Here is a 144,179-nt window from a genome sequence, read left to right on the forward strand (position 1 = left end):
ATTACATTCAGCAAGTGTACAATCTGGGTACACCATAGCTGAGCTGTACACTCGTACAATAATTCATGTGTAATGTCCAAAGAGTGTGCACCTGTGTACACAATACTTGAGATGAACAAATCAACAAGTGTACACCTGTCCACGCAAACAGTTGTAAATGCGTAGAGACAGCTTGTACCTGTGTTTAGCGTAACGTGTGAACAAGCCTACTGAGTCAAACCATTGGCCCAGCTAGCCCAGTACTAGCTACACAAAGGGCTGCTAACCCGAGTTCAGGGGTCTTATCCATTCTCCCCCTCACAAGCAAATTTTCCTAGTGCTCCAAGACCCCACCGATTCTGGCAGCAGAGGCAAAAAGGTGGTGGAAAACATAGACACTAGGGCCACACCCACAGCCATCCATATTATACCATTTAAACAGTCATGACTTCCCCTAAAGAATTCTGGGAAGTGTAGTTTGTTTAAAGTGCTGAGAGATGTTTGGAGACCCCTGTTCTCACAGAACTGCAATTCCCAGAGTGGTTTAACAACCAGCCCTTCTTTCCAGGGAAATCTGGGAATTGTAGCTCTGTGAGGGATAGGTCTGAATCCAAAGAACTGCAACCCGAATTCCATGAGCCCAAGGGAGCTTGTGTTCCATGAATAGCAGGCACCCCTTCCCCATGCCACAGGGGAGACACGCAAAGCCAGATTTTTAAAAACATTATTAACATTATTGTTATTAGCAGTGTGAGGCAGTGTGGTGTAGCGGTTAGAGTGTTGGACTAGGACTGGGAAGGCTAGTATTCAAATCCCCACATGGTCAGGAAACTCAGTGGATGACTCCAGGCAAGTCACTGCCTCTCAGCTTGACCTACCTCACAGGGTTGTTGTGAGGATAAAATTGAGAGGGGGAGAGGCATGTATGCCACTTTGAACTCCTTGAAGGAAATGTGGGATACAAATGAGATAGATAAATAGTATTGTGCAGGTTTTAATATTAAGCAATATAATTTTAAAAACCGTTGTTACAGTGAAAGTTCTTACACTTATATAAAGTTTTTGCAATCATTTACCTTCCTCCTTTTCCTAAGCATATTGTGATTGAACTTGACAAGGGAAACAGGTAATTTTTTTAAAAAAAGTCAAAAAATTGCACTGGGCATGCCCAGCCCTTTGGATAGTGATGTAGTTGTCCAGGGTCTCAGGGGGTCTTAGACCCCTTACTTTTTTGGGAGCAGTGTCCCAGCAGTATCCCTATGTCTCCAGCATCCTATGAGCCAATCAGCATGAAAGGAGAGTGTTAGCCACTGAGAAGAGTCCTCTAACATTCTTCCTTGCCCTTTCCTGCTGACTGGAGCCAATCAGAGTAAAAGGAGGTGAGTCAGCCACTGAGAAGACTCTTTTCAGTAGCTAACACTCTCCTCTTCTGTAGTTATTGGCTCCTAAGGACTTCTGCTGTTATGGGAGAAAGCATTAACAAGAATCTCATTCTCAACCCAGCAGCAAAAAAAACACAAAAAAACGAGGGAGGGCTGTGGCTATCATGAAGGACCCTGCACTTCTGAATTTGCCACTGCACTACTGCCTTTGGATGCCTCCACCTACTGTAATGGCCCTTTGGATCCTGGCTGTGGAATGTTAAAGCGGTCTCGGGGCCACAGCTGAACACCACTCACCTCTAGTCCTGATGGACTATCTTCAGATAGGCCTGCAAAACCCTCCAAACTAAACACATGCCTCAGGTCACCAACCCTTTTAGGTTTGTGGGTACATTTGGATTTTTGACAGAGCTCGGAAATGTTACTTTTTTGAACTACAACTCCCATCAGCCCCAGCCAGCATGGCCACTGGATTGGGCTGATGGGAGTTGTAGTTCAAAAAAGTAACTTTTCCAAGCTCTGATTTTGAGTGAGTGTTGTAGATGTTACCCTCTCCGGTTATTTCTCTCTCCCCTTCCTTGGCTCAGCATCCCTCCCCAAGCCACAGGAAGTATGCACGCACACACACTATGCTTTTCCAAGTGATCTGGACAAAAGTTGAATCTAGTAGAATTCATCTGAACCTTGAAAAGCACACAGAGCTGAAAGAGGAAGTGGGAAAGAGCGTCATTCTTCCAACTTCCTCCTTCAGCAGTATTTTTCAAGGAAGAAAAAGGTAACCACCCTCATCACTTCACGACAAAGGGCAGCAAGGTGTGTGTGTGTGCTCAGAGGCTTCAGAGGTACCAAGAGAAGACAGCAAGGACATCCCTGCACCCATGGGTGCTGCATTGACAATCCCAACATAGCGCCATCCGCCAACTCTATGCAGTTTTAAAAATGCATGGGGGGAGGCAGGGGAAAGTTGCCATTTTTGACTTTTTGCTTTCAGAAGCCAACATGTCTCAAGGCCAGCACTGAATCAAAGTGCTGTAGAACATTGTATTATGACACTTATAAGCATGTCCTGCTTTCATTTCCCTTGAAACACATTTGCACACATTTCTGTGGGAAACATTTTATTTACCTGTACAAACATCACTAAACAGTTTTCAAAAATCCATATTAACAAGCCTAACTAAACACTGCAATCCGATTGCAAGGAATATGCACGCACGCATGCATGCACGCACACACACACACACACACAAGCTTTTCTGCGGACCAAACCCAAAACAACAGATTCTGAAGACCCATTGAACAAGCACTGTGAGAAATCCTATGTACACATCAGCAAAATGCCTATCATTATGATGGGTAGGGCAGATGGTGGACCTGTACGTTGCGATGACTGGAGGGGGAAAGGTTGTGCTATATAAATTTGTGCGCCATGGGCGGCGGTCCTTCTCAGTGGAGGCTGGGCTGGCCAAGGTTGAGCAGAGTAGAATAACAAGTTAAGTCATTATTATTCCCTCATACTGTGGCTGGTGGATGGGTTGATCATTCATGGTCAAGGCAAGATTGGAAGCAGGGATGATGCTCATAGACTTAGGTGTGCCACTACACCAGCTCTTGCCCAGGCATGTTCATGTGAAGAAGGGTGCTGAATGTGACCCTTTGATGCAAGTAGGCCATAGCTCAGTGGTAGAGCACCTGCTTGGCATGCAAGATGTCCCATGTTCAATCCCTGACTTCTCCAGGTAGGTTTTGGGAGAGACCCTAGTATGAAACGTTGGAGAGCTGTTGCCAGTCAGTGTAGACAATCCTGAGCTGGATGGACCAATGGCTTGAGTAAGCATAAGGCAGCACTCTGTGACAACACAGCAAGTGAGAGGAGGAGAAGAAGCAACACAGCCTGGAGGGTCTCTTTCAAGGGTGTGGGGCCTTAGCAGATGCCCAAAGATGCCTTCCTCTGGGGCTAGCCCTGGATCTACTGATGCAGGAGAGTGTCCACTGATGTTGTATGGGGCCCATCAGAGGACAGTTTGTCAAGGGCTTCCTGAAACCTGGAGCTGGCCTTGAGTTTAGCTGTCATGGCTTCTCAAAGGCAGAGAGTTGGACCACTCATCTCCACAATTCACAACATAACATGGGCATTAGCCAGTGAGTGACTGCGATGCTCACGCAACTGCATCCCACGTAGCACCAGCAATCACGTGGAAATTACTGTGGGTTGAGTGGCTGGAAAAGGGGGCATCCTTGCAACAGAGCTGGATCAGGACATCAGAAGCTACCTTACTCCAGTTTAGATTAATGGCCTGTCTAGCCCAGAGCGGTCTATCCTGACTGGTAGCAACTTTCCAAGGTTGCCAGCAGGGAAGTTTTCCTATCACCTCCACCCTTTAACTGGAGATGCCAGCTGGGATCCTCCGCAACGCAAAGCATGTGCTCTGTCAGTGAATTATGTTCTTTGGGAAGTGCCCACAACAAATAAGAAACACATAGTCTATGGGTCCTCTTTCCCTGCCCTCCAGTTGCAGCCTGTCACAGGACGATGGAAAAGACTTACTGTCAGGTTCTCAGGGATCTCTTGAAGCCAAAGGAGGCTGAGTAATATCACCGGAGGAGCTCTCAGAGGTGAGAAAACCACAGGGGACCCATACAGTGCTGTGGGATGGAACTTAAGAGGTCGATATCTTGCTTTTTAGAACCGAAATCTCACATGATTGTGTGTGAAGAGCAAGACTGTGGGAGAATGAGGGAGGTAGATTGGAACGAATGGTAACACAGAGCATTTTATACAATGTGTCTCATGCTGAAATCCACTTTGCAAGCGGTTTGTATTCAGACAGAGGGCTCTCAGGCCTGGTTAGCGGATGGGCAGTGAAAGCTATTCCCCTTGAAGTCTGCGAGCAAGGAGTCTGAATTCAAACCACTTCAAAGTGATGGCTCTCAGCTAGGGATGGAAAGATCTGTCAGTTTTGTTTCTCTCAGTTCCCTACTTTTCTAAGGTTGAATTCAGTTCTCTACATTTCTGCAATTTTTTTTAAAAAAAGTCCTCATGAAAATTCTCCACCATTTTAGTGCTAATTTCTCAAAACAAACACATTTTTGTAGGCAGTTTTGACAAAGGCACACATTTTTGCAAGCCATTTCTCATCAATTCATGTCTTTTCCCAGGTTATTTTCACTCATGTATTCATTCTTTGCACACTTTCCCCTAATGCATGCAGTTTTGTAAATGTTTAGTTGGCGAACTGCATCCCAAAATTCCAATAAATGCGAATTTCAAAGGATGGCTGCGTTTCGGTTCTCACATTGTTTCGGAAATTGCAAATTCTGCTTGAAATGTGAACTGAATCAAAATTCTCACCCATCCCTACTCGCAGCACACATCAGCTATCAAAGCGGACAGCCCCGTTGGCTCAACAAGGGAGTCCTTGTTCTTTCTCTCAGGTTCAGCCAATCCCAGTCAGTGCAGATCAGCTGACTGGAGCTGAGAGGCGGCCCTGCTTGCCATGGGACAATGAAGAGCACACTTGAAGCTCCCCGTTGTTCATTTGCAGGCATGTCTGTACCTGCTCCCATCTATGATGTCACGTCTGAGGCAGGTGAGTGTGATTTGGGGAAAACAGCCTTGGAGGTCAATTAGGATCCCCACTGGACCTAATTAGGGCCAGAGGTTCCCCTGGTGTACAACATGAATGATCAAGGGGATGGAGTGACTCCCCTGTGAGGAAAGATTGCAGCGTTTGGGGCTTTTTAGTTTAGAGTAAAGGCAAGTAAGGGGTGACATGGTAGAGGTGTATCAAATTATGCATGGTGTGGAGAAAGTGGACAGAGAAAAATTCCCCCCTCTTCTCTCAGAACACTAAAACTCGTGGACAACCAATGAAGCCAAATGCTGGAAGATTCAGGACAGACAAAAGAGAGCACTTCTTCACACAGCTCATAGTTAAATGACGGAATTCACTCCCACAAGAGGCAGTGATGGCCACTAACTTGGATGCCTTTAAAAGAGGATTAGATGAATTCATGGAGGATAATGTGTTCAATGGCGAATAGCCATGATGTCTATGCTCTGCCTCCATAGTTGAAGGCTGTATGCTTCCGAATGCCAGTTGCTGGAAACCACAGGAGGGAAGAGTGCTCTGGCACCCAGGTCCTGCTTACAGGCTTTCCAGGAGCATGACCACTGTGAGAACAGAATGCTGGACTAGGGCTGCTTTCACTCTGCACTTTATTCTGTATTTCTGATGATTTCTTACCCGGTAATTTGCGCATTATATTTGACCTTTCACGGGATGTAAAAGCTAGTTCCAGAAATCTAGTGGAATATAGTGGAAGTTTAGCACTAATTTTCATGATGAAAACACCAGAAATAATCCATTTGCAAGTCTGGGAACGTGGAAGATTGTGGGAGCTTTGTGCCAGCTGCAGCCGTTCACGTGGCAGGCATCCCAGCATGCAATGCATTCCCACTCTTTAGGCACACAACAATTTTTTTTGCGTGATGAAAATTGTACCGGTATTCCAGTGTATTCCCTTCCTCCTTTTCCCACATACACACACCTGTGTCCACACACAGGGACGTCACTACCGGGGTGCAGGGTGTGTGGATCGCACCCGGGTGACACCATGAGGGGGTGACACCCAGAGCCGCCCCCCCGGACTCCCGCTAGTGATGCCGCTGCCCCCCGGCACCCGGTCTGGTGCGCGCCGAAAGCAGGTGCCCGTTCGCTGGCGGTGAAGCCTGGACGGGCCTTCCACCACCAGCCTGGAGCGTGTGCGCGCAGAGCGTGCACGCACGAGACCAGCCACCCCTGTCCATGCCCCTGGGAGGGCATGCGCCGGAGGTCCGCACCCCCCTGCACTCCCGCTAGTGACGCCGCTGTCCACACACTAACTCAAGCAGTGAATTATGGGGGAACTACAGTACGCATGTGCATAACAGGTGAGGGATGACAACAAGGCACTGTTCGTTGCAGCAGTGTGAAAGACAGTTGTGTGAAATGCTGATATATCGACCGAAAAAGCCACAGTTCCTTAGCGCAACAGGTACTGGAGTGTGAAAGGGAATTTTAGAAATTGAGACAAAAGCAATGCCGTTGTAATCCATTAAACTAACGCAATAAGCCCCATGTTTGGGCTTATGGGCCACTGGCCTGATCCAGCAAGCTGTTCTTATGTTGGAACCAGGCAAAAGCCCCCACCCGCAGCTGCAACAGACATTCCCATCTAAGTGTTTCTTTCCTGACAGCCTGAAACAAACCACAATGGCTTGGATCCAGAGAACAACGAGCAAAAGGAGATGATGCATTAGTGCTATTCTGTCAGCCCAGACTGCAGAGCATCAGGGGTTGCGCTGCGGTATGTGAAACAATAGGTGACACCTGATGAAGAAGGGAGATCCAGGCTGTTGTGTGTAAAAACTCCAGTCTCCTTGAAAAAGAGCTTGTGAAGTTCCAGTTCTAGGTTTTGAAAGGTCCTTACGAAAGATGCTGCCAGTGGGCCATCCTCTCTGTGTGGTTCCTCCTCATCCTTGCCACTGCTGTTGCCGCTCCCCAAGAAAGATCTGTCAATTTCGGTTCTCTCAGTTTCTCACTTTTCTAAGGTTAAATTCAGTTCTCTACATTTCTGCAGCAATCTGTGAATTTTTTTTGAAAAAATGAAAATTCTCCACCATTTTAGTGCAAATTTCTCCAAACAAACACATTTTGGTAGGCAGTTTTAACAAAGGCACACATTTTTGCAAGCCATTTCTCATCATGCCTTTTTGCATGTTCTTTTCACTCAAGTATTCATTTTTTGCACACTTTCCCCTAATATATGCATTTTTTGTAAATGTTGTTTAGGTGGCAAACTGTATCCCAAAATTCTAATAAATGTGAATTTTGAAGAATTCCTGGGTTTCGGTTCTCATGTTGTTTCGGAAATTGCAAAAATTCTGATAATTGATAAACTGATAGATTCTGCTTGAAATGCGAACTGAATCGAAATTCTCACCCATCCCTGCTGCCCATTCACATTTTAACATAAGAAGAGCCTGGCTGCTGGATCAGGCCAGTGGCCCATCTAGGCCAGTACCTCATTCTCACAGTGGCCAACCAGGTGCCCCATTGGGAAGCGTACAAGCAGGACCTGAGTGCAAGAGCACCTCTCCCCTCCTGCAGTTTCCAGCAACTGGCATTCAGATACTGACAGTAGAGGATGACCACAGCCATCAGGGTTAGTCACCATTGATAGTGAATTTGTCTAATCCTCTTTTAAAGCCATCCAGCTTGGTGGCCTTCACTACCTCTTATGGGAAGAAATCACCACCTCCCAGCAGGACTTGTGCTATCATTGGGCAGAGTGAGGCAGCTGCCTCAGTCAACAGATGCCATGTGGGGAGACTGTCTTGGTGGAAGACGTTGAAGGATAAGCCGTGTGGGCCATGCTGCCTGCCCTACACCTGCTAAGCTAGTCTAATGCCTTCAGGTGCAACAGAGGATGCTGGCCTATCACTAGCATTGAAGTAAAGTTCAACAGCCAGTCTGGTTGGCTTCTGTCGATGGATTCCACATGGGGAGTGGAGGAGCCATCTTGGCCTCAGGCAGCAAAATTCCTTGGGATGGTCCTAACTCTGAAAGGCAGTGATTAGGGCTACACGTGCGAGGATCTTGCTCTTTTTTTTTTTTTGCTGTCTCATTGCTTGCTCACTCAGAGAGGGCAGGTGAATAGAAGGAGCAGCAGGGCAGGGCTGGGAGGCTCTTGCTGTGGGCCCCCTATTGTGGTGTGGGCCTTAGCAAGTGCCCAATCATGCCAACCTCCAGTCCTGACTCTGAACTTGTACAAAGTCTTGTCCAAGAGCTTGTGCAAACTGAAGAACTTCCCTGGTCATTGGGGTCCCCTTCCACATGCAACACTCTTCGACTAGGTTGGGAGCAGCCCTTCTGTGAACAGAAGGGGTTTTCCACTAGGAAAAGGGCATCTTTGTATCCACGCCACCGCCTCCGTAAGCAGAAGAGAAGTGTGACTTCACCTGGCTGTGGAGAGTGGAGGGCCATTTTTTTTTGAAGCCATCTCAGCCATCTTCACATTCTCAGGGCATTTTCTCTCAGGAGAGCAACTTCTCCATGATGGGGTTGGTGAAGGAAAAACTGCGGAACATGTTTTGGTCCATGCTGTTTATGAGGGCTCGGTCTCCATAGGAGAGCCGGGGTTTCTCGTTCAGAAATTCCTTGTCAAAGTTGCTGCAATCGCCTGGGGATTTCTTGTAGAGGGAGAGAGAAATCGGAGTTAGAAGTAGCTGCTACAGAAACGGCACAGCTGCTAACAAGGTTGCATTTATACAGGAGGTAGCCAGTGGAGGATCCCTTCTAGTTGCTGTTGAATTATAGGGCTCATCATCTCTGACCGTTGGCCAGGCTGGTTGGGACTGATGGGAGCTGGAATCCAACAACATCTGGAGGGCATCAAGGTGACCATGCTTGCATTAAGAAGGCACTCTTGAACTTTTAAAAATAGGGGTGGGGAACCTGTGGCTCAACAAAAGTTCAGCTTTCATCAGGCCCAACCAACAGGGGCAATGGCCAAGGATGATGGGAGTTGTAGTCCATCATCTGGAAAGCCAAAGTTCCCCATCCTTGCTTTAAAAAACCCCACATGATTAAGGGCTTGTTCAGTCACTCTAGCCCACATGCTCACTGGAGTCTCCTGGTCACTTGGCTCCGTTGCCTTCCACATGTTGCAGAAAATCTGCAGTTGGAAGCCTGCTATACGCACAAAGGCTCCCAATACATATTAGAACCCTTTATTGATCAGGGTTTGAAATTACACAGAGAATATGTGTGTATACAGCAACTTCCCAGTGCAGACCTTCAGCCTCAGTGCATGGAGGGCAGAGGATCGAGACGACACAGATGTGTCAGTGGGGGTTCATCTGAATTTCCCCCTATTATTCCTGGATAATTGTGGGACTGTGTTCCCCCATACCACACCACCTGGTCACTAAAATAATCACCAGAGGCTCATCTCTGGCTGCTCTCACTTTTGAAGTACAGTGGGTAGCTATGGAGAAAGAGCCTTCTCAGTGGTGACTCCTCACCTCCCTAGGGAAGTTTGCCTGGCACCTTCTCTGAAGTCATTCAGGAGCCTGATATTTAAGTGCTTTTATCGTCTTTGGGCTTTTACTACTCAAGCAGTGAAACGGAGTCTGTGCTGCTGAGATATCCTATTGTGCTTTTAATTGTACACTTTGAGGTTTTATTGTTGTGTTACTTTGCATTGCTTACTGCCCTGGAAAACCTCAGTGGTTGAAAGGTACAACATATACATATATCCATTAATAAAGCAAACAGGAAAATAAATATGCTTCCTTGTGAAGGTACTCCCATAGGGAGAGAATTATATTTAAGTATGGTTTGAAGCAACTTGCAGAATGATATTCCTGTGGAGATGGGGTACCTGTTGGGTACTTCTGCCAACACTTAAAAAACTCAAGCTTTTCCTGACTGCAATGGCGGCTGGTGCCCACTGGAACTGGTAGGGCGGAAGGCAGGGAGCCCAACAGTAGGTGGCGCCACAGCCAATGACAGTTAGGGCCAAGAGACTCTAGTTTTGTCCCCATCCTCCTCCCTGCTGAGTTCTACAAGGGGCAACATTGAGAGGCCGCTGACAAGCAGCAGCACCCTCTGGCCTGGTTGCAAGTAAGATGGCAAGCAAATGGGAGCTGGTTGAGGGCAAGACTGAAGTTGGTGGGTCAATGCTCCATTGTCCCAAATGGGCCAGCCTCCATACTGTTGTTTATTTTTACTGTCCAGTAAACCATGCTGGCATTTCGTTTAAAATGAAAGGTGGTACATAAATGTAATAGAGTTGTATTCAGCCAAGTGCTATTCCAAGGAGACCCACTGAAATTAATACATCTAACTTAGACATGTCTACATGTAGGTCTACTCTGAGTAGGAGTGGCATCGAATACCACCCATAATGTTGTTCTAAATGTGGTAAAATGATCAGTCTGCCCAGATGGGGCAAGTGCACAAGGAAACTCGACCACGTCCACCTGATCTGCAGCAGTTTACTCCTTTTAATTGTGAAGAGAAACAAGAAACATCAAAGGAAGAGCAGGCAAACTCAAGGTTGTTTTTTTCTGTCTCACCACGTTGGGCTTAAAAGGTGGTTCCATGGCTTTTGTTTCCAGTGCTTCCCAGTTGATTTCTTGGAAAAACACATGTTGGCGGATGTTCCCTTTAGCGCCCATCCTCCGCTCCGGTTCTCTTACAAAAAGCTGGAAATCAACAGAACATGAAATCAGTAGTGTAGTAGCAAATTGAGAAGTGCAGGGTCCCTTCATGATAGTCACAGCCCTGCCCCCCTTTTTTTGCTGCAGGATAATGAGATCCTTGTTAATGCCTTCTTCAACAACAACAGACATCCACAGAAGCCAATAAGCACAAAAGGAGAACATGTTAGCTACTGAAAAGAGTCTTCTCAGTGGCTAACTCATCACCTTTCACTCCGATTGGCTCCAATCAGCAGGAAAGGACAAGGAAGCATGTTAGAAGACTCTTCTTAGGGGCTAACACTTCCCTTTCATGCTGATTGGCTCGTAGGGTGCTGGAGACATAGGGACCCTGCTAAGACCCTGCTCCCAAAAAAGTAAGGTGTCTAAGACCCCCTGAGACCCCGGACAATTACATCCCTGCGTGAAATAAAAAACAGTATTTACTAAAAGGAATGGGCAAATCTATCAATGTCAGTTTCTTTGTTTCTCATTTTTCTAATCTTAAAGTTCATTTCTCAGCATTTTCACATCAGTTTACTTTTTCTTAAAAAAAATGTCCTCATGAAAACTTGCCAGCATTTTAATACAAGTTTCTACTAATACACACACCTTTGTGTGCAATTTTGTCTAACGTACACATATTTGCAAAGCAATTTCCCCTAATACAATGCATTTTTGGATGTTATTTTCATTATAGGCACTTTTATACACATTTTACCCTGGTACATACATTTTTGCACACCTAAGGTGGCCAGAGACCTGCTCTGCAAAATTCACAGAAGTGTGAATCTCCAAGGATGGCTGCTTTTCGGTCCTTGTATTGTTTTGGAAAGTGAAAATTAGGTAGTTTCACCTTTGAATGCCACTGGAACTGAATTCCCATCCCTACACTCAACCTTGCAGAAACGAAGCAGGTTTGGAGTCTCATCATTGCTTGAACAGGACACTGTTTGATAGCTGCTTATACACCCATCATCCCTGACCATTGGCCATGCTGGCCGGAGCTACAGCGGATGGGAACTGTAGTCCCAGGCACCAGGTTGAGGAAGACTGAACTAGATTGTTGGTTGCACTCCAATCCTTATGTATATTACTTCTGTGATCGTGCCCACTTCTGCTAGGTTCAGATATTTTATCAATCATTAATGAACAGAAGGAAGGAAGGTTGGGACATTTCCAATTTTTGCTGTTATCTACAAATTGACGGTCAATAATTCCCTTAGGGCACATCAGCTTGGGTGTCTTAGGGCAGAGAATGTTTTGATAAATCACAGACATAAACATAATGGAAATACTGTACATATAACTTAAATTAGGAACATAGGATGCTGCATTATACTGAGTTAGACCATTGGTCTATCTAGCTCAGCCTTTCCCAACCAGTGTGCCTCCAGATGTTGTTGGACCACAATTCCCATCTTTCCTGACCATTGGCAATGCTGGCTGAGGCTGATGGGAGTTGTAGTCCAACAACACCTGGAGGCACACTGGTTGGGAAAGGCTGATCTAGCTCAATGTTGTCTACTTATTTATTTTTATTTATTTATTTTATTCAGCTTATATCCCGCCCGACTAGCAAACAGCTCTCTGGGCGGCAAACATAAACATATACAATAATAAAATTACCAGATCAATATAACAAATATAAAAGTACATCATCTAAAATACCAATTACAACATTTACATAAATAACTTAGATTAAAATGCCTCAGAGAAGAGAAAGGTTTTAACCTGGCGCCGAAAAGATAATAGTGTCAGCGCCAGGCATACCTCCTCGGGGAGACTATTCCACAATTCGGGGGCCACCACTGAGAAGGCCCTAGATCTTGTTACTACCCTCCGGGCCTTCCTATGGGTCGGGACCCGGAGGAGGGCCTTCGTAGTAGACCGTAGTGTACGAGCCGGTTCATAACGGGAGAGGCGTTCCTGCAGGTATCGTGGTCTCGCGCCGTATAAGGCTTTATAGGTTAATACCAACACTTTGAATCTGGCCCGGTAGCATATTGGAAGCCAGTGCAGGCGAGCCAGAACAGGTGTTATATGCTCAGACCGCTTACTTCTTGTTAGCAGTCTGGCCGCTGTATTTTGCACTAGCTGTAGCTTCCGAACCGTCTTCAGAGGTAGCCCTACATAGAGCGCGTTGCAGTAGTCCAAATGTGAGGTTACCAGAGCATGAACCACTGATGTAAGGTCCTCCTTACTCAGATAGGGGCTACCAACCGAAGTTGGTAAAACGCATTCCGTGCCACCGAGGCTACATGGGACTCGAGTGATAGGGAAGAGTCTAAAACGACTCCCAAACTACGAACCTGATCCTTTAGGGGGAGTGTAACCCCGTCCAGGACAGGGTATGTATCCACCATCTGACCAGAGAAACCATCCACCAGCAGCATCTCAGTCTTATCCGGATTGAGTCTCAGTTTGTTAGTTCTCATCCAGTCCATTGTCGCGTCCAGACAACGGTTCAGCACATCGACCGCCTCACCTGAAGAAGATGAAAAGGAGAAGTAGAGCTGCGTGTCATCAGCGTACTGATGACAATGCACTCCAAAACTCCGGATGACTGCACCCAACGGCTTCATATAGATATTAAAGAGCATGGGAGACAAGACCGAACCCTGCAGGACCCCATATTGGAGAACCCACGGGGTCGAGCAATGTTCCCCAAGTATTATCTTCTGGAGACGGCCCGCCAAGTAGGAGCGGAACCACTGCCAAGCAGTGCCTCCAACACCCAACTCCGCAAGTCTCTCCAGAAGGATACCATGGTTGATGGTATCAAAAGCCGCTGAGAGATCAAGGAGAATCAACAGAGTTATACTCCCTCTGTGTCTCTCCCGATATAGGTCATCACACAGGGCGGCCAAGGCCGTCTCAGTGCCAAAACCAGGTCTGAAACCCAACTGAAATGGATCTAGATAATCGGTTTCATCCAATAGCGCCTGGAGCTGGTCAGCAACCACTCGTTCCAAGACCTTGCCCAAGAATGGAACATTTGCCACTGGTCTATAGTTGTTAAAGTCCTCTGGGTCCAAGGAAGGTTTTTTCAGGAGTGGTCTCACCGCCGCTTCTTTCAGACAGCCAGGGACCACTCCCTCTCGTAAAGACGCATTTATCACTTCCTTGGCCCAGCCAGCTGTTCCATCCTTGCTAGTTTTTATAAGCCAAGAGGGGCAAGGATCAAGTACCGAAGTGGTCGCACGAACCTGTCCAAGCACCTTGTCCACGTCCTCGAACTGAACCGACTGAAACTCATCCAACAAAACATGACTAGACTGTGTTCCAGACACCTCATTAGGACTAACTGTCATAAAATGGGAATCTAGGTCCCGACGAATGCATAAGATCTTATGCTGGAAGTGCTTAGCAAACTCATTACAGCGGGCTACCGATGTATCTACCATGTCCTGTGGGCCAGGGTGGAGTAGCCCTCGGACAACTCTAAAAAGCTCCGCTGGGCGGGAGAGAGATGACTTAATAGTGGCGGCGAAATGTTGTTTCTTCGCCGCCCTCACCGCACCTACATACCGCTTGGTAGAAGCACAAACCAGCGCATAATTGCATTCATCAGGAGTTCGTCTCCAACTCCGCTCAAGCCGTCTCCTATCTTGCTTCATCGCTCTTAGCTCCGGAGTATACCAAGGAGCTGTATGAGCTCTACAAAGGAGAGGGCGCGCAGGAGCGATTGTGTCCACTGCCCGGGTCATCTCTGCATTCCACAGATTAGCCAGGGCTTCGAAAGGAGTGCCAGTCCTATCAGCCGGAAAATCCCCCAGAGCCCTTTGAAAAGCATCAGGATTCATTAGTCTCCGGGGGCGGACCATTTTAATAGGTCCCCCACCCTTGCAGAGGGAAAAGGCCACTGAAAGTCTAAACTTCAGCAAGCAGTGATCTGACCATGACAAAGGGAGAGATGTAAGACTCCCCACATCCAGATTACTATCCCCATGTCCAGTAGTAAAAACAAGGTCGAGAGTATGCCCCGATGTATGTGTTGGGCCACTAACACGTTGAGACAGCCCCATGGTTGTCATGGCGTCCATGAAGTCCTGAGCCGCCCCAGACAAAGAAGCCTCGGCATGGATGTTGACATCCCCCAGTACTAATAGTCTGGGGGATCTCAACAATACCTCCGAGACCACTTCCGTCAGCTCAGTTAGGGAAGCCATTGGGCAGCAAGGTGGGCGGTACACCAAAAGAATTCCCAGTCTGTCCCTCTGGCCCAGCACAAGGTGCAAACACTCCAGACCCGTAACTGCATGGACATGGTGCTTGGTGAGTGAGATGGAACTCTTATAGACCACAGCAACCCCACCTCCCCGACCCTCAGATCTCCCATGATGCTGAACCAAATACCCCGGTGGGCAGAGCTGGGAGAGACTAACTCCACCCTGCTTGCTTACCCAGGTCTCGGTTATGCATGCCAGATCGGCTGCCTCATCCATAATCAAATCATGGCTGAGGGAGGTTTTATTTTGTACCGATCTGGCATTAAGAAGCAGCAACTGGAGATCTGAGGGTTGGCTGAGAGGACAACCAACAACCCTGCGGGTATGAGAGGGACCGGAACAAGGCACAGCCACTACATGTCTGGGCCGCGTTCCCCTTACCTGGCATGTCCCTCTCATAACACCATACCTCCCTCTGCCCGTCACTACGGCAATTGGGGCCCCCTCTAGTCTCCCCACTTGATAGAAAGATCTCTTCCCCAGGCACATTGTAAACTATAATACAAAAATACAAACAACCATATATACAAACATACACACTCACACACAACACACACTCACTATACAACCACACCATTCAAATTCAGCCAACATGCCAAAACCTAGGCCCGCATACTGTGCACGCAGATGCCAGCTGCAAGATCTCTCTTCTTCCCACCTAAACAGTCAGATGATGGTAAAGGTCCACAAAAACGTCAGCTGCGGCGAGAAACAAAGCCGCGGCGGCCACAAGGCGACAGCAGGCCAGGCACAGAGCAGCCGCAGTCTCTATGGGCAAAGCCGCAACGGCGGCAGTGACGGAGAAGCACACCGTAGCAGCAGCCGCAGAGAGGAAAGCAAACAAAAAACAAACAGACACAGCACACACAAAAAAACCCAGGCCACCTCAGCCAGCCGGCTTATGTATCCCTCCAAAGAGGGACAGGTGATGGGAATCAGTCACAGCTGGCTGGGTACCTGGGGCCTGGTCCTGCAGATGTACGTCTGGCAGGCAGAAGTCCACAGGGAAGGATGGTGATCCAGCAGCAGCAGGCTCTCCTTCCCTGGGCAGCAGTGTTCTTCTCTTCCTGCAGGCACTGGGTCTGGCAGCCACTCTCCAGGGTTTCAGGCAGGAATCCGTCCCAGGCCCTACCTGCAGCTGCTGGGAACTGAACTTGGGACCTTCTGCATGCAAGCCAGATGCGCTACCACTGAGCTAAAGCCCTTCTGCAAATTCAAGCTGGTGTTCCTCACTTAGGTCACTTGCAGATGACTTGCTTATTGAGCATTCATCCTGATTTGTTGGCACAAAGTTTGCAGGGAGGTTAGACAAGTCGTCTGTTTATCAAGCATTCATTCTGATTTGTATGCAGGGAGGTTATACAATGCTGCACCAAGAGTTTTCCCACACTCTCTGGTGGATTTTCCCATCACTTTCCTTACTGCAAAAAGTCAGATGGGGGGGGGAGGAGGTTTGTCACGCAAGAGCCCCAAATGAACTGTAATTGCACAAGCCGCTATGTGATTGTGGGTCACCCAAAAACAGTGATAGTCCGCAGGCGCCCTTAAAGATAAATTCTATCTGAAAAGCCCCCCATATCTAGCACAGAGGAAAGAGGAAAAAGTGCTAGGGAGACATATTCAGCTAGAGAAGGGTATTGCTCCGCCCATTCCTTCATTTCTCTCGGCCCCCTCTTCACCCACCTGACCTCACCTTCACTAAGAGGTCTCTCGCATCCCTGTCAAGCCAGCGAGGATAGAAAGGACTGTCCATGCGGATGGACTGGAAGAGCTCCTCTTCGTCCTGGCCGTGGAAGGGAGACTGGCCAATCAACATCTCGTACAGAAGGACGCCAAAGGACCACCAGTCAACTGAAGTGTTGTATTTCTGCCCCAGCAGGATCTGCCATTGGAAGGGAATGGAGACTTGAAGAAAGGGGAAGGTTCAGCATAAGAGCCTGCCGTATTATACTGAGTCAACCATTGGTCTATTCCAGGTGTGTGTATGTGGGGGGTGGATCTGTGGTCCTCCAGAGTCCAGTTGCTATTGGACTACAACTAGGGGTGTGGTCATTCAGGGTCTTGGGGGGGTCTTAGACCCCTTACTTCTCTGGGAGCAGGGTCCTAATGTCTTCAGCATCCTACAAGCCAATCAAGCATAAAGGAGGAGTGTGGTAGCCACTGAGAAGAGTCTTCTAACATGCTTCCTTGTCCTTTCCTGCTGATTGGAGCCAATCAGAGTGAATCAGCTATGGAGAAGACTCTTCTTAGTAGCTAACACACTCCCCTTGCATGCTTATTGGTTCCTAGGGATGTGTGTTGTTGTGGAAGAAGGCATTAACAAGGAGCCCATTCTCAAACCAGCAACAAGGTGTGACTATCAACAAGGGAGCCTGCACTTCACTACTGACTACATCTCTCATCATCCTAGGAAAATAGGAAGCTGCCTTATATCAAGCCAGGCCATTGGTCCATCTAGCTCAGCGGTGTCTACACTGACTGGCAGCAGCTCTCCAGGGTTTCAGACGGGGTCTTTTCCAGGCCTACCTGGAGTTGCCAGGGATTGAACTGGGGACCTTCTGCATGCAAAACAGATGCTCTACCACGGAGCTACAGCCCTGCTGCATCTCTGCCTGTTGGCCATGCTGGCTAGGTCTGATGGAAAGTGAACAACATCTGGAGGGCCACAGGTTCTCCATCCCTGGTCTGTTCTTATTGTCAAGAACTTTCCAGGTATTGGCGGGGTCTTTTTCAGGGTGTTTCCAGAGGTGGATGGTTTAGTAGCACCCAATCATTGATGTTCTGCTTTAAGCTGCAAGTGGAGGAGCAACTCTGCTTCCATACATCTGTAGCCAAGTGGGCACTCCCTCTTTCCGCACTCTCAAATTTAGGGAGGAGGAGGAAAAAAAACCCCAGACATAATGACAATGTTGTTTGGAAAGGGAAGGGTTAAAGACATAGAGATAATTCCTAGCCTTCTCTAAGCTGACGGCCTCCAGATGTTTTGACTACAGCTCCCATCAGCTCCAGGCAGCACAGTCATTGGTTGGAGTTGTACTCCAAAAATCTGGAGGGGACCAGGCTGGGAAAGGCAGAGCTTGGAAAAGTTACTTTTTTTGAACTACAACTCCCATCAGCCTCAGCCAACATGGCTGGGGCTGATGGGAGTTGTAGTTCAAAAAAGTAACTTTGTCAAGCTCTGGGCTCAGCTATAGCAATGTTAGAATGGCTACAACAATCTATAAAGGTCAGAATAGCAGTGCAATGGGCCTGAGAAAATTGCACAGCTGAGTTTTTAAAAAAAAGTTGGTGCTTTTGAGCTCTGGGAGAGGAAAAAGGCAGAAATTGAATATGACGGGGGTATTTTGTCCACGATGCCAAGGTCTTGGACGGAAAGACAGCATATAAAATGGGGTACACGAATTGGCAATGGCTCCCCAGCTTTTGAGAAAGGGGCCTTTTCCCAGCTCTACCTTGAGATGCCAGGGATCAAACCAAGAATCTTCTGCATGCAACGCAACTGCTTCACTACTGCGCCACAGCCTTTGAGCATTGCGTTTGCTGCACCAGCCATCCAGATGTCTCCAGGGAGCTTATAAGCAGGCAAGATAGTGTCAACCCTTCTCCATTGTTTGCATCCAGCACCTGGCACTCAAAGGTATAATGCCTCTAGCCTTAGAAGCTCCATTGGCTATGATGGCTAATAGGCATTAGACGTTGTGAGCAATAATGCCCCACTTACCTCCGGTGCAATATAGTCAGGGGTTCCACAGAAAGTGGTTGTCTTGGCATCCCCGAACATGTTCTCTTTGCACATCCCAAAATCGGCAATCTTGATGTGCCCTTCCTTGTCTAGGAGAACATTATCAAGCTTTAGGTCTCTGCAAGGTAAGAGCAGGTTAGATTTCTTCTCTGAAAAGGTTCTTCTCTTGAAACACCAGGTATGTTATCTAATCTGTGTATTCCATATGTTTGCAGAATAATTCTTTTGTAACATTGAGTGTACATCTCAATATTGTGGGGCTTGTGGGGGTCAGACCTCCCTTTCTGCAGGGGTAAGTCTGCTTTTTCCTGTGGCCTCCAAAATACTCTCCAAGGGAGAAAGGATTGCTCCCTAAGAGAACCTGTGTTTGCCTGCATGGTGCTGTGAAGGGAGACGTGTGGGCCCAGGGCGTGGGATGAAGGCACATGGAGGAACCTTAGGGTGACTGTGGAATTAAAATAACCAGGATGTAGAGGATTCTGGGTATCTGAAAATATGCTTTCTGCCTGTGTCTGAGTGTAAAAACTGTAGTGTGAGAAAACAACTAAGCAAACATGTCTTTGTAGTTTCTTGCATGCCCTTGATAGCCAGCTTCAAAGTGTTACATCCCTAGTTAGCAAATAATCCCTTAACTAATGTCCTAGCTATACCCTAACAACTGCCTTAGCAATTTATAATCAGGATGCTTTGAACTAAAGGAATTTCTTGTATATTACGCATGCTCGAAATGCGAGTATTCTCTCCTGAAGTCTGTGTTTCTTGAAAGACTATAAAGGCCTGCTCCATCTTTTAGAGTCAGCTGCAGTTTTCTGCTTGGCTCTCCATCTTTGAATAAACTTGCAATCTGCTTCAGTTCAAATCGCCTCCGAGTGAATTCCTCTACATGGCCACGAGTCCTGCTTTAAGACAGCCCTCCAATTTTAAGGGCTGTGGAAGGGCAGTCCTCTCTTTGAAGGTGTCCTCAGTCTAAGTCTGGTTTAAAGATGAGGAACCATAAAAAGTGAAAACAGGAGGGCCTTTGAAGTTGCCAGTCAGCAGCACCTGCGCAGGCACACAAGTCACTTGGTCTCTCCCCACTATGGTTAGATGTATTTCTATTTTAACAATAATAATTATCTCTAAATTTACATGTATAAATATAAATTGCCATTAATTTATTACATTTCTATCCCACCTGTCCTCCAAGGAGCTCAAGGCGGCGTACGAACATGGCTCTCCCCCTCCCGATTTTATCCTCTCAACAACCCTGCAAGGTAGGTTAGGCTGAGAGGCAGTGACTGGCCCAAGGTCACCCAGTGAGCTTCATGGTCGAGCGGGGATTTGAACCCTGCTCTTCCAAGGTCCCAGTCTGACACTAACCACTATACCACACTGTCTCTCAGTAGCAGTTAGTGGGGTGTCAGAGCGTACCGGACCTTCTGTCACTGGTGTTGCTGCAGATTACCAGGAGAGAGAGGGTTGATGCAATGGCGAGATCAGCATTGCCGCCTCACTGCCTGCTACTGTAAATTACCATATGCAAATTGGTAATTTTTGGGTGATGCAAATCCTCTTTTTTGTGGGGGGGAAGACATACATGGTCACCCTGGGTAGCCTCTCTGAAGCTAAGCACTCCATGGGAACTCCACTTACATACTGCTAATCGTATATACATTTAATAAGTATATCTGAGCCAGATAGGGTTGCCAGGTTCATGGCCTGAGACTGATCCTGTATCTTTAGAAGAGAAAGTCAGCCAAGTGCAGGTGTTCTTGCAACTCTGTAAATGGGAAAAACCACAAGGTGGAATTCTCCTTTTCCCCTGCACAACTTTTAAAGATACAGAAGACCTCTTGGAGGCCAGGCCTGGCAACCAAGAGGTCTTCTGTATCTTCAAAACTTGTGCAGGGGGAAGGGAGAATTCCACCTTGTGGTTTTTCCCATTACACTGTTGCAAGAACACCTGCACTTGGGTGACTTTCTCTTCTAAAGATACAGGATCAGTCTCAGGCCATGAACCTGGCAACCCTAGAGCCAGACTTTATGGGCTCTGCATGTGGATTGATGGGCAGCAGAGCAGGAAAGAAATTCTTTTTCAGCTGTGGAGCTTTCCTGCAACTTTTGTACAGTCTGCTTCTATGAATATTGGTCTATATGTCCTATTTTGAATATATTGGATGCATCTATGCATGAGGTTACATCCATTCCACACCATACATTTAAAGCACATGAAGAATCCTGGGAACTGTAGTTTACTCTTTTCAGAGCTACAATTCTCAACACCCTTAAACTACAGTTCCCAGAATTCTTTGAGAGAAGCCATGTGTTTTAAACTTGGCATCCATCCATCCACTCTCTTTCTCTTTCTCTGAAATTCTGGCTACAAAGAAAAATCCTACCTGTATACGATTCCTTGGGAATGAAGGAACTGCAAGCCACAAATGATTTCAGCAGCATAGAACCTGAGAAATTCAGAGACAGACCAGACTTAATTTTATCAGTTAATTTTTCACATTAAGAACATAAGAAGAGCCCTGCTGGATCATATCAAATACTTTGCCCCCAGTCCCAGGATGCAAATCCTACACTCTGGGGCAATGGTTCCCAGGCAGGCACTCTCCATGCCTTTCCTTACAATGGCTGAGTTACACCCAACACCAATCCTGTAGGGTAGGTACACTGCCACCACCCCTTAGCCTGGCTTTCCACTCTGAGCAAGGGAAACTCAGAGCACCCATGTACTGGTTAGAGCTAAAGTTACACTCATAACTCTGGAGCCTCCAAACAACCCCCAAACCAGCAGTTAGCAGTTTTGTGGTCAAGGTACTGGTTTCAGAGCCACAGTTCCAAATAACACACACCAAGTAATATGAGATAGTTTATGAAATATATTAAAAGTACTATGAAACAGCAGCATACGATTTCCTTTAAGTCCAAACACCCTTAAACAGAGCTAGACATAGTCAACCTTTACATAAAACACAGTGAGAGATTTACACAGACAAAACATAATAAAACTTACTAGCCTAAACTGATACGCCTGGCCCCCTACTGGCTCATTATACCACAAGACATCACATAGGCATGTCAAGATGGAATAGAGAATGAAGAGAACAATTCACTGAACAATTACCCCTCTTTTTATGGGGTTTTGCCTCGTAAGAGCCAAAGGGCCAGTTAACCAATCCTGGCACCTCTGGATGATGGAATAGCCTAGAAAATTCACAGCAAGGGCAGGGCTATAATTTACAACTCAGAACTCCTGACCTTGGTACCAGGCAGAGCAGATAAAGTTTGGCTGCCTCCCTGCTAGAATAACAAGCTGTAGCTGGAGGTATGAGATGCCCTAATTTTTCCCAGCACAGAGCATCCCAGGAACCTATGCAAAATATTCCCCACAATTCTCTCTGGCTGAACCATTTTACTTTGGTCAACGTTAGCTATTCTTGACAGATCAGACAAAAGGTAAATCTAATGCAGTATCCTGTTTCTCAAAGGGCTGGGTACCCCAGCAACTATAATTCAGAGGTATACTGCCTCTAACAATGGAGGTTCCATATAGCCCTTGTGACAGACTGATCCTCCATCCCCTTTTAAAATCATCTAAGCCAGTGGCCATTAGCAAATCATGTTGGAGTGAGTCCCACAGCTTAAACTAGGCATTGCGTTAAGGAGTAGTTTCTTTCTCCTGTCCTGAATCTACAGCCTAACACTTTTGTTGGGTGACATATACAAATAAGCTTTCTGCAAGCACCCATGTGTATGGGCAAATGAATCTGCAAGACGTCTAGATGTACACTGAGGAGGTTTAGAGTGGCATGCCCCATTCCCTGTGTCCCATATTCTTGTCTCGCACCCCTGTTTCTCCTGATCTTTAGGGTTGTTTATTGCTTCCTCAGGCTGCTTGCATGGTACAGTAGTCTGAGAAGTTCTGTTTAGGACAGTAAGCTCAATTTGCAGGCTTTCTCACTCTGCATATGTTGACAAAAAGCTGGGAAAAGGCTGTTTAATTAGCTAAAACAGATAGTGGATGTCACATACACTGACAGGGGCTGGGAATGAACTTCACAGCTATATTCTCAGCCCTGGCTAGCACAAATCCAAGGCCACTGAGGGATAAACAAAGGGCAGAGGCGTGAGATTCAAGTATCCGGTTTTAGGCCTGTATGATGACCTTTGTCGGGAGAGGGACAGGGGGAGTGTGACTCTGTTGATTCTCCTTGATCTCTCAGCTGCTTTTGATACCATCGACCATGGTATCCTTCTGGAGACTCACGGAGTTGGGAGTTGGAGGTACTGCTTGGCAGTGGCTCCGCTCCTACTTGGCGGGCCGTCTCCAGAAGGTAGGGCTTGGGGAGCATTGTTCGATACCCTGGACTCTCCATTGTGGAGTCCCGCAGGGATCGGTACTGTCCCCCATGCTTTTCAACATCTACATGCAGCCGCTGGGGGCGGTCATCAGGAGTTTTGGAGTGCGTTGCCACCAGTACGCTGATGACACGCAGCTCTATTTCTCCTTTTCATCCTCTTCAGGTGAGGCTGTTAACGTACTAAACCGTTGCCTGGCCGCGATAATGGACTGGATGGGAGCTAACAGACTGAAGCTCAATCCAGACAAGACCGAGACACTGCTGGTGAGTGCCTTCTCTGCCCAGATGGAGGATGTTCATCCTGTTCTTGATGGGGTTACACTCCCCTTGAAGGAACAGGTTCGTAGCTTGGGAGTTCTTTTCGATCCTTCCTTGTCTCTCGAGACCCAGGTGGCCTCGGTGGCACGGAATGCTTTCTACCATCTTCGATTGGTAGCCCAGCTACGTCCCTATCTGGACAGTGACGACATCGCCTCAGTTGTTCACGCTCTGGTAACTTCTAGGCTGGACTACTGCAATGCGCTCTACGTTGGGCTGCCCTTGAAGATAGTTCAGAAACTACAGCTAGTCCAGAATGCAGCGGCCAGATTACTGACGCGGACCAGAAGGTCCGCTCATATAACACCTGTTCTGGCTCGTCTGCACTGGTTTCCTATTTGTTTCCGGGCTAAATTCAAAGTGCTGGTTTTGACCTATAAAGCCCTACACGGCATGGGACCGCAATACCTGGTGGAACGCCTCTCCCAATATGAACCTACCCGTACACTGTGCTCAACATCTAAGGCCCTCCTCCGGGTGCCATCCCATCGAGAAGCCCGGAGGGTTGTGACTAGAACTAGGGCCTTTTCGGTAGTGGCCCCCGAACTGTGGAATAGTCTCCCCAATGAGGTACGCCTGGCGCCGACGCTGCTATCCTTTCGGCGCCAGGTGAAAACCTTTTTATACTCCCAGGCATTTTAAAGTGTATTTTAAATTGTATTTTATAGTGTATTTTATCAGTATTTTCATTATTGTTGTATTTTGACGTTGTTGGTTTTGATCTTTGATTTTGTTATACTTATTGTATTTATATATTGTGCTTGTTTTATCTTTTATGTACACCGCCCAGAGAGCCTTTTTGGCTTAGGGCGGTATATAAATAAAATAAAATAAAATAAATAAAATAAATAAATACACTGGCCACTGGGAAAGATAAAAATCTCACAGGTATAGGTGCCACCTGTGCCCCCTCCCAGAGGGTCTTTTTGGTATAAATAAAGGGCCCTAGATCTGGGAAGATAAGCCTCAACACCGGCCTGAAGCATGGCGCAGTGTAAATCCAAACGGGGTCATAAAGGAGATCTCTTCACCGTTGCTGACTGAGGCTTCCAACAGGAAAAAGGAGAACATAAAATAAGATCTGTGCTCATCATTAGCTGCTTTAAGTGTTTTAGTGCCTGCCTGCCAAAAAACAACAGCTTTGCTTCAATAAAGCACTAAATTTTCTTTCTTCACAAGTGTGTTTCATAGTCTTTGAGATCCTGAACTTTCAGCAATAAGTTACAAGATATGCACTGACTGGAAATGGAGCTGTATGATTGCCTCAAAACTTTTGCAGGGACATACAAAGTACTGAAAGAGGGATGACGTGTGATTGCTGACACTGGAGGCCTTCAAGAGGCAGCTGGGCAACCACCTGTCAGGTATGCTTTAATTTCGGTTTCTGCATTGAGCAGGGGGTTGAACTCAATGGCCTTATAGGCCCCTTCCAACTCTACGATTCTATGCTCCATTAGTGTTACGAGCACAAATCATTGTGAATGCCAGTAGTATAGTGGCAAATTCAGAAGTACAGGGTCCCTTCATGATAGTCACAACCATGCTTTTTTTTTCCTGCTGGGTTGAGAATGAAATTCTTGTTAATGCCTTCTCCCACAATAACAGACATCCCTAGGAGCCAAGCAGCATGAAAGGGAAGAATGTTAGCTACTAGGAAGAGTCTTCTCAGTGGCTGACTCATCTCCTTTCACATTGTGGGCTCCAATCAGCAGGGAAGGACAAAGAAGCATGTTAGAAGGCTCTTCTCAGTGGTTAGCAGACTCCCCTTTCATGCTCATTGCCTTGTAGGATACTGGAGACAAAGGGACCCTGCTCCCAAAAAAGTAAGGGGTCTAAGACCCTCTGAGACCCTGGATGACTTCATCCCTGGGAATGTGCAATAAAAAGGACATCTGGAGGGTCCTTCAACAACATTCCTCCTTCCTCTCCAACTCAGCCAAAGAACAATTGGGGTGCAAAGGAAGAACGCTTCTGAGAACCTGCAGAGCTCCCTCGCCAGTGTGCAACTATTGCCCACTCCCTACATCTGGTATTAAGAGGCTGGGTTTTCTGCAGTTCAGAAGGGCCCACACTGCAGGACAGTTTCATCCCGACCAGGCCACATTTTTGGAAATGCAGCTCAGGAATCGTAAAGCAAGGCCATGTGGATTTCTGCATCCAAAAGTCACCTTTGCTCAGGCTATAATGAATAAGTTATTTGAAGCAGCTCTTAAATCCAAACAAGTTTCTAAAGTGGTTTCAACATTGATTTTTTAAAATCTCCCTGGTGGCACAAAGGGTATATCTTATTTGCTTGATTCTTCTATTTGTCTTAATCATGGCTGTATTAGTATTAAAACTGTATTAGTTTTAAAATCCCCAGTTGGTGTTTGCTTTTTACTAGCTAGTTTTTTAAAAACTTTTTAACATTCATGGGATTTGGGCTAGTATTTTCTTTCATTTTTTTGGCAATCCTAACAGTGACTCGGTGCTTTTGAACAGCTGAACCAAAGCAGTTCAACTGATGCAGTGTTTGCTGTTGTACCTGTTGAATTCCTGCCTCTGCGCTTGGATTGAGGATCTTCTCGGTAATGGTGCTCTGCTTTTGGAGTGCCTTTTCCTGTGAGAGTCTCCTGGCACCAACTGTGATGTCGCTCCAGAGTAACGCATAGACAGTTTTATTTGCCAACCGTTCCAGTAGGGGGGATGATCTGGCTTTAATGAGATTTTTACCACTTTGTTGAACTGTTATACTGAGTTTTATCATGCTGTTGTTTTATTTCTGTTTGAAACTGCGATGTTGTTATTTATTTATTACTTTTGTGTACTGCCCTGCTAGGCCGGGGGTGCTTTACACACCCTCCCCAGATTTCTTTTTAGGAAATTGTCGTCTTATTAATTTGTGACATGACAGACAAGAAAACAATGATAGCTTGTTTTAAGAACAGGAGCAATTTAAGAGTAACACCCTCTGAGAAAATCAGTGAATAAGGCAGGGCAAGTGCTCAACAAAAGCCTCATCTGGAAGAGCCCCTAAAAGTCTGCGCACTCAAGATTTTCCCTCACTGAGGGTGGATTTTTCATGATCACAATCACTATATAATTGCTGAAGTGATCCTGACAAAACAACTTATTAGTAGCATGATTCTTGGAGAGTGAAATATTAGAATGTTGTATTATTGGGTAAAGTTAGACTCTACCCCATGGTGTTTCCTTTCCTCTACATTTCAGTTTCAGTTGTGTTCCTTACCCAGCTAGCTATAAAGAAGCATGTTTGTTTGCCAGCAGAAGCATGTAAGAGTTTGTTTATTCTGCAATTAATAAGTACAGCAGGATTGGGTGCTTATTGCTAAAGGGTGAAATAAAGAGATAACTTAAAAGTGATCTGAAAAAAATGCCTACCCTGTTATCCTTTACTGTTTTAAAGCTCTCACTATACTCACAATCATAGTGGCTATTTTTTCTTCTTTTTCTTGAGTACTTGATGGCAAGGAATGAAAACAACCCTAGAGGAATAAAAATATTGCTGTGTACACTACAATTTGCTAGCTGGCTGGTTACCTAGACTGTAACTCAGGCCTAATCTCTGATTTTCCCAATATGTGGCTGGTGCCATGTGCCTCTCCCTCCCAAATGCTCCTCCTAGAAATGTGGCTACCTCACCTAACAAGGAAGGCTGAGTAGCATACAGACTAAAAATAAATAAAACAAAAAACCCTTGAAATAAGCAAATCAATAAAAATGTATGTTTGAAACACGATGGTTCTAACATGGGATAGCCCTCTCATGGGACTCTACCTCCTCAGGTTCCACATGGGGGTTTGCTTGAAAACACCCCAAGAGAAAAATCAACCCGCAAGTAGAAAGTTAAAACACAAGACAGAACTCGCCAACTCTGCACATGTGAGCCACATAATGCATTCCAAGGTGACATTGTCCTGCGAGGACTATATCGTACAATTGATGGTTCAATCGCTCTGTGTCCACAGCAATGTGCAACACAAACAGACTCCACCTTACCTTGCTCTGCCGATGTCAAACTTGTGGCACATCTGGATATGGAACATCAGGTCTCCCCCATTGAGATATTCCATGATAAAAAAGAGGTTTTCCTAGTAAATGACCAAAGAATAGCGCTTTTTAAAAAATTTATGAAATGGTCCCTTGAGCAATAGATGCCATAAGATTAGAAATGGAATGTTGTCTCAGCCAGAGGTTCCCAGACTGTGGTCTGTGGCTCACCAGTGATCCACAAGCTTCATTCAGGTAGTCCCGAATAATGTGAAGGTGTCCATGTTAAATATTCACATTGATTTTTACATTGTATTTGTATTGCTTCCTTTACTTCTCATACTGTATTTTATTGAATTACAGTTTGAATTCTACGGAATGCAAATCGCGATAAAATAAAATGCAATAAGAAATAAAAACAGCATTAAAAATATGATTAAAAACCACACACTGTCTAGCGTTGCACATTACAATTGCTACAACAGGCAGAAAAATCATTAAGTAGCCCTCCCAGACCAACGGCAATTTTCAAGTGGTCCGTGGGGACAAAAAGTTTAGAAGCCGCAGACTTAGAAACTATAACCAGCGGGGTGGGGAGAGGGGCAGGCTGGCTATGATTTTGGATTTACATTGAGAAAAGGTTCATGGGGGACCTTCTGGTACAGGGGCTCATCTCAGCAAAGGACCAGCATGTTGCTTTGTCCCCATGGGACCACCTTCCGCACCCTCGTACTCTCCAGGGGTTTGGGACTACAACTCCCATCAGCCTCAGTCAGTTGAAGGTGGGCCTCTATCATCACCCCCTCCGTAACACACCCTGCCTTCTGCCATTTTGTGACTGGGTGGGCTGTCTCAAGTGGGCCCTGGGGGTATGAGAACCCAGGTTCTAGGTGAACAGGACAGCAAGTTTTTACCTTAGTCTGGAACGTACAAAAGACGTGAGTGAGGAACGGGTGGCTCCAAGCTAGCGAAAGGACCCGCTTTTCCACCATGGTACACTCAACGTCGTCGTCCATCAGCACCACCTCTTTCTTCAAAGCTTTCATGGCGAAAAACTGGTTGGTGGCCTTCAGCTCGACAAGGAAGACCTGGAACAAACATCTTCACTGATAAGCAGGGTCCTGCAACATTTTGTGGTTCATGGCAAGCTTAGCAAGTCCTAGAGTTTGGAACTAGGTGCAGAGTTCAGCACCTTAGGAGGAGTTTTAGACTGAATATATATCAGGTTTCTAGCCTTTATGTGTGCAAAGATAGATTTTTAAAGTGAGTGGCCCATGTGTAGTGCAGGGATGGGGAGCATTTTTCCAGGTTAAGGGCCGAATTCCCTCAAGGGCAACCTTCCAGGGGTCCCGTGCCATTAGTGGGTGGAGCCAGAGGCAAAAAGTGGGTGGAGTAACAAGGTTGATCTTGGTATTCCAGCTATGCAAAAGTCAGAGGTTTCTACACATGTGCATGCACGCATGCACTACCCCCTCCATCCAGGCAAGTAAGAAAGAGGCATTATTACAGTTGAAAGGCAAATTCCAGACAGACAAAAGCACTCAAGGAGGGTGCACAACATTGCCAGTGAGGGGTGTTGCTGGGGAGAGTTCCAAGGGCCGAATAGGGGAGTGTGGAATGCTGCATTTGGCCCCCAACCTGAGGTTCTATGGTTAATACAATTCTAGTTTTCTGTTCTACTTGAAATGATGATATCCAGGCTGTGTGGAATTGTGTTAGTTTAAGGTAAGTAGGTATTTTTTTGAAACAACACCAGCGCCAACATGATGTGCATTCTGCTCTCCCTCAACTCCTTACCTTGCCAAAGCTTCCTTTCCCCAACATTTTGTGCAAGAGAAAATCATATATGGTAAATTTCGGCAGCTCTGGTTGGAGGTCTTTCCTTGGCTCCAGTTCCACGGCAGAATCAGGACATGTTACGTTTTCCGCAGGGGATTCCCAGGAAACGCCCTGAGGCTCTGTAATGGATTCCAGCACATATGGGTGAGAAACAAATAAAAACTGAAAGAGCTCCCCATTACATTGACAAGACTTAACTGTATGGGGCAGGGCATCTCATTGCCTCTATTCTGCTTCCTGTGAAGAGCTGCAGGAAAGCTAATTTAGCTCCTTAAGGAAGGCAGCAAGGCCGGCGCCAGACATGCCAGGGCCCTTGGGCCCCAGCGCATGCGCATGCTTGCTCACACACACGTGCATGCACCTGCCTGTCTCTCGCAGGGAGGGAGCTTCTTCTGCCCACCTGTTTGCTGGCTCCTGTCTTTTGTGGCTGCGTGGGCTGCTACGCACGTGCATCTGCATCACTACCATCATCCAAGATGGCGCCAGAGGCTTCAGCCCATTAGGGAAGCCTCAGCTGCCATCTTATTTAATGGCAGTCCTGTGCATGCAGCCGCCCAGCCTCAAAAGATAGGGCAAAAGGGACAAACGAGCTAAGCAGAAGGCACGTCAAGCAAATCCTCATCGTGACCATCTTCCATCTGGAAACCTACGTCCTCACTGTGGAAGGCTGTGTGGATCCAGAATTGGCCTTCCCAGTCACTTATGGACCCACCGTTAAAGACCTTATCTTGGAAGACAATCTTACTCGGCCACGAGTGAACACCAATGAAAAAAAATATGAATGAGCCAGTAAACAGGCGGGCAGAAGAAGCTCCCTCCCTGTGTTCCACGACAGCTACTTTGCCGTGGATTGCTGAAAAGGAGTGCTACTCCTCCCACACCCTATTGAGAGGCCCCTCAGGGGCCTCTGTGACTGCAGGGGCCCTCGGCCAGGGCCCAACCTGGCCGCCCTTTGGGATCGGCCCTGGAAGGCAGTCTACTCACTAGCTCTGGTTAACCATATAAGCCTCATATAATGGTTTCTAATAAGCATGGGTTCAAGCCCTAAATACAATAAACTAGGCATGCTATAGGAAACATTGCCTACATCACTTATAGGCAATACAACCAGTCAGAGAATATTAGCCATTAACCAATTATATGCCTTCTGACCCAGAAAGGATCTCTAGGCATGAAAGGAAGCAAGTGTGGTGCACCAACCTCAACTTCCTCGAAGTACAATGATCTTCTGGCCTCCAAACATAGGCTGCACCCCTAAAATGAGATCTCTTAAATCATGGTTTCTCTTCCTATAAGAGTGTGATTATAGACTGCACTCAGGTTTTATACAAGCCAGAGAAAGTATGCCCTATATTCAGACCAATATGGTAAAACCCAAAAGTATGATTCATTACTTTCAGTAGAGTTTTCTTGCAATTTAGTAAGTACAGGATTGCAGGCCAAGTCTAGTATCAGTGCATCCTTCACCTCCCGATGGAACGTTTGGCAGGTAAATGCTTAAAACCAGTGACAAATGTTTATTCCAGAGGGGGTTTTTTGCATTTGGAGTAGACGGTTAAATGAAATGGCTACTAAAATGATAGAATACAGTACCTTTTTTCCCTGCTGGGGGCTCCGGTACGGAAGGGGTGGGCACCGAGTCTTTGTCAGGGAAGACTATTTCAACCGGCCCTTCCCTCAAGATCTTCTCTGACTCACGTAGACTTCGAGCCTGGCTCATGGAGGAAAAAATAAACAAGTAAAGATATAAAAACAAACCTGTCCACGTAACATGCGTGTTGGGCTCTGGGCCCTGTTGCCACCCTGGGCTCCTGCCAGGAGGAAGGGCGGAATATAAATCAAATGAATGAATGTGCAGTTTGGTATCGGGCACAGAATTGGAAAACAAAACACAACCACAACAGGGTGCAGATTGCACCCATCTTGCCAGGGTAGAGCTTGAAGAAACAGTTTGGAGGTAGCAACAATTTGGGAAAGAGCTGAGAGCTCGGGGAAAAAGAAGAGTTCTGCAGTTTTTGCCTGACTATGGAATGATAACCTAAGCTGAGTGCCTTTGGAGAGCTGTGGCCTTTGAGAGACTGATGCTACCTTATGTTCAGCTTTGAAGAGCTTCAAGGAACTGCTGTTGCTTTTTGGGGGACTGATGGCTAGTAGGGAGGAAATTCTATTCTGTTTGCATTTAGAGGCAAACCTTTCTAATGTGCACTTTGCAAAACAATATGGGAACCAAAACACAGTCATGCACACTTCTCTGAATTTTGTAATGTGGTTCTCCAGCCAAACAGTGTGTACAAAAATGCATATACTAGGGTGAAGTCTGCATACAAAATGCATATATTAGTGAAAGCAGCATACAAAAATGTCTTATATATGGGGAAATTGCTTTGAAAAAGTGTGTACGTTAGGCAAAAGTACATACAAAGATGTGCATATTAGGAGAGATTTGCACTCAAATGCTGAGGAGTTTATGTAAGGATTTTTTTTTAAATCACAAATTGATTTGGAAATGTGGAGAACTGAAGGGTGGAAAAATGAGAAACTGGGAGAAACCAAAATGGAGAGATTCACCCATCCCTACGGACATATTTCTTTTGACTTGTTTTGAGGAACTACCCAACCCCCCCATAAATAAATCCATAAGGAGACTATGCCTGGAACATTGCCTCTCTTGTGGAGGTGGTGAGGACCATAGAATATACACCCAGCCCCCTCAGCTCTTTATGCTGCAGGACAGACAAAGATCAATATTACTTTCCCACCTGTTGCCTGCTCTCGATCAGTGCCAGTGCTTCAGCCATGAGCTTCTGGTTTATGCCACAGAGGTTTGCCACTTTGGTTTGGCACTTGTGGTGGACGTTCATGGCACAGGCTGCAAGGAAGACATGGAGTCAGGAGGTGAGGGAATCCAGTCAACGTTACAGGAATCCAGTTGGCATGTTGTGTGGTCCAGCTCACCAGAGTCTGGAGCAGCCCTTCCGATGTTGCTGAATTAAAACACCCATCAGCCGCAGCAAGCATGGCCAAGGATGATGGGAGTTGTAGTTCATTAACATCTGGAGGGCCAAATGTTCCCCACATCTGCTCTAGAGACAAGGCCCTGAGGCAGTAGAAGAGAGAGATTTCTTGTGGCTTTTTCTCATGCCTACTGTCTGTCATAGTTTGTTCTAAGAAACGTGGTCATCATCCTTTGACCTAGAAGCCTCCTAATACACATTTCTGCAGTGCCCTCCTAAGAGTTGCTCTGATGGCAGCTCTCATTTTAAATATTGTGTTGTTTCATTGCTTCAGAGTTGTGATGCTTTCTTGTTCAATTGTCAGCCACCTTGAAACAATTTGCGTGATGAGCACCCAAATGATTAAAATAAACTGTTGGCGTCTCTCATGTCAACAAGTACCAAATGAAGAGCACAGGAAGCGAATGGAGCTAACGGATTTGCTGGTTCAGCTCCAGATTAGGCATAGGCCAACAGCTGTCTCCCTGCTGGGCCAAATCTGGCCTCCTCAGGGGATGCCAGGCTCTTGTTAGATGGCAATTCAAGTTTCACCACTTCTTCCTTCACTTGATGGAAATAGATTCAGACAGCAGGGGGTGAAAGAGAGAGAGAGAGAGAGAGAGAGAGAGAGAGGGCATGAGGAAGGAAAGGGATTGAGTGTGCAGTTTTGAGGGTACCAGTCACCAATCTCCTATGGCAGGGGTGAGACCCTCCAGCCCGCAGGTCAAACTTGGTCTTCCAGGCCTCTCCATTTAACCCATGAGGCCATTTTCCTGAAACCATGCCTACCTCCCCCACACTAATGTCGTAACATGTAGGTCAGGTATAGACGCAGTGTTGCATTCAACTGAGTCCCACTCAGAGTAGACCCATTGAAGTGAGTGGACATGACTCCCTTAGGTTCATTGACTCCAATAGGTCTACTCTGAGTAGGACTCACTTGACTACAACCCATGGCTGCAGAAAGCAGGATTGAACTCCCCATGTATCAGGTGATATAGGGGGGAGTTCAATCCTGGTTGGGCAGTATCTCCTCCCTTCCTGACGACCACTGTTGACAGGTGGGTGGGACAACCCACCTGTCAAAGTTGGCCCGCTGGGGTGGGAGAGATAAAGACTTGGCCCACCAGGACACAAAGGTTCTCCATCTCTGGGGTAGACTAGAATTGAGTAGATCCAGGTTCAAATTCCCACTAAATTATGAAGCTCAGAGGGTTAGGGATTTGACGGCTATATGTCCTACTTTACAGAGACAGTCCTCTATTTGAAGGTGTCTTCTATTTGTAGGGCTGTCCAGTCCAAGTCCAGTTTAAAGATGAGGAACCCTAAGGAGGGGGCAGTGTTAATTCTAAGCTTCCCACCCTAGTGCACAAGCAGCCAGCACACTGCCCATCCCTGAACTAGTCAAGTAATTAGTCCCATAATATTGTTATGAGATTTGGGGGTTGAGATGGATGATTTCTATGAATCCCCTTTCTAGCCAATGATTTGGGATCTGCAATGGAAGAAACCTGCTCTGTTGGTCAATGGATTCAGCCAAGTCTGCACAGTGCCTTCATCAACAAGTGTAAGGATTGCCCAGGAGACAAATGTGGGCCATAAGAACTTTTTCAGGAGAGAGGCCCTTCCTGCCCCCCAACAAGGAAGTAGTTTGTGTGACTGCATTAGAGTCAGTCTGAGGGGAGGCTGGGAGCTCGGAAGAGACAGAGAGGTTTGCTTGCTCTCTGTGTCTGAAGGAATCTCAAAAGCTATGGGCAACGGGAAGCAAGATCTGATCAACTGTTAATGCTGTGAACCCCTCCATCTTATGCTCAGGTTGTGAATATGTGTAAATGAAAACCAGGGGCGTCACTACCGGGGTGCGGGGGGTGCGGATCGCACCCGGGTGACACCGTGAGGGGGTGACACCCAGAGCTGCACTCCCGCTAGTGACGCCACTGATAAAAACCATATACCCTATAAGACACCACCGTCTCTGCTTACCTTCATTCCAATGAAATCAAACACTGGGTAAGAGCAGGAACCCCTGGAAATCTCGCACAGCTCAGAGATTGGGGTAGCATACAACAGTGGGTTTTCATGGCTGAACTAGTAGGTTCTGAGTTTTGGGGACAGGAGGGGGGTAGCAGAAAACCTATATTTGAGTTGTATTGTGTGTTGCAATTGTTATCGTATGGTTCTATTTATTGTATTGAGTTTTGCTTGGTATGCTTTTGTACTGTTATCTTTATTCTGTATATGTTTTTGAGATTTTTTTTGTAAGTCACTTTTAGTTTCATTTTGGGAAAAAAGCGACTAATAAATATCATTAATAATAAATAAATAAATAATATACTATTAACATAAAATTATGAAGGTTTGAAAGGAACGAGTATTTATCTTCATCTATTTATCTTTTGTCATCTATTTCTGTTTCAGAAACTACTTAGATCCTTATTCATGTGCTCATCTGCACAAAAACCTATTTCACACTGCACAATTTTGTTTTTGTACACTGCACAAAATGTGCCTAGATGCACATTGGAATCAACCCTGGGAGAGGGAATCTTGAAGTTGCCCATCAGCATTTAACATCCAGACAGCAGAATGGGCAGGAACACAGGTCATCTGGTCCCCATCTTCCTTGCTGTGGTGGGAATTTATTTCTATATAAAGAATAGTAACAACTTCCAAATTTCTCTCTCTCTCTCTCTCTCTCTCTCTCTCTCTCTCTCTCAAAATCAGCATTTGCAAATATTATGCAAATCCCTGTCCTCTCTGGTCCTTTTCTCTTTTTTGGTGATGCATTTCTCCTTTTTGGAGATGCAAAAGTGGCCACTTTACCCAAAAATGATGTAGGAATAAGGGTCGTCACATACTGATACCAAGGCCCAAACTCAATGTGGCATAAGAACATAGTTGCATTGAATGTGCACAAGGAATGTGCATTGAATGTGATCAAGGATGGGAAACAGAAGCCTTTTCTTCCATGCCGTAGAGCTGAGGAAAATCCCTTTTCTGAAGCTGATTATTTGCTTTGGGGTGGAGGGGGAAAACCCCTATGGGTGATTTCCTCCTAATGCAAATACTTGAGACTTTCCTCAAGGCTGCCAAAGATCAAGGAAAGGGTGGATTTGCCCCTCCACAGCTGATAGGATCCCAATAATGGTCAGCCCTCCTTCCACCCCTGCAAAGCTGATGCCATCTGCAGCTGCAAAAACCTGCACATTAGATGTAAAGATGCATTTGCCGTGATTTCTAGTTTTGGCTCCACAAGCATCAAGATGTCCCTGTTGGACTCACCGTCACATTTCAAGCCCTGCCGCGTAAGACCCCAGAGGAGTGTGCCGCAGTGATCGCAGAACGTGGGGCTTTTGTAATTGTAGACCTTAAACCGATGGGGCATGTCAATCTTAAACCTCTCCTTGTTGAACTGCAAGAGAGAGAGAAAAGGGTTGGGAGAGGTGCATGGTGTGCTTTGGCTGCTGCAAAGACAACACAAATGGAAAGGATTCAGTGCCTCAAACTGCTATCTGTTATCTAGTCTCCCCTTGCACCAATCTAATTCCACTGCAAATGCATTGAAGAAGGAATTTTATGTAGTCTGATGCAACGGTGGCTGAAGCATCTTGGACAGCTCCTTGAAAGTCTGGACTAAAACCTGGAGCAGATTTCACTGCCCCAGTGACATGGAGCCACCAGCCGCCGTTGGAGTGTGATGCAGTGGTGGCTGGTCTCTCTGGAGACGGGGGGGGGGGGGGCGGCGGCGAAAGGCCAACAGCAGGTGGAGGCAGAGACAATGACAGAAGGAGCCAACTAATTCTACTTTTGCTCCTATCTCTCCCCCCCATGCTGATTTAGACAAGGGCAACGCTGAGAGTGAGGAGGAAGCAGATAGCAAGGACCACCCTCTGGACTGGTTCTAAGTAAGAAGGCAGGGAGGCTTGAAGGAACCAAGACTGAGGTTGGTGGGGCAGTGGCCCATTTGCCATAATGGACCGGCTTCCACTGGCGTGATGGCTTTTGCAATGCATGTAATCAAAGATGGCTTCTCACTTTTACTATATACCAGAGATGGGGAACCTTTGGCCCTCTAGATGTTGTCGGACTGCAACTCCCATCAGCCCCAGTCAGCATGGTCAAAGGTCAGGGGTTATGGGAGCTGCAGTCCAGCCACATCTGTAGGGCCACAAGTTCACCCTCCTTGCTGGATGCCACACATTGTACAATGTTTTATTGGGCTTGCCTTTACAACAAGCTTGTGAAGTAGGCCATTTTTATAGAAGAGGAAGGATGAAATCTTGTCCATGGCCATTCATGGAGGCAACGGCAGTGTGAGATTCAATATGATTTGGCCCAGGATAGCTGGGTTCAAGTCCCCCTTGGCCGTGGCATCAGTGCCAGCCCTACCGATAGGCAGAGTGAGGCAACAGCAACTGTGTTGGAATTGCTTTTTAATATATTTTTTAAACTTTTAAAAATGTTTTTAAAGCTTTAAAAATGTTTTAAAGATGTTTTGTTTTAATGTGTTTTTAATGGTTGTTGTGTTTTAATATACTTTGAAGTCTGTTTTTATGATGTTTAAAGAGTTTTTAGTGTTTTTTTATGCCACCCTGGACTCCTACTGGGAGAAAGGGCGGGATATAAATCAAATAAATAAATAAATAACAGCCTCAGGTGGTTGATTTTAGGTGTCATGAAAGGGCAGCAAACTGTTAAATTTATTAGTATTGTACTTTTACTGCCAATCAAAAGATGTTTTGAAGCTCTACCTGAACAGCATGTTTTTGTTGGGAATAAAGCACCAATGCATGTTACAAGTTATCTGAACCAGGGATGGTGGTGGTGGTGGGGAGACAGACAGAAAGGCAATCTGTTCTTCCCTCTGCTGATTCCTCCTCTAAAGTGTTGCTTGTTTTTGCAGGCTTTGCTCCTCCACTTCCTCCCTTCTCTTCCTGTCTTTGTTCTCAGTTAGCTAATGGCTCCCTAAGTGGAAGCCACATGGCTGCTTCAGCACGTATGACTTCACCTCTTTGTAGTATTAAACCTTAAGATTGTTTATTCATTCAACTACTAGTCTTAACAGACCAGTTATTCCTGCACATCTTTGCAATATGTATATACAAAAACTCTTCACAGTTTTAACCATCCTCAACAGATTAAAAAAAAACTCATTCAGATACATACCATGGTTTCTCTACTATTGATGGCTGATCCTGTACATTTTGCAATTACTTTGTCGATGCACTTCTTGTGAATTGCGGCATTGCATTCTGGGAGGGAAAAGACACTATTTAAAGCATTGCAAGGCAGTGCTGAAGGACCACAAGAAATCAGAGAAATGTCATAACACTTCCTGGACACTGGAAATACTGTACATTCATAAACAAAGGACATGAATCTTCACTGTGTGGACATAACACTGTACATAGGAACGAGTCATCCAGAGATGTAGTCATCCAGGGTCTTGGGGGGGTCTAAGACCCCTTACTTTTTTGGGAGCAGGGTCCTACTGTCTCCAGGATCTTATGAGCCAATCAGCATGAAAGGGGAGTGTGTTGGCTGCTGAGAAAAGTCTTCTAATATGCTTCCTTGTCCTTTCCTGCTGATTGGAGCCAATCGGAGCGAAAGGAGGTGAGTCAGCTACTGAGAAGACCCTTCTCAATAGCTAACACTCTCCTCTTTCATGCTTATTGGCTCCTATGGATGTCTGTTGTTGTGGGAGAAGGTACTAACAAGGATCTCATTCTCAATGCAGCAGCAAAAAAAGGAGCGTGGCTGTGACTATCATGGAGGGACCCTGCACTTCTGAATTTGCCACTACGCTACTGGAGTCAGCACAGGACTCCCTCCCGGGGGGCTCTCCATGCATGTACCACACAGCACAGATCATTACATGTAATGGGAATCCGCAGTTCAATGCTTCCTCCACTCAGAGTCAAGCTCACAAAGTATTCTTCCTTGGAGTGAAGGTTGCCGGAAGGTAGAGCCTGGGAGACAAAGAGCAGTCTCTGATAGGTCAGAAGGTAGAACCTTGGAAGCTAAGGGCGGAGTCTAGTGGAGCAGAGAAGGGGTAGCCAATGTGGCATCCTCCAGATGTCGGACTACAACTCCCATCGCCCCTGGCCATTGGCAATGCTGGCTGGGGCTGATGGAGTTCAGCAATATCTAGAGGGCACCATGCTGGCTGTCCCTAGAGTAGAGAATGGCATGTCGTGGGTTGTGGTGTGTCTGGTACCTTGGGGACGCAGCCTGATGGACAGGGTGGGCGGAGCAAAAGGCAAAAGCTCTGAAGCCAAGGAGAAAACGGCTTCCCCCACACACCTGATTTTGGCTTCTCACCTGGAGATTTCACACTTTCCCCAGAAAACCTAAGAAAAAGTTGAAACACTTAAAATGTCAGGTCAAACCCCAAGACCTGGAGACTCTAAGCACTTAGGAAGCTGCCTGACACCAAGTCAGACTGCTGGTCCATCTAGCTCAGTATTGTCTACACTGACTGGCAGTGGCTCTCCAGGATTTTGAGAAGGATTCTCTCCTAATCCTACCTGGAGATACTGGGGATTGAACCTGGGACCTTCTGCATGCAAGGCAGACGCTCTACCCCTGAGACACTGCCCTTTCTCCTCTACCTGGATCTGCTGCAGGGAAGGAATATACCTACAACTTCTAATTTTCTGCCCTTTAACATTACTTTCATTACATTATGTTTCCGAGCTCGATTCAAAGTGCTGGTTTTAACCTATAAAGCCTAACATGGCTTGCGACCACAATACCTGATGGAACACCTGTCTCTACACAAACCCACCCATACACTACGCTCAACATCCAAGGCCCTCCTCAGGGTGCCTACTCTGAGGGAAGCTGGGAGGCTGGCAACAAGGGAGAGGGCCTTCTCAGTGGTGGTCCCCAAATTATGGAATGGTCTTTTGAGACGAGGTGCGCCTGGCGCCAACACTGTTATCTTTTCGGCGCCAGGTCAAGACTTTTCTGTTCTCCTAGGCATTTTAGCATGTGTTTTTAAATTGTGTTTTAAAAATGTGTTTTTAAATTTGTATATTTGTTTTTAATGTTTTTAATTGTTGTAAACCGCCCACAGAGCTTTGGCTATGGGGCGGTATACCCACATCCCTGAGAGTAGCAATGGGGGAGAAATTTGATTCAGTTTACAGGTAAAGCTGAATTTGTCAAATTCACACTTTTCCTGAAACAATGCGAAACTGAAACGTGGTCACCCTTCAAAATTCACACATCTGACTTTTGTGATGCAACCAAACAGTGTTTACAAAAACACACACATTAAGGGAAAATGTGCATAAAAATGAATATATTAGTGAAAATAACATACCAATGCATTATATTAGGAGAAATTGCTTGCAAAATGTGTAATTAGTCAAAATGGCAAAATGTGTTTATTAGAAATCCTCACTAAAATGCTGAAGAATTTTCATGAAGATTTTTTTTAAAAATCACAACTTTCTGCAAAACCATGCAGAACTAAATTTAAGATTGCAAAAATGAGGAAGCGAGGACACCAGAACTGACAGATCCTTTCATCCCTATCTGAGATTAAGCCCCACTGATATTGATGGGCCTTACTTCAGAGTAGACCAATATAGAATGGTGCTATTAATTGCAATTAAGGTCAGTGAGAGATAATTTAGGATGCCAATACTTTTGTCAATAACATTAACATTATATTTCTATTCCTGCTTCATTTCCATTTTTTAAAAAATTTTCTTCCATACTGCAATATCTATTATGATGATTGTCATTAATGTAATGTAATAAAAGTCTCTTACCTCTGCACTGATAGCCTTGCTTGTTAAGACCCCTGGAAAAAAGAGGTGTGAAAGCATTAGTACGGATACTATGCAGTATGGATAATACCCATCATATACGTTTGAGAAGAACAATTTTAAAACAAAACAAAGCAGATGTCCTGTGCTGGGATTCAGCCCAGAGAAGTTAGGCCCCTTAGAAAAGTGGGCAGTTGTGTCAGCTGCATATGAACTGGGATAACTGGACTCGCTGTTGGTATATATGGTATCAAGTTGTCCCAACTGACTAAGGGTCAAAGTAGAGACATGTGTCTTTGTTTTTATAATGTCCAAGTTTTTAAAATGCAAACAGCATCAGTGGGGTTGGGGTGGGGGTGGGGGTGGGGGTGGGGGTGGGGGTGGGGGTGGGGGTGGGCTCAGGATTACTGGCATCACAGCAGATATGGCATGGGAATTTAACCCTTTCCTCCCCTGCTGTAGTCTTGAGGAAAACCTGAAGGTAGCCTTTGTCTGGTATGTAAGGAATCCTCCTTTGGCATCAGCGGAGGATATTTTGCCAATGCAAAGACCTTCTTCAGAGAAGGAATTTTCCTCAGGAAAACAGCAGGAGAAGAAAGGGCAATATTTTCCCTTTATTCCTGCTGCAATCCTATATGAGCCCCCACTCCAGATGATGCTCTTGCATTTTTAAAAACCTGCCGGTTAAATACACAGATGTATTTAGTGTCATTTCTGGCTTGGCTCTGGCAGTTATATGGGGCATATAAAAAAAACTATTTTGTTTTAAATTGACATATAATATTTGGGGTTGCAATCCCTGTTTGGGGCAGGGGTTCCAAAATGAGGCCTGTGGACCTCTAGTGGTCTGCAAGCTTCATTCAGGTGGCCCATGGCATGCCAGCATGTTGATTTTTAGTTCATATTAATTATAGTATTATCTCCATTTGATAGAATTCAAACTGTCATAGAATAAAATATAAGAAATGGGAGAAGCACTAAAAATAAAATGTAAACATCATGCAGCATCTAGCACAGCATATTACAATTGCTACAACAGGCAGAAATATCATTAAGTGGTCCACCAAGACCACTTAATGAACTTTTTGAGTGGTCTGAGGAGGAAAAGGTTTGGGAACCACTAGCTTGGAGAGTAAGGTCAGAGGAGGGAGCTGGGTAGGATTTTGAATTTACATTTAGAAATGGATCCTGGTGGCCCTTTTGATAAAGCAGGCCTGGGGAACCTTTGGCCCTCCAGATATTGCTGAACTACAACTCCCATCTACCCTAGCAAGCATGACCAATCGTTCATCTGGAGGGCCAAAGGTTCCCCACATCTGTGGTAAGGGGGCTCATCTCAGCAAAGAAGCCACATGTTGCCTCTTCCCCATGGAACAGCTTTCCCCACCAGCCTGTTGCCTTCAGCTGTTCTTGGACTACCACTTCCATCAGTCCCAGCTGTAGGGTTGCCAGGTTCTTGGCCTGAGACTGATCCTGTATCTTTAGGAGAAGAGAAAGTCAGCCAAGTGCAGGTGTTCTTGCAACTCTGTAATGGGGAAAACCACAAGGTGGAATTCTCCCTTCCCCCTGCACAACTTTTAAAGATACAGAAGACCTCCGGGAAGCTGGGCCTGGCAACCCTACCCAGCCAATATGACTGCGCTGTCTGGGGATGATGGCATTTTAAGTGCAAAATAGCTGGAGGACACCAGAGTAGGGACAGCTGCCATAGAAGGAGGGTGCAGGGTAAGGGTATGTGTGGGGGAAACCCATATGTCATACCAGACAAACTCGTGGCAAACCGAACAGAATGTGGGCTGGGGAAAGAAGGTGGCTGTGAACTCGTGACACTTGACATTGTGGATCTTGGCTTGCTTGATGGCCCCTCTGCGCTGATGCAGAGAGAAAAAACCTTCCTTTTCACTGTCGACAAATTCTGGATCATCTGAGCAAAGAGAAAGAGAAGTCGGGTCGTTTTGATGATGAAATCCTGCGGTCGTAGCATGTGCTAAAATAACACATTTAAATCAGCTTGAAAAGTTGTCAGCTTTTTTTCTTTGTTTTTTTTAACCCATAGAGGGGCACACTTCCCAAAATGTCTCAGAGCTGAGTTATACAATCAGGAGAATTATGTGGGCGGTGTAGTTCTGGACTGTCCCAGAATGTGCTGCAAGGTGGGGGGTCAGATGTCTGAATTTGTCCCATGTCAAAAACTCCCTGGCTGTGGAAAACTAGCAGATCAGGGAGGAGGATTCTTGCCTGTATTTGTTCTTGATGTGGCAGATTTGGATATGCAGGGAGTATTATTAACATAAGAGCACCCACCCATCCAGTCTGAAGTGGTACCTTCTAGCAAAAGCCACACGGCTGTGATTTTGGCTCTCTTTAAACTTCCAGCATCTCCTGTGAAGATCATTCCCCCAGATGAAATAACCTTCTCCTAGACAATTGCAGTTAAGAACATATGAACAGCCCTGCTGGATCAGGCCTAATACTTATCTAGCTATGCACTCTGTCCTTCCAGTGGTCAATCAGATGCTTTTGGGAAGCCCACAAGCAAGGCTCAATGGCAATTGCCCTCTCTTGTTGCTGCCAGCAGCTAGCATTCAATGGCATCCTATCTGTGGGGGCATGTCCAGATTTTTGGGTGGGATCCAATCAGATGCCAGCAAAAATTCAGGATGTACAATTAAAATGGATGTGGTGCTCTTGCACAACAAACTTGCCCCCCCCCAGCAGTTTTTATGCTAAGAAAAGTGATGGGGAACTGCACTGGAAATTGTGGGATAACAATTGCTTGACACAACATAGCTCACATCCACACAATACATTTGGAGCACTCTTATACCGCTTGGAGGTTTTCTTACAATCAAATGGTATATAAATTTTACTAAGCAAATAAAATAAAAGTCATGGCTTCCCCCAAAGAATCCTGGGAACTGTAGTTTGTTAAGGGTGCTGGTAACTGCAGCTGTCCTCACAGCTCTCAGGACCCTTAGCAAACTACGGCTCAGGATTCTTTGGGAGAAGCCATGACTGTTAAAGCAGTATAAGAGTTCTTTCAGTGTATGGCATAAGAGAGCCAGTGTGGTGTAGTGGTTAAGGTGTTGGACTACGACCTGGGAGACCAGGGTTCGAATTCCCACACAGCCATGAAGCTGACTGGGTGACCTTGGGCCAGTCACTGCCTCTCAGCCTCAGAGGAAGGCAATGGTAAACCCTTCTGAATACCACTTACCATGAAAACCTTATTCATAGGGTCGCCCATAAGTCGGAATCGACTTGAAGGCAGTCCAGTATCAGTAGTAAATGTATGGCATGGATGTGACCTCCTTGCACTCAAATCAGAATGAATGCTCAACAAGCAGCCAACATTGTCTAACCTTCCTGAAAACTTTGTGCAAACCAGTCAGGATGAATGCTCAACAAACAGGTCATCTGGAATGGACATGAATGTAAGGTTTTCATCTAGTCATCATGCCTAGGAGCCGTTGATAGCCTTATCATCTACGAATTTGTCACACCCCAGATAGATCTTGCATAGTCATTCAACAATGCTTTCAGTGGAGGAAATGTACACATCCGTGAGAGACTGAGGGTCAGAGAGGAGACGCCTATCACACAGTCGACCATTGCATGCTCAGGTTTTTAAAAGTAGATTGCAGGTGGAATTCACGTTGGAATGCCGGCAGGGGGATAATGGGCTCCCCTGCCCCATAGTAGGAACATAGGAAGCTGACTCAGCAAGTCAGACCATTGGTCCATTTAGCTCAGTATTGTCCACTCTGACTGGCAGCAGCTCTTCAGGGTTGCAGACAGGAGTCCCTCCCATCCCTACCAGGGGATGCTGGGGATCAAACTAAGGACTTTCTGCATGCAAAACAGGTGTCCTACCACTAAGCTATGGCCGTTGCACCTGCTAGCTGAATGAGGTGGGGGAGTTCCCATTGAAGCAAATGGGACCCAATGCAAATTACAGATGTCTGTGTGCATAAGGGGGGGATCCAAATTGGGACCGCAACAGGGGGATACAGGATTAAAACTGCCCTACCCCCATGCCAAGGTCCTTATCTGGATTGGATCAGCTGTGCTTGCAGTTTACTGTCAAAAATTGCAAACACGCAATTGCTAATTGCGTGATTTGGTGCCCTCCAGGGTCACTTTGAAACTACCTGTTTATTGAGCATTCATCCTGATTTTCTTGCACAAAGTTTGTGGGGAACTTCGATGATGTTGGCTGTTTACTGAGCATTCCTTCCGATTTGTTTGCGGAGAGGTTAGACAACACTGAATTAAGCAAATATTATCACACACTTTCCAATGCCTTTCCCTGTTATTTTCCACGCCAGGAAGTGGGTTTGTTGAACATAAGCACCAAGTCAGCTTTATTTGAGCAATCTGAATTTGCTGGTATGTGACTGAATCTCACCCAAAAAGAGAGACAGTCTTGAAGCACCCTAGGTTGGTCCCGAGTGATGAGAGACAGGAAATGATGCAAATGCATGTGTGAATCAGTCCTTTGAGTGTCACAATGCCCAATAAAAATGAACATTTATATAAAAATCAGTTAAAACCACATTAGCCCAGTCCTCAGGCACTTAAAGCATTTTAATATTTGAGACTGCTGTCTTTATGAAGTAAAAATATTTATTGCTGTAGGTTGATTTTATGCATTTTAAAAGTGTCATGTTCCAACTGGAGTTTTCAGGGTGGAAAAAATCACATTGAAAATAATTGAAAATAATAAAACAGCAATAGTATTATCACTTGCCAGTGGTTTCCAGGAAGTATCTTGCATTCATTAACATTCTGCCCTGGGGCTTCAGTTCTAGCTAAAAAGGAAGACAAATTAAAAATATTGTTTTTAAAAAAGGAAGACTGAGTGATAACACAACCAGGGAGTGCCTATCTCATGAAAGGACTTAAAGAAAGAAAAAGATCTCACAATAATCTTATTGATGATGCACAATACAAAAGTGTGTGTGTGTGGAGAAAGGTTAACAGTGCTCTACATTCTTAACAGAAATAAGTCCCTGGATGTCCCCTGGATGAAAAGACATGTCGAGGTGTTTGCCTGAACACACAAACAATGGATTTGTAGATGCAGGCGGGATGCCACCACCAAGTCTTCATGTACGTCACCTCATGCACAGTCCTCAGCCTTAACAGCAGGGCCAGAAGAATGGACATTATGTGTCCTAATGGTCACCAAGAGACTTATACTTCCAGCCTGGAAGGACAAATACCCACCAACTACTATGCAATGGTTTGATGGCCTAAACATGCTTGCTATATTTGAGTGTACTTTCTATAAATTCATCTGGTTACATATTTGGATGGTGTATATTGATCTACACGTGTAAACTAAAATGGATGGATAGATGTTTAGATGTGTTGTTAATATGAGCTGACAGGGCTTCTCTCCCTTTCCCCTCTTTTCTACCATTTTCTTAACAAAGTTGCACAAGTAATTAACAGAAGCCTTCCCTGTGTTCAGCATGGTAGGTCTGCAGGGAGTTTGTACTTGTGTTTGCTTGAACACAAATAGAACACTTCACATGATTAGGCTTTATCAGGGTCCGCTTTCGCGCCAAGATTTCTACTCCATTCAAACAAACATTGGAAGCTGCCTTATATCCTGGGCAAGGTTCTGGAACGAGTGGTTGCGGACCAGCTCCAGACACTCTTGGATGAGACCGATTATCTGGATCCATTTCAATCGGGTTTCAGGCCCGGGTTTGGCACAGAGACAGCCTTGGTCGCCCTGTATGATGACCTTTGCCGGGAGAAAGACAGGGGGAGTGTAACTTTGTTGATTCTCCTTGACTTATCAGCGGCCTTTGATACCATCGACCACGGTATCCTTCTGGGGAGACTCGCTGATTTGGGAGTTGGAGGTACTGCTTGGCAGTGGTTCTGCTCCTACTTGGCAGGTCGTCTCCAGAAGGTAGTGCATGGGGAGTACTGCTCGGCACCCTGGGCTCTCCAGTATGGAGTTCCGCAGGGGTCAGTTCTATCCCCCATGCTTTTTAACATCTACATGAAGCCGCTGGGTGCGGTCATCAGGAGTTTTGGAGTGCGTTGTCACCAGTATGCTGATGACACGCAACTCTACTTCTCTTTTTCATCTTTTTCAGGTGAGGCTGTCAATGTACTGAACCGGTGCCTGGTCGTGACAATGGACTGGATGAGAGCTAATAAACTGAAGCTCAATCCTGACAAGACTGAAATGTTGTTAGTGGGTGGTTCTTCTGACCAGATGGTGGATGTTTATCCTGTCCTAGATGGGGTTGCACTCCCCCTGAAGGAGCAGGTTCGTAGTTTAAGAACATAAGAAGAGCCTGCTGGATCACGCCAGTGGCCCATCTAGTCCAGCATCCTGTTCTCACAGTGGCCAACCAGGTGCCTGGGGGAAGCCCGCAAGCAGGACCCGAGTGCAAGAACACTCTCCCCTCCTGAGGCTTCCGGCAACTGGTTTTCAGAAGCATGCTGCCTCTGACTAGGGTGGCAGAGCACAGCCATCATGGCTAGTAGCCATTGATAGCCCTGTCCTCCATGAATTTCTCTAATCTTCTTTTAAAGCCGTCCAAGCTGGTGGCCATTACTGCATCTTGTGGGAGCAAATTCCATAGTTTAACTATGCGCTGAGTAAAGAAGTACTTCCTTTTGTCTGTCCTGAATCTTCCAACATTCAGCTTCTTTGAATGTCCACGAGTTCTAGTATTATGAGAGAGGGAGAAGAACTTTTCTCTATCCACTTTCTCAATGCCATGCATAATTTTATACACTTCTATCATGTCTCCTCTGACCTGCCTTTTCTCTAAACTAAAAAGCCCCAAATGCTGCAACCTTTCCTCGTAAGGGAGTCGCTCCATCCCCTTGATCATTCTGGTTGCCCTCTTCTGAACCTTTTCCAACTCTATAATATCCTTTTTGAGATGAGGCGACCAGAACTGTACACAGTATTCCAAATGCGGCCGCACCATAGATTTATACAACGGCATTATGATATCGGCTGTTTTATTTTCAATACCTTTCCTAATTATCGCTAGCATGGAATTTGCCTTTTTCACAGCTGCCGCACACTGGGTCGACATTTTCATCGTGCTGTCCACTACAACCCCGAGGTCTCTCTCCTGGTCGGTCACCGCCAGTTCAGACCCCATGAGCGTATATGTGAAATTCAGATTTTTTGCTCCAATATGCATAATTTTACACTTGTTTATATTGAATTGCATTTGCCATTTTTCCGCCCATTCACTCAGTTTGGAGAGATCTTTTTGGAGCTCTTCACAATCCCTTTTTGTTTTAACAACCCTGAACAATTTAGTGTCGTCAGCAAACTTGGCCACTTCACTGCTCACTCCTAATTCTAGGTCATTAATGAACAAGTTGAAAAGTACAGGTCCCAATACCGATCCTTGAGGGACTCCACTTTCTACAACCCTCCATTGGGAGAACTGTCCGTTGATTCCTACTCTCTGCTTTCTGCTTCTTAACCAATTCCTTATCCACAAGAGGACCTCTCCTCTTATTCCATGACTGCTAAGCTTCCTCAGAAGTCTTTGGTGAGGTACCTTGTCAAACGCTTTTTGAAAGTCTAAGTACACTATGTCCACTGGATCACCTCTATCTATATGCTTGTTGACACTCTCAAAGAATTCTAATAGGTTACTGAAACAGGACTTTCCCTTGCAGAAGCCATGCTGGCTCTGCTTCAGCAAGGCTTGTTCTTCTATGTGCTTAGTTAATCTAGCTTTAATCATACTTTCTACCAGTTTTCCAGGGACAGAAGTTAAGCTAACTGGCCTGTAATTTCCGGGATCCCCTCTGGATCCCTTTTTGAAGATTGGCGTTACATTTGCCACTTTCCAGTCCTCAGGCACGGAGGAGGACCCGAGGGACAAGTTACATATTTTAGTTAGCAGATCAGCAATTTCACATTTGAGTTCTTTGAGAACTCTCGGGTGGATACCATCCGGGCCCGGTGATTTGTCAGTTTTTATATTGTCCATTAAGCCTAGAACTTCCTCTCTCGTTACCACTATTTGTCTCAGTTCCTCAGAATCCCTTCCTGCAAATGTTAGTTCAGGTTCAGGGATCTGCCCTATATCTTCCACTGTGAAGACAGATGCAAAGAATTCATTTAGCTTCTCTGCAATCTCCTTATCGTTCTTTAGTACACCTTTGACTCCCTTATCATCCAAGGGTCCAATTGTCTCCCTAGATGGTCTCCTGCTTTGAATGTATTTATAGAATTTTTTGTTGTTGGTTTTTATGTTCTTAGCAATGTGCTCAAATTCTTTTTTAGCATCCCTTATTGTCTTCTTGCATTTCTTTTGCCAGAGTTTGTGTTCTTTTTTATTTTCTTCATTTGGACAAGACTTCCATTTTCTGAAGGAAGACTTTTTGCCTCTAAGAGCTTCCTTGACTTTGCTCATTAACCATGCTGGCATCTTCTTGGCCCTGGCAGTACCTTTTCTGATCTGCGGTATGCACTCCAGTTGAGCTTCTAATATAGTGTTTTTAAACAACTTCCAAGCATTTTCGAGTGATGTGACCCTCTGGACTTTGTTTTTCAGTTTTCTTTTTACCAATCCCCTCATTTTTGTGAAGTTTCCTCTTTTGAAGTCAAATGTGACCGTGTTGGATTTTCTTGGCAATTGGCCAGTTACATGTATGTTTAATTTAATAGCACTGTGGTCACTGCTCCCAATCAGTTCAACAACACTTACATCTCGCACCAGGTCCCGGTCCCCACTGAGGATTAAGTCCAGGGTTGCCGTCCCTCTGGTCGGTTCCATGACCAACTGGTCTAGGGAAAAGTCATTTAGAATATCTAGAAACTTTGCTTCTTTGTCATGACTGGAACACATATGCGGCCAGTCTATGTCCGGGTAGTTGAAGTCACCCATTACTACCACATTTCCTAGTTTGGATGCTTCCTCAATTTCATATCTCATCTCAAGGTCTCCCTGAGCATTTTGATCAGGGGGACGATAGATCGTTCCCAGTATTAAGTCCCTCCTGGGGCATGGTATCACCACCTACAACGATTCTGTGGAGGAGTCTGCCTCTTTTGGGGTTTCGAGCTTGCTGGATTCAATGCCTTCTTTCACGTATAGAGTGACTCCGCCATCAATACGTCCTTCCCTGTCCTTCTGATATAGTTTATATCCAGGAATAACCGTATCCCACTGTTTTTCTCCATTCCACCAGGTCTCCGTTATGCTCACTATATCAATGCTCTCCTCTAAGACCAAGCACTCCAGTTCTCCCATCTTGGTTTGGAGGCTCCTAGCATTAGCGTACAGGCACTTGTAAGCAGTGTCTCTCTTCAAGTGTCTTTGGCACTTGTGGTTTGGCCTGTGGTAATTTTGCTCTTCTGAATTTATATCCTGTGCCCCTGCTCTCACAATGCCTACTTCTAGGCCTACCCCTTTCTTTTAGATCCATCTCTGTCACTTGAGGCTCAGGTAGCCTCGGTGGCACGGAAAGCTTTCTACCAACTTCGGTTGGTGGCCTAGCTACTCCCCTATCTGGACAGAGACAACCTCGCTTCAGTTGTTCATGCTCTGGTAACCTCTAAATTAGATTACTGTAATGCGCTCTACGTGGGGCTGCCTTTGAAGACGGTTCGGAAACTACAGCTCGTGCAAAATGCAGCGGCCAGATTGTTAACAGGGACCAAGCGGTCCGAACATATAACACCGATTCTGGCCCGCTTGCACTGGCTGCCTATATGTTTCCGGGTTCGATTCAAGGTGCTGGTTTTAACCTATAAAGCCTTACACGGCTTGGAACCACAATACCTGTTGGAACGCCTCTCCCGATATGAACCTACCCGGACACTTCGTTCAACATCGAAGGCCCTCCTCCGGGTGCCTACTCAGAGGGAAGCTCGGAGGATGGCAACAAGAAAAAGGGCCTTCACAGTGGTGGCCCCCGAACTGTGGAACAATCTCCCTGTTGAGGTATGCCTGGCGCCAACATTACTATCTTTTCGGTGCCAGGTTAAAACCTTCCTCTTCTCCCAGGCATTTTAACATTTTAACATTTTAACATCTATGTTTTAACTTTTTAACATTTTAATTCAGCATTTAGTATACCAGTATTTTTGTAGTTTAGTATGTTTAAAGTTTTCTTTGTGCTTATTGTATATTGAAGTTTTACTGTTGTGAACCGCCCAGAGAGCTTCGGCTATGGGGCGGTATAGAAATTTAATAAATAAATAAATAAATAAATAAATAAATAAATAAATATCAAGTCAGACCATTGCTCCATCTACCCCAGTACTGTCTACACTGACTGGCAGCAGCTCTCCAGGGGTTCAGACAGGACATGCTCTGCCATTAAGCCATGACCTTTCCCTACACTCAGAAATGGCATCTCTCACCTGCTGTTACAACTTTACTCCACCACCTCCTTCCGCTGGATGCACAGTCCCCTGCAGGCCACCCTGTGCAATGCGCGGAAGGTCAGAGACTGAGTGTGCAGGAGGGCACACAGTAGACACTTGTGTGCATGCTCCTACCCCCCATCTACAGATGCAACATTCACGTAGTCAGTACATGCCTAAATGTGCCTAATAACAACATGTCTACGGCCCCATCCGCACCGTACATTTAAAGTACTCTTATACCACTTTCAATATTCATGGCTTCCCCCAAAGAATTTGGGACATGTACTTTGTTAAGGGTGCGGAGAGTTGTTAGGAGAGCCCCATTTTGCCGGAGTGGTTTAATAATCAATCCCTCTGGAAACTCTGAGAATTTTAGCTCTGTGAGCCAAATAGGGCTCTCCTAAGAACTCTCAGCACCAGTAACAAACTACAGCTCCCAAGATTATTTGGGGAAAGCCATGGCTGTTTAAAGTGGTATAAGAGGGCTTTAAATGTATGTTGCCAGGGGGCCTAAGCTCTATTTATTATTATTATTATTACTATTATCATTATCATCATCATCATCATCATCATCAACAACAACAATAAACAACCTGCCCTTCACCCTGAGGTCCCAGGGCAAGTTACAACAATTTAAAATCTATCCTTAAAAGCAATTTAAAACATCTTAAAACCACAAACATCATAAAAATAGGGTGAATCCTGAAAATATACATCTCAGTTGTCAAATGCTAGGGTAAAGAGGTGCATTTTCAGCATTCACTGAAAACTGTATAGTGGAGTTGGTAGACACACCTCCGTTGGGAGGAAGTTCCACAACTTAGGGGCTGCCACAGAGAATGCCCTCTCCTGCGTCACCTCCCTGGGCTTCTGACAGCATCATTCTAGGGATGCGTACTCAGAAAGAATCACCACTGAGTTCAATAGGACCTACTCCTAGGTAAGTGGGTGAAAATCGTGAGAAAGTCTCATTGAACTCAATGGAGCTTCCTTCTGAGTAGACATCCCTAGGACTGCACTGTTAAATGCAGACTTCCAAGAAGCCTTTTAAGTTGAGACCTATCCCAGTCTGCGTCTGTGTTAGAATATCTTTTAATATGTCTTTTAATATGTCTTTAACCCCTTTTTAAAAGATGTTTTAAAAGTTTTTTTTAATGTTTTTTATGTAGTTTTGTTTTAATGTATTTTGAGGTCTTTTTATGATGATTTAAAGTGTTTTTGGTGTTTCTGTTTGCCGCCCTGGGCTCCTGCTGGAATAAATAAAATAAATAAATATAGGCATTTGAGCATCCATCCACTCTATGTTTATCATTTAGTCTGGTGATTTCAAATGTAAGAGCATCAACACATTACTGATCCCCAAGAAGATTTTACCACAACCCTAACAATAACATTTGACACGAGCGCATTTCAAAAGCTTCTTGTGGAATTCCATCATGGTCTGTATGGTTCACTACATTTCTTCATGAAGCTTTTGATTACATTTGTTGGAGAAAATCCTCCGGTGCGGCATGAAAGAATTCAAGTGCAAGTCAGTTTTATTACTGCCGATTATTATCTCCTCCTAAAGGGGTTTTCTGTCTAAGCAACGGCTATCATAACGGCAGCCTTCAGACTGAACAAATCCACGGCTGGTTTATTGAAGCCATGTTTCTGTCTTGCAGGAAAAAGCATTACAAATGCCATGTATTCTCCCTTCTGATGACCGTGGACAGCTTTTTAAAGAAAAGACCTCCATTAATTTCTTGTCCAAAAAAGCCAGCTTTTTGCTGCCTTATCAATGTCATCATCTCATGCGCATTTGTTACCACTGTTGCTATTATTTCACCGTTCATTTTTACTGTTATTTTTACTATATTATTTATTTATTTAATAACTAATTGTTAAAGCCTCTAAGCAGTTTTCATAAAATAAAATATACATTAAAATTATCAATAAAAGTCAGTTCACCTAAAAAATACAAAATAATAAAATTAGCAGGTAAAAAAAAATATGTATTACAAAATAAACTTACATATCTGGGTAGGTAGGCTTGCCTAAATAAAAAAGTTTTTAGCAGGTGCTGAAAAGAGTATAGTGAAGTATCCTGCCTACTGTCAATGGGCAGAGAGTTCCAGAGTGTAGGCGCTGCCTCACTAAAAGAATGATTTCTTACAAGTAGAGAATGAACATTATGTGGTAAAAGTGCCAGTTCTGCAGACTGAAGTGGATGAATGGGCATATATAGGGTTAAGCGATTCCTCAAGTTAACCAGTCCCAAGCTGTTAAGGGCTTTATGTACTAACACTTCAAATTTGGCTTGGTGGCAATTCAGCAGCCGATACAAAACTCTGAGCAGGGGTATAATATTGTTATGGGTTTGGGGGTTGAAATAGATGATTCCTATGAGCCCCCTTCCAGCATCTGATTTGGAACCCTGCACTTGGAGGTGAGAAACCTGCTCGACTGGTCAGATGAGTCTCTTTTGTTAATCTAATAGAGTGGCCAGGTGGACTAATGGGTCTATTAAGTGCCCATTAACAGGCAAGTGGACCAGGGAGATCCTATTGTTATTGAAACTCTTCAGGAGAGCTGCCACCTCCTGGAGTCAAAAGAGAGGCTTATGTTTTTTAGTTTAGGCTGAGGAACGGCTGGGAACTGGAGACAGGCAGGGAGGCTGGCTCCCTGCACCACGGCTTTGGGATTCCTCCTGTAAGCCTGATGGAAAAACAAGATCTATTGGACTGCTGATGCCTTGAACCCCTCCAGCCAAAGCTCAGGTCGGAATGTGTGTAAACAAACAAACCATATTTCATAAAGACACCACAGCCTCCGCTGACCTTCTTTCCAAGGAAACCAAACCCTGGGTAAGCTCAGGGACCTCTGGAGATCTCTCTCCGCTCGGAAATTGGGGTGGTGCACAACAATATGCTAACGGTGACTGCCTGCACTGCACACCATACATTTAAAGCAAATTAAAAGCACATGACTTTCCTTACAGAATCCAGAGAACTATTGTTTGTTAAGGGTGCTAGGAATTGTAGCTCTATGAGGGATAAACTATAGGTCCCAGGATTCTTTGGGGGAAGTAATGTGCTTTAAATATGCTTTAAATGTATTGCGTGTACACAGCTTGGGTCTCACTCCTGACAGCAATCATGCTGCAGCATTCTGCAATAACTGCAATTTTTGGACCAAGCCAAAGGGAGGACTCACACAAAGTGCCTTCCAGTCAGGGGTGTAGTCGTTCAGGGTCTCAGAGGGTCTTCGACCCTTTACTTCTTTTGGAGCCGGGTCCCAGTGGGGTCCCTATGTCTCCTGTATCCTGCAAGCCAATTGGCATGATAGGGGAGTATGTTAGCCACTGAGAAGAATCTTCTAACATGCTTCCTTGTCCTTTCCTGTAGATTGTAGCCAATCAGAGTGAAAGGAGATGAGTCAGCCACTGAGAAGACTCTCCCCTTTCATGCTGATTGGCTCCTAGGGATGTCTGTTGTTGTGGCAGGAGGCATTAACAAGGACCTCATTCTCAACTCAGCAGCAAAAAAGGGGGAAGGGGACGCTGTGACTAACACGAAGAGACCCCGCCCTTCTGAACTTGCTACTACACTGCTGCTTGCAGTAATCCAGTCTTGTAGCCACTGATGCCTGGACTACTATAGTCAAACTCTCTTTCCTGGTTAGTTTTTCCCCCTGTTAGTCTACTCAAAACGGAAGCAGTTTTTGCATGGCGGCAGACATTCCCCCCCCCATGCAATTCTCCAAACTGTAGCAACTCCTGTCACTCCCAGGGGGATTTGATCTGTTCTGTTCAAAGTGCACAGCAGCACGAAGATCCACACTGTAGCTGCTCCAGACTGTGGGTGGCTGGATTACCTCTTCTGGAGTTTTGTAAAAAGGAAAACTTTTTTTTTTTTTTTTTTAATGACAGTTGCTGGAGCTGTTGGACTGCTTCATAATGGGATAGTCCAAAGTACAGATTCTAATGTGGACTAAGTGATCCAATCCAGGTCACGATCTGCCCAGATCGAATGAGGCAAGTCTGCAGATTCCTCCTCCACCCCTCCTCACAAGCTGTGAAGGGCTTCAAAGATCAAAGCCAGCGTCCTGGGGGGGAAAATACAACCATAGGGAGTCAACAACTCTGGCACTTACCCAAATTTCTGTTTTTCCGTTCTTCTTTTTGCACTTGTCTGCAACCAAGTTGAGTTCAACTGTTGTTTCCGAAACCATCTCCGCGCTCTTGTCCTTCACAATGATGTGCATGACGCGCCCCTTATGGATGTGGGCATCGAACGTGCTGTTCCAAGGCGGGTACATTGTGGGCTTCTTCTGGATATAGACTTGGCCATTCTCTAGGGTCAAAAGTCCTCATTTAAATATATGCAAATCATCCCCGACAATGACCAATAAAATACTAAAAGAAATTTCACTGAAGCAAGCATTGTAGAATGCGAAATTATACTCATGGGTGAATGCACTGGGTGGAAGTAGGCTTTCCTCCAAGATGGGAGGCTCCCTGTTTCATTCATGTGTGAACACCAGTCATTCGGTGCAGTAGCAACAGATAACTTTGGCAGTATGCTACCGAATGCCAGTTGCTGGCAATTGCAGGAGAGGAGAGTCCTCTTGACCTCAGGTCCTGCTTGTGGGCTTCCCATTGGGGCATCTGGTTGACCACTATGATAACAGAATATTGGACTTGATGGGCCACTGGCATGATCCAGGAGGGCTCTTCCCATGTTCTTAACAACCAGTAGTTGGTGGCATGCCCAACTGGGCTACTGTGACTGCGTCTGCCTCATCACCTCAGGTTCTCATCACGCCAAATATATTATGTCATGGTGGATTTGAACTTCTGGGGTGTCATGGTAGATCTGAACTGCCTGAGGATCACGGCCATTGCTCCATCCTGGAACGTGGCTGCCTTGTCACTGTCATGAACTTTGCCCACAAGATGTTGTCTCGAATGTGATGTCATATTGTTGTAGTCAGTTCAGATGTCATATTTGGGGTCCCCTCCAAGCCTATGATCATATATATCTCTAGAATGGGCTCTCTATCTCTCTGCAAACCAGTGAGTTTTATTCAACTAAGTTCTATTCAGAGTAGACCCGTTGAAATTAATGAGCCTAAGTTAGGCCACATTCACACCAGATATTTATTCCACTTTAAACAGTCATGGCTTCCCCCAAAGAATCCTGGGAAGTGTAGTTTGTGAAGGGTGCTGAGAGTTGTTAGGAGACCCCTGTTCCCTTCACAGAGCTACAATTGCCAGAGTCATTCATCAGTCTGTCCCTCTTCCCAGAGAAATCTGGGCCGGAGCCAGAGGCAAAAGTGGGTGGAGCAACAAATGCAAATTTGACCTCTGTACAGTAGGCTAGTTTTGACACACTCTCTCACATACGCTCTTTCACAAGCCAGAGGCACTATCGGAGTTCAAGACCATATTCAAGCCAGGCAAAAGCAGACAAGGAGGGTGTGAAGATGGGGAGGGTGTGTGGAAAGCATCCCAAGGGCCAGACAGAGAGGCTTGGAGGGTCACATTTGCCCCCTGGCCCACAGGTTCCCCTCCCCTGCCACACAGGTTTCCTGTCTCATCACAAAACATTTCCCTATGGAAGCAGTTCACCCATCCAAGTTCCGCAGCAGCAAGTTATTGAGCAGTGCGTCTGTACACATGAATCGGATCTAAGGAAGCGGGTATTGCTGCACATTGAGGCAATGAGTTCTGCAGTTTAATCAGGCACCATGCAAAGGAAGAGTTGCTTTTGTCTGTTCTGAGCCTACTGGGGAAGCTTGGCCAGAGAACAAGCCTCAGGAGGCTGAGAGTAAAGTGCTCAGGGGATTTAAAGCAGCCCTGACAATTCCTTCCTTTCTCAAATGTATCTCTCATCCTTCAACAGTCAATTGGCCCCTCTGAGGCTAGTCCTCCCTAGCTGGCTAGGGCCTGCTCAGCTTGCCACAGCTGCACAAGCCAGCCCCTTCCTTGTCCACAACTGCCAGCTGGGGGCAACTGGGCTCCTTGGGACTACGCAGCTTGCCCACGGCTGCACAGGTGGCAGGGCACGTAACCCCTGAGCCACTCCCTGTGGGGGTGATCTTTAGCTGGCCCTTGACACCCAGGAGACACGAGCTAGGATTTGAGCTCACAGACTCTGGACTCCCAGCCAGGCTCTCCTCCCCACTGTGCTATACCAGTGATAAACAGAAATATTACAAAAGAAACAACATGATAAAAAAACAGTAGATTAAAAAGTCCAGTCTATAAAAACCCCAGAGCAGCTTAAAAGACTTAAGGCTTATGTTCAAAAGGTAGGTAAAATAAAATAACATAAAATGGTCTTCACTGAGCACCAAAATGATGACAAAGTTGGTGCCAGGCAAGCTTCCTCAGGGTGGGCATCAAACAGGCCAGGTTCCAATGCCACAAGGGCTCTTTCTTGATTAACACCCACCTGACTTCTGATTGGGAAAGAGCCTCAGCAGTGGATCTCAGCTCATGGGAGGATTAATATAGGAGAAAACGGGCTGTACAGTTAGTCTTGCCCCGGCCTGATGATTAGCAGCTTGAGGTGACGTGGAGGTGGGTTTTTTCCTGGTGGCACTGGGGTTATATAATGCACTCCCTGATTAAATATGAAAGGCCCCATAGGTATGGGCATTCCGCCGGCTTTTGAAGATGCACCTGTTGACCCAGGCATTCCCTCAATGACCCGAGTCTCCTGTTTTAATTGTTAGGAACATCGGAAGCTGCCTTATACTGACCCAAACCACTGGCCCATCTAGCTCAGAATTGCCCACACTGTCTGGCAGCCACTCTCCAGGAGTTTATTTATTTATTTAATTACATTTCTAGACCGCCCTATAGCAGAAAGCTCTCAGGGCGGTGTACAACAAATAAAATCACAATTAAAATATGAGCAAGTGTGGAAAATATATATATATATAGTACAATTATAAAACATTAATAAAATTGCCATTGAGATTTATAAATTAAGATCATATTAAGTTTAGAATGTTAAATTTAAAATATTTAAAAATTTACAAAATTTAAAAGCCTGGGCGAAAAGGTAAGTTTTTACCTGGCGCCGAAAAGCTAACAGAGAAGGCGCCAGGCGTATCTCGTCTGGGAGGGCATTCCATAGTTCGGGGGCCACCACCGAGAAGGCCCTAGATCTAGTTGTTGATCTCCGGGCCTCTTTATGGGTTGGGACCCGGAGAAGGGCCTTCGACGTCGAGCGTAGTGAACGGGTAGGTACATAGCGAGAGAGGCGCTCCATCAGGTATTGCGGTCCGATGCCGTTTAGGGCTTTATAGGTAAGAACCAACACTTTGAATCTGGCCCGGAAACATATCGGTAGCCAGTGCAGCTGCGCCAGGACAGGTGTTATATGGTCAAATTTCTTTGTCCCAGTGAGAACTCTGGCCGCAGCATTTTGCACTAGCTGAAGTTTCCGAACCGTCTTCATAGGTAGCCCCACGTAGAGTGCATTACAGTAGTCCAATCTAGAGGTTACCATAGCATGGATAACTGAGGCAAGATGCTCCTTGCTCAGATAGGGTCGTAGTTGGGCTACCAGCCGAAGCTGGTAGAATGCATTCCGTGCCACCGAGGCTACCTGAGCCTCAAGTGACAGGAGCGGATCTAATAAGACCCCCAAACTACGCACCTGTTCCTTTAGGGGGAGTGTCACCCCATCTAGGACAGGTCGAACGTCAACCATCTGGGCAGAGGGTCCTCCCACCAACAGCATCTCAGTCTTGTTAGGATTGAGTTTCAGTTTATTAGCTCTCATCCAGCCCATTATCGCGGCCAGGCAGCGGTCTAGTACATCAACAGCCTCACCTGACGAAGATGAAAAGGAGTAGTAGAGCTGCGTATCATCAGCATATTGCTGGAAACGCACTCCAAAACTCCTGATGACCTCACCCAGCGGCTTCATATAGATATTAAAAAGCATGGGGGACAGAACTGAACCCTGTGGGACCCCATATTGGAGTACCCAGGGACTCGAGTAATGTTCCCCCAGCATCACCTTCTGGAGACGATTCCCGAGATAGGAGCAGAGCCACCGCCAAGCAGTGCCTCCCAATCCTAAATCCGTAAGTCGCTCCAGAAGGATACCATGGTCGATGGTATCAAACGCCGCTGAGAGATCAAGGAGAACCAACAGAGTTACACTCCCTCTGTCTTTCTCCCGACAGAGGTCATCATACAGGGCGGCCAAGGCCGTTTCTGTACCAAACCCCGGCCGAAAGCCCGATTGAAATGGGTCTAGATAATCAGTTTCATCCAAGAGAGCCTGGAGTTGGCGAGCGACCACACGCTCTAGAACCTTGCCCAGGAATGGGACATTTGCTACTGGCCTATAGTTGTCCAAATTATCAGGGTCCAAGGAGGATTTTTTTAGGAGCGGTCTCACCACCGCCTGTTTCAGGCAGGGTGGGACCACTCCCTCTCGTAAAGAGGCATTAATCACCTCCTTGGCCCAGCCGGCTGTTCCATTCCTGCTAGCTTTTATTAGCCATGAGGGGCAAGGATCCAGAGCAGAAGTGGTCGCCCGCACCTGTCCAAGCACCTTGTCCACATCCTCGAGCTGTACCAACTGAAACTCATCCAATAAAACAGGACAAGACTGTGCTCTGGACACCTCATTAGGATCAACTGCTACAATAATGGAGTCAAGGTCCCGGCGGATGTTCATGATCTTATCACGAAAGTGTCGCGCAAACTCATTACAGCGGGCAATTGATGGTGTTATTGCGTCCTGGGGACCAGAGTGTAAAAGTCCCCGGACAACTTTATAAAGTTCCGCTGGGCGGTTAAGGGATGACTGAATAGAGACAGCAAAGTATTGCTTCTTTGCTGCTCTCACTGCCTTCACATAGAGTTTGGTAGAGAGCTTCACAAGTGCATGATTACAGCCGTCGGGAGTTCGCCTCCATTTGCACTCAAGCCGTCTCCTTTCTTGCTTCATCACTCTTAGCTCCGGAGTAAACCAGGGAGCCAATTGAGCTCTGCAACGGAGAGGGCGCACCGGGGCGATCGTGTCAACTGCCCGGGCCATTTCCGTATTCCACAGCATGGCCAGGGTTTCGACAGGACCGTCAATTCTATCAGCCGGAAAATTCCCTAGAGCCATCAGAAAACCCTCAGGATTCATTAGTCTCCGGGGACGGACCATCTTAATTGGTCCTCCACCCTTGGAGAGGGGAGAAAACAGTGTGAGTCTAAACCTTAATAGGCGGTGATCTGACCATGACAAAGGAATAGATGAAAAATCCCTCACTCTCAGATCACCATCCCCTAATCCAGTGGCAAAAATCAAGTCCAGAGTGTGCCCCAACACATGCGTAGGGCCAGTAACAAATTGAGACAGCCCCATGGCTGTCATGGAGGTCATGAAGTCCTGAGCTGCTCCAGATAAAGCGGCCTCAGCATGAATGTTGAGATCCCCCAATACCAAAAGTTTGGGGGAACGCAACAATAGATCCGAGACCACCTCTGTCAGCTCAGTTAGGGAGGCTGTTGGGCAGCAGGGTGGACGGTACACCAACAGAATTCCCAGTCTGTCTCGCTGACCCAACGTTATGTGCAGACACTCTAGACCATTAGCCATCTGGATAGGGTGCCTAACAAGAGGGATGGAACTTCTATAGACCACAGCGATTCCCCCTCCCCGACCCTCGGATCTACCCAGATGCTGAACCGAATACCCAGGTGGGCACAACTGGGAGAGATTAATACCTCCCAGATCGCTCACCCAGGTCTCGGTAATACATGCCAGATCGGCCACCTCATCCACAATTAGGTCATGGATGAGGGAGGTTTTATTATTTACCGATCTGGCATTAAAAAGCAGCAACTGGAGATCCGAGGGTTGGCTGATAGAACTACCAGCAATCCTGTGGGTGTGAGGAGGAGTTCTCTCCCAGCCCTACCTGGAGATGCCGGGGATTGAATTTGGGGCCTTCTGCATGCAAGGCAGATGCTCTGCCACTGAGCTACAGCACTTTAATGTTTTAAACCCCTTTAATGCAGTGGTAGAGAACCTCAGGCCCCGAGGGCAAATGCAGCCCTCCATGCCTCTCTGACTGGCCCTCAGGACTCTCCCCCTCCCCAGCCACACCCCTAACCAGCCCTTCTCCACACCCTTCTGAAGTGCTTTTGACTGGCTGGAATGAGTCGCCCAACTCTGATCATGCCTGTTGGTTGCCTGGATGGAGAGGGGTGGATGAGTGTGTGTGGAAACTAGCTTACTGTACAGAGATAACATTTATATTCATTGCTCCACCTGCATTTGCTCTCACCTTTGTTATGTGGCCCCCAGAAGGTTGTCTAGAAGGGAATGTGGCCCTTGGGCTGCAAAAGGTTTCCCACCTGTGTTTTTAATGGACTGGTTTTATTGCATATTTTAGTTATGAGCGTTTAAATTTTAATGTTTCAATGGGATTATTCTATTCTGTATTTTAATTATGGATTTTTATATTTTAATGTTTGTGCCATTGGTTTTTTTTACTGTAAATTATTTAGAAGCCTGTTTTGGTGGTAAGTGATAATCAATCAATCATACTTGGGTCATATGCAGAGTAGGGATTTAAAGGTAAGCACCAGAACTTTAAAACTGAGTCTGGAAGTGAACAGTGAACCAATGAACGTATTACAAAGAGATATGATGTGATCCCACTTCCTGGTCTCCTATCAGCAGTTTAGCAGCTGCATTTGAAACTAACTGAAGTTTCCATACAGTCTTCAAAGGCAGCCCCATGTAGAGTCTGTTGCAGTAATCCAGACTGGAAGTGACCAGAGGAGGGATAATTGAAGCTAGGCTCTGAACAGCAGGGTTCCCCTCACCTCCAGGCTGCAAAAGGCCAGCCTGCGGAGTTCAAAGACGCATCAGATGCTTTGAGCAAGCAAAGGCCACCACGGCAGGCAGGTGGTCAAAGGTTGCAGGTATCTAGGTGGCATGTTTGGTCAAAGGCAACCTTGAAAGGGTTTTTTATCCTCAGCAGGGTTCAATCAGAAGCCTTTCTTCTGAAGTTGCAGCAGAAGCAGCACTACCCACCCATGGGCTCTTAGTTTAAGGACAGCACCTATGTGGGCAGCAGGCTTTAATAAAACATTAGAACTGTCTGCAAAACGGTTTAAGTTCAGTCCTGCCCTCTCCCATGCTGAGCGCTTTACAAAGAAGGGAACAGAGGAATGTGCTGCAAAACAGTCCATAAGCGCATGCAGCAGTGAGGACTTTACATACCAGCTGCTTTGCTAGATCATACCATGTGGGTTTATCTAGTCCAGCACTCTGTTTCATAGCCCAGAGTAGGGAAGGAATGACCTGTCCATTTTGCTTCTCTCACTTTCTCATTTTTCCCATCTTAAATTCAGGTCTCCACATTTCTGCAGCAATTTGCTATTTTTCTTTTTTTAAATAAGAAATCACTACTTTATTCTGGAAGTACATACTTGATAAGAAAGAGTTCTACATCTAGCTAACTAGCTAAGTTGGAGATGCAAACGCTAAGCCTAGTGTTTGCCCTCATGCTTGGAGGAGAGGGAGAGACAAAGAGAATATGTCTGCTCTCCCTCTCAAGAGAAAGAAGAAGAAGGAAGGAGATGTGGTCAACATCCTGTGCATATCAGTCTAGCAGGAAGAGAGAGTCAGCAGGAGATCAAAGGATAGGTATTAGCCTAGCAATCAGGAGGTCTCCTCTCTAGCTACCCTTTTTAACCCCATGCAGCCTCAACCCACAAGTTGGAGTTGAACCACATATTCCAACATGGAGATGATGGGAGCTATAGTCTAATAACTCCAGGAAGGCCAAAGGTCCCTCCTCACTGGATTAGAGCAAAAGTCCCTTGAGTCTAGCATCCTGCTTCCCACAGTTGCTGAGCGGGTGCTACTTGTGGAAAACTCACAGATAGAGAAGCTTCATACCAGGTCTGTGCACAGCCTCACCAACCCAATTCAAGGCCCTGGATCACCCCTGACCTCGGCCAACCTGGGAAACACCTTTTCCAAATCTGGCGCCAAATCAATTCTTGTCAGGACAGGGGAGGGGAGAGAAGGTGGTGCTGCATCTCCCTCCCCCCCATCTGACCAAGAGCAGGAAGATTTACTCCTGCTGGGGTCTGTTTTGCAAGGGCCCTCCCTGTGGGGAAGCCCCCTGGTGAGCAGAAGATCAAATCCTGCTGGCTGCTGCTTCCCCAGTGCATTCCGTGCAGAGAACACACTGGTGAAGAAGACCCTTGCAGCCTTCCCGCCCAGCACCAATGACAGCCCTGGGTCGTTCCTGGCAACCCAACCTGACCTAGGGCAATCTGGGGCTTTCACACCATTCGGCCTGATTTGGTTTGGGCTTTGGACTTCGGCCAAATCTGGTGCACAGGTCTACTACATGCCATGTCAGATGATTTGTCCATCTAGCCTAGGTCGTCTACTCTGACTAGGAATACCTCTCAAGGGTCTTTTGCAAAGAAGGGCATTCCCCATCTCCAGCTTCCTGATCCCTTTAACTGGAGATGCCAGGGATTGAATTTGGATCTTCTGTATGCAAAATATGTCCTGGACCTCTGGGCTATGGCTATGCCTCTGGATTAGTTCAGCTTGCCGTAAATACTAGATGCCCACTCTTCTGATTTTGCCTGTCCAATAAAATAGTGCGTTAAGCTCTTGTGCTTAACGAACCTCCATTTCAAATCAATGACATCCAGGACTAGGGTTGCCTAGTCAGCCAAGTGCAGGTGTTCTTGCAATGCTGTAATGGGAAAAACCACAAGGTGGAATTCTCCCTTCCCCCTGCACAACTTTTAAAGATACAGAAGACCTCATGGTTGCCAGGCCCAGCCTCCCAGAGGTCTTCTGTATCTTTAAAAGTTGTGGAGAGGGAAGGGAGAATTCCACAGTGTAGTTTTTCCCATTACAGAGTTGTAAGAACACCTGCGCTTGGCTGACTTTCTCTTCTGTTAAAGATACAGGATCAGTCTCAGGCCATGGACCTGGCAACCCTACCTGGTGATGCCTGTCAGCTCTCTCCTCCTGAGTCTCAACAGGGAAGAAGAGGGTGGGAGCCAAGCTGGAATAAGTTGGCCCTGCCGGCCACTGGCTCTGCCTCTACCTATGGATAGGGTAGAATTCTGCCCAATTCAGATTTGGTACCGTGATTTACCATTAATTTGCTTATTCTCTATCATTGTGGATCGGATTTTTATGTAGCAATTTTCCGCGGTTTATTTTTGAAAATGGATTTTTGAAAAAAAGAAAAAAAAAGAAGCCCCTCTAAAATATTGATACTAAGAATGATAATTTTATCAATATTTCCTTTCATTTATCAATATTTCCTTGCAAAATATCAGTATTTCCTTTAAAATGATCCATATTAATTTCAATATTTTTTGCGAGGGGGAAAAACAGATTGGTAAATGCAGCGGCTGGCAGACACAGGATGAACTCAAATCGATACTGGCCTGTTAGATCGATGGAATGCTTTCAAACTGGCACCAGCCAATGGATTCCATCCCTAACTCTAACTACTGTTGGCTTTTCTGCCTTTCACCTTACCAGTCCTAATAGACATCAGCCACCACTGCAAAGGTCCATCAAAGGACAGTCCTGCTCTGTGCTTGCTCCCCAGCAACTGGTTTTCAGAGCTACTCGTGCAACCTTTGAATCAGGCGGCTCTACTTAGCTATTTACTGCTAATAGCTAGCGGACAGTCAACATCATGTCTTGTGGTCCTAAGCTTGTTAATTCCATGACATAGAATGGCTGTTCCTGGATCAGAACAGCTTGATCTCAGTTATTCATGCATTGGTAATCTCAAGGTTGGATTACTACAATGTGTTCTATGTGGGACTTCCCTTGGGGTTGGTCCTGAGGTTGCAGCTAGCGCAGAATGAGGGGGCTCGGCTGCTTGTGGGGCAAACTACCATCTTGATATAATACCTTATTTGTGGGGTCTGCACTAGCTATCATATAAGACCCTCTACAGCTCAGGAATAGGTTACATAAGAGACCACCTCATCCCTTATTTACTAACCAGGTCACTCCAGTCTGCAGGAGACCTTCTCCTTCAAATTCCCAAAGGTATCTGAAGCCCTCTCCATAGTAACTCAGAGCAAGGCTTTCAGTGTGGCTTCCCCTGTTCTGAGAAACAGCATCCCTGTTGAGATGTGAAGGGCACCCGCTCTCTGCACTTTCTGGGAACCACCGGAGACAATGAATAAAAAACTTTAGCTTGTTATAGTATTGTTTTCATATAGTTCTAAGAACTATTTTAGCTGCTGTTATGGTATGTCTGCAAATCGCCTTGAGTCTTACATGGAGGGTGATCTATATATGAATAAAATAAATAAATAATGACAAAGTGGAGAAGAATATCCCATTCTGAGGGTGCTCCTTTTAGCAGTTTCCACCTCTCCATAAAAGCAACATGATTCTCTAAAGGTTCTTAGTTTGCTGGCTCTTTGCCCAGTGAGACATTATGGAATGAGTGTGTGTGCGGGTGTGTGTATTAAATTCCCTGACCTTTCTGTGCAAGACTAAGGCTGCAATCCAATACGTGTCTAAGAAGTAAGCTCCATTGGGTTCAATGGGACTTACTCCCAGGTAAGTGGGTATTGGATTGCAGCCTAAATAGTTTTTTTCTGCATTAACAGAGCTTATTTTTAGCTTGCCAGCACTCTTGGATTACAGTTTTGTTATTCTGTGTATTTATGACTACAATAGCACCTTCTTTTCTTTTAAAAAGTACTTTTCTTTGTCTTGCATCACTGCTTAAGCAGAGGCCTGTTTTTCTCACACCTGAAATTTGAGTGCCTAACAGCATAAGAAAGCATCTGGTAGGGCTGCGCTCCATATTTGGACGAGGCCTCAGCCAAACTGGGCCTCTTTTAGGGTTGCCATGTTCTTGGCCTGAGACTGATCCTGTCTCTTTAGGAGAAGAGAAAGCCAGCCAAGTGCAGGTGTTCTTGCAACCCTGTAATGGGAAAACCCACAAGGTGGAATTCTCCCTTCCCCTTGCACAACTTTTAAAGATCCAGAAGACCTCCTGGTTGCCTGGACCAGCCTCCAAGACTTCTTCTGTATCTTTAATAGTTGTGCAGGAGGAAGGGAGAATTCCACCTTGTGGTTTTTCCCATTACAGTGTTGCAACAACATCTGCACTTGGCTGACTTTCTCTTCTCCTAAAGAGACAGGATCAGTCTGGCCATGGACCTGGCAACCCTAGCCTCTTTAGAGGCATTTTGGAGGCTGAAATAGTCATGGATCTCTATGGGTCGGATACGGTAGCCCAGAATGATCTGGGGCTATCAGGGGGCAGGGCATAGGACAGAAAGAGGAGGCAGGCATGTGTAGGAAGGGAGAAACCAGGAAAAGGAGGCACCTCTTTGTGGGAGAAGGTAGGCGCCTTTCCCGCCTGACCTCTCCTCTTTCCCACCAGACCTCCCCAAGCCCTGCACACCAAATCCCCTTCGCGAGTGCCTCCCTGCATGCAAAGGAGCAACACCCCGCAGCATGGAATCCTTTATGAGCAGATAAGCGGGAGGATTCGTCCTGTGCTGTGCCGGTCACTGCTCATTCGCGGGTGGCTTCCTTGCATGCAGAGAAGCTGATCTCTAGAGAGGCAGTATCTCTTTCTTTGGCACCAACCATATTTCTAATTTAAAACCCCCTTAGCCCTGCCTCCCGAATAGCTTTGGGGATGGATCTGGGGCGGGGCGTGTGGTCCCCTGTTTGGGACAGGGCAGATTGGGCCTCCCTGGGTTCCACAGGTCAGGGCCACAGAGCAGATAGGGAGGGCTATGCACAGCCCTAGCCTCTAGATACCTTGCATTTGTTGTGATGAGCTCCAGGGTGGCCAAATCCTGAATCATCCCCTAAAATTGTATGGCTCTCCAATGCAGTGGCATGCTAAAAACAGGGGACAAAAACTGTCCCAAACCAGGCACTCTAAAAGCCTCTGCATTTTTAAAGTCAAAATCCATGTGGACAGGCTGCAAGTTGGGATAGGGGAAGGTGGGAAGGAGAAGATCAGGGGAAGCACCATGGCTTAGTGGTAGAGTATTTGCTTTGCATGCAGAAGGTCCCAGGTTCAATCTCTGGCATCTCCAGGTAGGGATGGAAAGATCTGTCAATTTTCGTTCTCTCAGTTTTTAATTTTCTCCAATCTTAAATTCAGTTCCCCCCATTTTTACAGCAATGTGTAATTTTTTGGGGAAAAAATCCTCATGAAAATTCTCCAACATTTTAGTGCATTTTTGTATTTTTGTATTTGTATTTCTCGTAATAATACATTTGTGTAGGCAGTTTTGACTAATGTACACATTGTTGCAAGCAATTGGTGCATTGTTGCATGCACATTCGCATGTTCTTTCCACTCATATCTTTGTTTTTATGCACACTTCCCCTTAATATGTGCATTTTTGTAAACCCTGTTCAGTTCGAAAACGGCAACGCAAAATTTGACTAAGTGTGACTTTCAAAGGAGGGCTGCGTTTTGCTTCTCATATTGCTTTGGAAAGAGCGAATGTGAAAGATTCGGCTTGAAATGCGAACTGAATCAAAATTCTCACCCATCCCTGTCTCCAGATAGGGCTGGAAAAGTCTCCCTCCCTGAAACCCTAGAGAGCCACAGCCAGTCTGTGTTCACATACAATCCTTATTCTGAGCTCAACGGACTAATGGTTTGACTTGCATAAAGGCAGCTTTCTACATTCCTGCGCTTTATCCTTTCCTTTTAGTTGCTTTCCAGCTCAAAAAAGTCTGAACAAGCTACATTAAAAGCATTTAAAATTTAAATTTAAAAGCATTTAGATACATTTAAAGCACCCCCCACAAGAATCCTGGGAACTGTAGTTTGTTAAGCATGCTGGGAATTATAGCTCTGTGTCAGCTACAGTTTGCAGGACTCTTTGGGGAGAGGTGTGGTTTAAATGTGCTTTAAGTGGACAGAGGGAACGTAAGAACAGAGGAAACTGCTTTTTACTGAGTCAGACCATTGGTCCATCCGGCTTATTATCGTCCACACTGACTGCCAGCAACTTTCCAGGGTTTCAGGCAAGGAATCTGTCTCACCTCTACCTGGAGATGCCAATGGGGATTGAACTTGGAACCTTCTGCATGCAAGGCAGATGCTCTACCACTGAGCTGCGACCCTCTCCCTAAGTGTATGGTATGCATGTAGCCCAAGACAGAAACCTTTTCCCTGTGGATGAAAAAGCACCATGAAATGTGTCACTTGAAATGGACTTTGGATAGGACCAGGCTGCATCTCCCCCGCTGTAACCAGTGCTTAACTTCAAAGTGCTTAACTTTGGCCAGCGTGCAACGCAGAACACAGACGTGCATACATGCTCAAACATAATACCACGCACTTACCAGACTCCATTGCTTCTTTGACTATCACGGCGCAATATGGATCAATCACGTCCCCTTGGGAAGGCAGGTACGGGCCGCTGTCGAAGTTGGATAATCCAATGCGAAGAAAGGGCGACATGGCGGGCTCTGTGTTGAGCAGAAAGCAGATGTGACTGGAGAGAGTCTAAAAACTGCCTTTGCCTTTATGGCTTTATCGTCCACAGCAAGTAGGAGAATTTAACACAGAAGGCACTTATCCATCCCAACAGCACTTCCCCTCTCCATTTCCCCAACTAGCTGAGTGAGCAAAAGGTTGCCTTGCAGCTGCACATGGAGCAGTAATGCTGTTGGCTCAGCCACATCGCTGGAGGCTCCTGTGGTCACCCGGCAATGGCCGGGAATAACATCTGATTGACTTTGCTCAATGAAAACATCAGCCAGCTGCAAAAGGCCTTGAAATTAGATATTGGATGCTGTGGGAGGAGGCAGTGTGTGTGTGCATGTGTGGGAGCATTTGCTTAGTGAACCCTCCAAGAGTTGAGGGCCTTGGCCTTGGCCGAAAGGCAGGGAATGAATGAATGAATGAATGATGATAATAATAATAATAATAATAATAATGCAAAGTCACAAGCTACTCCTGAAAGGGAAGAAGGAGAAAAGCAGTTTACAAAACGGCATGGCAAGGGTTTGCTGGATGCCAACATGGTTAAATGCAATGCTGCCAAGTGTTAACTGTGCTATTTATATACTGGATGGAAATGAAACCAGCCTGCGGGGAGATGGATGGATGGATGACCCTCACTAGAAGGGAGAAGAACCAAACACCCAATAAGAAGAGGCCACAGCTCAGCAGTAGAGCATCTGCCGTGAATGCAGAAGGCCTCAGGTTCAACCCCCAATAGCATCTCTGGGGCTGTAAACACGCTAGTTGCCAGATCAAATTGTTTCCATTTGCCACACCTGGAGTGGGAACGGGTTGATCTGCCGATCAGATGTGAAATCTCTTTGAAGCTGAATTTTAAAAAAAGCACACACTCAAGTGGCTTCTATCAGGTTTTACAGTAAAAAGGGTCGGGGTTTGACCAGCGTCATGTACCAGCATCGTGTGCCCCCGTTTTCAGAAGAGAGAGGTGGAGACACACTGGAACCGGCAGAACAGTGAGTGTATCTCTACCTGAGGTAGGGATAGGAGGGAAACTTGCCTGAAACCCTGAAGGGCCGTTCCTAGTCATTCCTAGACGAGGGGTTGCCAACCTTTTTAGACCAGAGGGCACATTTCAAATGTTGAGAGAGGACTGGGGGCACCAGTCACAAAATGACTGCCATGGGGGTGTGGCATTTCACAAAATTAGAGAGTAGTCATGGTGAAGCTTTTCCCATAATTAGATTTCCATACTACAAAAGGTTTGACCTCTTGAATTTCTGCCTGCCATACAGCTGTTAAAAGGTACAAGAACTTCAATGCCAACCAGAAACCAATACCTAGGATGCTATCCTGTACCCACTTACCTAGAAGTAAGCCCCATTAAACACAAAGAGACTTGCATCTAAGTAGACATTATGCAACTGTACTGTAAGTTAACTATAAAGTCAATTCTTAATGTGTTCCTGTTTCTGAGCTCTTGCAAAGCAAGAGACGTGTCTAAACCTTCTTCCAAAGTTTTCACATTTGCCTTTTGTGGGATTATTTAACATTCACTCACACTGACTGTAGCAGTATTCGCAGAAAATAACTTTGAGGCAGTACCTGATCTCAGGGGAACCCAGTACGGGAAAGATGCATTCTGGTTGCTAGGGAAAAAGGAAGGGCAAACTATGGAGAATCCAAGAACTAGGAAAAAAGATACAAGCAGGAAAGGCGCACTCACTAAAATGGAAGGGAAAACAGCAGCTCTTTAGGACCCCAGGGATTCCTATTGCCTAGTGTCCAAACAACTTACTTATCAATCACAGTTCTGATTTCACTCATTGGCTAATAAAACTGACAGTCAGGAGCAGCCAGGCTGGCTCATTTCACAAAAATAGCTTAGAAGGATACCTGCACATTTTGCCCCATAACGTTCCTTCTAGAAGGACTAGAGACTTACTTTAAAAAAAAAATGAAAGTTCAGATTCTGGGCTACCAGCTGGGGGCACCACTGGAGGCCTTTGTGGGCACCATGGTACCCATGGGCAATGGGTTGGTGACCCTCTAGTGTAGACACTACCGGATTAGATGGACCAATGGCCTGACAGTATAAGGCAGCTTCCAATGTCCCTAAGCTCATGTTAGGGTTTAAGGAGGGTCATGTGCTCAGAATCACAACACAAGGATAATGATGATTTCAAAATGCAAAGTTTCTGCTGTGCTTTAAGGTAAGTAGGGCGGTGGGGACAAAAGTGGAATCTGAGACAGCATTCGATTTGCTGATATGAACGTATGTCTTTTCAGTCATGATTCTAGGAAGATGGGAGGAAGCGAAGCTCATCTCCTGGCTGAGTGTCACGATCTCTGTTATACAGCCAGATCAATTGTGGTTTAGGTGGAGCTATGCTCAGATTTCTCTCTCTCTCTCTCTCTGTAGATTTCAGAGTGTGCGCACAAGGGAGAGATTTACAGTGGTGGTGGTGAAAGGCACGCCCTTGGATCTATTCAAAGATTAAATTGCACCAAAAGTGTGTATGGGGGGGGCAACTGTTATGGTGATGTTTGCATAACTCAGAATAACTGAAGCAATGCTACCAGCACAATACCAGTCCAGGCTCAAGGCTCTCATGCTGATATACAAAGCCTTTAACATTTATTTATTTATTTATTGTTTATTTATTTATTTGATTTATATCCTGCCCTTCCTCCCAGTAGGAGCCCAGGGCAGCAAACAAAAGCACCCAAAACACTCTAAAACAGATTTTAATATATATTACAACAAGGCATCATTAAAAACATATTAAAACAAAACATCTTAAAAAACATCTTTAAAAAAAAAAAAGCCCTAAAAACATATTAAAAAGCAATTCCAACCCAGACGCAGAGTGCGATGAGGGCTAGATGGAACTTGATCCAGGATACCTCAAACACCACTTGAGTCCTTATATCCCAGCCCTGCCCCTAAGATCACCCGGAGGAGTGCTGTTAGTTGCCCTCCCCGTGTTACAGTTAGGGTTGCTAGGTTCCTGGCCTGAGACTGATCCTGTATCTTTAGGAGAAGAGAAAGTCAGCCAAGTGCAGGTGTTCTTGCAACACTGTAAGGGGAAAAACCACAAGGTGGAATTCTCCCTTCCCCCTGCACAACTGTTAAAGATACAAAAGACCTCTTGGAGGCTGGGCCTGGCAACAAAGAGGTCTTCTGTATCTTTAAAAGTTGTGCAGGGGGAAGGAAGAATTCCACCCTGTGGTTTTTCCCATTACAGGGTTGCAAGAACACCTGCACTTGGCTGACTTTCTCTTCTCCTAAAGATACAGGATAAGTCTCAGGCCCTGAGCCTGGCAACCCTAGTTACAGTGCAACAGGAACTCTCCTCACTTGTGATCCCCAGCAAGCAGTATTCAGAGGGACACTGCCTCTGACAGGGGAGATAGAAAATAGTCATCATGGCTAGCAGCGTCAGCACCAGGCATGACTGGGCCCTTGGGCACCAGCCTCACCTGGGCCACGGAGCACACCTGCACCTACCTCTCCTGCTACAGCAAATGCTGGCCGTGCTGTGCGTGCATGCCTGCTACCAACCAAGATGGTGGCAGGGGCTTCAGCCCCTTAGGGAAGCCTCAGCCACCATCTTGGTTGATGGCAGGTATGTGCGTAGTGCAGCCAGCATTCACCACAACAGGAGAGGTAGGTGGGGCGTGCGTGCATTCTGGGCCCGCATGGTTGTAGGAGGGATGCCTGGGAGCTCCCTCTGTGATCTGCAGAAGGGTCAGGAGTCAACGCTGCCGCGGATCATGGAATAGGAGCGCTACCCACCCACCCTAAGAAGGGGCCCTTCAGGCGACTCTCTGTGCCCCAAGGGCCCTCAGCCAGGGCCCAACCTGGCTACCCTCTGGCGCCAGCCCTGATAGCTAGTAGCCATTGATAGCCTTATTCCCCACCAATTGGTCTAATTTCCTTTTGAAGTCATCTAGGTTGGTGGTCCCTCCTCTTTGGATGCACACCTTATCGTGGTGAGGGGGTTTGAGAGTGTTGAAGAAGCTAAAAGCAATGCCGTCAGGAGTCTAGACCAAGAGGCTAGACTCCTAGCAGGGGCACCCAAGGCGGAATGGTCAAAGGTGGAACACCAGACTAAGATGCATCCAAACTCAGAGGAAGGCAATGGTAAACCACTCTGAATATCTCTTACCACAAAAACCCTATGAACACAGTATCCAAAATGCAACACGAGATAGTGCTGGAAGATGAGACCCCCAGGTCAGAAGGCACTCACCAAGCTACTGGGGAAGAACAAAGGACAAGTACGAGTAGCGCTGTGACTAATGATGCAGTTGGGTCAAAGCCAAAAGGAAGCCCAAAGGCTGATGTGCACAGATGCGAAAGGAGAGTCCAGAGTTGTACGACACACACAATTGGAACATGGAATGTGAGAAGCATGAACCAGGGAAAGTTAGAAATTGTCAAGCAACAAATGGAACGCATCAACATTACAATACTTGGTGTGAGCGAACTAAAATGGACGGGAATGGGACATTTCCAATCAGGCAACTACAAAATATTTTATGCAGGAAATGAGAAATTAAGAAGAAATGGGGTTGCTTTAATAATGAGAAGTGATGTAGCAAGAGCAATTAGGAGCTACAACGCAAGGTCTGAGCGAGTGATATAAAGGAGATTAAACGGGAAACCTATCAACATAACCATCATCAAGTCTATGCTCCGACGGCAAATGCAGAAGAAGAGGAATTGGAGAGATTTTATGCAGAAGTACAGGAAGAAATTGATCACACACCAAAACAAGATGTGCTGATAATCATGGGGGACTGGAATGCAAAAGTAGGGAACAGAGAAGAATTAGGAACTGTGGGGAAATGGGGCCCAGGAGACAGAAACGAAGCAGGAGACAGACTTATTGAATTCTGTGAAGCCAATAATTTGTTTCTTGCGAACACATTTTATGAACAACTGAAAAGTCGACTGTACACGTGGACATCACCAAACGGTCAATATAGGAATCAATTTGATTATATAATTGGTAGCAGAAGATGGAGAAGTTTCATACTTTCTGCAGAAACAAGACCAGGAGCAGACTGCGGTACAGGTCACGAACTGGTCATATCGAAAAACAGAGTAAAGCTAAAGAAGACCAACAAAGCAATCATAATGCCAAAATACAATTTAAATAACATTCCAGAAGCATATAAAGATCAAATAAGGAACAGGTTTGAGGGTTTAAACTTAGTTGACGGAGAACCAGAAGAACTATGAAATGAAGTCAGAGACGTTATCAGAGAAGAATGCAAAAAGACAATACCTCTAGTTAAAAAGAGAGAAAGACCTCAATGGATGACTGAAGAAACTCTTCAAATGGTTAAAGAGAGAAGGAAAGCAAAAGCAAAAGGAGATAGAAACACAGTCAGAACCCTAAATGCAACAATACAGCAACTAGTACGTAGGGACAAAGATAACTATTACAATAGTTACTGTATAGAAATAGAAGAGGACAACAAAAAGGGTAGAACAAGAGCCCTGTTCCAAATGATCAGAGAAATGAAAGGGAAATTTAAACCAAGAGTAGGGATGTTGAATAATCAACAGGGGAACACACTGACTGACATGAAATAAAAGGAAGATGGAAGCAATACACTGAAGACCTCTATAAAAGAGATGACAGGATGACAGATTCATTCACAGAGGAACTGTATGATGAAGAACCAGAAATTTTAGAATGTGAGGTGAAAGCTGCTCTTAAAATACTTGGAAGAAACAAATCACCGGGAATAGATGGCATACCAATAGAGTTGCTACAAGCTATTGAGACTGAATCTGTTAAAATTTTGACAAAAATCTGTCAAGAAATATGGAAAACTAAACAATGGCCCACAGGCTGGAAACCGTTCCATATACATCCCAATTCCAAAGAAATGGGATCCCAGGGAATGCAGTAATTATCGAACTATTGCCTTAATATCCCATGCAAGTAAAGTAATGCTCAAGATTCTACAACAAAGGCTCTTGCCATATATGGAGCGAGAAATGCCAGACATCCAAGCTGGATTTAGAAAGGGAAGAGGTACCAGAGATCATATCGCAAACATACGTTGGATAATGGAACGGAGCAAGGAATTTCAGAAGAAAATCACCCTGTGCTTTATAGATTACAGCAAAGCCTTTGACTGTGTAGATCATGAAAAACTATGGAATGCTTTACAAGAAATGGGGGTGCCACAGCATCTGATTGTCCTGATGCGCAACCTATACTCTGGACAAGAGGCTACCGTAAGGACAGAATATGGAGAAACTGATTGGTTTCCCATCGGAAAGGGTATGAGACAGGGGTGTATTTTATCACCCTATTTATTTAATCTATACACAGAATATGTCATACGGAAAGCAGGATTGGACCAAGATGAAGGAGGTGTGAAAACTGGAGGGAGAAATATCAATAATTTAAGATATGCAGACGATACCATGCTACTAGCAGAAACCAGTAATGATTTGAAACGAATGCTGATGAAAGTTCAAGAGGAAAGCACAAAAGCAGGACTACAGTTGAACGTCAAAAAGACTAAAGTAATGACAACAGAAGATTTATGCAACTTTACAGTTGACAATGAGGATATTGAACTTGTCACAGATTATCAATACCTTGGTACAATCATTAACCAAAATGGAGACAACAGTGAAGAAATCAGAAGAAGGCTAGGACTGGGGAGGGCGGCTATGAGATAACTAGAAAAGGTCCTCAAATGTAAAGATGTATCACTGAACACTAAAGTCAGGATCATTCAGACCATGGTATTCTTGATCTCTATGTATGGATGTGAAAGTTGGACAGTGAAAAAAGCTGATAAGAGAAAAATCAACTCATTTGAAATGTGGTGTTGGAGAAGAGCTTTGCCGATACCATGGACTGCAAAAAAGACAAATAATTGGGTGTTAGAACAAATTAAACCAGAACTATCACTAGAAGCTAAAATGATGAAACTGAGGTTATCATACTTTGGACACATAATGAGAAGACATGATTCATTAGAAAAGATAATAATGCTTGGAAAAACAGAAGGAAGTAGAAAAAGAGGAAGGCCAAACAAGAGATGGATTGATTCCATAAAGGAAGCCACAGACCTGAACTTACAGGATCTGAACAGGGTGGTTCATGACAGATGCTCTTGGAGGTCACAGATTCATAGGGTCGCCATAAGTCGTAGTCGACTTGGAGGCACATAACAACAACAACAAGGTTGGTGGTCATCACTCCTTCTAGAGGAAGTGAATTCCATAGCTTACCTATCAACTGCATGAAGGAGTACTGTGCCTTCTTTTGTCTGCTCTGAATCCCCAACATTCAGCTTCCTTGGGTGACCCCCATTGGATCTCACTATGAGGAGAAGAGAAGACCTTTTTCTGTCCACTTTCTCCACACCATGCCCAGTTTTAGTTATCATTTTGGCTGCCCCTCCCTGCGCTCTTTGAGATCTCTCTACCATGTGGACTGGCCTACCATCAGCCTGTTGACAGCTACACCCACAAAACAACGGGGCCCTTATGCAAGCCCTCTTTGGCTAGGGTTGACAACTTTTCAAATGGCCTTTTCCAGCTGCTCAAAATGCAGGCATTATTAAGTACTGTAACAACGTTTCTTTGTGTGTTTGTGAAAAAAGCTTTTCCTGCTGTGTCTTTTCTGGCCTTTGGTAACTAAGGAGGGTAACGCTGTCAGTGGCTGCCAGATGGCAAGTGGAGGCTATATGCTTCTGAATACCAGTTGCTTGGTATTACACAAGTGGGTAGGGCACTTTTGCACCCAGGTCCCGCTTGCATGCTTCTCCCAGGCATTTGGTTGGCCGTTGTGAGGATAGGATGCTAGATGAGATAGGCCTTCTTTGGTCTGATCCGACGGGGCTCTGCTTATGTTTTTAAGAGGAAAAACCAGCTCCTGGTGGCGGCAGAGCAAAATGAGGAATTGGCTTATTGTGCAGGTGCTTGGATGAGACTAGATGAATTCATGGAGGCTATCAACGGCTACTAGCTATGTTCTACCTCTACTCGGGTCTTGCTTGTGGGCTTCCCAGAGGCATCTGGTTGACCACTGTAAGAACAGGATGTTGGACTAGATGGGCACTGGCCTGACCCAGCAGGGCTCTTCTTACGCACTTATGCTACCCCATATGATGTCACTCAATCCTAACCAAGGAGATCATTGATCCAGTAGATGCCAGTCTCTGAGCTCACCGGGGGGCACCAAGGCCTTTGTTGACCAGGAGCTGCCAGACTTCAAACCTGGGAACGGCAGCACAGACCTTTCAAGAGAGGATATACGAAGCAGCCTTATATTGAGTCAGACCACTGGTCCATTTAGCTCAGTATTGAGCAGCAGCTGTCCAGGGTTTCAGACAGAAAGTCTCTTCCAGCCCTATCTGGAGATGCCGGGAATTGAACCTGGGACCTTCTACTTGCAAGGCTGATGCTCTGCCACTGAGCTACGGCCGTTCCTGTCATGAGATGTACCTGCATAAGGCAAGGATGGCCTTCAAAATATTTTACAGCTCCCCTGCAGAGTTCCCTTCTTATGTTCTTAACTTGGCCCCTTGTTCCCTCCCCACTCCCCGCAGTGACTCCAATAGCTCCTTCTATCCTCATTATAAAAAAAGCTTTTCATTTCCATTACAGAATGAAAACAATCCCAGCAGTTCCTCTACATTCAAAAGCTGATGGCGCTTGCTTCGTGCACTCCCTGCACTCCCTTGCTTCGCGCACTTTTGTCTGTACGGAAACAAAATTGACAGAGGTGACGTCCCTGTTGCCACAAAACCTAACCACTCAGCGAGTGGGGGGTACCAGAGTGCCGCACTTCCTGCCATCTATGTGGGAGTTAAACGCTCTAAGCCCACCAACACAGATAAGTTACGACTTTTGGAAGGTGAAGCTTTAACCTTAAAATATGAGCTTAAACATTTTATGAACAGAACAAAGTCAGGTTGACAAGCAGGGTTCCTCAGTAACAAGTCAAAATCTCCTCTCAGACGTTGGGATGCACAAATCTGACAATTTTGGTTTCCATTTCTCATTTTGCCAGTCTTAAATTCAGTTCTCCACATTTCCACAGCAGGTTGTGATTTTTCAAAAAAAGCCCTCATTTAAACCCCTCAGCGTATTAGTGTGAATTTCTCCTAATATACAAGCAATTTCCTCGAATAATGCATTTTTTGTATGTTATTTTCATGAATATATGCACTTTTATGCATGCTTTACCCCCATGTACATATTTTTGAACCAATCTTTTGGTTGGAGGTCTGATCCGGTAGTGTAGTGGCAAATTCAGAAGAGCAGGGTCCCATTGCAATAGTCACAGCCATACCTCCTCCTATCCTGGGTTGAGAATGAGACCCTTGTTAATGCCATCTCTCACAACAGACGTCCTAGTAGCCAATCAGCATGAAAGGGGAGAGTGTTAGCTACTGAGAAGAGTCTTCTCAGTGGCTGACTCACCTCCTTTCACTCTGATTGGCTCTAGTCAGCAGGAAAGGACAAGGAAACATATTAGAAGACTCTTCTCAGTGGCTAACACACTCCCCTTTCATGCTGATTGGCTCAGAGGATGCTGGAGACATAGGGACCCTGCTCTGAAAAAAGTAAAGGGTCTAAGACCTCCCGAGACCCCACACAACTACACTGCTCACTGCATCACAACATTTGGAGAAGTGTGAATATCGAAGGATAGCATATTATTTCAGGAAAGGCAAATTAAAATGTGAACCAATCCAAATTTCTTTTCCATTCCTCTCCAGACCTACGACATCTGGACAAAGAAGAGAGAGTTTTGTTCACCAGGGCAACTCAAAGTAAGATGCACCTCAAAATAGAATAATTTCCTGGCTAGAGCAGGCAAAGACAGAATTGCCAAGGTGGAATTTTAATTTTTGAAAAACCTTTCCCCAGAGTTGTCAGTAAATGCAAACAAGACCATTTGATGTCAGACTGGGACAGGGAAAAACAACATACAGTATAAGGCAGACTTTGGAGAAGGAATCGGGTACCCATGAAATATACCATGCCGTATACTTCACACCAAAGTTTATGAAAACCTAAGGCAGAAGAAAAACTGTGGATCTGTAATAAAAAAGAAATGGTTGGGTTCAGACTAACTTAGTTAATTCCCACTGAAATCAATGGAATTTAAGTCATGACTAACTTGTCCCACTGATTTCATTGGGACTTAAGTTCAACTGGATCCAACCCAATGCAAATAAATTACCATAAAGAATTATCAAATTGTTCTGAGTTTAACTTTGTCGGTCTTCTGCATAGAGTTTTAGCAGAATCCACAAAACTGAAAAAGAACACCCCCCCTCCCAACACTATCTATGTATTAGGGATTAGTGGTTCTTTTAGTTTGAGCTGTTGCCAATTTCTCCCCCACAGGAATAAAACGGCAAGAGTGCCAACTGTCTATAGACAAAAACCACTTCTTTAATTGTGACTGTGTTTTGAGGCCCACTCGGTCTCAGGAAATAAACTGCTAGACAAATAAACAAAGCTGTGGGATCTGCTCACCATCCTATTCTACATACATATTTCTTAGGCTGCAATCCTTACTTTGGAGTAAGTATCATTGAACTCAGTGGGGCTTATGTTTGTAGACATGCGTAGGATTGTACTGCACAACTCTTTTTCCTAAGTTAAGGTACTGCTCAAGGGACAGAGACGTTGCATTTCTTTTGCAGCAAATGAACAATTGAACCAAATGAGTAATGAATGGGTATGATGAACAGGTGTGTTTCCAGCATCCCATTCATACTTATTTGTCACTCAGTCATGACAATCGTATCTTTCTCTGATGAAAGCAATTAATCTCAATGGGCACCTCTCGAGTGTTCTCGTTTTATTTTCCCAGAACATCTCAGGAACTGCATAGTTCTGGGGAATTCCAAGGGGAAAAGGTGTCCAACAGTGGAAGTACCATTTCACCTCAGAATGTGCCAGAAGGACACAATGACTGGGGTATTCTAGAGCATCCACAGCTCTACAGGCAAAGTTTGTCTATATATCTGTATCTATCTGTCTGTCTATCTATCTATAGTACAAGCAAGTCAGAAAAACAAGCCAACAAAAATGAGTAAGGCTGCAATCCTAACCACATTTACTTGAAAGTAAGCCCTATTGAATTGAAGAAGACTTACTTCTGCGTAGGTATGGTTAGGCTTGTGCTGTAAGTAATGAGAATGAATGAAATGAAATAGACTGCCTTCAAGTCGATCCCAACTTATGGCAACTCTACGAATAGGGTTTTCATGGTAAGTGGTATTCAGAGGGGGTTGACCATTGCCTCCCTCTGAGGCTGAGAGGCAGTGACTGGCCCAAGGTCACCCAGTGAGCTTCATGGCTGGGTGGGGATTTGAACCCTGGTCTCCCAGGTTATAGTCCAATACTCTAACCACTACACAACACTGGCTCTCAATGAGAATGAATGTAGTACTAATTAAACAAAATAACAATTCAAGAGGTGCAGTTGAAATAAATGAATAACAAAACAAGTGAACTTTTAAAAATGACAAAACCAAGTGGAATATTAAAACCAAACCAAACATTCTTACATGCCACTGTCCAATAGATGACACTGATGAAGACAGACTTACAAAGTCTGCAGTTCCCTTTGGCCCGAAGTTTCAGAGGTTTTGCCTCACAGCCCTGGGCGAAGGAGTGAAATTTCAGGATGGAGGGGAAGGCTGTTATCTGCTTGGCTCTCTTGAGAGTGTTTGCAATTCGCTCTACCTTCATGTTCATCGCACTGTATCCCCTGACCAAGTAGGATCCATGCCCTACTTCCCTACTAGGCTCCACCTTATTCCTCAAGGCACCACCCCTGAATTAAGAAGCACCGCCCCTTGGCTCTCCAGCTCCACCCTCTACCCACCAAAACTCAAGGAAACTGGCAACCTGACACAGTGAATATGGTTGCTTCTTGGATCCCTATTATTATTGTTGTTGTTAATAATAATAATAATAATAATAATTTTCTTGCTCCCTGTTTTGTTTGGTGGAAGATCTTTGAGGCCGCATGCCACTGGTGGGTGGGGCCAAAGTGGGCGGAGCAATGCATGCAAATTTTGCCTTTGTACAATCCGCTAGTTTCTACAAATGCTCGCACACCCTTGTCTGCCCTCCATCCAGGGAAGCAAGAGTTGTTATCAGAAATCTCAAACACATTCCAGCCAGGCAAAAACATTCAAGGAAGGTGCGAAGTAGGGCTAGTATGGCCTGGGAAGAGTCCCAAGGGCCAGACAGGGAGTGACAGAGGGCTGCATTTGGCCCCTGGGACTGAGGCTCCCCACTCCTGATCTACCAGGTACTGTTGCCAGCTTTTCTCGCTCCTGTGCTTTTAAGAGCAGCCTGACATGCTTGAACACAGCTGATGATATTGCTAACCTGTGGTTAAAAACACAGGCACAGAGGGAGTGGTGAGCGGGGTGCTGCTGGCAATCCTAGACCAACCCTCCACCTGTTAGCTCAGCATACTGTTGCCAACAGTGCCCAGCCCTGTGACTAGGAGCTGCTCACAAGCAGGAAAGAAAAGGATCTTCCTCCTCTGCTGTATGCTGCACCTGAACATGGAGGTTTCACTTAAATATCATAGCTCATTGAGGGGCTGATCTGACTGATATTTGTTCCCTCTGTTAAAAAGCCTTCTAATGGCCACCGACAACATTGGACCAAAACTGAGATTTTGACAGCAGATAGCATCTCAAGAACGGGGGCGAGGGGGCAGATTGCAAGCCAGAGGGCACATGTATACTTCCAAATCTCCTGTTCCAGCAGATAGGAGGCAAGGCAGCCACAGCTTCTGCTGCCCGGCCCCATCGTCCAATCTCCCAGGCAACCCAAATATTTGCCTCCCCCCCCAAAACCCCCACTGTTGATTAAGTAGAGATAGGAAGGAAGGCAGGAAGACGCTGACTTTTACTGAGCCAGATCACTGGATGATCAAGCTCAGTACTGTCTCCACTGATGGGCAGCAGTTCTCCAGGGTTTCAAGTAGGCCTGGCTAGAAATGCCCAGAATTGAAACTGGGACCTTCTGCATGCAAGACAGATACTCTTCCATTGGCTTTCACTAGCAGTGCACTTTGCAGTGTGCTCAGCTCAGGGCCAGTGCCAGGCAGGACTGGGCTCTTGGGCACCAGCCTGCCCTGGGCCTGCAGCACTGTAGCCCGACCCCCCCATACAGGTGGTGTGGGACTAATAAGCCTGCCTGCGCATCCCACCTACCTCTCATCCCTGTGAATGACATGTGCACTCTGCATGCATGCCTGTCATCAACCAAGATGGCAGTGGGGGCATCAGCCCCATAAGAAAGCCCCATAAGGGATTGTGCCTGGCAACTTCCTCTCTGTGATCTGCGGCAGGAGCCGATGATGTTGTGGATCATGGAACAGGAGCGCCACCCTCCCACCCTAAGGAGAGACTCTTCAGAGGCCTCTCTGGGCTGCAAACCTGGCTGCCCTCTGGCGCTGGCCACTGCTCAGCTGCCCTGGAAGCAAAATAACTTTTCAAAGTTTTAAAGCTGATGGGAATTGTAGTCTAAAACATCTGGCGGACAGTGTGGGTGAAGGCTAAGCTAGCTTATGAGAAGCACCCCCTAATCCTGGCACCCCAGTGGTGGCCTGAGTCTCTTGCCCCTAAATCCATCCCTGATTGTCCGTTCCAGAAAAGAGATGTTAGAACTGAGTGCTTGCGATTTCTTTTTGATATTTCACTGGGCGGTAGCTTCTGCCCCACAGAGACTGTCAGCAGCCCAAATATTCGCCCCCTCCTCTTAAAGCTACTTTTATTTCCCACATCATTTTTTCTCCATGCAAGAAAGGCTTCACCTGTTTAATTTCTACCATTAAAGGCAAAGGAACATATATATATGTATATATATTAAAGGTAGCAGCACTAGTTTACCATTGACATACACTCAGATGTGATGAATTGTCCACACCACAGATTAACTACTAGGGTGGACTGTTGGTCAGTTGCAGTTTCTCTGTTTCTCCTCTTTCCAGTCTCGAGTTCAGTTCACTCCATTTCCATGTACCTCTGCAAATTTGTTCTTAAAAAGTCTGCATGAAAACTCATCTGCATTTTTGTGCACATTCCAATAAACACATTTTTGCAAGCAGTTTTGCCTAGTATGTGCTTTTTTTGCAAGCAATTTCTCTCTAACACAATGTATTTTTGTAGATTATTTTCACCAACACATAAGCCTTTTTGTATGCACTTTTCACTATTATGCTCATTTTTTAGGCATTCTTTGGTTGGAGAACTGCATTGCAAAATCTGGAGAAGAGCAAAGTTCGAAGGAGACCTGTGTTTCAGTTTGCAAAGTGTGAATTTGGTAGGTCTGCATTAAAAAGTGAAACAAACGCATTTCTCCCCTGTTCCTATTAACCACACAGAGTCAGCATACTTAGGGAATGAGTGGGAAAGGCTAGGTAAGATTGTGGCATTTCTGGATAGTCTCAGGCTGTGACATCTCTTTGTAAAGAAATTGTGCTGCTTCTGCCAACACTTTCCACCTGTGGGTGAAACTGCTCCGGAGAACAAGTCATCCATCCTTTAATTAGAAACAACAACAAGAGAGCTCCAGGGAGGACCACAAGTATCAGATTGCACACCTAGAATCTAACATTACCTCATTAGCATTCTGCACTGTTTGCTAATATTCTACCAGAGAGCAAGTGACTAGATGATCCAGCTTCAACTTCTGTGCATGTAAAGTTTCATGGGAGCCTTTTACAGGGTCATTTCCCCCAAGAAGAAGGTATACTAGGGACTTGTGGTGTCTTTGAAACATCTGCACAGTGACAAATATTATGGATGTGCATTAGAGGGTTTGCATTTTTTTTTGAGGGAGGGAAGAACAAATAGAATCGATTCAATTCACTTTTCTTTCATTCCGAAATGCTTTTTTCATTCATTCATTCAATTTATTAATTGCCTAATAAAAATGTTTCTCTAGGCAACATACCAGAGAATGCACAAAATGTGAAGAACAATTGGATGTTTTTAGCTTTTTGTCCCCTGCTTGCCATCCTGGGCTCCTTCTGGGAGGAAGGGTGGGATATAAATTTAATTAACAAAAACCACAGCCTGAACCAATAAAACCCACCAAACTACAATTCAGTAGTATCAGTGAATGCAGGGATGAATGAATGGGGCGTACTCAGGTCATAATATGAAATTATTCATACTAAAGGCACATAAGGCCAGCACCCTGCTGAAGCTAAGCAGGGTCAGGTCTGGTCAGTGCCTGGATGGGAGACCGCCTGGGAACCATATGTAAGCCACCTTGGGTTTCAATCATGAAAAAAAAGGCGGGGTATAAATGCAATAAATAAATAAATATTATTTGGGGTGGGCTTATCTTATTATGATTGTGCTGAGTTTGGCAGCCACCATTTTTGTGTGTGGCAGCCACCATGAATGACTGGGCCATATTCAACTGACTCATTGCTCTAGTAGAAGCCAGTGCAAGGATTCCTGCTAGTGCAATGGGACTTCCCTACTCTCTTCCCTTTGCACCCTCCCCAACCCTGCTGTGCAGGATTGGGAGAACCCCGAAGCAGTGCACAGGGGGAGGGGAGAGGAAATTGTTCTGCCACACAAATAGAAATGTTGCCACAGACAGAATGATCTTCGTATACTTACACTGAATACAAGAATACAACCCTTTCTTTTTTGGCAGAATGCCCCAAAATGATGTGATGTCCAGGGCATTCTGAGGAACAGAGAACTGTAGCCACCAGGAGCAACTGCTGAATCGTGTACTGCTGTCACATTTGCCAAAGGCAGCATCAAGACATTTGTCAGAGAAAGAATGAAAGAGTAAATATGAATGTGTAAGGATGGTAATGAATGCAACCTCAATAAAGGAAAGAGTACCGTGTTCGCTTCTGGGTAGGGATGGAAAGACCTATCAATTTCAGTTCCCTCAGTTTTCTCCAAACTTAAATTCAGTTCTGCAGCAATTTGGAATTTTTTTTTCAAACAAAAATCCCCTTGAAAATTCTCCAGCATTTCAGAGCGAATTTCTCCCAATAAACACATTTTATAGGCGGTTTTGACTAATGCATACATTTCGGCAAACAATTTATTGTCATATAATGCATTTTTGGGTTATTTTCACCCATATATTCATTTTTATGCATGCTGTTCTCTAACATGCATTTCTGGAAACGCTGGTTGATGAACTGCATTGCAAAATTCGGACAAGTGAATTTTGAAGGATGGCTGTGTTTCAGTCCTCATATTGTTTCGGAAAGTGTGAATTTGATCGATTTGCCTTAAAATACGAATTTCTCACCCATCCATTCTTCTGGTTATCGCATTTTAAGAAGGATGTATGCAGATGAGAATGGGATCAGAGGAGGGCAATGAAAATAGTCAGGGGTATCAAAACATATCCTATGAAGAAAGACTGAAGAAAATGGGTATGTTATGACAGAGAAGAGAAGACCGAGAGGGGACGTGATAGCTCTCTTCAAATGACTTACAAGCTGTCACTTAGAAGAGGGCAAAGATTAGTTCTCTGCTCAGCACGGATTCAAACAGCAGGACGTTTTCTTTTTAGCCAGCCTGCTTTGCACACTGGTTCTTGGTCCCACCCCTTACAGGAAAGTATGACCTACATTCTGTTTCTAGGAGGAGTTCTGTCAACTGACAGTGAATGCCCTTTAAGTACAAAGCCCCGTTTATTATCTAGAAAATACAAATGTACAGAGAGTGCAAATCATTGTGGCTCTCTGAAACAGTGCAGTTAAGTTAGGGACAGAGGAAGCTGCCTTGTATCAAGTCAGGCCACTGGTTGTTGCACACCAACTTCCACCCCTCCCAGCCAGCATGGCCAATGGTCAGGGATGATGAGAGTTACTCTAGCAACATCTGTGGGAAGATGCCATAGCTCAGTGGCACAGCATCTGATTTGTATGCAGAAGACCCCAGGGCCAATCATCAGCACCTCCAGGTAGGGCTGGGAGAGACCCTGTCTGAGATCCCAGAGAGGTGCTGCCAGTCAGTGTAGATGATTCTGAGTTATATGGACCAATAGTCTGACTCAGTATAAAGCAACTTCCTATATTCCAGGGTAACAGGCTCTCCAAAGTTTGACTCTCCAAAGTTTGAGACATGGGTCGTTCCCAAGCTTACCTAGAGATACCTGAGATTGAACCCAGGAACGCAAAATATGGAGTTTACGATTGAGTTAAGCACATGGAAAAGTTGTAGATTAATGTCTACATATCGAAAGCAGCCATCATTTTAAATCCAGTTTTTCTTTTTTCTCATAGAAATTTGAGTTTTTCAAATGTAATTTGCCCATCTGCCTGGTTAGACACAGACATGGCCACCTGAAAATTGGCTACACAGAGATACTGTAAAAATGACAAAGAATTAGACTGAAGAAGTGCTACTTTTTATCTCCTTAATGTGAGTAGATAGCCATTTTCCACTGATCCTTGAACGGGTATATATCTCAAAGCAAATGGGATGGGTGAGGGTGGAAAGACGCATTTTTAAACAGAGAGGAGGAAGGTAGGAAATTCTGAATGTAAAGTCACAGAAATGCTTTCAGAAGCCTGACAGTGCAAGAGCAAAATGAAATTTCTCAACAACTTAGCTTAGATGCTACATTCATGATTGCTCTTTTAAACAGCAGACGCTGCAACCCCATACATCCAGTGTGTGGCAGCTGTGAAAAAGGCACATTTCATGCTAGGGATCATTAGGAAAGGAACTGAAAATAAAACTAACAATATCATAATGCTGTCATACAAATCTATGGTGCAACCACATTTAGAATACTTTGTACAGTTCTGGTTGCTTCAATGCAAAAAGGATATTGTAGAGTTGGAAAAGGTTCAGACAAGAGCAACCAAAATGATCAAGGGGATGGAGCAACTCCCCTATGAGGAAACCTTGAGCTAGGGATGGAAGAAAAATTCCATTCCATTCACGTTTAATGGTGAACTAACCTAATTTGCACTTTCTGGAAAAAAAACATGAACCAAAACCCAGCCATCCTTCAAAATTCACACTTCTTGTAATGTGTATAAAATGCATATCCTAGGGCAAAGTGTAAATATAAATGCATATATTAGTGAAAATAGAATACAAAATTACATTATATTATGGAAATTACTTTGTAACACTGTGCCTGTTAGGCAAAACAGCATACAAAAATGCGAATATTAGGAGAAAGTTGCACTAAAGTGCTGATGAATGTTCAGAAGGACTTTTTTTAAAAAAAATCTGCAAACTGATGCGGAAATGTGAACTGAATTTAAGATTGGAAAAATGAGAAACTGACAGAAAGTGAAATTGACGCATTTGCCCCTCCACATTTGCCCAGATATTCTTCACAGAACTTTTACATGAAGCACAAAAGAGTTGAGAAGAATGATTCTGCAATGGGAGTGTTGTCCCTTTGTGTTTGTGGGTTTAGGATTTGTGGAGTCACTCTGTGCTTGAATGATAAATGGGCATTGCCCATCATCTAAGGGATGCTTTTCAAAATTATGCATTTTCAAAAATTAACACCCCCCCCACTGGGGAAATTCAGAACCCTATGGTGGGAAGGGGCACAATTTGGTGTGTGGAAATGGCAGGAGGTGAAAGAGTTAAGCAAACCCCACTCCCCTGGCATTTCTCTTCTTAAAATTATTTTACACTACTGTTCTTTCTTTATTTTTTTTAAAAAGTAAACATGCATTATTTATTTATTTAACCTGATTTGTTTAATCTAACCCAAGCATTTTGCACAAAACAAAATACAATATTCATTAAAATAAAACCCCACCACTAAAAATCAAAGGTTAAAAACAAATTGACACACAGTTGATCAAAATATAAATAACTAGGGGCTCTGCCCCAGCACACTTCGCATGCCAACCCCACCACTTAACAGCAGGAATGGGAAACTCAGGCACCCAGAATACCAAACCACCCAATGGCTCTGGGTGTTGCTGCGTGGCCACCACTGCCTCACTCTCCTCTCATTGGCCTCCTCCCCCAGGTCACCCATGCTCCCATTTATTTCTACACCTGTTAGGAATAAAAGTATTAAACATTCAGGAGCTATTTGTCTGTTTGTTTCATTCAAACAGCTCTGTTTCCTGGAACGTTTGACTTTCTGCCTCGTAAGTTTCCTGCCCCAACCACACTCTTACACCCTTTCACACCACTTGATTGTCAGACTCACAATTATATGAGCTGGGAGCCAGGTCAAATGGGCCTTAAAGGAAGAGGTGTCTCTATACCAATGCTGGCCTTCCACATATCTGCCTATCAAAATCTCAAAGGGAAGCTCCCCATTTAACCATGTGGATCAGAACAATGGAGACACGGGGAAAAGCCATAACTCAGTGGTAGAACATCTGCTTTGTATCCAGGAGGTCCCAGGCTCAACCCCCAGCCTTTCTAGGGAGAGCTGAGAGAAACCCCTGTCTGAAATCCTGGAAAGCTGTTGCCACGCTGTGTTGACAATACTGAGCTAGTTTGTTGTTGTTATGTGCCTTCAAGCTGATTACGACTTATGGAGACCCCATGAATCAGTGACCTCCAATAGCATCTGTCATGAACCACTCTGTTCAGTTCTTGTAAGTTCAGGTCTGGGGCTTCCTTTATGGAATCAATCCATCTCTTGTTTGGCCTTCCTCTTTTTCTACTCCCTTCTGTTTTTCCCAGCATCATTGTCTTGTCTAGTGAATCCTGTCTTCTCATGATGTGTCCAAAGTATGATAACCTCAGTTTCATCATTTTACTCTGTTCGTAGGGTTTTCGTGGTGAGGTATTCAGAGCAGAGCTTGGAAAAGTTGCTTTTTTGAACTACAACTCCCATCACCCCAGCCAGCATGGCCACTGGGTTGGGCTGATGGGAGTTGTAGTTCAAAAAAGTAACTTTTCCAAGCTCTGATTCAGAGGTGGTTTACCATTCCTGAGCTAGAATGGTTTAATAATCAATCCCTCTGGGAATTCTGGGAATTGTAGCTCTGTGTGGGGAACAAGGATCTCCTAACTCTCAGTGCCCTAAACAAACTACAGCTCCCAGGATTCTGACTGTTTAAAGTGGTATAATGCAGTTTTAAATGTAAGGTGCAGATAGAGCCTATATGTTTTTGCCACATACAAGCTCTCTTCAGACTCCACACCCATCCATTCAGTAAATGCATGAGGGGTTAGCAAGATTGCACCCACTAGCCACGCCCACTGGCTGCACCACAACAAGTGCTCATTCAACGATAGTGTAAACGTAGACCTCTTCCATGTGAGAGGGAATCCTGGTCAATCAGGGCTCCTGCTCTCTGGAGGAAGTCTGTGCACATACAGCTCTTTGAATGAAGGCCCCTTTCATACTACCAGGGGGTGAGGCTAATAAGTATTATTCTGCGACCACTTCATGTGTTTGTTGAACACATGTTTGTGTGGGTGTCTAAAGAGGCACATATATATAAGCATGCAATTAGCATCCCGTCTAGCTTGTTGGCCTCTTATTTAATAGCAGGAAATGACGGAATGTGGAACAAGAGCTCCTCAGATGGCCTCAGCAAGCAGAGAGGAAGAAAGTCGATGACAAGGTTGAGGGGGGCATTGGCAAAGTGTCTTCTGCTGGATGGTGGTGGGCCACCAGCCACAGGCTTACATAGCGTCAAGCAGTGGACTCCTACAAACTGCCATTTGAAATTCTGACACTACAAATCAGGAGGATTGTGGGGAATTTTTTAAACGGCAGCTCGCAGGCCCAGTTCAAGTGACAGTGTTATGGGCCTTGCTGTGGCCTCAGCAGCTGCCCAAGCATATCAGGTGCTGATGGAGAAGAGCATATTTGGGTGTTAGGTGCTTCCTAAGGTGACCAGGATCGAGGCTGTTCAAGGCCTTTCAAAGTAAGTTCCGCTTCCTGACAAATGCTCAGAGTGTTTCATTGGATTTTGAGGCTTTCATCCTCAAGGGCCCCACACCTCACACATCTAGTCAGCCCCGTATTTTACAGGAAACCCCCTTGCCATGTGCTTTTCACGATTACATGCCCCAAACTTTGAAAGAACCTCAGATGATTTAGACTATAGGAAGTTCCTGTATACCAAATCAGACCCTTGGTCTAAGTAGTCCAGTATTGCTGGCACTGATTTGCAGCAGCTCTCCTAGCAGAGGCCTCTCCCGCCATATCTGGAGATGCTGGGCTTGAACCTATAAAGCAGGTGCTCTGCCATAAAGCTATGGCCCTTCCACATGACCTTCCACTGTAGGGCTGCCAATACATACAAGCAATGCTCTCAGCATTGTTCATACCAATACACAGAGCTCGCCAGACAATCCACATGCTCTGTTAGGAGACACATGGCTACACACTTCCTCATATCTTGCAACAACACACTTCCCACATACACTTTCCTGTACCACATACACCACTAGAAGTCTGGCTACACTCCCAGACTGTTATGGTTCCCAATGAACATTCAGTGGTACATCTCCCTCTGATGTTTACACAACTGCATCTTTCTACCAGTTTCATGAGGAGCATTCTAATACAGACAAAAATTGCGCAATCCATGTAAACATTTCCCAATGTGCGCCATGAATACCAAGGACCATTTACCGAGTGGTAACTAGGAATGGGGGAGAAGGTGGATTCGGTCTGCATTTAAAGGTGAGCCTACTTAATTTGCACTTTCCAAAACAATATGAAATTGAAACATAGTACCAAAATCTGCACTTCTTTGAATTTTGCAATTCAGTTCTCCAGCCAAGTAATGCATATACTAGCAGGTAATCAATGCATATCTTGGTGAAAATAACATACAAGAATGCATTATAGTAGGCAACATTGCATACAAAAATGTGTTTATTAGGAGAAATTTGCATTAAAATGCTAATGAATTCGCAATAGAATTTCAAAAACAACCACCACAAACGGATGTGGGAATGTGGAGAACCGAAGAGTGGAAAAATGAGAAACTGAGAGAAACCAGAACAGACATCTTTGCCCATCCCTAGTGGTAACATGTCACCATGTGCATGAAATCACTAGGTAAGCAGTCATTTGCAACAGTCTGACAAATGATGAGGGAAATGTTACTGCATTCCCCCATCTCTAATCAAAAATCTGTGGAAACATCAGCGAAGAGGCAACATTATCCTCACCTTTTCCATACAGAGTTTATAGAGTCCCTTCAGTTCCATTCGGCATCCCTGTCTGTACCTCTAAGCCAGAGATAGAAAGCAAATGACCCAAAGGAAGACAGATTTCGTTCCTTTTAAAAAAGTTACTAGTCCTCTTGTTTGCGGAGAAAAAGCAAATGATTCTTCCTCACGGTCACCTGGTGAGTTTCATTGCTGACCACAACTTCACACTGGTTATCTAGCTACTGAATTTCTGTACCATACCTTCATCTAAAAAAAATGATTTCAGTGTGGTGTACATAATATATATATATATTTAAAATCCTCAATACAATATTAAAAGCAACATCAATCATCAAACAAAAACACAGCACAAAAACAGAAATGGAGAGGAATAAAACTATCCAACCAGGTAAAACTACAGCATTTTAAAACGGTTAGGCAAACACCGAGAGTTCATCCTGGAGCCAAAAAGAACACTCCCAGTGATGGAATTGAGCTCTGGCAATTGAGATATTTTGCAAAAGCTGGGGCAGACTTTTAACTGATCACTGTCATAGGCCTACCCTTTCAAAACATGGAGTTTTACTATGCTTCAGCTGATTCTGCAGTTGTGAGGCTGCAAGGGAAGAACAGCAGCTCTGTGGCTGAGCGTCTGCTGTGCATGCAGAACATCCCTAATTCTATCACCGGCATCTGCAGGTAGGGCTGGGAGAGACGTGTCTGAAATCCTGAAGACCCACTGCCAGTCAGTGCAGATGGCACTGAACGATGTGGACCAATGGTCTCTCGGTGTAAGGCAATTTCCTATAGTCCTATGCAAGATGTTACAAACTAGCTGATGTTTATCAAGTGAGTACTGCTGTGATAAGTTACCCCCTTGATAAATGGCCATCTGGATATCTAGCAGAAGAACGTGACAAGAGCCTGCTGGATCAGGCCAATGGCCTATCTAGTCCAGCATCCTGTTCTCACAGTGACCAACCAGATGCCTTTTCTGGGAAGCCCACAAGTAGGCCCTGAGCGCAATAGCAATCTCCCTACTCCTGATAATGGATGGATGAATTTGTCAGTTTCCGTTTCCTCCAGTTTATTATTATTTTTTTAATCTTAAATTCAGTTCTCCATATTTTGGCAGCAATTTGTGATTATTATTTTTTTTTAAAAATCCTCATGGAAATGCTTCAGCATTTTAGTACGAACGTCTCCTGAACTACACATCTTTGTATATAATTTTGCCACGATATATCCACATTTTTGCAAAGCAATTTCCCCTAATGTAATGCATTTTTTCATGTTACTTTCACGAATATATGCAGTTGTATGCATTTCTGTACACATAGTTTGTCTGGAGAAAGGCATTGCAAAATTCAGAGAAGTGTGCAATTCAAAGGACAGCTGTGTTTTTGGTGCAAATTAGATGCTCACATTAAAATGCAAACAAAATCCAAATTCTCCTGCATTCCTGCTTGTGATTCCCAGCAACTAGTATTCAGAGGCATACTGCATTCAAAGCAGCATAGAAACCTGCCTAACCACATTCACAGGAACATAGGCACTAAGTCAGACTGTTTTGTTCATCTAGTTCAGTATTGTGTTTGCTGCCAGTCAGTGTTGTCTGCACTGACTGGCAGCAGCTCTCCAGGCAGAGGTCTCTCCCAGCCCTGCTTGGAGGGTCCCAAGGACTGATCCTGGGACCTTCTGCGTGCAAAGCAAATGCTCACCCATTCTCCTGTGACCTCCTCATAATTATGGCACCAATGGAAGGTCTCTACACTGCATATTCCTGGGCACGGCTCCTGAGCAGCATTGCCAAATGATCAGGGGGAAAGACACGCACAGTCTGGACTGCTCCTGTTCCTTTTACAGAGGTCTGCTCTACAGAAATCAGCTGCTGTTGACGCTTCCCGTGGCATGGAGCCAAACCTCACCACCTGCTCGTTGCTGCAGATCAAACCACCGTCAAAAGGGCAGCAGCAACAGAGGCCGGTTGAGTAGTTGGCAACCCCAGTTCTGAACCTTGAATATCTGTGCAACGTTTGGCAAGATGCAGCTTGCGCTACGACCCCGGGACAAGAGAAATACTCATAGAAAGAGGAACCCTTTACTGTTTGAGATCTGGCTATTCAAGACCTGGCAAAGGCGGGCAGGCACAGGACAGGGTTGCCAACCCCTCCAGCTCAGCCTGCCTCTGTTTCTTTAACAAATTTTTGTGATCTGCAGAAATCAGATTTTTCCTGGTATGGAACACAAATAATCTTTCACTTGCTTATCGCTCCTGTTACAAGAGACAGCAGCGATGGATATCCAAAAGTTACAAAAATACTGGCAAAAGCAATCCAGAAAAAAGTATGGGTTGTATTCAGCTATGTCCTATTCAGCACAGCCCGACTGAAACTAAGCCAATTATGTCTAATAACTTCAGTGGGTGTGCTCTGAGTAGGACTAGCACGCCACCCCATTCATTGCAAGTTTAGAACACTGGCTTAACATTACAAGGGTTCTGGAGGGAAATATTGTGCAATTCCATTTTAGTCGATAAGGAGTTGTCTCTGATTTTCTGATAATCACCTTGGATCCTTGCACAGTGAAACTGGCCTACCTCCCCACCCCACTCCCCATTTGCCCCCTTACCTGCTCTCCAGGCTGGGGCTGCCTTCCGTTTCTAGTCCTGTCTGTTTTGGCCAGAGTGCTCTCAAGAAGGCTGACTTGAGTTGTTGTGGCTGCGTCCTCCTGCTGCTGCTGCTACAGCTGCTGTTTTCAGTTACCCACAGAGCCACCCACACAGCCACTACCACCTCCCTCACTGTTGCCGCTGCTGCCTGGTACAGAGATGGAACTTAAGATGCCACAGGGAGCCTGCTCTGGGCTGTCAGGCTGTCAGCAAGTTTGGGGCTCCCTTAGAGATGGGTGGATCTGTCTATTTCGGTGCCATTCAGTTCCACCTTTTCCTGATCTTAAGTTCAGCTCTCCACATTTCCACACTGACTTGCCATTTTCTTTGATAAAAAGCCCTCTTGAAGATTCATCATAATTTTAGGGTGAATTTCTCCTGATGTACACATTTTCTGCATGCAGTTTGGTCAAATATATACACATGGGTGTTTTTTTTTTTTGCAAAGCAATTTCCTCTGTTGCAATGCATATTTGTATGTTACATTTATATATATATATATATATATATATATATATATATATATATATATATATATATATATATATATATATATATATATATATAAGACTGTTCGGAAACTTAAATTGGTACAAAGAGCTGCAGCCAGAGTGCTAACCGGGGCTGGTTACAGGGATCATACAACCCCCCTGTTACAACAGCTCCACTGGCTGCCAATTTGTTTCCGGTCACAATTCAAAGTGCTGGTTTTAACCTACAAAGCCCTATACGACTCAGGTCCAGGTTATTTGGCAGATCGTATCTCCCTACATGAACCTGCCCGGGATTTGAGATCTTCAGGTGAGGCCCTTCTTGTGCTCCCCACACCTTCGCAAGTACATATGATGGGGACACGAGATAGGGCCTTTTCGGTGGCTGCCCCTCGGCTATGGAACTCCCTCCCGAGTGAGGTGCGATTAGTTCCTTCCTTGCTGTCTTTCCGGCGACAAGTAAAGACTGTTTTATTTCAACGGGCATTTGGGATAGAGAACGACTAGGATTAAGTGTCCTAGGATTGGTGACTACATTATATGGTCTTATCATTTTAAATTGTCTGCTGTTTTTAATGTATGTTTTATGGTTTTAATTTTTCTCAAAGTTTAATTCTATTTTTAATTATATACTTTGTATGTTTTAATGGTGTGTTGTTTTTAGTTGTAAGCCGCTCTGAGTCCTATTGGAAAAAGGGCGGGGTAGAAATAAAGATTATTATTATTATTATTATTATTATTATTATTATTATTATTATTATATGATGCATTTTTGTACGCATTACTTGGCTGGAGAACTGCACTGTAAAATCTGAAAAAGTGTGAATTCTGAAGGATGGCTTGGTTTCAGTTGGCATATCGTTTTGGAAAGTGCAAATTAGGTAGGTTCGCCTTTAAATGTGAACTGAATTGAATTTCTCCCATCCCTAAGCTCCCCTGTCCAGCCTTTATGGTGTCTTCTGAATAGGAGAAATGAGTCCAGTTCCTCTTCTGTAACTACCCCTGCAATGTACCATAGTGCCACCTTAAGGGTCACTTGAGTATCTACACACAGTAAGAGCTTTTTTTTTTTTAAGTGATTGAAGGTGGTAGGATTAGAGAATTATTGCTCAAAGTGTATTATTTATTTATTAAATAAATTTTATCAAGGAAATGTATTATATAAATCAAATAAAACTGCTGTTTTGGGTTCTTTTTGTGGAGGAAATGCAGGATATAACAACAACAAATTTGATTCCATTTATGAATCGCTTCCCATAAAATATCTCACAGTGATTTCACAGTAAAAAATTCAACAATAAAAACAATTCCATATGTAATAACAATTTCAAATCCAATGCAGATACAGACTGGAATAAATATCTTCACTGAACAGGCATTCATTATTTTTTATCATTTTCATTTATTAGTCACTTTCAACACACAAGTATCAAAGCAAGTTAGAGAGCCATAAAATGTACAAAGCTTACAAAGCTTTAAAAATAAATGCCTAAAAAAGTACAACAAAAAGCAAATTAGACCTGAAAAGTGTTTATCCAATAATATTATAAAAAGGATGAATCCTACCCGCCCTCCACAAGCTGGAAATCATACTACAATATGACCCCAATTAGTAACCAAAAGCCTGGGTAAACAGGAATGTCTTAGCGTGGCATCTAAATGTTGGCATTAGATGTTGCCTTATACCAAGTCAGAGCATTGGTCCATCTAGCTCAGTATTGCCTACACTGACTGACAGCAGCTCTTCATGGGTTCAGACAAGAACCCAGCCCTACCTGGAGATGCTGTGGATTGAACCAGGGACCTTCTGCATGCAAAGCAAATGCTCTACCACTAAGCCATGGCCCTTTAATTTCCGTTGTGATTGCTTTATTCTGTCTTGGTTTTTTAAAAAATGTTTGCTTGTATTACTCTTGATCGTTTTAACACTTTATTTTTAACTGTGCAGGGAGCATCAGTTATTGGGCAGTAGAGAAGTACTGCTAATAATATTAATAAAAAATTACACCGGAACCATGGTGCCAAGGTTCACAAGTTGAAATTCACACGCACAGACAGACAGACAGACAGACAGACAGACACACACACACACACACACACATTCACTCACTCACTCACTGACTCACTCACTCACTTGTGGCCAATTACACACTGCCCCAAAAGAGGACAGAGGAGGATGCCAATTTCTATATGTCAAGATTAGGGATGGAAAGATCTGTCAATTTCACTTCTGTCTGTTTCTCATTTTTCCAATCTAGTTTTTTTAAAAAAAATATGAAAATTCTCCAGCATTTTAGTGTGAATTTCTCCTAATAAACACATTTTTGTTGGCAGTTTCGACTAACGTACATATTTTTGCAAGCCATTTATGTATTTATTATTTCATTTATGTCCTGCCCTTCCTCCCAGCAGGATCCCCTTTGACATTTCTTGTCATACAATCCGTTTTTGCATATTATTTTCACTCATGTATACCTTTTCATGCATATTTTCCTCTTAACGTGTACATTTTTGTAAACATTGTTTGGTTGGTGAACTGCATTGCTAAATTCAAATAAGTGCAAATTTTGAAGGACGACTGTGTTTCGGTTCTCATATTGTTTCCAAAGATCTCTGAAGGCCTGCTCCACAGTAATCTGCTGTTTTTTTTAAATCAACTATTTTTTTCTGTTTATATTGTACATTGCTTTGAGATGGTTGTGTAGAAGCTGATTAATACATTTATGATGATAATAATAATAATAATATCCTACCTTTCTTCCAAGGATCTCAAGATGGTGTACATGATTCTCCCCTGTTGTCCTCACAACAACCCTGTGAGGTAGGTTAGGCTCAGAGAGTGTAACTGTGATCCAAGGTCACATAGTGAGCTTCATTGCTGAACGGAGATTTGAATCCTGGTCTTTTAGGTACTAATCCAGTACTCTAACTAACCTATCCTTGCTCATCCTGGTGCCCTCCAGATGTTTTGGCTTGACCATTGGCCATGCTGGCTGGAACTGGATGGGAGTAACATCTGGAGGGCATGGAGAAGGCTGCTGTAACCACTACACCATACACTGACTCTCACTGACTCTTACAGGAAGGCTTTCGGAGTACTCCTACGGGGTAACACTGTCACTTTATCTCTTGCCAAATTATAGCCAATTAGGGATGTCACCTTTTCTTCTGAATGCAAGCCAGGCAGAAATCCAGCAGGCAGAGCTTTTCCTGACATAAAGATGCAGCAGTGGGAAAACCTTCGCCTGCTGGATTTCCCCTTGCCATACCACTGGTTAATTAAAGTCATGGGCACTTTGCCAGAAAAAGACATGAGCAGTCTATGATATGTAGCCCAACTCTTCCATGCATCATGGATATCTAGGCCACATGGTTTCCATTACTTTAATTATTCACCTGCAGAATTCGACAACGCAGGTCATTAATTCCTAATGATTATCATAAGCCCTTATTATCTTACACTGCAATTTCAGTGTTCTGAGTGGCCAGCAGCCCTGTGCTTTGCATTTCAAGAAAACAATTCAGCCTTACTTATTGTTGTAATGATGATTATACTGATGACGAGGAAGGTGATTATAATAACAGAGTGAATGTTCCTCGTTGCTTTCTCCAATCCATCTCCAAACAGAGATTTGTGGAAGTGCAGGCTGGCTAATCAATCCACTCTGCTTTCACAAAACCAAGAACAATCTCTGGACCCCTCCAGACTGATATTCTTTTTCGTGGATGTATTCTGCAATGTGCTATTGATGCAATAGAAGTGCATTCATGGTAGATTTATGTTTGGTTGGGATGAGGCTCCAACACACATCCTGCTTATGATGAGCCCCACTTTCTGACCGACTGAGCTGCCTCTTCTGCGCAATCAAGGAAGGGCTATAGGAGCCCTGCCCTCATTTTTTTAAAAAAATATATTTTAAGGTCTGTTTTTTATGATGTTTTAAAGTGTTTAAAGTCTGTTTGCTGCCCTGGTCTCCTGCTGGGAGGAAGAGCAGGATATAAATCAAATAATAAATAAATGAAAATAAATGTGCATCTGGTCAGTCCTGCCACATTTGTGCAAACTAGCAAGTGTTAGCTCAGTGCAGTTGCTATTCACAGGAAGGGGCGATGCAAGTGCAAAGGGGCTGTGCGCATTGTGGTCCCACCCCAGTTGACACAGCTTCTTTCAGCTTTCCACATGTTCGAGGCAAAATCTGCCCTAACGAGCCTGCTGTAGTCATGTAGGATCCCCATGAGATCTAGAACCGTGCATCACGAGTGTTCTAAATCACTATACAAGTTCCGCAGGGAAAAGCATCAGAGGACAGCACAAATCTCCACGTTGCAATTGTTAGACCCTCAGCATCTGCACACTTCTGCATTATGTAGTGGGAAAGTTAGAAAGGCAGACTAGGACCTAGGAGACCAGGGTTCAAATCCCCATTCGCCCTTGAAGTTCACTGGGTAATCTTGGACCAGTCACTGTCTTTCAGCTTAACCTACCTCACAGGGTTGTTGTGAGGATAAAAAGGGGGAGAACCATGCACACCACCTTGAGCTCCTTGGAGGAAAGATGGGATATAAATGTAATAATAACTAAACAGTCAATTAAATAATAGTTCAAGAAGCACTGATTTTCTTGAGATAGTCCTTGTGTTGTAGGGAAAGGCACTGAGTGGAATATTGTCTTCTCAAACTGGCAAGCTGGAATGCCTACCTGTGAGCGAACTGACTTGGGAGTAGGTGCTCCTCTTCATTTGTCCGTCATTGAATCTCTGGTTCCTCAAAACTGACAGGCTGATAGTTGCACATGGAATTTTACAAATTAGCAAAGCACAGCCCTCGAACAAGGAAGAGACAGAAACGATAAACCAAAATGCACGAAAAAGAAACACAGAGAAACAGGGAAGTTCTTGCGAAATCATATCCTAACTGACCACATACACACACAAAAAGGGAAATTGGGGGCAAACCCACAAAATGACATTATTTCGTATAGACCCAGGCAGAAAATATTATGCAGTCAGGATGCTAAGAAGAATAGGTATAAATGATGCAAGATAATCTATACTGTATTGCACTCCTGGCTATGAAGTCTTAGTTATTGCACTGATTGGCTGAGTAGGTCAGGAATGCTCTATTTACGGGGAACTACCCATCTTCTGTGAGGGAAGGGAAAGTTGTTAGTTTGCCTGGTATTAAAGCCTCACATAGGGGCAGATGGAGACCTGGGGAGTGGTTCTGGGACATCAGGATTCTAAATGACACTGAACCCAAAGGCAAGGGACTTGAAGGAAGGGTGCAGAGCAGGCAATGGAGTGAGAAAGAGGAACCAGAAAGAAGGGTGGGCGGGGAATGAAGCATGAGGAAAATGACAGAGGCAGCAGGGAACTGAGGCAAGAAGGGACTCTTCAGTGCTTGAAGTCAGGAGTAGAGATGGATGACTCAGCCCCATTTCCAGTTCATGTGACATTCACTCATACACCCATTCCATCTCATTTCCCCTCCAGATGTTCTTTTTATTGTGCATTCATTATTATTATGTTGTTATGGGTTTGGGGTTGAGATAGATGATTTCTATGAGCCCCCTTCCAGCCTCTGATTTGGAGACTTGCGCCTGGGGCTGAGAAACCCACTCTGCTGGCCACATGAGTTTCTTTTGTTAATCTAATAGAGTGGTCTGGTGGGTTAATGGGTCTATCAGGTGCCCATCAAGTGGTGAATGGGCAGTGAGATCCTTTTGTCATTGAAGCTCTTCAGGAGAGCTTGCCCCCCTTCTGGGGCTGTGGAGAGGCTTGTGTTTTTTAGTTGTGTCTGAGAAAGGCTGGGAACTGGAGGCAGGCAGGGAGACTGTCTCTCTGCACCATGGCTTTGGGGTGCCTCCTGCAACCCAGATGGAAAACCTGGATATTGGACTGCTGATGCCTTGAACCCCTCCATCCTCAGCTCAGGTTGGAATGTGTGTAAATAAACAAACCATATTTTGTAAAGACACCACAGGCTCCGCTGACCTTCTTCCCAAGGAAACCAAACCCTGGATGAGCACAGGGACCCCTGAAAATCTCACCACTCAGAGATTGGGGTGGCATGCAACAATATTTATATTTATTAAATTTATATAAAAATTTATATTTATATCCTCTTTTTCCAGGGCAGCAAACAAAAACACTAAAAACACTCTAAAACATATTAAAACAAAACAATCTTTTAAGTTGTTAAAACCAAACATCTTTAAAAACATATTAAAACAAAACATCTTAAAAACATCTTTAAATAAAAAAGAGCTTTAAAATTTCTTAAGAAGCAATTCAAACACAGACACAGACTGGGATAAGGTCTCTCCTTAAAAGGCTTGTTGAAAGAGGAAAGTATTCAGTAGGCACCAAAGAGATAACAGAGATGGCTCCTGTATAATATTTAAGGGGAGGGAATTCCAAAGTGTTGATGCTACAGCACTAAAGGTCATGCTGATTTGTGCTCATGATGCTACCAGGGCAGTCGCATGAGTTCCCACTTTCACTACTGTTTGTGCCTGCAAAAGGTTTGCTTCATTTCCAATCGGTGCACATACCATAACTTGCAGCTGAAATTCTGTAACTTTTTATATCACAAATATTCTCCTTTTTTTTGTCCTATTTTTGTTGCGCTACAGCCCCTCCCAATAGCAATAATATGATAGTATAGGGGAAGTCTAGGCTGCCTGCTTCTCCCTGGCCTGCTAGCTTTCTAGGAACTGGGAGTGTTTTGAAAAATAAATAAATCTTGGTCGGGCATTTCGACCTGCTGTCTGCTATTATGGTGCAGTCCAAGGAGAGCTTCACCACTTGCTTGTACTGATTTGTATAAACCAGAGCATCTTGTCAATTAGCGTTTTAATGTGACTAATGCTTAATTAGCCTTAAGCCATTATATGATGGCAAGATCCTCAGGGACGCTATCTAAGAGTAGCAGGCGGCGGGGGGGGGGGAGTTGCTTTAAAGGAGCTTTGTTGTTTAATGAGGAGATAATTGATAACAATGCCCTGAGTGATAAGTAGACATCTCTGCACATGTCAGCCCTGTTTCTCCTCTGGCTGGCACCGCTTGGCTTGACAGCCTACTCAACCACAATGTTGTCACTATGGATTTTAGATGAGGTTATTAGTCCTCACATCTGAGCACCTGCTAATTTTATTTGAGAAATCATTTAACAGCTGCCATTTAAAAAAAGATCCAGATATTACAGATAGCTTTGCAGTAAAAAGCGCAGCAGATGTTTTGCCAACCTGGTGCCCTCCAGATGTTTGGACTATGACTCCCGTCTGCCCTAGCCAGGCTGGCTCAGTGGCAATTCCCTTTATAAATATTTCAAGAATAATCCTGGGAATCAGTCTATGGTTTTAAATGCACCGTGCATTTAAAGCACATCACTTTTCCCAAAGAACCCTGGGAACTGTATGTTTCCGAGCCCAATTCAAGGTTTTGGGACCACAATACCTGACGAAATGCCTCTCCAGACATGAACCCACCCATACACTATGCTCAACATGAAAAGTCCTCCTCCGGGTGCCTACTCCAAGGGAAGCTCAGAGGCTGGCAACAAGGGAGAGGGCCTTCTCAGTGGTGGCCCCCAAATTATGGAATGATCTCCTTGATGAAGTTTGCCTGGTGCAAATTGTTATATTTTTGGCACCAGATCAAGACTTTCCTTTTCTCCCAGGCGTTCTAACAGCATGGGCTGAGCTCTGACCCCAGGTCTTTTAACTTGTTTATCTGTGCTTCATGGTTTTAAACTTTGTATGGTTTTAAAATTGTATATTTGTTTTAATGTTCAATGTTTTTAATTTTTGTAAACCGCCCAGAGAGCTGTGGCTATGGGGCAGTATATAAATGTAAAAAATAACTAAATAAACTGTTTGTTGGTTGCTGAGAACTGTGGCTATGTGAGGGGTAAACTACATGTCATGCCATGTGCTTTAAATGCGCTTTACATATTGGGTGAGTATGCATCCTATGTCATACCACAGCACCATTTTGCGGGATTATTTGTGGGGGAAGAGGAGGGACAACCTATTCAATGAACATTCATTCTGATTTGCTTATACATAGTTGACACAGAAGATAAATCATATCTGGTCTTTCCTGTGATGGGATTTGGGAGCTGAGATGGATGATTTCTGCCCCTGCTCAATGCATGAAACCCCTTTCTAGCCAACGATTTGGGTCAAAGGAAGAAACCTGCTCTATTGGTCAGACTAAGTTATTGGATTCAGCCAAGTCTGTCAAGTGACTTTGTTAACAAGGGTAAGACCTGGCCAGAAGAGCAATGTGGACCATAAGAACTCTTTCAGAGAGAGGCCCCCCCTTCCCCCATCACCTGGCTGGAGGCTCCTTCATGCTGGAGCCAGGAAGTGGTCTGTGTTAGAGTAAGTCTGAGGAAAGGCTAGGAACTGAAAACTGACACAAAGGCTTGCTTGCTGTCTGTGTCTGAAGGACCCCAAAGCTATGGGCAATGGGGAACAAGACCTGATGGACTGTTAATGCAGAGAACCCCTCCATTTTATGCTCAGGTAGTATATATGCGTAAATAAAAAACAGATATCCTATAAGACACCGCAATCTCCACTGACCTTCTTTCCAAGGAAATCAAACCCTGGGTAAGCGCTGGCACCCCTGGAAGTCTTGCACCGCTCTGAGATTTGGGTGACATGCAACAGAGCATTCATTTTGATTTGTTTGTGGGCAGATTGTACGACGAGTATTCATCCTGCAACCATCCTGATTTGCTTGTGGGATGTTTATACATCCGGGAGAAAAACTTGGCATTAAATGCTGATGAATTTTCATGAGCATTTTATTTAAAAAAACAAAAAGAAAGGCAAAGAAATGTGAACTGAGTTCAAGACTGGAAAAATGAGAAACTGAGATTTGTCCATCAGTAGTAGCCATTGATAGCCGTACCCTCCATGAATTAGCCTAACCCCCTTTCCAAGACATCTCAGGTAGTAGTCATCACCCCATTTTGTGGGAGCAGAGTCCTCTTAGAATTATAGAGTTGGAAGGGGCCTATAAGGCCATCAAGTCCAACTCCCTGCTCAGCGCAGGAATCCAGCTTCTTCTTGCACACCTGCCATTCACTTCAAATGGGACTTACTTAGGAGAACCTCCCAGTGGATTGTGCTCTTCGCCACAATTTGAACTGTGATATCCATTTTTTAATTCATAAACATTTAGGTATGCCCCTTATTAAGAATGCCACGCTCCCAGAAACTTAATTTAAAAAATGAGCACCTATTTATGAAGCATTGTAGATGAGATTTCAGAGTACAAAATACAGAGAATACAGACACCCCTGCAAGGCAGCAGACACCCTTGTAAAACTAATATATCAAAAAAGCAGGGGACATGCCAATGGATAAGTTGCTAAGTATGACAGAGTTACAGTATCAGATTATAGACTGTCTTCATATGTGCTTATTGTCTCTTCTTCCTCCCTTGTCTGGGGCTTTGCATATTCTCCTTTAAGCCTGAGGAGAGTGATGCATGCACATGCTCCTCTCCAAGATGGCCATTATTATGGACTGAGACTCTCTTTATTTCGTCTAAGCTAGAGCCTATGTTTCCTGAACATATGAAAGGTTGTGAGTAAACATTCTTTATCTTTTACTTAAGAAGATTGTGTCTGTAATTATTTGTGTCTGAGGGAAAGGGTGGACTGGTTGATTCTAATCCCACTGCTTGCATTTATATCTCTGCTAAGAAATAGGGCCATGAAACCATTCCTATTTCAAACATATTTTTAAAATACCAAACACTTATTTCCTTTCCAGGTGCTCCAGAGCCGGCAGCGAAAGCGACTACAGAAATATTTCTACAAAAGCAAGGAATCGCAATGGACAGGTTCATAGGTGAGCGAACTCTGAGGGTAGTGAGAGAAGGTGATCTGCATTGTTTACGAAAACAAACAAAATCAAACCAGACTGATGCAGAAGTGTCACATTTATTTTGTCTTTAACTTTTCTAAAAATGTGATTTTCCCCATGCTTTGTGATACCATACTCTAAATGTACCCAGGGAATTGCATCCTTTGCCACAATTTTAACGATGATAGCCATTTTTAAAAAAACATTTAGCCATCCTCCTTGCAAAGAATGCCAAGAAAATGAGACTCCCCTTCCCCTACAAATCTAAGTACCCAATGACCTTTAAAGTTCAAGTGCGCAATCATTATTTGGCTCTCTTTCTTCCCCACTGTGCTTGATGTTTTCAAATTAACAAGATCCTTTGCGAACATTAGCATCAGTGGAAGTAAGGCCCTTTTATTCTGCAGATTGCACAAGCAGCACTTGTGTCCTGACAAGTATGTAGAACCGCAGCAGGAGTGTTTGGAAGGCTTCTTTATTCCAGAAATGGGTGGAATACAGTTATAAGAAATAGATATATGAAGTAATTTTTTTAAAAAAAGAATTAACCAATTTGAGGCAATTAAAGGTATCTGGCTCTTCTTTTCAACAGTTCCCATTAAGGGGCTGTGTGTGTTCCTACAGCTTCACTGTTGTTAAAAATAAATGTGGGGTTTAGCGGGATGCTATTTTGGTTCTCAAGTCTGATCCCTTTTGATAAGTATGGGTGCCAAGATTCCAGCATTGTACTTGACAATTTAGGAATGGCATAACATCATTACAGAAATATTTAAACTGGATGTCCAGGATTGCATGCATTACTAGCTAAAGGCCTATCATGTTTGACAAGACATTTGGGGCACAGGTAGGGATGGAAAAGTTTTGGGGCTCCCCCAGATTGCCATTCCATCCTTATTAGTTTGCACAGGTTAGATAGATTATGGCTTGTCCATGCCAGAGTTTACTGTGTATTTGCAGCTGGTTGCATTTCCATTTCATTTGTGTAGGTAGTTCATATGACGTTAACTTCTACCACCAATCTTGATGCTTTCCGTTTGTTAATTTGGGCTGGCCAATATGGGATGATCTGATAAACTGGGGGGGAATCAGGCTCCAAGATGCTCTATTCAGGGTTGCAGACAATTTGTTGCATTGCTTTTGGTTGGGTGGATCAATTGTCACTTTCTGCTACTTCCCTTTCCATGACCACTGCTTGCTCCACACTTTCATTCCTGCTTTGGCTGCGCTCACAACAATTTCCAGTGAGTTCCCTAATTTTCTTTTTCTTTTGATCCCTCCAATTTCCACAAAACCAGAAGACTGCACATGCAAACCACATTAAAAATGTCTACGCCAAATTTATTGGGCTACAATCTGAAAAGTGTGTACTGAGAATTTACAATTGCTTTCATTTCTTTTCCAGTGTGCTAGGAAGGGCACCTCAGGAGCTTCGCTATATATATATATATATAGGTCGCCGGTTCAATCCCCAGCATCTCCAGGTAGGGCCCCCAACTCTCGAGAGCAGCTGCCTGTCAGTGCCGTGAATACTGAGCTAGATGGACCAATGGTCTGACTCAGTATCAGGCAGCTTCCTACGCACACACAGGTGCATCAATATTACACAGATCAGCTCATGGCCCACGTACGAGGGGCCTGCAATCTCGAGACAAAAATCATCCGAGGCAAGGAATTAGAACACACAAACTGGAATAGACATTCTGGCCTCTGTTTGATGTGTTGCATTTTTCTACAGGTCTTTTGAGCAAGGGGTAAACAAAGGACTCCAACTGTCCTCGATGCAAACCAGAGGCGTGGGTGGCCGCCTGTGGTTAGAAGAACATGCTCGAAATGCTTTCGCTAAGGTTCCCAAGAACCTGCTCACATGAGTTATGGCTTTAGCTTGCTGTCAGGCGAGGTGTGTGAAAGAAAGGAAACTCACAGCACCCACACTGTCAAATAGAAGTAGCATCCCCAAAGCAAAGGAGCTTCTCTGCAGTCAAAGTAGATTCAACAGGGTAAATAGGAATGGTTTAACCTGTAATGCAGAGGTTCCCAAACTATGGTCTGTGGACCACCAGTAGCCTGTGAGTGTCATTTAGGTGCCTGTAAAAATACAATTAAAATCATGCAGCATCTAGCACAGCACATTACAGTTGCTACACCAGGGAGAAAACCATTAAGTGGTTCACCAGACCCTCAGCAATTTTCAAGTGGTCCGTGGTAAAACCAATTTGGCGGTTTGGGAACCACTGCTGCAATACATTTTTAGATGCCTGCTGAATTGTTTAGTTGTCAGCTACCCAGATATACAATTTAGATATATAATTTGGTTATACAACTTAATTATCTGTACCTGTTTTAAAGGTTTTATTGATCTTTGTCTTTGTTTTTAGTTTATGATGGGTTTATGTATATTTTTGTTTTAATCATTTTTGGTTCGCTTTACCTCTGGTTTGATTTGTTCACCACTTGGGAGAACTTTTTGATCAAGTGGTTAATAAATTTTCTAAATAAATACATAATTTTTCAAACTGCGGGGAGAAAAGTAGGAGTGAGCAGGGGTGTAGTTGTCCATGGACTCAGGGGGTCTTAGACCCCTTACCTTTTAGGGAGTCAGGTCCCAGCAGGGTCCCTATGTTTCCAGCATTCCATGAGCCAATCAGCATGAACAGAGAGTATGTAAGCCACAGAGAAGAGTCTTGTAATTATACAGCCATGAGAGTGGCTATATACTCTAGCTGGCATGGATTTTTCACATTCCACAATGTTAAATTGGAAATACCCCCATGCCATTCTGATGCTTCCCATAAGCTCATTTCAAAACAAAACCTTACAAAACACATAGTCCTAAACTCAGCAGCACTTGCTTAACAACCCTGTAAGTTTTCATGGTGATACGCAAAACATTCAGAGAGAATCGAGAGTTCAAAATGTAAAAAGAAAGAAAAAAACAACAACAGATTGCTGTTGGACTTTTTTCTGTCAGTGTTCTCATAATTTGTTGAAATTAATTAAAAATCAGCCAGGTTCACAGAGTACCTGTAATCCTATTACTGACTTTGCCCCATACTTTGACCTTCATCCTTTGCAATTTAAAAGTTAAAAAAAATGCATGGCTGATTTTTAATTAATTTAAGAAATTTAACATTGACATCTATGATAGTGCAGGGCATCCTCAGAAAGAACTGTCAGTGTTCTAAAAGCAAGACTCACCGCTGTTTGGCTTGGCTAATCAGAGGGCTACACCCACAACAGACCTTTATTTCATTTTAGACACTCATGGCTTCCCCCAAAGAATCCTGGGAAGTGTAGTTTGTGAAGGGTGCTGAAGTGTGGTTTGTGAAGGGTGTCTCCTAGCAACTCTCAGCAACCTTCACAAACTACATTTCCCAGAATTCTTTGGGGGAAGCCATGACTGTTTAAAGTGAACTAAAAGTCTGGTGTGGATGTGGCCAGACACAACTTTGGTTTAAATTTGGATGGGAGACTCCATGTGCCTGCTGTAGAATAAAAAGGTGGGGGAAACCCTGAAAAACAATGATACTGTTCACAACATTTTCCTTTCGGAAAGGAAAGGGTCTTTCCCTCTGCCCAGTGCCCACCCACCTAATCTCCTCCCCTCCCCCTCCCCCTCCCTCCATCACCAGGTCAGTTTCAACTATCCTAAGCATGATTGCACAGGAGTAAATCCCACTGAAGTCAAAAAGCATGCAAATGATCAAACCTGCCCAGTGTCATGGTCCCCTCAGAGGACTCCTCCGATGAGGACGACTCGGGAGTAACAGCAGCAGACCCAGGAGCATCAGACCCAGAAGGAGACACGGAAGAGACTCCTGATAATCCAGCTCCTTCTCCCCCTCAGCTGCAGAGCACCCCAGATACAGCGGAGGCCCTGCAGCCAGACGCAGACAGTGAACAGGATACTCCCCCCTCACCTGCAGAACGTAGACAGCAGAAGGTCAGGCAGAAGAGCCTCCTCTTCTCCTCCCTCCTTTTCTCTCCCTCTTGCCCCTTCCCTCCCCCTTCCTTTGCCCCTCCCCCTCCTCCCCCTCCCTTCCTTCTTTTCTCCCCTCCCCCTTCTCCTCCTCCTTCGCTGTCAGTTTTACCTATCCTAAGAATTAATGCATGGGAGTAAATCCTATTGAACTCAATAAGCATGCAAATAATTGGACCTGCCTTTCCCCTCCCTGAGAAATTGAGAGAACCAAAGGTGACAGATCCTTTCATCTTTTTGATCCTTCTGTTTGCCTTTTGCCCATTTGAATCCTCAACATCAATGTTATTGGTGTATGTAGGGGCACATGGCTGTATTTGCACTGACTGGGACTTCCTTAACTCAAAGCAAGAGGTAAATAAAGCCTATTGCCCCCCCCCATCGATCTGACAAGTTGAGGAATGGGGCAGAGTGAGAAAACTTATTTAAAAACCTACAGTATATGTGCTATAATTCCTTTTGACTCAAGAGGGCAGTAGAATGTAGTGTTTCTTGCCCATGTTCTTTCACACACACCGTTGTCTGGCACAACATTTTACTGTAAGTCAGTTAAGAGCTATTTCCAGAGCATGACAAAAAAAAATCCATTTATCAAAGCATTCTCTTTCCAACAGGGGCCAGCCAGATATTTCTAGGCCACTCAACAAGCAGGATGTGAAGATCATGATCACCCACCGTTGTTTGACCCCAACACCTGGAATTAAAGCTGCACTACCTCAGAACATGGAGGTTCCATTGAGCTATCATGAGCTATCATGGGCAATAGCAGACCTTGATAGACCTACTTTGATAGACCTATCCTCCTTCTTCCCTGCTCAGAGTTCTAGCTACTCTATTCCAGTGGAGGCTGGTCCATTAGGACAAATGGGGTGCTGCCCCACCAACCTTGGTCTGTCTTCTTACAGTTGAGGGGGTTGGCTCTGGCTGTCAGCTTTCTCTTCTTTAGTCTCAGTGTTGTTCTTGTAGAACTCAACTGGGAGGAGGATGGGGACAAAACTACAGTTAATTGGCTCCACCTGTGATTGGCTCTGGCGCCACCTAGTGTTGGGCTCCCTGCCTTCTGCCCCACCAGTCCGAATGGGTGCCAGCCAGCCCTGCTTCATTCAATTCGCCCCCACCACCCAACAATCAGTTTGTGATTGTTGTGGCCATTGACAATGACCTTTAGGGTTTTGGGGGGGGAGGGAGGAGTACTTGTGCAAACAGTATAACGTGAGCAAGCCTTATTCAATGCATGTTCCCCAAAATACATATTTGTTTTCAATGCATTTCTCTATATAATATGCATTGTATATGCATTTTAACTGGAAAATACATACTTTTGCATGTCTTTTTGTGCGTTGAAACTGCACTGCAAAATCTGGAGAAGTACAGAAGCCAATTGTGAGTTGCCTTCTTATCCCCAGGAAGTTTGGACCATTGGACTGGGTCAGTCCACTGCGAAAAATTGATTGAACGTCCCAACCTCTTATCTCTATTTATCAGCATGGGTCTTCATTTTCTGGAATCCATTCCCAAACAAGTGCAAGATTCTCTGCCAACGGAGGAGCGTTTGTGTGAAAGAGCGAACACTTATTGATTTGCAAAGCTCAGCTACTGCGTGCACGGGTACATGTGCTTATTGTATATGCACTGAATGGAAAAACCTTCCTATGAAGTGTACAATTTAAGCGCAAGTTTTCATGCATAGTTTCAAAAATTCCACACAAAAGAGAATGGAATGGGACAGACTTAGATGTCCATCTGTCCATCCCTAGTCAGAGGATATGATGCCCTCACCATCCCTGACGGATATACCAAGGTTCCCATGTTTTAGCCGTGGCTTCCTCCTCCTGCCCTCGTAACAGAAAGTGACTTGCCGTAAGCTCTGCACTTGTCTTTGGAGACGGGCTTGCAATTAAAGTCTATTGTATCCTTCAAATCGAACATGGCACTTGCTGTTTGTAAGCAGACGCACTGCAGCTGCCGGGAACAATGTTAGATAAACATGCCCTAAGGAGATCAAAGGATGCCAAGCTTCAAAATTAAAGTGGGGGGGGGAAAGGGAGTCCAGCCGTCCTTCTCTTGTCAGGCAGGTTTAAGATCACAGGTTGCATCCGTTGCTTGACTCCCATTAAGAACGTAAGAAGAGCCTTGCTACATCAGACCAAAGGTCCATCATAGACCAGCGTCCTGTTCTCACAGTGGCCAATGGGAAGCCCCCATGGGAAGCCCAAAAACAGGACCTGAGTGCAAAAGCGCACTCTTTCCAATTCTGATTCCCAGTAACTGCTATTCAGAGGCAAATAGTGGAGGGACAGCATAGCCATCGTAGCTAGTAGCCATTGATAGCCTTCTCCTCTAGGGATGGGATCCATTGGCTGGTGCTGCTTTGAAAGCATTCCGTCGACTTACCAGGTTGGCATCGATTCGAGTTCATTCTTTGTCTGTAGGTCAGCAGCATCTGGAGGGCCAAAGGCCCCCCACTGAACTGTTAAAGAAGCTGAAGCACCTTGGACATCTCCTTGAAAGTTCAGACTAAAACCTGGAGTGGAATCCACTGCCCCATTGACATGGAGCCACCAGCCACCACTGTTGTTTTTTCTTCTAGTAAAGGACAAAGGAATCCTTGTGCTGGATCCAGCTCCATATTTTCTGTAGTGCACACAGCTAAATAGTATGCTGCTGTGAATGTGAGAGAACAGCAGTGACTCTATCATTGTCTGAAGGCTAAAAGGTGGATTTGACCAGAGTTGCCATCAGGTTTGGACCAGCCCCTGGTGAAGTGCTCTTGCCCAGTCCCCTGGATCTGCTGCCCCCCGGCAAGGTTACCAGAAGCAGTAGGGTGGGGAGAGAGCGATGGAAAGATCTGTCCATTTCGGTTCTCTCAGTTTCTCATTTTCCCAATCTTAATTTCAGTTCTCCACATCTTTGCAGCAATTTGAGAATTTTCTTTTTGAAAAATTCTCATGAAAGTTCTCCAGCTTTTTAGTGCAAATCCCTCCTAATAAACACATTTTTGTAGGGAGTTTTAACGAATGTACACCTTTTTGCAAGCCATTTCTCGTCATGTAATGCATTTTTGCATGTTATTTTCACGTATGTTCATTGTTCTGCACACTTTTCCATAATACATGCATTTTAAGAAATATTGTTTGGTTGGCGAACTGCATCACAAAATTCGAAGAAGAGCAACTTTTGAATGATGGCTCTACTTCGGTTCTCACAGTCTTTCACAAACTGAATTAAAAGTGAAGTAAAAGATTTGGCTTGAAAATGTGAACTGAATCGAAATCCTCCCCCATCTCTCGTAGATGCTGCAATATACAGTGGGCGGCTTTGACCTGCTTGCCATTTTCATTTTCCCATAATGCCCTGTCATAGTGTCATTCCAGAGCAGTGCATGAAATTTTTCATCGCAGGTGCCTTGCAGTTTACTTGTCACCAGAAACACCTGAGCTGGGGAATGCATGGTGTGTGTGTGCTGAGGCGGTGTCATCTCTGTGCACCTTTGTCATCTCTGCAAGGTTACTGGATGCTTATGCCAGGCTTGCATGGTTGCTTGCACTGCCTTGGGGAATAAAAGCCACTGCAGTGGTTTGGAGGCTTCTTTCGATGCAGTGCAGGGGGTGGGAACCTTTTTTTTGCCTGAGGGCCACATTCCCTTCTGTTCAGCATTCTGGGGGCCACATGCCAGTGGTGAGTAGGGTTCTAATCAAGGGGCTGGAGCAACTACAACATTTGGAGCTTTTTAGTGTAGAAAAAAGGTGAATAAGCAAGGGGAGGGGCACTACTTTCCTCTTCTTCGGGCTTCAGGACTGGACATGGAACTGAAACAACCTTGGTCGCTCTGGTGGATGATATGAGGAGGGCATTAGATAGGGGTGAATACACCTTCCTTGTCCTCCTGGACCTCTCGGCGGCTTTTGATACCGTTGACCATGGTATCCTGTTGGATCATCTGGAGAGATTGGGTATAAAGGGCACCGTTTTACGGTGGTTCCGCTCCTTTCTCTCCAATAGACACCAACGGGTGGCATTGGGGGATGAGGTCTCTGACCCTTGGCCTCTCAATTGTGGAGTGCCACAGGGCTCTATCCTCTCCCCCATGCTATTCAATATCTATGTAAAGCTGCTGGGGGCTATCATCAGGAGATTTGGGCTTCAGTGTCACCAATATGCAGATGACACTCAGCTCTAACTCTCGTTCAAGTCCTCACCAGAGTTGGCTGTGAAGACCATGTCCAATTGCCTGGAATCCGTGAGTGGTTGGATGGGAAGAAACAGACTGAAGCTAAACCCTGACAAGACTGAGGTGCTACTGGTGAGAGACAAGGCAAGTTTAGGTGATATAGACCTGGTATTCAATGGGGTAAGATTGCCCCTAAAAGACCAGGTTCGCAGCCTTGGGGTCATTCTTGACTCCCAGCTGTCCATGGAGGCTCAAATTTCTGCGGTGAGCCGGGCAGCTTGGTATCAATTACATCTTATACGAAGGCTGCGACCTTACCTTCCTGTTCATCTGCTCCCGCCGGTGGTACATGCCTTGGTCTCCTCTCGCTTGGATTGCTGTAATGCGCTCTACGTGGGGTTACCCTTGAAAACGGTCTGGAAACTGCAACTAATACAGAATGTGGCGGCACGTTTAATTAAGAACAGTCATCGCTATGATCACATCATCCCAGTGTTGGTAGATCTACACTGGCTGCCAGTTGCTTACCGGGCCCAATTCAAGGTGTTGGTGATGACCTTTAAATCCCTACATGGTCTGGGCCCAGCTTATCTGAAGGAGCGCCTCCAGTATCACCAATTATGCCGCCAAACAAGATCAGCCACACAGGGCCTTCTCTCAGTTCCATCAGCTAAATCAGCTCGGCTGGTGAGGACTAGAGAGAGGGCATTTTCGGTGGCGGCCCCCACTCTCTGGAACTCCCTCCCGTTCGATCTTCGCCATGCCCCTTCCCTGAATGTTTTCTGCCGGGCCTTAAAGACCTGGCTCTTCAGGCAGGCCTATGGGATTTCTGTGGCGAGTTAGTTTTGCTGCTGCTGTTAATTCTAGTTCTTGGTTTTAACCTATTAATTATTGTGTTTAATTATTGTTATATTGTATTTTATTAATGGATTGTACGTCGCCTAGAGTGGCCGTTTTTTGGCCAGATAGGCGACTCAGAGATAAAATTTCATTATTATTATTCTCCCAGGCATTTTAGCATGTGTTTTTAAATTGCTTTTTTTTAAAAGTGTTTTAAAATTTGTATAGTTGTTTTTAATGTTTTTAATTATTGGAAACCACCCAGAGAGCTTCGGCTATGGGGTCGTATACAAATGCAACAAATAAATACATAATAAATAAATAAATAAATAAATAAAATATAAGATTATGCACGGTGTGGAGAAAGTGGAAAGAGAGGCATTTTTCTCCCCATCTCTTAATGCTAGAACGTGGGGCCATCCAAGCAGAGATGAATGTTGGAAGATGCATTATAAACAAGAGGAAATACTTCACATGGCTAAACATGTTGGAAGTGGGGCAAGAGCAACTCCTGTTTTGTTCTTTTGGTTGTGCTCCAGAAGGGAGATAGAGCTACGGTCCTCCAGATGGATAGGCTTGTTTACCTTTACCTGTGATGCTCTGACTGACTTCCTTCTGTCGCTAGACTGTGATGTCTTTAGGGAAGCTTACCTGCCCCTCCTCCTTCTGCCCTTTCCACTCTCTTTCCTTCTCCGACTGTCCGGGAGAGAGGAGACATCCCTTTGTCTCTGCTCTCTCCAAGTATGGGGCTAACCTGGGCATTACGCCTCCAACTTAGCTAGTTAGTTAGAACTAGGTTTGCCTTTCTATCTACTATGTATTTCTATAAATAAAGTAGCTTTTCTTATTTTACTAAGTCTCGAGTCTCAGTGATGCTGTTGCAGGGTAAAAGCCTGTTTTCTTAGGCAAACGCACGCACACGCTGGCACACTCGCATTTCAACATCTGCTGTTACTCTGCTGCTGTGGTGTTGCTTTAAACGAAATTAAGCACACAAATTACACACAGCCAACAAAACACGTGTGGTTAAACTACGGAATTTGCTCCCACAAAGTAGTGACAGCCCCCAATATGGGTAGCTTTCAAAGGGGTTTAGAAAAATTCATGGTGGATAAGGCTATCATCAGTAGTTACCAGCTCTGACTGTTGTGTGTTACCTCTGGTTCTGCAGGTGGCATGCATCTGAATACTGTACCAGTTTAATGCCATTTGCTAGGGAGAATGAGCTGTAGTGCTCAGGCCCTGCTTGCGGGCTTCCCATGGGCACCTGGTTGGCCACTGTGAGAACAGGATGCTGGTCTAAATGGGCCACCGATCTGATCCAGCAGCCATGTTTGTATGTTTTTCATGCTCTCCTCTGTATGTCTCCTGCCTGAGGAGAAGGGGTGGCACCCATTTGTAGCACCCTGTTTGTAGAAGCATCTCCCCAGCAAGTGTCTCCCCAGCAAGCGAAGGAAAAAACCCCTCTGAATACCAGTTGAATATTGTTCTCAGGCTTTAAAAATAGTTTTATCTGATTGATGCCACTTATTTTATTTATTTATTTATTGCACTTGTATACCGCCCCATAGCCGAAGCTCTCTGGGCGGTTTACAGCCATCAAAAACATTAAAACAAATACACAATTTAAAACACATATTTTAAAAACAATTTAAAACACAATTTTTAAAATGTGAAACAATATAAAAACAATTTGAAACACATGCTAAAATGCCTGGGAGAAGAGGAGAGCCTTGACCTGGCGCCAAAAAGATAACAGTGTTGGCGCCAGGCGTGTCTCGTCAGGAGAATCATTCCATAATTTGGGGGCCACCACTGAGAAGGCCCTCTCCCTTGTTGCCACCCTCCAAGCTTCCCTTGGAGTAGGCACCCAGAGGAGGGCCTTTGATCTCGAACGTAGTGTACGGGTGGGTTCGTATCGGGAGAGGCATTCCATCAGGTATTGTGGTCCCAAGCCATGTAAGGCTTTATAGGTCAAAACCAGCACCTTGAATTGAGCTTGGAAACATACTTATGATTGCTGTTTTACGATGGCATGTTTACTGTGTTGCACTGTAACTTTGTAAAGTGCTCTAGAAACTTTTTAAAGGGAGTTTAAAAACAACAACTATGAAATCAATATATGCACCCACTGCAGAGAACAGCTGTAGCTCAGTGAGAGAACACAAGCAGAGAAGCTAAATGAATTCTTGGCATCTGTCTTCACAGGGGAAGATATAGGGCAGATCCCTGAACCTGAACTAACATTTGCAGGAAGGGATTCTGAGGAACTGAGACAAATAGTGGTAACGAGAGAGGAAGTTCTAAGCTTAATGGACAATATAAAAACTGACAAATCACCGGGCCTGGATGGCATCCACCCGAGAGTTCTCAAAGAACTCAAAGGTGAAATTGCTGATCTGCTAACTAAAATATGTAACTTGTCCCTCGGGTCCTCCTCCGTGCCTGAGGACTGGAAAGTGGCAAATGTAACGCCAATCTTCAAAAAGGGATCCAGAGGGGATCCTGGAAATTACAGGCCAGTTAGCTTAACTTCTGTCCCTGGAAAACTGGTAGAAAGTATTATTAAAGCTAGATTAACTAAGCACATAGAAGAACAAGCCTTGCTGAAGCAGAGCCAGCATGGCTTCTGCAAGGGAAAGTCCTGTCTCAGTAACCTATTAGAATTCTTTGAGAGTGTCAACAAGCATATAGATAGAGGTGATCCAGTGGACATAGTGTACTTAGACTTTCAAAAAGTGTTTGACAAGGTACCTCACCAAAGACTTCTGAGGAAGCTTAGCAGTCATGGAATAAGAGGAGAGGTCCTCTTGTGGATAAGGAATTGGTTAAGAAGCAGAAAGCAGAGAGTAGGAATAAACGGACAGTTCTCCCAATGGAGGGCTGTAGAAAGTGGAGTCCCTCAAGGATCGGTATAGTGGACAGCACGATGAAAATGTCGACCCAGTGTGCGGCAGCTGTGAAAAAGGCAAATTCCATGCTAGCGATAATTAGGAAAGGTATTGAAAATAAAACAGCCGATATCATAATGCCGTTGTATAAATCTATGGTGCGGCCGCATTTGGAATACTGTGTACAGTTCTGGTCGCCTCATCTCAAAAAGGATATTATAGAGTTGGAAAAGGTTCAGAAGAGGGCAACCAGAATGATCAAGGGGATGGAGCGACTCCCTTACGAGGAAAGGTTGCAGCATTTGGGGCTTTTTAGTTTAGAGAAAAGGCGGGTCAGAGGAGACATGATAGAAGTGTATAAAATTATGCATGGCATTGAGAAAGTGGATAGAGAAAAGAAGCTGAATGTTGGAAGATTCAGGACAGACAGAAGGAAGTACTTCTTTACTCAGCGCATAGTTAAACTATGGAATTTGCTCCCACAAGATGCAGTAATGGCCACCAGCTTGGATGGCTTTAAAAGAAGATTAGACCAATTCATGGAGGACAGGGCTATCAATGGCTACTAGCCGTGATGGCTGTGCTCTGCCACCCTAGTCAGAGGCAGCGTGCTTCTGAAAACCAGTTGCCGGAAGCCTCAGGAGGGGAGAGTGTTCTTGCACTCGGGTCCTGCTTGCGGGCTTCCCCCAGGCACCTGGTTGGCCACTGTGAGAACAGGATGCTGACCTAGATGGGCCACTGGCCTGATCCAGCAGGCTCTTCTTATGTTCTTATGTTCTTAAGCGTTGAAAGCAAAAGGTCCTTGAAAGGCAATGCTAATAATATCATTCAAATAGTCAATTCAATAAAACAAAACAAACAAACAAACAAAGCCCAACAGCAGCAGCTGTTTAGAAAAAAAGCATTATTGAAAACAGCAAACATTGCTTAGAATGGTGCCCCCAAAAAGGAAATTGGCACTTTCAAAGGTGTGTTTCGCAGTGTTGCTAAATGCTTACATTTATGCAACATTTTGCTTCAGGGCTATTGAGCTATTTTGCGGAAGACTTCTTAGACCAGCCTTTCCCAACTAGTGGGCCACCAGATGTCGTTGGATCACAATTCCCATCTTTCCTGACCATTGGCAATGCTGGCTGAGGCTGATGGGAGTTGTGGTCCAACAACATCTGGAGGCCCACTAGTTGGGAAAGGCTGTCTTAGATGATCTATTTAGCTGCTCTTCACTGTCTTTCCCCAGCCTAGGGCTGCTCGAGAAGCAAAAGGACCCTGGTTCGACCCCAGGATCTCCAGGGAGGGCTGTTTTAAAAAACGGTGCGAGACTTTGGAGAGCAGCTGCCAATCAGTGTAGAGCAGGGATGGGGCACCTTTTTTCAGCTCGAGGGCTGCATTCCCTCATGAGCAACCTTCCAGGGGCCACATGCAAGTGGTCAGCAGGGTCAGAGGAAAAGGCAGGCGGAGCAATAAATGAGAATGCTACCTTTGTAACAATCGGCTAGCTTCTTTATAATCAGAAACCCTTCCTTGTCTTCCGTCCAAGCAGGCAAGAGGCTTTATCAGACTTCAAGGGCACATCTCAGCCAAGCAAAAACACTCGGGGTGAAATGGGGCCAGTGAGGGGTGTGGCCTGGAGAGAGTCCCAAGGGCCAGACAGAGAGGGCCGTAGGGCTACATTTTGTCTCTGGGCTCCAGGTTCCCCACCCCGATATATGCTGTATGGCAGCTGATCAGAAAAGAAAAGGGTGAAGCTAAGAAAAAATAAAGAGAACTTTACGTTGTGAGGAAGGGGGGGGTCATTCAAATGTCACAAATGCAGACATAAATAAATATTCGCTCCTTTACTCCTGGGAATCATAGAATCATAGAATAGTAGGGTTGGAAGGGGCCTATAAGGCCATCAAGTCCAACCCCCTGCACAATGCAGGAATCCAAATCAAAGCATTCCCGACAGATGGCTGTCCAGCTGCCTCTTGAATGCCTCCAGTGTCGGAGAGCCCACTACCTCTCTAGGTAATTGGTTCCATAGTCGTATGGCTCTAACAGTTAGGAGGTTTTTCCTGATGTCCAGTCGAAATCTGGCTTCCTGCAACTTGAGCCCATTATTCCGTGTCCTACACTCTGGGACGATCGAGAAGAGATCCCGGCCCTCCTCTATGTGACAACCTTTCATGTGCTTGAAGAGTGATATCATATCTCCCCTCAGTCTTCTCTTCTCCAGGCTAAACATGCCCAGTTCTTTCAGTCTCTCCTCATCACCACCTCGGGAATGAGAAAGTGATCTTTAGTTCCATTTGCATTTTTCGTGTGAGCCTACCCAATTTGCACTTCGTGAAACAATACACGAGGGGAAACGCAGCTAGCCGTTCTTCGAAATTCGCACTGCTTCAAAATTTGTGATGCAGCTCACTCACCACACCATCTGTACGATAATAAATATATTAGGGGAAAGTTGTTCATAAACATGTATGTATTTATTGAAATAACATACAAAATGCATTATATTAGGGGAAATTGCTTGCAAACATGTGTCTGTCATGGAGGAATGAGCGCTGAAATGCTGATGACTTTACAGGAGGATTAATCACAAACCTATGTGGAAATGTGGCAAACTGATATCAAGAATGGAAAACAATGAGAAACTGAGAGGCTTCCCTTTTTTTTCTTACAGAGGCAGAACCAATGTCCCTTTCTGGGGATTTAGCTGCTGCTAAACCCCATCCCGCCAAGGTGAGAATCCACCATGCACAGCGGTGCAACCTTTAAAAAATAAAACTGCGCCACCTATCGGCATCACACTTAAACAGACCATCTCCACAAATGTTCCTCTACTCTAAAATGTTCCCTTCGGGGGAAGGCCTTATTAAGTGCACTAGAAATTCTGGTACATTCTGTTCCATGTTGTGTGCCTCGGGGCTGGTGTGTGTGTGTGTGTGCTTTTTAAATTCCCTCTTTTTCAAGCTCGCCACAGTTCATTTGGACGCCCTTCTCAGGCCCGCCGTAAATATAACTCTCCCAGATGTACTTTAGAAGCTGAATGAGCTGTGCGATCTTGGCCGTAACATTCAAGAAAACAAGAGTCAACAAAATTAAAAACCTGGAGAGGATGACTTTTCGCAGCAGATGGAGATACATTTTTAAAGTCAGCTGGAAAGACAACACAAGGAAAATGCAGAGGAGTGCTGACGGGTCATAAGATGTTTTATGGATGTGGAAATCGTGACCTTAGATACAGGAGAGGGAATACTTGCTCTGTTTTCACTGTCCCTCGCACACATGCTAAAGCATCCCACCTGGCAACAGCCCTGAATAAGGAAACACCTGAGGCCCATAAATGAAAATCCCAGATGAAAAACAGAGATAAAAACTGACCTACACACTTAGGGCAGAAACCCTGAACTCTGTGATAGAAATCTCTAAGCTGGGGTTGAAACACAGGAACGTAAGGAACCTGGTTAATTTTGCCATGGCCTGGTGATTATCATTAATTATTATTATTATTATTATTATTATTTATTACATTTGTATACCACCCCATAGCCGAAGCTCTCTGGTGATTATCTGCATGTGGTAACATGAAGGTGGGCTTTTTTATGTGTGGGAGAGGCCATACTTCCCCAGTTTGCAAGCAAAACCATTTGGTATTAACTCACCGAGAGTGAGAGACTGAGGTAGACATGTTCTGTTCCAGGGGCTGAAAGCCCCAGTTTATGCAGTCATTTCTTCATCCAAGACACCATCAAATTCCTCCTATGAAAAAGAGAAAAAGGCACAGTTTTGGTAAGACAAAAATAATCGAAGTAGGGCAACTTCCCTAAAGAGGTATGGCCAACTTTGAGAGAAGGCGGGCGCTCCTTCCTTATTCTTTCCCCAGCCCAGTTTGATTGGATCATAGAGAAGCATGGAACATGCTTTCACCCAATCAGTGCAAACTGTGGTCCGTGGACCACCAGTGGTTCACAAGCATCACTGAAGTGATCTGCGGCATGCCCACATTAAATATCCATGCTGATTTTTAATGACATTTTTATTGCTTCTTTCATTTCCTATATTGCATTTTATTGTATTAGAATCTGAGTGCTATGGAATGCAAATTGTCTTACTATATAATATTTTTCTAAGCGATCACAAGTAGCGTGACCCTCCTAGTTGAGGCAGGACAGCAATGGCAGTGCTGATGGCGGTGCTTGAGCCAAGTGGCAGAGGCACTTGAGATGCCTTGTGGTGGCAGAGGCAGTACGAGAGGCACCCAGAGTGGCAATGAAGGAGGTGCCTGAGGGTGAGCAGCTAAGCAAGAGGGGTGGAGGTGGAGGCAAGTAAGGTGCCTGGTGGTGGCGGCTGTCCTGGCTGAGCCTGGCCCATGGTTGGTTGGAGGGTGGCTAGGGGGGCCATGGCAGGAGGAAGGGAGGGAGGGTGACCCATGGGGGGAGGGGATGCCCATGGGGGAAGGGAGGGAGATCTGTGGGGGGATTGGGGCTGGTGACCCGGGGGAGGGGGTGTGCTGGTGAGTCATGTGGGGTGGAGGGGAAGCACTGGCAACCCATGGGGGGAGGGGATGCCCATGGGGGAAGGGAGGGAGATCTGTGGGGGGATTGGGGCTGGTGACCCGGGGGAGGGGGTGTGCTGGTGAGTCATGTGGGGTGGAGGGGAAGCACTGGCAACCCATGGGGGGAGGGGATGGGGGAGCACTGGAGAACCATGGGGGAAGAGTGCTGGTGACCAGTAGGCAGGGCGATGGAGGGGGAGCGCTGGCAACCCATGGAGGGGAGTGCTGGTGACAGTAAGTGGGGTTGGCGAGTGAAGCGAGAGGGGCAGAGCCCCTAGTAATACAATAAAATGCAATAAAAAAATAAAAGCAGCAACACACACTGTCCAGCATTGCACATTACAACTGCTACAACTGGCAAAAAATAATTACGTGGGCTGCCAAAACTATCAGCAATTTTCATATGGTCCATGGGGAAAAAAGTTTGGGAACCACTGGAAGCAGGTCTCCAGTGTTTCAGGCATGGGACATTTTCCCTGCCTTGCCTAGAAGTGCCAGAGATTGAATCCAAGGCCTTCTGCATGCAAAACAAATGCTCTTCCTCTCAGCTATGGCCCAGGGGAATCTTAAGCCAGATAAATACCGTTGAAAGCACAATTCAAGCCCTATTAATTCTATCTCTGTAATCAATACATGGTCCTGGGAAGGGGTGAACAAGAACAAACTCACTAGCTCTGCTTTGCCCCCCCCCCTTGCCCTCTATGACTTCAGAAGGTTCCCTTCTGAAGCGGGGAAACTTCTTTATTTGTGGAGCCTCCCTATGTGAAAGGTCAGGATTCTTTATCACATGGGGAGCCTACACAAGTAGAAAAGGCAGAAGATATCCCTCCAACTGGTGGAGGATGATGGTAATGGGGTGGTGGTAGACCTAGTGTATTCATCCTCAGTCTCCCATAAGGACATAAGAAGAGCTCTGTGAGATCAGGTCAAAGACCCATCTAGTCCAGCATCCTGTTCTCACAGTGGCCAAATGGATGCCCATGGGAAGCCTGCAATCAGGACCTGAGCGCAAAAGCACTCTTCCCTTCTGGGGTTCCCAGCGTACTGCCTCCAACAGTGGAAGTAGAACATAGCCATCATGGTTAGTAGCCACTGATAGCCTTATCCTCTATGCATTTGTCTAAGATGGTGACAGATCTACGTGCTTGAGACCTGGAGAAAAGTCGCTAGTCATATCCAAAATCTTTTAAATATTCATTGAAACTCCTACAAGTGTTTTGCCTGAATAGGAACATCCAGGTTTATCTTGAATTCAACTTTAGGCAAAAGTCAGCTGCAACTAACCTGAAAAGCATCACACATGTTGGTCCTTCTTACACAGTGACAATTTCACTGCATGAATGAGCATGCTTTTTCATTGATTTTAATCCAGCCCTTGCTCACTCTGCAAGATCATTTCTGGAAGCATTTTCCCTGATACTCATTTTGATGCCCAAAGTTGCAAAGCACCTGTTTTCTTCATCCTGTCTGAAAAAAGCAACAACCGAATTTCAATTCGTTACAGACCTGTTGATCCATTTGTCTCTGATCCATTTGTTTCCCTGCTGTGGAAGTGGGCTTATTTATTCAAAGCATCTCACACCAGGTTAAATATGGAGGAGTATGTTCACCAAACTATTTTCCTATAAAAGGATGCTTATTACTTTTTGGCTCATTTTTTTTCTTGTTTGTTAAACTCGCATTTGCCTCCCTGGGATAAAGAAACCCTCCCACATTAAAATTCACATACAAATTGTTGCCTTGCAAACCAGAGTTCTAATCCTGTAAGACCCTAAGTGTCCTGAAATTCTAGTGACTTTGGCATTGCAAAGGTAAAACTGTTCATCATCGGCGAGGAACAGAGGTAGGGTGAATGAAAGAAACCAAATTCTTTAAAAAGGAAAATGTATTTCTGGGTCTGCATATATGGCTTTAGGCCACTGTCACCTGTCTCATATCCTGAAATGGGGAGGCCTATATATTTAGCTAATGAAAGAAAGCAATGGTGCTTGTAAACTGCTACTTACCTGTAAGAAATACCTTCTGGTGACCACACTGGTTTTTTCTCCTCAGTTAAAGCATGCATTGCTAACTTAGGCATGTGCGGGCTTGTAGGCTACATGGCTTTTTCCCTTTGGGCTTATTTGCTAGGCGTTCAGTAGATAGGGGTTTACTGGAGCACAGAAGATCATAAGAGATGGTACTGATCATTGACCACCTTTTTGTATGTAGTGTATCCGTTTCTACCATTGCACTTTGTACTGGGTTTTTAATTTTTGTGTTTTGAGACTTTTGCAGGAAGTTGACTCATAAAGTGAATAAGCAACAACAACAACAATTTAAAGGAAAGCAGGGATTTCATCATATGATGATTTCTTTGCCCAGTTTTTCCCTTCTCCCCAGGCATTGAATCAAATATTGGCTACAGTGAGATGAGTGGTGGTTTCTGTCTTGCGTTAAAAAGTGTATCCTTATCAGTTTCAGGAGAGTTGTGTTCACTGCGTTATCTGAGGGCCCTTTTTGACTTATAAAATCTTCCCCCTTAACCACTTGCAATGAGCAATCATTCCTCACTGAGGCATGGAAAACAAATCACCCATCCCACAAAATCCCCATGCATCTGAAGATGCGCTCCTTCTAGCCAAGGCAATTCCTTTACCTTTCATTTTGACTGTTTCCAAGGCAACCACAACATTACACAGGTTAGTTGATTACTGCAAAGTTACACACTCGCTAGGGTGCTCCAGAATTTTTGTGCTGAACAAATCTGGCTGCTTTAGTTGTGTCCTTGAAGGATTTGATCAAGCCACAAAGCTGGGTGTGCAAGTCAGCAAGTAAAAACATACAACAGAACTGATGCGAAGACCCCGTTCACATGAAGGATTTCCCTGTGACTTTTGCTTCTGCTGATTCTGTTGAAGTGCTAGTTGACCTCTAGAAATGGGGAAAATGGTCCAGGCAGCTGATGCAATTGCACCTGGATATTCTCTTCCAGCTTGTAGAACCAAGCTGGTTTTTTGAGTTTCTGTGGAGTGGGGGGTGATGGAATGGCAGGACTAGAACCAGGTGGAAATTGCACAAAAGGAGATCCTGGCTAAACATTGGGAGTATGGTGAAACAGACTGCCTTGAAAAGAGGCATCCTCTTCTTTGCTGGAGATATTTAAACAGAGGATGGGTGGCCATGTATAAGTGATGCTGTAGTTCAGGGGTGGTCAACATAGTATCCTCCAGATGTTGTGGATTACAACTCCCAACACCCCTGACCATGGGTTGAGGCTGATGGGGTTGTAGTCCAAAACATCTAGTTGGTACTATGTTGGCTACTCATACTGTAGTTGTATTTTCTACCTGTGGGGTGGAATAGATGACCTCTAAGATTCCTTTCAACTCTAAAATTCTCTGATTCTAGATCAATGCTGGAGGAAGGCTCAAGATTAATCTGACAGCGTGGCATAGAGCACATGTTAGGGCCTACTTTATGGTGGTGATGGTGGCAAAGAAATCCTCCACCCCCACGAAGTTGTCAGGCAGAATTGTACCAGTATGTTCAGCTGTCTGTTCACCTTTGTATTGCTCGTTCTATCTGGAAGCAACTATTCAGGGTCCTATGCGGGGACTGTAGGAACAAAGGAAGTGGCCTTCTACTGAATTAAACCATTGGCCCATCTTCTAGTTCAGTATTGTCTACACCACTGTTCTTCATCTTTGGGTCCCAACACGCTGATGGACTACAACTCCCATCATACCTGACCATTGACCATGCAGTTTGGGGATGATGAATATGTCTAATTTCCTTTAAAAGGTAGTGACTGTTACCACATCTTAGGAGGTGGAGTCCATGCCTGGAAAAAATTACTCAGTTTCTAGCCATCCTTTCAGTTGATTTATTTATTCATTTATTTATTACATTATTTTTATTTATTTCTTTATTAGATTTATATCCCTCCTTTCTTCCCAGTAGGAGCCCAGGGTGGCAAACATAAGCACTAAGACACTCTAAAACATTGTAACAACAGACTTTAAAATATATTACAACAAAACATCCTTAAAAACATACTAAAACAAAACATCTTTAAAAACATCTTAAAAAAATAAAGCTTTAAAAACATATTTTTTTAAAAAAAGCTTCTTAAAAAGCAATTCCAACACAGATGCAGACTGGGATAAGGTCCCTGCTTAAAAGGCTTGTTGAAAGAGGAAGGTCTTCAGTAGGTGCCCAAAAGATAACAGAGATGGTGCTCGGCTAATATTTAAGGGGAGGGAATTCCACAGGGTAGGTGCCGCCACACTAAAGGTCCGTTTCCTATGTTGTGCGGAACAGACCTCCTGATAAGATGGTATCTGCAGGAGGCCCTCACCTGCAGAGCGCAGTGATCGACTGGGTATATAAGGGGTAAGACGGTCTTTCAGGTATCCTGGTCCCGAGCTATATAGGGCTTTGTACACCAAAACTAGAACCTTGAACTTGGCCCGGCAGCTAGTAGGTGGCCAGTGCAATTCAATCAGCAGAGGGGTGACATGTTGACGATAATATATAGGAGCTCAGAATGGCTGATTCAGAAGGAGGGAGCTGGATCTTCTGCTGAGATGGTTTGTTGCCTGGCTGTAAGCCCCTTACTGTCTTACCCTTAGGGGAGGGGTGGAGAACCTCTTGTCTGTTGGGGCTGCATCTCCTTGAGGGTAATCTGTTGCCTTCTAACTTACAACCAGTCCAGAGTGTGGTACTACATGTCAGCCTTCTCATCATCGCCGTTGTCAAACTCAGCAGGGAGGAGGTGATAGGGGACAAAACTAGAATTTGTTGGCTCTGCCTGCCATTTGCTGTGGCTCCACCTCCGGTTGGCCTCTCTGTCTTCTGCCTTACCAATCCCAATGGCCACCAGTCACCACTGGGCTGAAGCCAGCGGTGGACTGGGCCAAGGGGTGGGCGAGAATTTCAATCCAGTTCGCTCATAAAGCTGAATCTATCGAATCTGCACTTTCTGAAACAATGTGAGAACCAAGACAGAGCCATTCTTCAAAATTTTACAAAAGTTTACAAAAATGCATATATTGGGGGGAAGTGTGAATATATGAGTGAAAATAGCATACAAAAATGCATTGCATTAGTGGAAATTGCCAGCAAAAATGTGTATATTAGTCAAACTGCATAGAAAATTTGTGTTTATTAGGAGAAATTCACACTGAAATGCTGAAGAATTTTCATGAGGATTTTTAAAATAAAAAATAAAACATTGCAAATGTCTGCAGTAATGTGGTTTTGTTGTTATGTGCCTTCAAGTTGATCACGACTTATGGCAACCCTATGAATCAGCGACCTCCAAGAGCATCTGTCATGAACCACTCTGCTCAGATCTTGTAAGTTTAGGTCTGTGGCCTCCTTTATAGAACGAATCCATCTCTTTTTTTGCCTTCCTCTTTTTCTACTCCCTTCTGTTTTTCCCATCATTATTGTCTTTTCCAGTGAATCATGTCTTCTCATTATGTGTCCAAAGTATGATAACCTCATTTTAGCTTCTAGTGATCATTCTGGTTTAATTTGTTCTAACCCCAATTATTTGTCTTTTTCGCAGTCCATGGTATCCGCAAAGCTCTCCTCCAACACATTTCAAATGAGCTGATTTTTCTCTTACCCACTTTTTTCACTGTCCAACTTTCACATCCGCACATAGATATCGGGAATACCATGGTCTGAATGATCCTGACTTTAGTGTTCAGTGCATTTGAAGACCTTTTCTAGTTCTCTCATAGCTGACCTCCCCAGTCCTAGCCTTCTTCTGATTCCTTGACTATTGTCTCCATTTTGGTTAATGACGGTGCCAAGGTATTGATAATCCTTAACAAGTTCAATGTCCTCATTGTCAACTTTAAAGTTACATAAATCTTCTGTTGTCATTACTTTAGTCTTCTTGACGTTCAGAGTAGTCCTGCTTTTGTACTTTCCTCTTTAACTTTCATCAGCATTCACTGGAAAAAAGAGAAACAGGGAGAACCGAAATAGACAAATCTTTTTGTTCCTAGTGGGCCAGAGTAAAAAGGGGGCAGAACCACCACTCAACTTTTTCTCTTTTTGCCGCTCACCACTCTCTCTCTCTCCCCCCTCCCTGCTCCCCCATTTTACTCCTTGACCAGCAGGCTGTGGGGAAAAGGGCAGATTGGGTGGTATTCAATGTTAGCCACTCAGAGTAAACCCAATGAAGTCAATAAACATGATTTTTAAAATTTCATTTGGTCAGCTCTGAGTAAGCCTTAGTTGAATACAATCCCTGCTCTTACCAGACCATGGATCTGTAGCTTGCAAAGGGCAGGTTGTCCACCCCTTTTTGCTGTCTAATAGCAAAGTGAGAGAGAGGAGCACAGGGCAGCAGCTGTGCCTCAGGTATGCTACTGAGTAACTTTGCACATCCCTACCGAAATTGGGCTTTTGCACCAACACTCCTCCATTTCCACACATCCTGCTTGGTAAGGCATTTCACTAAGAAAAAAACCCCTCACAAAAATGGCAGAATTTACACATGCTTTGTATATGCCCCGAGTTCCTAGTTGTGGGCCCCATATACCTAGGAAGGTCAAGTGTGTATGTGTTTCATTAGATGCATTTTCAAAATGTTGTTCACAGCCATGAGGGCTAGAAACTTGATTTTTTATTTTTTAAAAACCTGGCTTTTCAAGTTGCCAGCTACATCCATGCAATATATGCATACCCTGCCAGATATTGCAATCTATGGGATCCAATGGGATCGCTCTGTACATCCAATCACTTAAGTCAGATTGTACTGTTCTAATTATTTCAGACACTGCTGAGATCTCGTGGCTGTGGAGTCCAGATGCAGCCACATCTATTCCCTTCGGAGCTGTCTTTGTACAGATGAGCATTCTGAGATGTTTCTAGCATCCGTTGCCGCGGTGTTGTTACTATAGCTTCTCTTGTCCTTATCCCTTATTTCTTGAAACCTTGTCAGCTAGAAGAATTATTCAACCCATCAGAAGTCTAGGAGCCAGCTAAGCCCAAGATGCTCTGCCAAGGAAAAAGCTTCATTTTGATCTCTAAGCCAATGAAGAAATCCTCGACAGCTGGAGCATTCGCCAAGATGCAAACAGGATGGCAGTGGAAGGACTGAATGCAGAGCTGCAGAAATGGGATGGGGGGAGAGAGTACCTACAGAGTTGTATTATCTCATTCGGCACCGGAAGGAATAAGAAGGGCCGTTACACCCAGCAGGGCCTGGAACAGACACAAAGCCAGGCACAGCCTGACAATCTGCCCAGTAGGTCACCGTGACTCTTTCCAGCCAGTTCTCTTTCTACCTGCCAAATTGCTTGCTCAGTGCTTCCACTGAGGGACCCTAGAGGTGATAATGAATTCTTATAATAAACAAATAAACTATATATTCTTTAGGAATAATGTGATAATATTTTAATAGGCAAACCAAAGCAAGAATTCTCTCTTTGCATGATGTTGTTTCTTTGGGGTCCCTTCTTGGAATGTACGGTATGCTGGTACAGCTAGGACCAGGAGGTAAGATAAAGGGAGTAAGAGCCTGGTACAGCAGTCTCTGTGTCTCCAAAGGGTTAGGAAGGGTCAGCTTTGGAATGTATTAGGTCATAGAAGTGATGGGTTGGTATTAGAATTTCTGAAAAGTATCTGGTTGGCTAGATCTTAATGTAGGCAGCGTAATGCCTATGTAATACTTATCTGTAACTTTTAGATTGGAAGATGCTAATTTCTTTGTCCTGGTGGGTATAAAAATGTAGGCAGCTGTGCCATGTGGCAGAGATCCATCAAACATCATGGGAAACTGACTTTCTGGATGTCTTACTAATAAAAGGCCTACCTTTTTGCTACAAGCCTGCATCTTCAATTTCTTCAGGACCCATGGTCCAGCGGACCCCTAAATTCCTTGTCAGATGCCGCATCCACACCATACGTTTAAAGCCCTTCGATGCCACTTTAACAGCCATGCTTTCCCTTCCTCCCCAAGAATACCGGGAAGTTAGTTTGTTAAGGGTGGCTGTGAGATGTTAGGCGACTCCCATCCCTGCTCACAGAGCTATCATTCTCAACCTCTCTTCCCACGGAACTCTGGGAATTGTGCCTCTGTGAGAGGAATAGGGGTCTCCTAAGAACTCTCAGCATTCTTTACAAACTACACTTCCCAGGAGTCTTTGGAGGAAGCCATGGCTGTATATAAAGTGGTATCCATATGCTTTATGTGTGTGATGCGGATGTGGCCATAGAGTTTGAAGGGACCTTAGAGGTCATCTAGTTGCAGGATCTGTAACGCAGGATACAACTGCAGCATCCTTGATGGCCTCTGCTAAGCCTCCAGTAAAGGAAAGCCCACCACCTTCCAAAGCAGTCTGTCCCATTGTCAAACAGCTGTTAGGATATATCCAGGGATATAGTCATCCAGGGTCTCAGGGGGTCTTAGACCCCTTACTTTTTGGGGAGATAGGTCCCAGCAGGGTCCCTATGTCTCCAGTGTCCTATCAGCCAATCAGCATGAAAAGGGAATGTGTTAGTCGCTGAGAAGAGTCTTCTAAATTGCTTCCTTGTCGTTTCCTGCGGAGTGGAGCCAGTCAAAGTGAAAGGAGTTCCTGCTAATTCCTACTTCAAAAAGCCAAGTTGTGGAGCGTGAGAATTCTGTAATTGCAGAAGATGAGACAGTGAATCCTAAGGATAGCATCCCATCTGCATCATTAAGTAATTTGGCAGAAGCAGGAGATAAAACGCGTAGGTACTGAACTCAATAATTCAAGCAATATATCTGACAGTGAGAAAGGACGGTCAAATGGTGACAGTGACAGAGAAGCAGAAAGCAGTGTTCAAGCCTGGCCAGATTATTCTATAATGGTAAAAGGTTGTATAATCTTGGAAATGGGTGTGGCTGTGATTGTCATGAAGGAATCCTGAACTTCTGCATTTGTCACTACATTACTGGATGAATCTTCTAATGTTGAGCCAAATTCTGCTTCCCTGCAATTTCCCCACTCTTTGCTTCCAAGTCCTGCTCTCTGGAGCAACAGAGAACATGTCTGTGGGGCAGCCCTTTGGATGCGCCTCAGCCGCTTTCCTTCTCCTTGTGGTTTACCCCTGGTGGCTGGTGCCCATTGGTACTGGCAGAGCAGAAGGGTGGGAGGCCAATACTAGGTGGCGCCAGAGCCAATGACAGGCAGAGCTAACTCATTCTAGTTTTCCCCCATCCTCCATCCTGCTGCGTTCTACAAGAGCAAAACTTTGACTGAGGAGGAGGCAGCTGGTAGGCTGGGCCACCTCCTGGAACAGATGTAAGCAAAAAAGCAGGGTGAGTGAGGGCTGGCTGAGGGCTGACTGAGGTTAGCAGGGCAGTGCCTTAAAGGATGAGCATCCTCTAGGGGCCTGCCCTACCATTAGGCAGAGTGAGGCAGCTATCTCAGGGGGCAGATACTGGAGGCTGGAGCGAGGGTTTCCTAAGCTAGCCTGCCCTCTGCCTCCTAAGCAAACTTGCTGCCCTCAGGTATGGAGAAGGACAATTTAGATAAATACTGTCCCTGCTGTCATCTAGGCACAAAGTCTTGGGTTTATCTTTGGCTTCACCCTATTCTTAGCTTCCTAGATTCAGTCTGTGGCCAACATTTTCTTTCTGCTGACCCACACTGCCTTTTCTCTTCTTTTTCTTCCTTGCCACACCTCAACCCCACCGTCTGTCTCTGGAACTCTGCCGTGAGAAAAATGATTCACATCTCTTGCTCCCTGCATCATGTTTCACTGTGCATTACGCGTCCCCTGTTAGTCTTGCCAAAATCAGATAGGCTCTTGTTTTATGGTTTATTCTCTGGGCTCAGTTCCTCTGGGCTTCCTTCATTTCTTACAATTCGGGACAGGCAAATCTATCAGTTTGGGTTTCCTTTCCTTTCTCACTTTTTCAGTCATAAGTTTCATTCTTCACATTTCCACATGAGTTTGCCATTTTTAAAAAAAATCCTCATGAAAAATCACCAGCGTTTTCGTGCGATTTTCTCCTTATACACATTTTTGTATGGATTTTTGCCTAATATGCACATTTGTGCAAAGCAGTTTTCCCTAATAGAATGTGTTTGTTATTTGCACTAATATGTGCATTTTTATGCACACTTTAGTATATGCGTTCTTCTAAATATTACTGGGCTGGAGAACTGCACTACAAAATTTGGAAAATTTGGAAGGATGGCTATGTTCCAGTTTGCGTATTGTTTCAGAAAGTGTGGGTTAGATTCACCTTTAAATGCAATCTGAATTGAAGTCCCCCACTATCACCATCCCTAATTACAATGTAGACTGTAAGATCCTCAGGGCAGGGACCAGCAGCAAATCATGTTTCTGGGTGTAATTCCATGGAAGCTTCAGTCCTCTGAGCTAATCCTTTTATTGGCTGCTGTGCCTTTCTGTGAACCTCTGCTAAATGAGCTGCAGCACGGTTTGGGGGGTCTTTAATTGGGTCCCTGGCTACTGCAGTAATTGAAGTACAAAACTATAGAGGAGTATCTACACAACAAACAGATTTGTGCTTTCTATTGTTTATCCATTTGCCCACAGCTATCCTAGCAATTTAATGAAATCGGAGGGGGGCATCATACCAGACAGTGATCTGCTGGAGGGACCATATTAAAATTCTGGGAACTGAAGAGTTGTTTAATATTTCCTGCCTCCAAGAATTCAGCGTGCGTTCTCTTTGAGCTCAGCCGCGCGAGACGAAGAAATATGTTAGCTCGATCCTCAAATCTTTTTTTCTGTCAAAATGGCAATGCATTTTAGCTGATGGAGTCTGGACGGCAAGAATGTCACTTGTCTGCTGTCCAAATTTTGCATAAAATGATTGTGTTAGAGGATCTAGGGATGTATCCAACTTAGTCCTATTTGGAGTAGACCAGTTGAAATTAATGAACCTAAGTTGGTTGTGTGTATTAACTTCAGTGGGTCTACTCTGAGTATGGCTAGCACTGAAGACCATCTCTGTCAGCCTGTAGTTGATTGATTGATTGATTGATTGATTGATTGCACACATTTCCAAAAATCCATCTGTGCTGAAAGTGGTTCACATAAAAAACCAAAACAGTCTAAATACTGGGGCTGTGCACTGACCCATTGATCCACCCTGTAGCAACCCAGGGACCACTCACCCTGCCCTCTGTCCAGCCCTGCATAAATTTGGGGGTGGGGCTAATGTTTAATTAGGGTTTTTAATTATGGGATGCTGCGACTCCTTCCCCTTCCTGATTGAGAGCAGGACGGTTTGATTGTACATGGTGCAGGTCATTGGAGAGGAAAGCCCTTGTGAAGGAGTGGTAACCTGCACCATGGAGGATGGACTCCTCTGCTTACGAAAAGATGAGTAAGAGTTGACATGATAGAAGCATATAACATTTTGCATGGCATGGAGAAAGTGGATAGAGAAAAGTCCCCCCCCCCCATCATAACACTAGAACGCATGGACATCCAGTGAAGCTGAATGTTGGAAGATTCAGGAATGGCAAAAGAAGTGCTCCAAGTCGTGCATAGTTAAACTGTGAAATTTGCTCCCATGAGAGGCAACGATGGCCACCAACTTGGATGGATTTAAAAGAGGATTAGACAGAGTCAGGGAGGAATAGGCAGCCATTGGCAGAGGCCAGAGCTTGGAAAAGTTACTTTTTTAAACTACAACCCCCATCAGCCCCAGCCAGCATGGCCACTGGATTGGGCTGATGGGAGTTGTAGTTCAAAAAAAAGTAACTTTTCCAAGCTCTGGCAGAGGCAGTATGCAAATAGCAGTTGCAGGAAACCACGGGAGGGGAGAGTGCTGTTTCCCTCAGGCCCCCCTTTTGGGTGTCGCACAGGCATCTGGCTGGCCCCTGGGAGAACAGGATGCTGGACTAGATGGACCACTGGCCTGATCCATCAGGCTCTTCTTATGATTTTAGGCACCAGCTGGTAGGTGCATCCTGTATGATGCTGGCTCATGGGATGGGGCATCGGGCCCACACCCACAGGCTTCCATCCCCACAACTATCTTCTCTCGGGAAGATGGAGCTGGCAGCTGCTTGGGTAGGTGCCTCACTTTCACAGTTTCTCCTTCTTTCTACCGCATGCTGCCTTTCCTTCCTTCCTGATACCTCACCCCTTGACATCCCTGGATCGCTCTAGGCCACCCACCGAACCTGTGGTGATCCCAGGCTGTCTCAGCCTGACTAGACCGATGCCCTGATCTCCCTGAATCAGCCTGATATGGTTTGAGTCACGGTACTCGGCCAAATGTAATGCACAGCCCTACTAAATAGAGTAATATAAAGATCATACATGTTTAAAGAATGAATAGCGTACGTAATCTGGACTTACACCTAACAACCCTTCAAATAAAAGACTTGTCCAAATGGAGGACTGTCCTCTGTAAAGCAGGACACCTGTCCACCCTGTGAAGTCTTCTCTGCCATTCTCAGGGTCCAGTCTATGGAAATGCTGCTCCTCCACTGCACAGTTTATTTATATTGTTATAGGATTGGGGGTTGTGGAGGGTTGGATGATGTCCTTTGGTCCCCTCCTCTCTGGTTCTATATCTGCAAAATCAGAGTCTGTAGTAGAAGGAACTGCTCAAGTGGTCTTTGTTAATGGCCCTGGCCAAGTCTGTTAGGCATGGTTAAAGAGTTGGCCATGTTGCCATAGAAACGACTAGCTAGTGATGCCTCAAGAAGGAGGGGGTAGGCCTTCCCCTGTCACCTGAATGGATGCCACATCGTCCTAGGGCAGAGCTTGGAAAAGTTGCTTTTTTTGAACTACAACTCCCATCAGCCCAATCCAGTGGCCATGCTGGCTGGGGTTGATGGGAGTTGTAGTTCAAAAAAGTAACGTTTCCAAGCTCTGTCCTAGGGGAACAGTAGGCCAAGGGCTAGTCTTTGTCTAGTCTCATCTGGAGCTGAGAGATGGGAGGACACAGCGGGTCTCTGCTGAAACCAAAGTCATGGGGGTTTTGGGGGGTAGGTGGGGTAGGGCTCCTTGGAAGTCTAGTAGGAGGGCAATATCTGTTTGAATGTGTATTTCTGTGAGCCCTTCCATCTCATGCTCAGGTTGCATATATGTGTAAAAACACACCCCTCCCCAAAATCAAAAAGACACCATAGCCTCCGGTCACCTTCATTCCAAGGAAACTGAACCTAAGGTAAGCGCTGGCACCCCTGAAGTCTCTCACCGCTCAGAGATTGGGGCGTGCGTAACAATATTTATTTATTCAGAATGCTTCCATCCCACTTTATAGCCCAAAGAGGTAGTCAAAGCAGCTTACAAAAGATCCCCCCATTAAAATCACACTCAAGGCTCGTACAGGAGCAGGCATCACATGGTATGTACTGTACTGCCTTCAAGTCAATTCTGACTTATGGCGACCCTATGAATAGGGTTTTCATGAGGCTGAGAGGCAGTGACTGGCCCAAGGTCACCCAGTGAGCTTCATGGCTATGTGGGGATTCGAACCCTGGTCTCCCAGGTCATAGTCTAACACCTTAACCACTACACCACATCCATAGGGAGCCAGGATGATCCAGGCAGCATTTCCTGTCCCCATCAATGTCCGCACAAATTTGAACGAATCAGGGTTGGACTTCCTTCACATTTATTTCGCTCGTTTCATCTTCTTTTGGTTATATCAGATGCATTAAGAGCAGAAAGGGGTTCCCTTTCCGCTCATGGTACCCCTTCTCAAGGGAGGTCAACCAAAGTCTAATCCTGCAAGAGTTTAGGAATCAAACAGAAGGATTTTTTAAAAAAGTAGGAGGGTGGTGGCCACCTTATGTAATTTATTTTCATGTTATCATTTATTAGGTTTTACTCCTATTCCCCCCCCCAAGCAGAATATTCCCAAAATGTTGGACTTGTTGAAAGCTGCCTTTATTTAATAAGGCAGAACGGGAAGAGTTTAAGCTGGACAGATAGATCGGAAGAATTAATTTCAACTCAATTTATGTTGGATTCATTTTCTCACAGGTGTAGTCATGGCAGCGAGGAAGATGGAACTGTTCCCATCAGGCCCCTCCGTTGAATAGTTTACCATTCATTTTTTAAGACATAAGACTATATACCTTCAGTGTTCCATAATGGAACTTATGATTTGCATACAGAAATTCCTATGCTTAATCCCAGGTGTGTCCAGGTAGTATTTCAGAAAGGGCCCTTGCCTGAAACTCTGGATAGTTGCTGCTGGTCAGCGCAGAGACCAGGAAGCATGCAGAGGCGCATTCTACTAATTGTCCAATAAGAAGTAAGCCCACATGCAGCTAGTGTAACCAATGAGCGCGGCTACACTGGGAGGTCTGACGTAGACTTGGGTTAGTGATGTCACTGTTCCAGCCAATCAGAGCTGTACATAACCAGTTGTCACTGCAACCGAAAGGAACTGGTGGATTTTGGAGTGCTACCTAAAATTATTCAATACATTAAAAACACCTTAATATAAAGGCAGCTTGGATTGAGATTGTTGCTGGTCTGTGATGACAAGACACCCCACCCTTGACAGAATGCAAATAGACTTACAGGCCTGTTTTTTTCTTCTTTTTCTCCTCATGTACACTGTAGAATTAAGAGGAGGTATACCTAAAATCTGACAGCTCTGGATGCAAGATGCAGTCAGGAGACTGTGGGCACCTCACTCACTGAGCTGTATGCTTTAATGTTAACGTTGCATCTTGTGTTACAAACCAATTTAAACCGCAGAAAATCAATTATGGGATTAGAATTAAACCTCTAATCCTTTGTATCTGGAATGAAATCAAGCATCATTTATTTATTTATTTATTTGTTTGTTTGTTTGTTTGTTTGTTTGTTTGTTTGTTTGTTAGTCGCTTTTTCCCAAAAAATGGAACTCAAAGCGACTTACACACACAAAAATTGTGCTCAAAGTGGCTTACAACAAAAGCAAACAATTACAAAAACAATTTCATAACAAAATATACAACAGCAGTAATAAAACAACAAATGTCACCATTAATTTTAATTAACTGCATTCGCATAATTAACTAAATAAAATAAAATAAATAAATTGGGAGTAAAGGCAAGAATGTATTAAAAGTGGGTTCTCCTGCCGCTGTTCCAGATCAGAGGTAGATTTTGTGTCTGAGCACAGTAGTCCTTGTGCTGCTGCAACAGCCGGCCTGAGAAGGACTACAGGACTCACAGTGGCCAGTGACAATGTGCCCGCCGGGGATGGTCTTTTCCTTGGATATCCAGGAAATGTAATGGCAGAACTGGGTGGCTTGTTCTAGTTCAATACTTTTCATACATTAGAGTTACAGCAGATCATAGTTTGCCCTCATTTTATCTAGACACCTTTTCTAGACTTGACAGCGAAAGGGAGAGGTTCTATGAAAATCCCATTCAACTCTTTTCTCTTTGTTTGACTGAGATTTCAAATGATATCATCTCTCGCACAAATCAGTTGTCAGACTAGAGTTGAGTGCCACCTCCCACCCCCACCCCCTGCCAGGATCATAGGTCTTTTAAAGGCTGTATGACAGACAGAAGCTCAACAGGGATAGCTTTCCTTGACAGGGAAACACCGTGCTTATTGCATGATCTCAAATGAATCTTCAGCTATGTTACTAATTAAGGTTAGAAAGATCTGTCAATTTTGGTTTTTTTAGGCTTCTCATTTTTCCAATCTTAAATAGAGTTCTACGGTAATCTGATTAGAAATAATAATAATAATAATCATGAAAATTCTTCAGCATTTTAGTGTGAATTTCTCGTAATAAAGACATTTTTGTATGCCGTTTTGACTAATGTACACATTTTTGCAAGCCATTTCTCATCATATAATGCAGCTTTATATGTTATTTTAATTAATTTATTCATTTTTATGCACATTTCCCCCTGATATATACAAACAATGTTTGGTTGGAGAACTGCATTGCAAAATTCAGATAAGTGCATTCAAAGGAGGGCTGCATTTTCGTTTTCATATTGTTTTGGAAAGTGCAAATTTGATAGATTCGGCTTGAAATGTGAACTGAATCAAATTTATTCCTCCATCCCTGCTACTAATATACAGGACAGCAGAATCATTTGCTCATCGCCTCATGCATTCAATGGATGTGCGAAACTAAAACATGACTGGATCTGATGTTGGCATAGCTGTTGTTCATGCTCCTTGACATCCATGCATTTATCGTTCGTGCAAGGGGGCTTGGCATGCACCAACATCTCCTCCATGCAGTTGGGGAAATTAGGTTACCAATAGGCTTGGGGGAACTGCAACATTTGCAGGAGTACACAACATCTTTTTTTACAAATGTGAGGTGTAGGGAATACCCCCAGACAGCCCAATCAGCATGCTCAGTGGCTATGAAATGGAGATTGACCATTGAAGTGGGGGGAGGGGAGAGAGGAAAACTAGGAGAGGGAATGGAATCGGTGGCTGTGATCCTGAGCAGGGAGCAGTCCACACTGCAAAGTTTTGTTGCATTTTTTACAATTAAGTTCCACCCTTCCTTCCAGTAATGCACAGCAGTGTATCTAAGGTTCCTTTGAGATGTCCTACCCAAGCCACTGAAGATGCAGACAGACGTACATCTTTGGAGTGGTGAGGTGCTCTTGGAATTCACCCCATTTTGTTCACGTGTACCATATTTTCTTCCAAATTGAGCTTGGGGGTGGGGAAACCAGGACCTTTGGATTGCAGCAGAAGCTGGTTGTGCACAGCACTGATTGCCTAGAACCAGTGATGTCTCTAACCCACCACCTCACTCCTCTTTGGAATAGTGTTTCATCATTATAAAAATATATTGTTTTTATTTATTTTAAAAAGGGAAAATGAATGTGCATGTCATTAAATAAAGGTATATGTATATCTTTTATTAAAAAAAGGTGGATAGCCCATCTGAAGTGGGAAAGGTAAGTCTAAAGTCTAAATTACATCAGCCCTCAAATCAGTGGCATATACATTTTTCTTTTTGCAGCAAAAGCTGGTGGAAGCCTAACTCATCACAGGGTTGGGAAATTGCAGCAAATCCTAATTTTAAGGTATACCTGTATGCGCTCTGACAGAGCCGGGCCCACTTGACTTAACCATAGACCTGCACTGTAGGCTATTGCAGGATGTGGGAAGGAATTAACAATCACAAGAGAAGGCTTGTTGGACATGTAAGTAATATATTTTACAGAACAATTTAATATGCTGAATCTGTATAGTGAGGAAGGAAGGAGAGGAGAGGACAATCCATCATCCTAGTTTCAGAGTAAAGTACTGCACAGGATCACTGAAGATGGATGGCTGGATAGTACTGTAATTACAAAAAAACTTTTCATTAAGTAGCACAGTTCATTTTCATTCATTCTACTGCTTTGTTATATAAACCTCACAGTTTGCTTCTAAATGATTTATTGGCTCTTTTCAGCATCACAGCCCCCTCAGTGATTCCCTTTGATTCATTTTCATTCAAAGATGAAGATCCAAATTCAAAAGGTTAAAAATCTGTGCAAGCCAAATACAAGATAGAAAGAAAGAAAGAAAGAAAGAAAGAAAGAAAGAAAGAAAGAAAGAAAGAAAGAAAGAAAGAAAGAAAGAAAGGAAGGAAGGAAGGAAGGAAGGAAGGAAGGAAGGAAGGAAGGAAGGAAGGAAGGAAGAAAGGAAGGAAGGAAGGATTGCATTCAGACTGCAATTCTGTACACACTTGCCTGGGTCTGAGTCTCACTGAACTCAGCGGGGCTTATTTCTGAGTAAGGATGAGGGAGAAATTTGATTAGGTTCTTATTTAAAGCTGACTCTATCAAATTCACACTTTCTGAAACAATATGAAAACCAAAACTCAGCCATCCTTTGAAATTTGCACTCAACATAATTTGGGAACAGGTTTCAGCACCTTGGACAGCTCCTTGAAAGTTCTGACTAAAACCCAGAGTGGATTCACTGCCCCACTGTCATCGGAGCCACCAGTTTCCACTGCTTGCAAGAATACTATCAAGTCCATGGGAGCAGAATTTGCATGACCGAGACTATGGCTGCATTCAGACGATATTGTGAGCCATGCAGGGAGGGGGCAGATAGACGAGGGTGAAACAGAGAATCAGGACTTGGATTGGGAACCGAGGGAGCGGCAGATAGCAGGGTGGACTCACAGGATGCCCCAGCCCCCGTCTTTGACAGCTCAGCCCCCTCAGCTCCTGACCACCCTTGTGGAAGCACCACCTGGCCCATCTGACACTCTCCAACCGGACCTTCCGCCACTGCCACCAGAGATTCAACCTCCGCCGAAGGGGGAAGCTGAAATCAAACACCTTCACCCTGTGCTCGGAGGCTCTTGAGGTGGGAAGTTCAACAGACTAAGCTGAAGCAGAGTCTTCATTTGTGTGCACAATCCACAAACTTAAGTGAACTTGGGGGGGAACCCAGTCGCTGAGTCAACATCTTAGAGTCGCGAAGTCATGCTTAGTCAGAGCGAGAGCAGTACTAAGTTCCTAGAAAGAGCAGTTCAGTTAAAGAGGCAAAGTGTGTTGGATGTATCTATTACTTTAATAAAAAGAGAAAAAGTCACAGCCGGGTCCGAGTCTGAATCCCTCGACTTCAGGCAGGACAGACGGTAGTTTATCCCATTTTCCCTTCATTTCCTTACCTGATAATTTTCATATTTTATTTGATCTTTCACATGACGTAAAAGTCACTTCTGGGAAATTGCTTACAGAAAATACCCATTTGCAGTCCCATTAACCTAGAAAATCATGGGGGTCAAGTGATGACGTTCGGGATGGTATACCGGCATATCTTTCCCAAAGTTTTCATGGGGGGATCATGGGGAACCAGAAGTGTCCATGTGCAGAAAGGGTGGGGGAGTAGCAACAGGTCCAATGATGTTCCTTGTTGTGTCACACCACGCCCACTGGTGTGAATGTAATTTAGTGTGACATGGCGGTATACCAGTCAGAAAGTCACAGTTCCATAATGCAACAGGTACTACAGTGTGAAAGGAACGTCAGAAATCAGGACAGAAGCTCTGCCATTATGAACTTACACAACAAATCCCATGTCTGAATGTAGCCTATGCTTCAGGAGCATAGTAAACCAGTATATAAAGAGGTACAGAACCTTCTCTGAAACCTCAACATAGACCAGAAGAGGCTATGCACCAAGCCTCACAGGACCTTGTACCTCACCATTCTGTGAGGTTCCTAGTGATTGGAAAGTATCTCCTTGGGGAGGAGGAAATTCATCCCCAACCTGACCGCAGATGGTGCCGGCTGTGAGGAATCTGCCAGTTGCTGTTATGAGGGGTTCCCAGCAACCAAATGAAGGGGTATAATTCTGATCTTGCTTTGGAGTTGTGTGCTTCTTTCTTTCTTTACATTAATAAAAAATGTTTAGCCTTCACCCCTCAGTGTGTTCATTGCTTCCGAATTCTAAAAGAATCACTGCCCTTGGTAGAACATGCTGTGGTCCACCCAAATGAAGCTTGAGGACCACTGGTGGTCCATGGACCACAGTTTGGAAACCCCCAAACTAGAAATTAAGAAAGGACTACAGTCCTAAGCATGTGTACTTCAAAGTTAACTCTATCAAGATCAATAGGCTCTACTTCAGGGGAAATATTTTCAGATGGCAGCGTTAATGTGAAACACACAACTTTTCTCTTTCATAAAAGTTGACATGCAGGACAGTGGCTTCCCATCTCCCCCCCCCCCCAAGGATCACTTAAAAATTGCTGAGGGTCTTGGTAGACCACTTAATGATTTATCTGCCTGTTGCAGCAATTGTAACGTGCTGGCCTAGAGGGTGTAGGATTTTTAACTGCATTTTTACAGGCGTGCCGCAGACCACCTACATGAAGCTCATGGACCACTGGTGATCCACGGACCACGGTTTGGGAACCCCTACATTGTACCCCTTGGTATATGGCAGCTTCTTGTGTGCCTGATATGAGTCGTATTCTCCAAGCTGTTTCCCCCCCGTTACGTTTGAACTAAATGCCATAAAAAAATCACCTCCAAAGCTGATGGGCCAAGTAAGTCTTCGCTTGCGCTGAGACAACATCAGTTAAGACACAAGGCAGGTGTGTGGACCCTCAGGACCAGGGGCCAAATATGGTCCTCCTATTTGGCCCTCAGGATCCTTTCCACATCATCGTTTCCCTAGCCACACACCTCTCCTCAGGTCCCACCAGCTCTGCTTCACCCCCTCTGGAGAAGGAAGGGGGAACCTTGAGTCCCAGGGCCAAATGCAAGCCTCTCTATTTGTCCCTCAGGACTCTCCCTCACACCATACCTCTGTCTCAAAACTTTTTGGGTCTGGGGGCATACTTGGAAATCTTAAAAAAACAGTTGTGAGCACCACAAAATACCTATTTCACCCAGGAGAAACTGATGATCCTCAGAACACCCCCCAACAGCCAACACCCTTCCACCTCCAAAACAAATAAAACACAGACAAAAAAGCAGGGACCCCCCCACCCAACAGACAACCTCCTCCAACCCAAACCATGAAAAAGCCCAAACAAACAAACCCCCTCGACATTTTTCAATAGTAAAAAACTGGGAGGAGAAGTGGCATTGATGGGTGCCAAGGGTGTGTCTGAGGGTGCTGTGGTGCTCATGCGCACCACGTTGGGGACCCTAGGACTAGGTGGACTGTTGGTCCAACCCAGCAAGCCAGTTCTTAACTTCTGAACTCCTTTACTCCAAGCTACTGGGATCCAGTGTGCATTTGGGCACATGGGAATCGCTTCCTTGCATATAAGCCCACTGTTGCGCATCTAACTCTGGATCGGACTTGACCACCAACGGAAATAAACTATGCTGTGTCTTCAAGAAGGAGACAACTGTATGTTGGAAATTACTGGACAATGGAAGGGAGTGAGCTTACATACCCACTTCTCCTACACTATAATCTACTCCTAAAATGGTGAAAGATGAGGTTGCGATGGTGGCAAGTCATGCAATAAACTGCTTGGAGCAGATTAATGGCAAAATTGTCGACACCTCGCCAAGGCTTCCATTTCCCCATCACTCTCTTGCATGGCAATTGTTCCTTGCGAGTGCCACAGAAGCGACAGGCTTTCAGCGCTCACCCTAACTGTTAATTTAAAACAAAGGCAGGCACTCGGGTGCTTATGGAGTCTAACATCCTCTTGGGGGTCTAATGGCTATGATTGCAGCTGTTTTTGCATGGTGATGGGCAGCTTGATTCCCACATTAGCTGGTCCTCGACTCTAGGAGAGATCTTATATTGAGCACCATTTTAAAAGAGTTATTAGCAGTTTTCAACTTGGACCACTTGAAAATTGCTGACCACTTAATAAATTGGCAAACCACTTAATAAATTACTGGATCAGGTGCTGTTGCAGCTTGGACGGCTCCTTAAAAGTTTGGGCTAAAACCCGGAATGGACTTACTGCTCCGCTGACGTTGGAGCCACCAGTCTCCACTGACTTCCTCCAATAGTGGAAGTAGAAATTTAAGCAAAATATCTTGGGCAATCCCTGTTCCTGCTGAATGAATGAAGGTGCCTTACAAGGATGCAGAGCATCTAGACAGGCTGGCAACTCACACAGAGGGATGAGGGAGAAATTCGATTTAGTTCACACTTAAAAGCCAAATCTTTTGAATTTGCACTTTCTGAAGCAATACGAGAATCTAAACACAGCCATCCTTTGAAATTCACATGTATCCGAAAGTTACAATGCAGTTCTCCAACCAGTCAGTGCTTACAAAGGTGCGTTGATTAGGGGAAATTGGGCACAAAAATGAATATATTAGGGAAAATAACACAACAGTGTATTATATTAGGAAAAATTGCTTGTAAAAATGTTGTATTACTGAAAACAGCATGCAAGAATGTGTTAGGATACATTTACACTAAAATGCTAAAGAATTTTCATGAGGACTTAAAAAAAATCTTTGCAGATTTTGCTGCAGAAATATGAACTGAATTTAAGGTTGGAAAAATGAGAAACTGACAGATTAACAGATCCTTCCATCTCTACCTTCCCACCACAAAAAAATGAGGAGATGGATCATCAAAGAAAGAAGACTCAGGAGGAAGACAGTGCCAGGTGACTTGTGGGCTTGCCTGCTCAGTCTGCTCTCCGGGGCTAACTATTGATGAGCAACCTCAAGACCCTTCCTGCTCTCCCTTCTTGGCTTCTTGATCTTTCAACTGGATGTAGACCTGGCAGTTCTTCAAATAGAGGCCTCCTTCAAAGAGAAGCCTGTCCTCTGGCGGCCCTTCAAGCAGAGGATTGTCCTCTGTAAACTAGGACACATAGATACCCTACTCTGTCTAGCCCTGGATTGTCTACATTGACTGGCAGCTGTCCTCATACAGAGGGTTAGCACTGCATAGCCAGAAATCCCAGACTCCTCCACCAGCTGCATTGGAATGAATAGAAGCCGCGTAAGTGAACTTAAGAGGCGCTCAGTTGGATCAGTCTAAAGGCATATCTAGTCCAGTATCCATTTTCCCTCAGTGGCTGAGCAGATCTAGAAAGCTCAAGATTAGGGTGTAAAGTAGGGATGAAGAAATCCATCCCACTTCCTGAAATGATAGGCAAACTGAAATAGAGCTATCCTTGGAAACTCACACTGAATTTTGTGATGCAATTCTGCAATCAAACGTGTGTATAAAAGTATGTCCATTAGGGGAAAGCGTCTAATAGAAAGGAAAATAACACACACAAATACATTGCATTCAGGGAAATTGCTTGCAAAAATGTGTTTATGGGGAGAAATGCACACTGAAATGGTGACCAATTTTTGTGTGTACTTAAAAAAATGGCGAATTGTGGAAAGGTGGAAAACTGAATTTTAGATTGATGAAACAAGAAACAGAGAGAAAGCAAAACTGATGGATTCGTCAATTCACAACTGGTACGAAGGCGCTAGTCCTGTCTCCCTGTTGCTCCTTAGCAACTGGTACTGAGAGATGCTTTTTCTACAGCTTCTTTAATTGGAAAGTGGAAAGGATTGAACCTAGGGCCCTTTGAAGCTGCTAGGTGCATGGAGAGAAGATGCTCCCATTGGTGCCAATGGGGGATTATCTCTCAAAGCAAATGCCACCTTTTAAAAAAAAGATTTCTTTTATAAAAAATTAATGAAGGGGGGGCAGAAAAACCAAGAAGAAGAAGAAACAGATGGAGGGGGGGAATTCCCCAAACCATCAGCTCATATTAAAATACAATAACCATCAATACATCCATTTTAATTTAAACATGTACATCAATATAAGCCATCCAAATGTCCAGACAGATATGTATCCACGTGTAGCAAGGGCAAAGAGATCTTCAGACCACTGCGTAATAGACGGTGGGTGTTTACCTTTCCAGGATGAAAGTATCTTAGCTACGATGGGGGCTTGGAAAATCCATGTTTGTTCTCCTGTCATTAATCCCCAAATTACAGGAATATAGTTTAAAAGTACAGGAGCATGTACAAATGTCAAGGGTCAAACTGATATAGACAACAACTTCAGGCCAAAACAGATGCATCAGAAAACATCCCCCCTTTATGAGAATCCCCCCCCAGCACTGCACCAAAGGAAAAAGGATTAAATCACCCCTACTACCACATCTTTTATGATCCCAATAATTATTAACCCCCAGCTGATGCTATTGGGATTTTCTAAAAACAACACCCTGCATGCTAAATGCAAAGACACATTGAACGTCATGCTGACATTGTCCCTGAGCTATGCACCCTCCTGTGTTAATTAATACTGCCTTGTTTTGTCAGGAACGGAAGTTGACAGGTGTTGATCCAAGTCTTGAAAATCAAGCTGTCATTATGAAGGATGCAGCTAATAAACATGAAACATCTTGACACAAAAAGAGCCATTCTCTGATTTATGTGATGGCTAAATTGCACGATGGCCTTGTTAGCAAGCGACAAGCCAACATTCTGGGCAAGCACCTTGTTCTCGTAGGTTTCACAGTATCTAATATATAATCCTAGAGATTCAAAGAGGGGAACAATTATTAGCTAGGTGAACATCTGTCTCATTTCTCCTGAGATGCATGTGGCAGAATTTACACTGTGTCTGAAGTTGAACTGCACTCCCAAGAGCCGAGCAAAGCAAATTTGTCCACCATCATGTTTTGGATGTTTTGATTTGTTTACAAGAATTCCCTTCCTAGTTGTTAAGAAATCAGTGGGTTTTTTTGCCATAATCCCAGGTGTTCTAATGCCTTGTCTCTTAAATTTGTATTGTTTAGAGGGCTTTCCAATGTTCCGGCTCCACGAGCTAGAGGGAGCCCCCAGGTGACAAAGCGTCAAGGCCCCAGCTGACAAAGCGTCACGGCGAGTTAAGCATCAGAGGGAGAGGAGGGGAGGTAGCACCCCTTTATTTCAGTATTTAATTGAATTAAAACAGCTCAGAGTAATAAGTAATAAGGGCAGCCTAGGGTCACCATGAGCTAGGAGGCAAATCCTGAAAGAACCTATATCTTAGGAGACAGATCCTAGGGGTAGGAAGCCTATAGAAAGCTAGTTTTCAACACCACCCTAGCAGGAAAGCTTCAGGGGACACTGTAAACAAGGCTAAATTCCAGTTGGAGAGAAGGGGAAAAAGGAAACTCCACCAATACATACAGGAAGAGAGTCAGCTCAGTCTTTGCTAAAAAGGGCAGCTTTAGCCTTCCTTAAACACAACCACAAGCTCTGTTTCCCTAGGTTAAAAAAAGGTCAGGCTGTTCTAGGTGGGAAAACAAAAATCAAAAAAGACTTGCCTGAAAGTCTCAGCCCCCTGCTTAGATTAAAAGCAGCCAAAAGCTAGTCTAGTTTGTCCAGGCCAGAGTGCAAGGCACCATTTAAAACTACAGGGGAACTTGCACCGATAAAAGTGGTTCTTGTCAGCAAATAAAATAAAAATAGAGTAAAAGCTAGCCAACCCAGTAATGGCCACCAGCTTGGATGGCTTTAAAAG

At 44.8% G+C, this 144,179-nt stretch overlaps 1 protein-coding gene across 6 annotated transcripts; it reads right to left on the bottom strand.

Annotated features, from left to right (window-relative positions):
* Positions 1 to 2,198: 2,198 nt before the first annotated feature.
* Positions 2,199 to 92,667, bottom strand: PRKCQ (protein kinase C theta). Of its 6 annotated transcripts, none has more exons than XM_061638284.1 (18): positions 92,483 to 92,667; positions 67,591 to 67,716; positions 54,365 to 54,564; positions 44,600 to 44,660; positions 41,611 to 41,773; positions 39,853 to 39,884; positions 37,238 to 37,323; positions 35,354 to 35,483; positions 31,838 to 31,947; positions 30,672 to 30,789; positions 29,037 to 29,197; positions 28,154 to 28,327; positions 27,249 to 27,340; positions 20,961 to 21,023; positions 18,562 to 18,700; positions 16,534 to 16,722; positions 10,486 to 10,614; positions 2,199 to 8,595 (listed from the first exon to the last, which is right to left on the bottom strand). In XM_061638284.1, the coding sequence occupies exons 2-18, from the start codon at positions 67,706 to 67,708 to the stop codon at positions 8,440 to 8,442; spliced, it is 2,121 nt and encodes a 706-aa protein (XP_061494268.1). In that variant the 5' UTR covers positions 67,709 to 67,716; positions 92,483 to 92,667; the 3' UTR covers positions 2,199 to 8,439. The 6 variants fall into 6 exon arrangements, with proteins under 6 accessions (XP_061494268.1, XP_061494272.1, XP_061494269.1 ...); XM_061638288.1 differs by lacking the exon at positions 92,483 to 92,667 and adding an exon at positions 91,780 to 91,838; XM_061638285.1 differs by lacking the exon at positions 92,483 to 92,667 and adding an exon at positions 79,331 to 79,517.
* Between the last annotated feature and the right edge of the window lie 51,512 nt (positions 92,668 to 144,179).

The sequence above is a fragment of the Rhineura floridana genome, chromosome 8, assembly GCF_030035675.1.
Source record: "Rhineura floridana isolate rRhiFlo1 chromosome 8, rRhiFlo1.hap2, whole genome shotgun sequence".
Classification (NCBI taxonomy): Eukaryota; Metazoa; Chordata; class Lepidosauria; order Squamata; family Rhineuridae; genus Rhineura; species Rhineura floridana.

Coding starts and splice junctions, on each gene's coding strand:
- PRKCQ (XM_061638282.1), bottom strand. Junction 31,948..35,353: donor GCAGGGCTTGAAATGTGACG/GTGAGTCCAACA, acceptor TCTTCCTTGCAG/CCTGTGCCATGAACGTCCAC. Junction 30,790..31,837: donor TGATCGAGAGCAGGCAACAG/GTGGGAAAGTAA, acceptor TCCATGAGCCAG/GCTCGAAGTCTACGTGAGTC.